The sequence below is a fragment of the Mytilus galloprovincialis genome, chromosome 7, assembly GCF_965363235.1.
Source record: "Mytilus galloprovincialis chromosome 7, xbMytGall1.hap1.1, whole genome shotgun sequence".
NCBI classification, from domain to species: Eukaryota; Metazoa; Mollusca; class Bivalvia; order Mytilida; family Mytilidae; genus Mytilus; species Mytilus galloprovincialis.
Window position 1 is genome coordinate 48,486,159 of NC_134844.1, and position 144,179 is coordinate 48,630,337.

A 144,179-nucleotide genomic window follows, 5' to 3' on the forward strand; every position below is an offset into this window, starting at 1 on the left:
TATATTGTTTTATTAAAATGCAGCCTGCAATAACATTATAATACAAATATGAAAGCCAGCCTTCAAAAGGCTTATGATGCACTGTACTTTTAAAATTCTCAAAGTTATCTGTATTTCCAGAAGCAGGAATGGACAGATATCCCACCTCAAGTTAAAGTGTCTGTAAGTAATCAATGTCAATTCATTCTCCATGCCAATATATGCAGTGAACAATAATTCTAAACATTTAAATATCATAACAAGTTAAAAGATATATAATATTGAAACCGGAGAGAGGTTGGTTTTCATAAAATACTAGGATTTTTGTTTGTACATAATGAAATAGTCAATATATGAATACTTGGTCTTAGCATTGATGCATACTTTTGGACATAAAAATGTTTTTTGTTGTTTTCATATACAAATAATAATCATAAAATATTATTATCTTTACTAGCAACTAGTGATCGGTCAACAGCAACCATCGCCTGTGCCATATGAACCTTCATTCCCCAAGCCACCTACTAAACCGCCTCTTCCATCACAACAGAAGCCTATAAGTGATGCATTTGAAATATGGGATAATATCAGAAAATTAGGAGAACCAAGAATTATAATATCATTGATTGGCGTTTACAATGAGTTAATTCCTGCGTATAAATGGAAACACAAGATGTTGTTAAAGGAAGCACTTACTCATGTTGCAAGATATGCAGGAAGTAAATGATTTCTTTAAAAAGAAAATGAGCAAACATATATCTCTATATAAAAGCTTATGCCTATTTGCATTTTTTCAGTGGCTTTATATACCTAATTTAAGGCCGTTATACATTGCAGTAATAAACGCAGAAAAAAACAAAGAGTTAAACACAGTTGATATAACAAAACAAATATACACATACATCGGAAAACTTATATATATATTATATAAAATATCAACGCTTATATTATTTTGTTAGTACATATATAACTATAGAAAATGGCTGATGTTTTGTATATAACATAGAGAGGACATTTAGTATCCCTGTCATTAAATTGAGATAGAAACGATAATGAATTCCGTGCATCACATAATCAAAAGGGCAACAGATTGATGAGACAGAATTAGTTTAGACTATCTAGATATTCTTGCGATCGCATTATGAAATTGAGAATGGACATAGGGAATGTGTCAATTACACAACAACCAGACTTAAGTTCAGAAAACAGTCAAAATACAACAATTGGTCTTCAACACAGCGTGAAAATCCCGCGCAAGGGGCGTGATTCAGCTGACCCATTAAAAAAATGCACTGGTTCAGTGATAATGGATGTCATACTAAACTCCAAACAATATAAATGAACTAAAATTAAAAATCATAGAAGACTAAAAAAGGCTAGAGGCTCCTTACTTGGAAGCGGATGAACCTCTATTTTATGTTTTTATTTAAGTGTTGTAAAGCCAGTACAACATTAAGTTAATGAAGTAAGAATTAGGACTTATGATCCACACACGTATGAATAGTGATATTGTTCTCAACTACAGATTGAACATAAACACCTGAAACTGTAGCATATATCAATTACAATTGAGAATGGAAATGGGGAATATGTCAAAGAGACATAAACCCGATCATAGAACAGACCACCAATGAGTCTTCAACGCAGCGAGAAAACCCCGCACCCGGCGGTGGTTTTCAGCTGGCTCCTTAAAAAAAAGACTACATGTAAAAAAGGCCAGAAGAACAAAAGTAAGGTGGGATTAAACATGTTTTTATGAGCTCTCAACCCTCCTCCGAGACCTCTATGTAGAATAAAGAAACGCATAGCAATATACTCACAGTAAAACTCAGTTCAAAAGAGGTCCAAGTCAGATGTCAGAAAAGGTAACTAAAGAAACTAAGTAAAATAACAACGATATATAAATGAACAAAGGACTACTAGAAGTTACTTAAATGCTAGCTAAAGAGATAAATTTAACTACTTCTCAAATGAAAAGCAAGACCAATCCCTCCCTTTAGGGGTTAATTTTATATACCATTATAAAATATATGAGAAGAACATAACCCGTATCATAGCATCGTTGTCAATATAATGGAATAGATGCAACTGTCATACAAGTGAGAGGTTTAGATAGATTAACCAGATTCAATCCATCATTTTCTACATAAGAAAATGCCTACCGTCAGTAATATGACAGTTGTTTTTCATTCGTTTAATGTGTTGTAGCTTTTGATTTTGTCATGTGATTAGTGATTTTCCTTTTTTAATTTTCCTCGGAGTTCAGAATGTTTGTGATTTTACTTTTAAAAATAAAATCTACTCAAATATATGTTCAACATCAACATCAAACTCGTTTGTCGTTGATTTGATCAATTATATATAATTTACACTCAAAATTACTCTTAATTGTTTGGTATTTATTACAGTATATCATTCTCAGTTTATTTAGAATGTTATGGAAGTGACAATCTATAAAATACAATTGTAGCCATTTAATAAAATATTTCTAAATGATCATGATGACATTGATGACAAGGAACATGAATGTACAGTTTTCCTTATTGTTATAGGATGTGGATTTCTTTACAATAAACATGATATAAGTATTGCAAAGACAATCATCAGGAATAGTTGTCATATTGAAAGTCTACCACAGTTAACGTATGGATACACTTCTAACATAAAAGTAAGTTTATCAAAAACATGTCTACCAAAATCATAAAGGATGCAAATTATCACAAAAAAGCACTGAACTATTCCCTTTCACCATCTGATATTCCAAAAAGACAAGATAGAAATGTATAATCATAATGAGATAAAAAAAAATTAATGAAAACAAAAATTGAAAACAAAAGAAATTAATTTTACTTTACTCAAGCCGAAGATTTATTAAAAATACTTGCTTGGAATAAAAGCATCAATTTGAAAGTGTAGTGCCTTGTGATTTGACTGTCATAGCTACTTCAAATAAGGTTGGATATTTGTTTAATTGTTTGGCGGAATCATTGACTGCATGTCATTTTTGGTATTACGAGAACATTATCAAGGTGAAGGTTCCAAATTGAGTTTAGTGAGACGCTGTGGTTGATTTAAATAAAAACGACAAAGGCACATGCATGTATTAATACATACAAGAAAAAATGTATCCGTAAATCCGAAAGTTTATTAAGTTTATAATAACTATTATAGTTTACCATTTTTGCCATAAGTGAAAACCGTTCCATCCTGTTTTTGTATAAACTTTTTGAGATCAATTATATAGGTATTGATAACTTTAAAAACTTGCAGAAATATATTGTCCAATCGAATACTATATAGTTATGCTTTTAACTTTGGAAAACAAATCATTATAAATATCATTGTTTTAATAGATTTATTTACTGCGTTATGTATAACACCTCCTACTTTGAGTTTACTTATCAACGTGTTAACGATAAATTTTTCGTCATATTATTTGCAGTGTTTTGAGTCATATGGTATTTTCACTACTCATTGGTGTGTAATTAAAGATACTGCGATAATATAAAATGTATGACAGTCTATGATATGTCTGTTTACATTTCAACTATTCTTTAAAATATTTATTTGATTACAGACAGACGTTAATAATTCAAGCTCAGGAAAGGTGACAGTGAGTAATTAACAATAAACTATGCAGTATTTATTATAAAACAACAATCCTGATAGTGACGAAACGTTCTTCGATTTAATAAAAAGAAATTACATTGATTGTCTGTTCACATATACTCTTTTCAGTCAGGTATATTCATTGGATTACATACTGTATATTTGCTACCTGGTAGATAGTTTGTCAGCAATCACATCTCTTATTTAGTATATAAGACCATTACAGCTGACATAATATTGTGATGCTTTGTTGATGATGATCCGGTTTGTGTTGAGAAGTCTTACGGCCATAGTAATACCTGTTGTAACCTTACTACTGTTTCATGTTTAAGCTGAATTAGTTTCTTACTACTTAAGAAACAGATCGAATAGGAAGAATAAAGCTAGATATACATATTTAAACATCTTATATTCAAGACACCTTTTGCGTTACTATCCTGTAATTCATTTCAGCAATACTTTGTTCAATGAGTGAGGTACAAGTAGATTCAAACTTTTCTTGTGGTGTTTTTTTTTATTCTTTAAGATTATGTTGTAATCAGTTACATGTATCCTATTTACTTTTATTCGTTGTAGGCAAAAGAAAACAATACTAAAGTCGATTTAATGAAGGTGAGTCTCTATAGAAACCACATAACAACAATACTCATATTGATAAGAAAATTGATTTTAAAGTGTTCCATTCTACTTTTTTATTAGTAGTTACAAGTTCGATGGAAAAACGAAAGCAAAACTATGAATCGCTTTACTATAATGCAAGGTATTTGTTTTTATACATTTTGCGTTTAAGCCGGGTTTTTTTTTCAGCTAACGTAAAAAATTATAAGATTTATTTTCTATGAATTATCTTAAGAACAGTGATAGGTTTTAAAAAAATAAGGTTAAACAAGAAAATAATTTGAATAAATTATTGGGGTTTTTTTTCCTAAACAAATGTAGTCCCTTAATAACCTAACTGTTGTATAAAAAGTAAAATCACAAAAATACTGAACTAAGAGGAAAATTCAAAACGAAAACTCCCTAATCAAATGGCAAAATCAAATGATAAGATAATATCAAATGAATAAACAAAGGGATAAAACAGGTATAGCTGTATTATCGTTTGATATGTTTGGTTTGAATATATGCATGCGAAATCGTTAAACTCGATGTATGAAAAAAAAGTTTGATACTGAACATAATCAAAATAGCCTTAGCATTGATGTACATGTACATATAAAAAAGGACATCATTTGTAGCAAATATTAGAGTAAGCAAAAGGTTGAAAGTGGTTTCAAATTGTACTGGCGTTTGCAAATAGTGTTTGGTAATGTTGAGCTAGTTAAGAAAGAAATAAAGCAAATACTGCAAAAGAGAAATTTTTTTTTTTTTTATCTCTTTTAGCTTTTAGAAATAGAGAATTACATCAACACAGAGGGGAAAGTTAAATTCGAAGATGTGACTTTGAGAGACAGAAGTTCAATTAATTCATCTGAGAGTGCCAAAGGTATATTAGTATTTTATTTTTAATAGTAAAGAAAATGTGAAAACAGAATATCAAGTTTAAGTCTTTCAAAGAATCTACTACTATCATATACTCAAAAAGATTACATTCCCTATGGCGTTGTTGGTTGTCTTCTACTTTTATAGAATAGGGACAAAACATAACAGAGTCAAACTCATAGATTGAAAATAACTGACAACGCCATGGATATAAAATAAAAAGACAAAAAGACAAAAAATAGTACAGAAGACACAACATAGAAACCTAAGGACTAAGCAACACGAAACCCACTAAAAACTACGGATACTCTCAGATGCTCTGGAAGGGCAAGCAGATCCTGCTCCACATGTGGAACTCGTAGTGTTGCTTATGTTATTACAAATCCGGGACATAATCATATTAGGTAGATCACATTCGCTGGCTGTGTGGTATTGGTTTGCTCATTTTAAAAACCGTATAGTCACCTTAGATCATTTGGTCTTTGGTGGAGATCTGTCTCATTGATAATCCTACCAAATCTTTTCTTTCTTAAATTTGAACACTAAACTAGGAAAACCAATTGTTTATGTCGTCTCTGTTAAAACAATGATCATATCTCCTATAGCGTTTAAAATTAGGAGATAACTGTTTTGAATATAAGTACCAACGTCATGAATTGGTGATTTGATGATCGTATTTATGTCTACTGGATGTGTGTACGCGGATCCAGAAAACAGGTATTTGCGACCATCAAATCATCAATTGATGGCGTCAAAGCAAGAAAAAATAATGAAACCTCGAGTGTAATGAAACTGTCATTAAACATAGAATCATACATTTAAATATGTCATACATTGTCTGCGATTGCGCTTACAACAATTAAGAATGATGCCACGAAAATTAATGTTTACATTAACCAATAAAAATGAACGTTACAAAAGAGGTGTGAACGATGTTCAATTGGAATGTAGATTCAATTGTTTGAATTATAAAATCTTATGAAAAATCTTTCAATAAAAAAAATTACAACTCTGTATCATTCAATCCGGATTCACAAAAGCGATAATTCATTGTCGTCCATGGCCATCTTGGGATAATAAAAAAGTGCTCGCAAATGTAAACCAATAATTGTGCTCTTGTAACCTAAACTAAGGATACAAATTCAGATATGACATGTATTATAAGCATCACTTATTACGCTCAATTAAATTTAATGTTTCAGAAATCAGAATTCCAGTTGTTTTGTTTGTAATAAATGGTGGACTAGATACACTGGAACATGTAATTAGAGCTATCTACACAAACATATCGGTTGTAGTTGTTAAAGGCACTGGTGGAACAGCTGATCTAATTGCCTTATGTCTTAAAGAGTAAGTTAATAAGTAGCTTTAATTGTTTTTCCTCGTTCATATACACTTCTCAATAATTAACAAGTATTCATTTGGAACAACGTTTAATATAAATGTACTGTTTAAGATATAGTTAGAATGATTAGACATGTTAGATTTTCGTGCATACGAAATCTTAAACTACATAAAATATTTGAAAGAGTCCATTATAACGAAATTGCACTAATAAAAGATATTTCTGGTTCGTAAGTAAAAAAACTACAAAAACGCGGAACAAAAATTCGGCGGGGTTAAACGTGATTTTTGAGATATCAACCCTCCCCTATATCACTAAACAATGTAGAATGTTTAATGTATGCATTAGAATTTTACCACAAGGAATTCCAATATCTACATATGAAAGGTACGTTGAGTTGTATAATTGGGAAAATATTGGTAAATGAAGGCAACAGTAGTATACTGCTGCTCGTAATTCATAAATCGATTAAAAAAAAACCAACAAATCCGTAAGCTGAGGGAAACGCATCAATTATAAGAGGAGAACAACGACACAACATTAACACGACTTTAAAATATAACACACACAGACACAAACTATAATATAACAATGGCCATTTTCCTGACTTGATACAGGACATTTTTAGAAAACAAATAGTGGGTTGAACCTGGTAGTGTGGCATGCCAAACCTTTCGCTGTTATGGCAATGTTAAATATAACATTAATATGACAACATTACATGTCAGGACTACATTACAAATAAATGGGTGAACATATAGGACAGAGAAACGAACGAATAATAGCTAACAATAGGTACAAGGTTTAACATTTAATACGCCAGACGTGCATTTTGTGCACACAAGGATCTTCAGTGACGCTCAGATGTAAAGCCAATACCAATACAAAGTTAAAGAGCACTGAGGACCAAAAGTTCATAAAAGTTGTGACCAATACAGCTTGGATTTTCTGGGATAAGAACATCCTTATAATAGGGATCATTGTTACACAGATCATATAATCGATGAATTACATGGTGTGATTCCTTTGTTTTTCTATTTCTAATCTATGTACCTAAAAGTATCAAACAGATAATCAATGCCTATTCGTGTATCATTCAATATTAAATAAGTTTTACTCTTCCAGAGAACTTTAATAATAAGTAGTTGGCAGTGCCTTGTTTGTTACTTGATAATTGTTGCAAAGATGGACATAAAATCTTTACGTATATTTGCAGCATGACAAAAGTGAAAAGAAAATTACCAGCAATGTTTGCAAAACGGTTTAGTGATGACATGTATGAAAAAGTTGAAGAAATTCTCAATCGAATTGTCAAAAGAGATTGGATGGTATTTGAAAAGTTTTCCTTTTAAAATTTTAGTATAAGTCTTGGAAAAGAAATAACAGTCAGTATTAATAAAAACATCATGTCGTTCAAAATATTCTAAAATCAGTAGCTCCAATTCTTAGAAGGATTCATACAACAATGTAGTCGAGCTTTTAATCGTAAATAAATGGATGGAAAATACTCCCCCCTTCCCCCCTCAAATAAAGCAACCATTAAACAAAACAAAATCAGAAACACAGGTTCGTGAGGTTTAGTATGATATTTAGATTAGTTAATTTGTATCCTTCAACAGTTAGTCTACAAATAAAAAAAAAAATTGTTCAGTTGTAAATTATAAATAGTGTTACGCAGCAATAATAAATAGGATTAAATGACGATATTATAGGTCACGAGTAAATAAATACCTGAAGCCAACAGAAAAACACAGCAAACACACAATAGTTTACAAAAACATTACAATTGGTATACCAGTGTAGTACTGTTGATAACTGAAACAGTCGGAGATTAAACAGCACGAAGTACACAAACAATCAAGACATGCTCCATATTTGTAAATGAATTAGATAATGTATGACCTAATTATAGTAAAGTTAATGCAAAAAGTACAATAAATGATCCATCTTTCCCAAAAGGAATTCCAATTCTGTCTTTAAAACATAGGATTTATATGTCATATGTTTTTAATTTTGTTTTTTACTTCTGAGAAAAAAAAAACTTTAATATTGTATCTCTATTGAGATAGAGAACGGTTTGTTATCAAAAGCAATACATACATCGTCAAAAGATTATAAGATATAACCAATATCTTAAGTAACTTTAAATCACAGGCAAAAGTAAAACAAGTTATTTCTAAAACTTCTGTTTAAGTATTTGATAATAAATTTTAGAATCAACGCTAAAAAACCTGACATATCTATATGATTCATATAAGTAAAAGTCTTTTTTTTATAAGTCGTTGTTTTGCCCTCAAGTGCAGTCATTTCACATCTAATATGAATTGAATCATATTTTGCGCATACTTTGATAATATTTAACTTTTGTTGCAGATTTCAATATTCAATGTAAAGAAAAATAATCATAAGGAACTATGGGAAAAGTTAACCGATGGTATAATGCGAGCATGGTCATTTGAAGAGAAAAAAGGTGCTACTCTTTAAAAGTTGCGAATTTAAACATAACAATTTCAAAACACAAAATTTAGTTTATGATCTTAATGACGTCATCACTTTACCGTCCGTCGTCTAATAGCTCTATCGTGAGAAAATGCTGATGTGAAATCCGTAATCATGTAGCTTCACGTTTTATGTTCGCCAAACACATGGACTGTACAGTTTCTTTCATATTTAATTCATTTATCAATATAAAAAGGAAGATGGGGTATGATTGTCAAAGAGACAACTATCCACAAGAGACCAAAACAGACATTAACAACTGTAGGTCACCGTACGGCCTTCAACAATGAGCAGAACCAATACCGCATAGTCAGCTATAAAAGACCCTGATAAGACAATGTAAAACAATTCAAACGAGAAAACTAACGGCCTTATTTATATAAAAAAAAATGAACGAAAAACAAATAGGTAACACATAAACAAACGACAATTACAGGCTCCTGACTTGGGACAGGCACATACATAAATAATGTGGCGGGGTTAAACATGTTAGCGGGATCCTAGCCCTCCCCCTAACCTGGGACAGTGGTATAACAGTACAACATAAGAACGAACTATAAAAATCAGTTGAAAAAAGGCTTAACTCATCAGATGGACAAAAATGCAAGTGGACGTGGCCGGGTACTAATACATCCCGACACAAAAAGACACAATAAACAGATCTGAGAGTACTCACAGTTATCTGACACTAGTTCAAAGTCACTAACAACTAATAAAAAATCATGCATCTAAGACTAAACTATCAATCCCTACACATCCAGCATCCAATGGTGTAAAGACGTCATTAACAGCCAGAGAAAAACATGACCTTGTTCAATGCAAAACCCTTTTTGATCTGGAGTGTTTAACAATGTGACATTCTGTATTTCCTGGTTGATGAGCATATGTAGTGTCTTATGCCAGAGACAATTTTAATTTGCAGGATATTATTACAACAAATGTCATCAATATGACCAGAATGGGCAGTCTTGTGCTACATGTGCTAAATTTTGAATTACCATATATTTATGGCATAGTCCTGAACAGCTGCGTTCAAATCACAAATGTTTGCCGCCGAATTCATATGACGTCTTGGAACATTAAAGCAAGAACTAAATTTGATAGGTCACAAACAGTTTATTTGTATCGAATTTTTAGACCATATAAATATTTAAAAAAAAGAACAAATGGATCAAATGGTGTCGTGTTTATCCGTTTCGAGTCAATCACTGGCTACCGTGCAAAATAAAGATAATTCAAATAAAATGTGGTTTATATATACGGTTATGTATATATTTCTTCAGATGTTCATTTATTACATTAATGTCGGCGCCATTTAGAGCTTGTTTTGTTATGTTTGACATATAAGTTGTAGTGACTGACAGCTAAAGATATTTTTATACATTATGAGCATGAATATACCTCTAAGCGGTGTCATTTCAATATTCCTATGTTGACCGCTATTCATACCAATTAAAAGGAGGTGTAAGTAAAACATCTTATGTTTCCATTTAATTTTACAGATGAATCTTATCTGAAAACAGATCTCATGATCCTAAGCCAAATGGATTTTATTTCTAAGTATGTCGCTGAAATAGACAGTTTATCGAAGAAAGAATTATTTGGTGGCTATGATATGCAAACACAGAGTAAAAGTCGAGTTGATCTTCAGCATGTTCAGGTAGAACTAACATAGCAATAAATAACTTCAAATAAGTCAATTAACGTCAAGGAATCTATACCATTAAATGAAAAGACATATTTGTGTGTGTCCGCTTCTCTTCCTTCCACTAACGAAGTAATCATCATGCCTTGATGAAAAGAAATGTTTTAAAATTATGGATAATTTTCATTTGCATTTGGGAATAGGACAATTATTTTCGCGTTTTTCTGTATACTTTGATCATATATGTACTATAAATGATTTTAAAAGTGTATCTGCTTTTCACTATCAATTCCAATTGTACTATCCACGGTGGTTACTGATATATTATGTATATAGAGTCTTAATTTGATAATATTTCAGTGACCGTCGAAGATAGTAAACTTGTAATTGATAGTAAATAGCAAATATACTTCATGTATAGTAAATTAAAATTATAGTTTACAAGAAAAAACGCGAAAACAATTGAAATTTACAACAACAAAATATAACTGACTTTGGAAAAAAGAGGATCGCTTAAAAAATATTCTGTCCCCAAGTAATTATGACTTTTGATACCTTTTCCGAAATTCTCCAGTCAAAGATATTTTACAAACATTCATCCTACAACAGTTTACATACTTTTCAACACGCTCTAAATACTCGACATTTCGTAGGTGTGTTCTACATCAATCGACAACAAATGTGATTCCATTTCCCAGCAGAAACCTTTTTTATGTTGGTTGGATAATGAGAGGGGTTTTCTCTATCAACTATAAAAACTAATTTAGCCATACAATTTTCAGTGGCGACAAGAAATTTAGCATATATAAAAGTTCTTACATTTTCTGTGTTTGTTTGTGCAAAGTATTTCAAAAATATTCCAAAAAATAATTATTTAGTAAGTTACATTCGATACTAGGCGGACGATTATCTGCTGCTTCTTTAAAACGTTTAGCTAATATAATTGAAAATAAAATTAGGGAATATGTCATAGAGACAACAACCAAATCAAAAAGCCGATAAAAGCCGAATTCGACCAATTGGTAAACTGATAAAATTGTATAGACTTTAAAGGTTTGATTTAATCTATCAGGAAAGTAAGGTCCGTCAATTTTTTACCGAGTTTGGTGAAAAATGTATTTTACATTCCTAAAAAAACCATCTTGAGTAGAATTCAGCTTTACGTTTTTCAAAAGCAGTAATTTATCTGTTAAAGTCCATATGAAAAAAAAGGGTTCGGCGTATTGACATCAAAGATAGAAAAAAAAATCTTGAAAGCGTCTTGATAATTTATCCATGGAATAGTAATATACGGTCTTAAAAACATTACATACTAGAAAGGTCGTCTGTCTGTTTATTTATCTATTGTGTCTTCTCCCTATTTATATATTTGGACTTAACACATTCACATTCCGGATCATATCTACGTAGTAGGAGACACCAACACTATCCTTAGAACACTATTGTGTATTAGAATTTCCGGTATGTAAGGAAGACTTTACCTGCTAAATATTAATAACTCTGACAGTGACAGTTACGAGATATATCATAGGCAGAAGATAACCGGCCAAGCCGTTTTTTTTTTGTTACCTTGAAAAATGGATGTGCTTCCTACTTGGTCATAGCCAATTTGTTACGAGGGATTAGTGAGTGTGATAATGTAATCACCCGGGGAAAATAGAATTGATCGAAAGAGGCCTCAATTTGTCGGGGTTAATCATCGCTCCTGTAAATGTTTGGAAACATATCAAAATTAATCTATTTTTTTCAGCATACATTTGTAAATGCTTTTGTTGGGACAAGGACAGATATAATTCAACAAATACTAAGCAGCAACGAAAATTTTGCATTATCTAAACAACAGTTCACAACATTATGTCAGGAGGTAATTATGTGTTAAGGTACATTCAAACCGCATATAGAGCACACGAGTGATTATCATTGTTAAGTCAACCAAATAAAATCTAAAAAGAAGAAAAAAGAAAGTCAAATGATGTACTGAGATAGAGGGTAATGCTTCAGTGTGTACAGTACTTAGATAAGTGAGAAGAAAACACCAGATTTGCTACTATTCCATGTTTGTTTTGACGCACAACTCCATCTTACATAGGAGTTATTCAATACTATATATATGATATTGAATCTTCTTTTGTTTCGATGTAGAGCCGAAGACGAATTTAAATACTTATTACAATAAATCATGATTTCGATTTAAGAACAACTGTATAAAACTTTGGAAACGTTTTTCAATTGGATACTTTTCCTTCATAACATAATTTTTCAACTCTTACCAAGTATCCTTGTTTTAAATGATTACTAATTAACAAACATTCGGAGATCACTTGTATGTGTGGTCTCTGTTAACATTTTGATATTGGTGTGTTTCTAGACCATTAATGCAGTTGAATAAAATAGTGCAAACAGTTTTAACATTTGCCAATTTATTGTCTTTGTTCATGATGTAACACATATTGCTATTGATCCAGTCGTTTATATTGTAGGTAGTAAAGTCACGAACCAGTACACCAGGCAAAGACATGAACGGATTTAAATTACTTGAGGTACACTGTCATAGTTTTCTGACTTCCAGTATTTTTAATGTTGGATAACTTTAATTACAAGCCCACTTTATAGTGTTTATGTAAAACATAAAGTTCATTCGACAAAGGATTATGAAAAAAAAAAATCTATCAAGCAGTTGTGTGATAAAATATTCGATGATTTAATAGAGAAACAATACACAATAAAATTATATTATCAACACAAAATTCACATATCGACTTACACATGTATTGATAATATAGCTATGGTACTGTAAATTGAACGTGTTATAGGTTCGATAGTTTGTTCAATTTAATCTGAAGCTAATGATTCAGTTTTTGTTTACCGGGTAAAAATTAAACCAGCTCCCCCCAAAAAATGAAATCGTTTTCACACAATTACACTATAAACTCCACTTTTTTTATTCCAGAACGTGCACCCAGAAGCAGTTATATATTTGGCAAATGGCAAAGGAAAAGGTTTTAAGGACACACAAGATGCCATTAGGAGCATATCAAATAAACTCCTTCAAGGTGAGGTTGAAAAGTAACTTAACACTGGGAGATTTAAAATTTATATAGATATAGGAAGATGTGGTATGAGTGCCAATGAGACAACTCTCCATCGAAGTCACAATTTATCAAAAAATAAACCAATAAATCAACGGTCTAATCGATACAAAAACGAGAAACGAGAAACTCTTGCATGTATGAACCACATAAACAAACGACAACTACTGAACATCAGATTTCTGACTCAGGACAGTAGCAAACAATTGCAGCTGTATAAAACGTGTTAATAGAAACCAAACATCTCCTTTATCTCGAAACAATAGTGTAATACCACAACATAGAAAAACACACGATAAAACATCAATTGGAATGGCTTAAATCAACTAAAAAACGTAGAAATATATGTTTGTTAAAAGTAACCCAGTAACTACGATAATTGCCAATTAAGTCCAATTTTACCAGTTGACATACTTTAAAGCCGTCTCATTTTTTAAGGATACGAATGATATGATATTTTTGGCGTTTTGTATTCGAAATGATCTATTATTTATAAATTTAAAAAAAAAAACGGCCTTATTTAAAACAATTACCGAAAAAAAATATGAATCATGGACAACATTTGAACTACATGTTGCTGACGTGTGACGTGTGTAGCAGAGTTTAAGCACCGTCCCTTTACCTTGGACAGAGGCTGGACATTTGTGTAACAAAAAATTACAATATTAGACCAAGCTATTAAAATTAGTTTTAAAGGGTGTAATTAATCAGATGCATCCCAAACAGATAAAAACACACTTGACGTGTACATGGCAGAGTATTTATACGTCCCTCAAACAAATGAGACATCAAAAAACATAGTAAACATATCTGAGAGGTATCTAAGCTAGTGACACCTAATTCAAACCAATACCAACTAATAAGAAATTACATTTATCTAAGACTAAAATATCATTTGTTATACTTAAAACATGCACTGAATATAGTATAGGACGTCAGGTATTTAAATATATGAACGACCTTGTGCAATGCCAAAATTAAGGTACATGTATCCAATGATTGTAGTGCTGTGAATATGCATATCTGTATAACAATAAATTTTGATATGGTTTTGTTTACTTACTAAAGTTAGAGTTATTAACTCCTTAGTTACAATGATTATGCCCGCTGTAATAGCATAGCCTTGAGAACCATATATGATATTAAATGTTTTACGTTCTCGTATTGAAGGAACATTAATTCCTTTACTGACTCGTGATATAACTGAATGATGTATAATCAACAAATTTTTCAGCCACTGTTTTATTTTCTCCCTATGTTTGACGATAAAGAAATCATCGGTAGCTCTATGTAATCGAAATATTAAGATATAAAGAGTCACGGCACTACTTAGTTAAAATTATATTTCTATAACGCCACCTAACGTTTATAATCGTAAAACTGGGAGTCATTGTACGGATGGCGCTCTGTTCTTGAAAAACGATATGTGTGTTGACATACATGTAGCAGCATTACGATCAGTATATGCCAGCTTCATTTTAAAAGACAAAGTGAAGCTACCATCTACATGTATTGAGCATTATTTAATGTGCGTTAATGCATTACGTCATTTTATAACTGATTGTGTTGAGTACTTCAAAGATAGTGTGGAAAGACATCTACACAAGCATTTAGGAGTTTGGAGACTTATAAGCTAGCTAACTTACACAAAAGATGAAGTTTTTTTCAGCTATGTTGTAAAGTCTGTCGTCAAGTACTTTAAGTAAAAATTATTTTTTGAGCACATCTATTTTGTTGTTATTATCTCTGAAAAAGGGTATTTCACTTGACAAATTTATCTAAATTTGTATTACTATGAATTTATAATATTAGTCAACCTGTAATCTAAATATATAAAAATAAAGCAAGATGATGCTTAAACGATTTTGCTATGTACGTTTTCAAGACAGAACAGTAAACTCAAACTTGCCTGATCATAAACATGTGTACTCGATTTTCTCTTGTCGATGAAATTGTTTCCCATTCTGTTTATATTCCTTACAGCAAAACTGTCGCCGGTGAAAGAGATGCAAGTTAATGTGTTAAAGAAATAAAACTTAAATCATTGTATGAAATTTTCAAGCGGAATTTGTGCCTGTCCATAAAAGAGATCCACAAATATTTGCACCTACCGCAATCGATTGTTTTGTGCATGTTTTTCTATTTTCTAAGAGATAACAGGTGTCTCGAAGATCTATATAAATTTAAAGTGAACACACGAATGTTAGATGCATAAAATCTTGTAGAAACAGATTTAAAAATACAAAAATACAAACTTGTTTTTACTTGTATTTACATTTATTTTGTGTACTTTCATCTGAGTATCTATCTGTAAAGTTTTGAATAGTAGACTCATATCAGTATTTTTTTTTGCTATTTTTTATATTGGATTTGTTTATATAGGACTCTGTTTTTCTAAACTTGGCTTGGTAACATGCTGCAAAAAATCAAAGAAGTCTGATGAAACGGCATATTTGAAATTACCGGAGAAAATTCCCGTTATTGAGTCATTAAGAGTTGCTATAATGGGAAACAATGTTGAACTAGCAGCTGAATTGTGGAGCAACTGTGACAATCCAATGCGTAAGACTTTATTTTTCATTGTCTACATTTATGTTTTTATGTTATTTATATCTACCAAAATAAATGTATTTTAAAATTGTTTTGCTATGTATTGATTATAGCATGATACATTCCGGTCATCTTTATAAATGGTTGCTTTTGTTTTCAAAATAAATTAAATGGTATATTTTATTCAAAAGTATGTCAAGAAATCTTATACAAAGAACCCAAAACTTGCCATATAAAATGTGAATTCATAGCAAAGGTCTAAATCTAAAATTATCAAAATCAACTCAAGGTCTACATGTTGTGAGTCAAAAAATTAAAGCTAGGTTATCATTTGGATAACATTCTTTTCGATGGACAAAGTACCTCAAATCAAACGACCTTCATTGTCAATCAATTAGTTGTGGGAGAAGACTATAAACGTTTGATTAACTTGTGTCTCATCCCTTTTGCACATTTAAGCAAATAAGATATGTGTAAACTAATCAATTAGTTTAAACAGTATCCGTTTCAATATCGTATATTTTTTTCGTTTTCATAAATTTTAAAGCTGACAGACATTTCGCTTAAAAAAAGGAATACAGTGGTGAATTGATGAAAAACGAAGAGTTAAAAAAAAACAATTGAATTAAATTGTTCATAAAAAGGTTATTTCTGGGTTTACAAGATAGTGTATCTTACACTAATTAACAAAAATTCAACTGGTAAGGCAACACGATTTAGGAAGATAATAAGTCAATCCCGTTAAACCAGTTTAACTTCAAGCGATAACAATAGCTTACTTTAGATGACTCTAAAATATATGATTATATATACTTAGCTTAAAATGAGGAAATTACTTGCAACTTCCGGTTTAAAAAAAATCATTTTCGCTACTATCTCATAAATAACTTCACACTAATTCTAAAACAATATTGTTGTAGGTACTTCTAAATAAATTCGCTGTAGGAAATTGCTACTATCGATTTAATAAAAGTTTTTACCGACTGAACTTAACAAGGTTATATGTTTACCAACCAAATGCAAAAGACCCCGTAGCCTTATTATGTATCAAGATGAATTTATAGCAAAGGTCAAACAATTCAACTTACAATTTTATATTTGATCTTGAACTCAATTCGAAAGCCACAATGCATAGTTCTTTAATCAAATGACCCGCAGTCAATTGTATATGTATCTTAGTATCTTCCTTTGAAAAGAAGTAATGATAATCTGGTCGGAAAATAATAATTGATATCAAGGCTGATCCTCATTGCTCTGCATGTACCCGATGTCTGATACTTTTCCATATTATCCCTGTTTGTTTTGCTCAACACAATAAAATAAAACAACAGAAGTTAAATAAATGGATTAATTTTCATGATAAGTTTTTATTTTTGCATAATGCTTATTTGAAATTTAAATAACTATAACTAATATTGTCACAGAGAGAAACAAATCATATAAATAATCACCATATCTAAGTGTGTGGTATTGGAAATGTGTTCAGCAAGGCAGAAATAAAAAACAATTACTCGGTTGTTTTAATGACCCCCTATGATACAAGTGAGATGTTAATTAAGCCTTACAATCAAGTTTAATACACAATTTCTACATAATGAAAAACCTCAACCATGTTAAGAATGTAATAGTTGTTTTCTTTCGTTGCATGTGTTTGCTTTCTTGATTTTTCCATTTAATAAGGGACTTTCCGTTTTGAAATTTCTTTAGGGTTTTGTATTTTTGATATTCTACTTGTTTTTTTTTAATCTTTTATCATAGTTGCACTGTTAACTATCTAAAACTCGTACAATTTATATCAATACATTTACGTGGGCCATGATGGAAATCACTAATATGTAACAAATCATTTAAGAACATAGTAAAAATGATGAGTAACATACCTTACATATCTTATAAACAACAATTATATGGTATTTTTTTTTTAAAACTCCTGTGACAAAATTATTAATTTTTTCGAAAAACTAAAGATTTTCTTATCCCAGGAAATAATTACCTTAGCCGTATTTTGCACCACTTTTTGGAATTTTGGGTCCTCAATACTATTCAACTTTGTACTTTAAACGCAAGAAATGACAAACAACCTGTAAAACATGCACACAGCAAAACATATCTCTAATATTCATCAACTAATACGTAAGCCTATAATTCACCAACTGGTGAATAACATATAAGGATTCTTAATGTGTACACAAGTGATCCTCTATTGCAATGAATGACGTCACAGACGTAAGTAAATCAAAATGGAAACAGCCACATTAAATGAGTGACGGGGAAACAAGTCCCGCAAATTCATCCAATGACGCTGATATTCCTGAGAAACTGTAATTTACGAGCCATCATAATTTTATAGTAAGAGTATAATATCTTAAATATTAAAAAAAATATATTAGACACACGACAATTTTCTTTGTGGCACCTTCGATGCAATGAATATATATAAAAAATTGAATACAAATTATCAGTGAAAGCATTATATTTTATTAATACGCTAACAGCGTTTAAAAAGAATAAACATAGTTCTGTCAATTATTTAGTGACTGCTCTTGTCTCAAACGTATACCTCACTGCTATGGCAAATAAGGCAGAACAGCTGTTTGAAGAAACACTACAAGCCGATATTTTATCTCATTCTAGGTAAGACTTATATATATATTTGTTTTGAAAAATATACTTAAATATTCTTTTTTCGAAGGGAACAGTTCAACTATCTGAAGGCCAAGTTTTATTTTTGTTTACATCTGAAGTAGATATAACAATATGGAGATATGGTCTGATTGTCAAAAGCAGTTGATGTAAGAAATAAATGGCCACCGCATGGCCTTCAGCAATTAAAAAAACAGACCTTATATTTGGATATCAAAGGTTAAATTGAAGGAAAAGCTGAAGACCCAATTCATGATAAAACAATTAACGAACTAGACAGAGTGATGCCCTGCACTACACTCTGAGGTTACTGTATTATAACAAAGTCAATGTAAGACTTTCTTCGAGATGTAATTGTGTCCGTGTTATTTTAAAATACACAAAGTGGAGCATTGGAGCACATTTAATCGCTTATATCCTAAATTGACAAAGTTCTACTATTTAAAAAAAAGCAAATATTAATAAATAATCAAAAACCCTGACCACATGAACACCTTCAATATATATGTTCAAACAGCCAGAAAAGTGAACATTTCCTAATATACAAGCTGAAGGAGGAGTTATTCGGAAACGCTCTTCATACATGTCATTTGCAAGAAAATACTCCAAAAAATTACAAAGTTCATTTATCTCCCAAAAAGATCAAATATTAATAACAATCAAAAACATGACTACAATAACTATATACCTATAATTGGACGGAAGGGGGTAAAACAATATGCCTCCCAACTTTTGGTTGCGGGGGCATAAAACAATTATGTCAAATATAAACTAATGACAACCACTGAAATACAAATTCCTGACTAAGAGCAGACACTTACATAACTTGATAGGGTTAAATAATGTTTCCTGTAATGACAAATTGGTTGTAGATCTGATAGTCAATTTTACATTGATAGTTGATATTGTAATTAGTTAATTGAGATCATGTCATTATCAAACTTCTATAGTACGACTGTAAAGGTTTGTTTATAACTGTAATCCCTTTACATATCATTATATACTCTAGATGAGATTTCACAAGCATTCTCAATTTCCACAGTATTCATCATGAGCTTTCAGTTTTGATTTCTAAAACAGCAGAGCATTCAAGTTACAAATTTTTTATTTTCTTTTATTAAAAACCAATTTAAGATGAAATCGATACACATTCTTGCATTTTAACATACATTTTACAACGCTATATGCGTGCTTTAAAGCTTTTTTTTTTGGTTTTCAGAAAATTTACCTCACGTGCAGTTACACTTTTAGACAAAATGTTTATTCACAACGAAACAATGGCAACTAAAGCTCTTGACTATGTTTCCGAAGTGTGGGATCACAAAGAAAGTCCTTTACATTTCGGACATCAATTCAACATGGAAGAATTTATATCTCATCCATCTGCGCAGAAAGATGCCAGCAAACGGATGTTTCCTTACGTCAATGAGGAAGACACTACAGTTACTTTGAACAAACCAACGGATGGAAATACTACAAAGAATGTCAAAAGTCGGGAATGTTTGCCATACATTAAGGTTTTAATATTCAAAATACAAACATGTTTTTTATAATAACAAATCAAGCATGGTAAAAAGATAACCTTACTTAAAAAGTACTAGTAAACGTTTATAATATGGATTGTACGTATTACATGAAGTTGAGAGTTCAGATTAATATATACACGTAATTACAAAAACATGAATATAATGGCTTTTGTTCTAATTTATAATTTTTACAAATTATGAATGACATCACAAACACATCATTTGTACGTTCATATATTCCTTAAAATGTTTTTTTTTTTGTATTTCTTTTACATATAGTTTTCATTTTTCTGTGCTAAGAAATTCCCAGAAACTTGGGAAAGAATTAGCATTTTGAGATTCTTAATTGTTGGGTTATATTTGATTGCTTAGACTGCACACTATCAATTGGAACAGCGTCAGAAAGTCAGCAAAATTCTTACTGTTTTTTTTTTTTTGCAATGAATTCCGTCGATTAGAACTTGAACATACACATTATCGTTTCTGACTAAAATCTTGATACTCATGTCCTAAACAAAGTATTCATATTGATATATACTGTGTGACTACTATTTGCACCACTTCTTAACCTCTCATGTTATGTAGTAAACAAACCTCTGACGGAGCTTTCCTAATGGGTGGTTTCTGATTTATACAAAGATGGTATATAAATAAAGGCAACAGTAGTATACCGTTGTTCAAAACTCATAAATCCATGGACAAATAACAAAATCGGGGTAACAAACTAAAACCGAGGGAAAATGGTTGATACAAAATAATAGATTAAATAATTTTGGAGGCACCCTAACAATTATTTGACCTATGTTAAAGAAGAATATGATTAATGGACATTATCCAATTACATTGAATGTCATTTTGGTATAAAATACATATATGTTTCAGGACCATCTTCGCCTGGGTTCAGCATGGACATTATTAAAAGCACCTGTTACAAAGCTTTCTATCCATGTAGTAAGTTACCATAAAAAAAAAACGTGCTACACATATCAGGTCTATTCGTTATCTTCTTTTGGAACGTTTCCTCTCAATTACAAAACTATCAGTGAACATATGTTATGTCTTAATTCATAGTATTCCATGAACAATGTATAAACATATAATTAACAAATAAAAAAACACGTATAGCACAACGTTAGCAAATTAACAAAGAACAACAGATTGCTGCACAGGCCAACAACAAAAAACAAAGAAAACATGATTCTGAAAACTTGACTTATAATGTTGTTTAGTAAATCCAGTTTTATATGATGATCAAGCATGAATTCGTTGGTTCCTAATCTAGAACGTTCATCGTTTTACTAAAACACACAAAACATAATATTCACATTGCAGCTACCAAAAGGTAACCGGTAACTTGAACAAGGCAATACCAAAATAAATGATAAGATAACGTATAAAGCAGGCTTAACGTGTGCCCTTTCATAAGTATCTAAACTATTGGAAGAAAAAACACAACTTCCGGGTTTTGTGAATTCTCGTTATTCAATGAAATATTAATTGAAATAGAGAGTATTTGTTTTAAGCTATTAGTCAATAGGTTTAAAAACTCGTCAGACCATTGAAAGAAGGAAACATAACATCCGAATTAGTGAATCTATCAAGCTAACACTAGCATGATGTTCTGTTCACTATTCATTTACGTATGGAAGCATTGTCAGTATGTTGAACACATCCTATTAATGTTTTGTTTAGTTAAGCATTGTTAGATTTGAACTTTCTTTGGCGATTTTATATTTGAAGTTTTTGCCTATTCTAATAAGAAGTGCAGACATTTACAATGCATGCGTCACAGTCCATAACAAAAGTAAGATCCCTTTAAATATAAATTAAAATTGAGCAAATGATCATAATTTTTAGATTTAAAACATTTTTATGAACTCATAACAATACTTTTGATTATTCAGATATTTTTTGTAACGGCTTTAGTTATGTTCAGCTATTTTCTCACCCGTGATTTACAAAGAAAGATTTCGATATTAGAAGGGATGATATTCTTTTATATGTGTGGAGATTTATTGGAGGAACTATGGAGTATGGTGAGTCAATTGCATTTCCTTAAATATTCTACTTAGATAAACGAAGATGGGGTATTAGTGCCAATGGGGTAATAGTACCAATGAGACAATTTTCCATCCAAGTCACAATTTGTAAAGGTAAACCATTATAGGCCAAAGAACGACCTCCAACACTGAGCCTTGGCTCATACTGAACAGCAAGTTATAAGGAGACCCTAAATTTGCTAGTTTAAAAACAGGAAAACTACTGGTTTAATCTTTTCGAATAACTAGAAACAAGAAACACATATGAACCATATCAACAAACGATAACCAATAAACAACAAGTTCCTTATACAATTGTCGGGCACATGTTATTGTCATACAAAAACGATCTTCTGCATCTTACATCATTGTTACGTCCTGTTTTGTACAAAGAAGTAGTTCATTTTCGTTTTATTGTTATCAAAACATGTATGTTTTTATGTCAGTCCCTCTTGCACGTAAAAGCTGTATTTACAACTTTTGCTCAGAGTTGTTTGCTTGACTAAAGTTGTGTTGAAAACTCCACGACTAAGTTACAAAGACCATGCAAGTACTCTTAGAATTCAAAATAAATTTCACGTTTAATTATTAGTAATGTCAATTGCTGTTGTGATAAAACAACCAGCTGCAGATTTTTTATTAATCAGAAATATTTGATTTTTCTACATACACAAATGCCTGTACCAAGTCCGGAATATGACAGTTGTTATTAGTTCGTTTGATGAGTTCAGCTTTTGATGTTGCCGTTTGATTATGTACTTTTCGTTGTGAATTTTCCCCAGAGTTTGTTATTTTGGTTATTTCACTTTTTGATCAGATATAAAACAAATTAAAAATATTTCGACATTACTATCTTTTTTGTTTTCAACCGTTTTATCGACAAATAAAGCACAGTTGTAGTTTAATAAATGAAAATCTATACTAAAGAACATCAACCTCGGAATAATGCTCATACAGCTCTTACAAACGAAGCAATCACCAGGCTGTATCAACTTTACAAACAATATCTTCCAAATAGCTGATCTTGAATCGGATATTTAATTTGAAATTACTCCGTTTTAGGAGATTCAATTTGTGAAACATACTTACCTTGAAAACATGAAATGTAAATCAAGAAAATCGTATGGCTGGCAGGAAGGGGAAAAAATTTGCACTAAATCGTTAATCAGATACAGCTGAGCTTTCAACATTCCTTAAGTTTGTTTTGTATTTGCTAGTTAGTCTCTTTAGTCTGGTCTAAATTATTTCAATTTGAGCAAATACTGATACATATAATCTCTTCCATTACAACGAGGTATTTTATTCCAAAAAAAAAAAATCAAAACACAAACGATGAATCTTGATGTGCTGTATGAGCATCATTCGTAGGTTCCCTTTATTGCCTATCGCCAGTTTATATAATTATTTGAACTTTAATGAATAGTTGTCTCATTGCAATCATACGAAATCTACATTTACTAAAGAAGAAAAAAATCATACCAGTTATAAATATTCCACAATTAAGTTATTTTTATCCTTTTCAAATTAATAAAATTGAGAATGGACATGGGGAGGTAATAAATTGCTGACAAGTGTAGGAGATTTACTCTGAAACGTAAGGGATTATGTCGTATTACGCATGATCAAATGCAGATAACAACTCAAAAATAGATACCATGTTTTAAGTTTAAATTGTCTTTACAGATACGACCTGAAGATTGTTCCTGGTCAATTCAAAGAGTATTGCTGCATTTATTTGACATATGGAACATTTTGGATTTTGTATGCTTCATTTTATACATCGTCGGCTTTGGATTACACTATTATCATCCTGATTTGCTTTTGCATACTAGACGAATCTACAGCGTGGCTTTGTTCGTAATGTTTCTACGTTTCTTGAACCTATTACTTCTGATCAAACGATTTGGTATTATCATCATAATGATCAAAGAAATGGTGAGTTGTTTTATATTGAAAAAAACAATCTATTGAATTTATTTTTTTGGTAGGGGGTGGGTGCCTTACCACGCGAAAAAAAAACCATTATGCAAAATTAAACATGTTCAAATTCGCTTTTATGTGCCCGTTTGCAGTTATTACATCGTATTACCTACCACCAAACAGTGTTTTTACAACTATATATCACTTAAAGATTGTATATGTTTCTTAGCTTTAAATAATTCACATCAATAAGTGTGAGTTCTTTCTGTATTTCAACTGAATTGTGGGTGCTCATGGCAGATCATTGATTGTTCAGTCAAATGTTAGTCTGAAAATGTATAAACTAGGGACGAATTAGTGCTATCCTGATGTTAGGACACATGCTTATTATTGTAGACTGTATGTTGCTATCTCGTTTAGATATACTTCATATTTCGTTTTGATGCATATCAGCTTTTGCAAAAAGTTATTTTCCCCACAAGGTTCAATGAAATACTTTTAGTATTTTAATTATGATTTTAATCTTACTTGTATTCTTATTGGTATTTACTAATATAATAATCACATTATAGGATACGTGAATATCAACCGTTTAATAAATGGTAAAACAAACGAAAAAAACAACAAATGCCAAAGTAATATGTGCTACCCCTTTACTAAAAAAACAATAAGTCATTGATGGAATGTGTCATTTGATTACATGTGAACTAACAAAAAGCGAAAGTAGGCTGATAGATTGTAGCATAACATTCAGAGATAACCAGTATATTCAAAGAAAAAAGACCATTTTTGAAGGTGCTTATTAAGGATAGAAATTTCATGCTTAATTATAATAAAACCTGCAATCTAGCTAATTTTCAAAAGAGTTATTTATAGTACATGCAGAAAATTAAACAAGTATTTTTTACAATTATGTGTTCTTTGTATTCTAGCTAGTGGATCTCGCTGAATATTTGGTGATTCTAATCATACTAATGTTTGCTGCTGGTATAGTTTACCATGCAAATGTTTACCCAAATCATACAGTTAAAGCGTTCCCAAGAGATATACAGTACTGGCAAATTTGGTCTATTCTTAAAATACCGTATTGGCAGGTCTACGGAGAATTGAATTTGGATGTTCTTGAAGGTTTGTTTAATATATCAGATATGCTATTTTAGTAGTTTAGATAGACAAAACCTTGTGATTCCTTGTCGTATTTGTATTGATTTCACCATGTAAAGTCTACATGGATGGCTGAAGATGTTGGTCAGAATCTAAACAATCATGAGTAATTTCATTGTTTGTACCCAAAAAAGAAAATAACGTCAGGTCATTGGTTGAATTTCCATTGTTTATCACATTTTAACCAATCACGACGTTTTTGTGAACACTTTTGAAAATATTACCCAGGATGCATTAGATTCTGAAACGGCGAATTTTATCTATACCTACAATGTTTTAACTCAAAACAAAACATTTGTTTTAACGAACTCATGAACTAAATTTGAAGATACAGATTTATTTCCTCTTAATGATGCAAAAATTGTTTATAACTTTTTCTATGTAGTTACATATAAACTATTTTCCAAGTAAGTGGATATCACATCCATGGCTCCAAAGTTCTGGTACTCAATTTATCGTAGTATAGTATGTTATATAAACTTAAACCCATTACTTCATTCGTCATGTCTGTCTTCAAATTTTGATATGACTATATATCACATTATTTCATTTGTTAGTGCTGAATCAATTCATACTATTATCTGTACGAACTATAGAATATGCATATTTTTTAGAATACAAAGAAGTTCCTTTTCAAAATAACTAAGCGTTTAAATGATAAACCGACCTTTTTTCTAAATAATATAAAGACGTTGATTTTGGTTTGTTGTGGTTGACGTGTTCAGTATGCATATGTCCACCTGTATATATCATAGATTTGAACATTTCTTACAAAGAGATTTCATTTTCATTTTTCTTTTATAAATTATCTATTTTGAAGAAAGGAGCAGAAACAGATCTTGCTTAAACCATTTTGGTAGACATTCCAATCGTATATTTTAATGGCGTTGTACTTAAATATCTGTAATCCGAATAACAATCGGCATATTGGGAAATAATCATAGATTTTAACATTTTATTTTCCATATCGGTCCAAGCATCATCCAACGATTTTCATTACACCTCAATGCGCAAGCCAGGGGCGTAAATGGGTCAAAATGTTATAATATATTGATAACTCATTATACAAATTCTTAAAAATGATAAAAAAAAAATCATTATTCCGTCTGCTAAGATCAAACATGTGATGTCCTACACTGAAATAACTTCATTTGTTTTCAAATCTAAATTCATGGAGTATTCGAACGTCAAGATAGATTTTCTTTTAGTATTAGTGAATATTATTTATCGAAACATTTAGCTTTAGTCGAGGGTCTTCTTCGTCATTGTTGTTATAAACGCTTTTGACGGCATAAAAATGTACAATAACCTGTTATTGACCAGGACAGGAATATGATGTTATTGGATATCTACGCAACATCCCATGTTTTGCTTAACACGTATGTGATGAAGTTGAACTGCTACGTATATGTATAAAACATACTCATTTGATTTTGGCATTTCATTTATCTAGAATATAACAAAATACGATGGTACACGCAAGTGGTTACTATAAACAAAAACAATGCAAATGTAGCTCTTCTGTATAAATAAATATAAATGCAAAGGGATCAAGCTATTATTGCTCCATCGACGAATATTTCGCTGACGAAACGTGCGTTTAGGGTACATCAGTTTAACTCTGATATATCTTTTGTTTCTGTGATGAGTTATTATATATATTTAATCTTCAATAAAACTATTTAGTGTATTTCTCCTTTTTCGTGATGATTTAAATTCCTCAAGCACAATACAAAATATGGACGATTAAAAGTACTCATTGGTCATAATATATTTAGTCGCAAACCATTTCATTGGCGCGTTTTATTAAAGATGATATAATCATAACTGATTTTGTTTCATTAATATATTATCAAACATCACGGCTTCAAATGGATTGTATAATCTAATTAATTATTTTTTTTTTTAATTTCAGGTTCCGAGGATACTGGATGCACATCCAATAGTACAGTATGGAAGAACGATCCTTCAATAAGTAGATGCCCTACATCTGACTGGCTTCCTCCAGTAATAGCCGCTATATATATGATGTTAACGAACTGGTTGCTGCTGAATATTGTTATCGCGATGTTTAGGTGAGAATTATAATGGTTTCATCGGATAGTGTGCCGATGGAAAGGTCCATATAAATTGATGGGATATAGCTGTTAACAGAAACTTAAATTTAAAACCTTTTTCTGTCCAGTTGTGTTTAAGAACCTTATTTTACTAATGAAGAAATGTTCAATGATCTATTTATAGAGAAAAAATTGACAGTTTGTCTGATAAATGATGTCGTTCTACATTTGTACTGCATTTGAAAAATAACATTTTTTTTTCAACGTTAGCATGCATATGGTAAAACACATTTTGTTTATACTTTTATATAAAATGCATATTTAAAACTAGTTCATATACAGAAACTTGTAAACTAACGATAACAGAATGTTGCAAAACTGTAAAATAGAGTCGAATTCAAGGGAATATTTTTTTAGACCTACTTTCGTATACAACCGGATGTGACGTACCATGATTTGGTGGTATTACACCTATAAACGCCATAAGTAGATGCCCTACATCTGACTGGCTTCCAACAAAAAAAATTAGATTATACAATCCATCTCAAGCAGTGATGTTTTGATAATATATTAATGAAACAAAATCAGTTATGATTATATCATCTTTAATAAAACGCTCCAATGGAATAATTTGCGACTAAGTATATTATGACCAATGAGTACTTTTAATCGTCCATATTTTGTATTGTGATTGAGGAATTTAAATCATCATGAGAAAGAAGAAATACACTAAATAGTTTTATTGTATGAAATTTGACATTTTAATCAAGTTCACGAATGAAATCATTAACTGGATGATCGTTTACTTCGACAAATACAATATGTTAGTTATGTGACAATTTTAAATGCATCTTTTATTTCACCATGTGATAAATATTCAAGTATTTATATGTCTGTTATCAACGAATAGGATGAATAATAAATTATTAATTTATAATAAAAACAAGTACTGTACACATAGAGAGTGTGTATTACCAAATATGATCACATACTATTTGCTTATTTTTTCTTAATTGTAGTGCACGATTTAATTTGATAATGACAAAATCCAGTCAGAAATGGCGTTACCATAGACATTCGGTAGTAATTGAGTACGAACATAAGATACCTTCACCACTGAACATTCCGTTTAGAGTTCTCATTATTCTCTTTTATGTTATGTGTTATCTTCCTTTCTACTTGTGCGATGAGTGTACAGAGGAAACCATTCAAGGTAATGTTCTATTCTTTTTAACAACTTTGTCTTTCAATAACTTGTTTAATTTAATCTAAATGTCTCGTAAATGTTGTCTTATTTTAAAAATTGCTAGAACTTTTTGTGAACATTTCAGATGTATCGATCGGTTATCATATATCGTCTTCCAAAGAAGAAACAGATATTACTTTGTTTTTTTCTACAAAATTTAACCAACTGCCCAATTAACAAAAAATCTGAACAAATAATGAAAAATTAATTAAGTTTAGTTTTATTGTCGGTGGGGAACAATTGACTTACTTGACTTAATCCACCTTGTTCCAAGGGGGACATATGGCGACTACATTTTCTTTCCATTTCTTCCTGTCCATGGCTATTCGTTTTGTTTCTTCCCGGGTCTTTCCAATTTTGCTCAGTTCTGTTGTAAGTCCCCTGCGCCTGGTGTGTTTTGGCCTCCCATTTTTTCGATGTCCGTGGGGTTCCATCCTAGGGCTTGCTTGGTAATGTTTGAGGTTTTTTTTCCTGAGGGTATGGCAGATCCACTTCCACTTACTAGTTCTTATTATGTAGGAGAACAATTGACAGATCCATAAATTTGTTTACAAGTGTTAATCACTACTACCATTTTTTAACAACAATAGGTGTGCTTGGGTATTAAAATTTCATTGTCTTAATTGCAATATCAATAAATTTATAAGTAGTTAATTGTCATTATTTGTTTGAAAATTTTAAATACTTGATGTAATTAGAAAGCACATATCATAATATTTATGGAAAACACAATGTATTCAATTTGTAAAAAAATGACATCTGGTTTTAAATTCTATTTTGAATAAGTGGGCTCATGCATTTATGTCGACCATCAAAGTCAAATTGGAACTTAATGTTTTCTGCTTTTGAATTTCAATGTAGTTTTATCAAATTATTGGGCAAACTTATATGAAATTGGAGTTAATATTAGAAGTGTGCAATCAAGGATCAATGCTTTTAAGGAATTTTCTTGTATCATAAGAGCTCAATCTTATAACGAAACATTGGAAACAAATTCCTTTAGTAAACTGTCAACAAAATAAAACACTTGGATATACAAAACTTTTTAAATTTATCACATTAAACAAAGTCCCATCATAGTGAATACTTGTTTCATGATTTTTTCATTCTTGCTTTACATTTTCCTATTTTCCTATTGTCTATCAAAAACTATTTTCATATATACAAGTTGTAATCAGCAAGTAATCATATGAATGTAATCTTAAAGTAATCTAAAAGTAATCACGATTACACCTGATTTTTGCAATGTAATCGATTACATTACGATTACTTGTAATCAGAAATGTCATGATTACTGATTACTTAGGATAACACTGCAAAATGTAATCTATTACAGCTGATTACGATTACTGATTACGATTACCCAATGCCTGATTTTGAATGATTGGAAACTATACTGTGAATCGTTTCCGTACAATAACTTGAGAACCGTTCAACCAATAAGTGTTGATATGTTGTTAATGATGACATAGTAATGTCAATTAGAATCTTTACTTTGATCACACTTGACGTTAGCAGTCGTAACCTGTAATTGATTGGAAAATAAAACTGTGTATTGTTGCTGTGCAATACGTTTTCAATAATTTGTGAATCGTTTAAACATTGTTGTTCAAATTTTAGAATGCTGCTTCTGATAATAAATTGAGGTGAGGTTTAACATTGACATGTAATAATATAACATAAGCACGGTTTGCTGCCCTAAATAGACGCAGAGTAGATAACAGTTTATAATTTTGTACGTCTGTAAAAGACTCATAGGTCATAGTTTATCTGTGAAATGAACTATAACTGTTTGTTTTTTTATATGTAAACCGTAAATTTACTGACTAGTCTAATGGCTTTTGAGTAAAATAGTTTGTAAATAAAACGATTGTTTTTTAGGTCATGGTATTGATGAAATGCTACAGCGGCAGCGAGAATTTGCTCGAGTCATTTTAGAAGAGGAAAAGGACAAGGGACTCATTTAGTAACATGTAGGATACGAATTTTTTTTTTAAATTCTCTGTCTTAGTTGTCCGAAGCACCTGACTTCACTCCCGGTTTTTAGTGGAGTTCGTGTTTTTTCTTATTCATTATTGATAATTGTTGATGTAAATGTCCTTTGGTTTTTTTTTTAGTCTTTGTTTACTCCTTGGTTTTGATTGATTCGTTGAATTTAGAATTATTAGCAATTTTACATTATAAAATGCTTTTTTAAGTTATGTGGAGTAATTGAATATCATTATTGAATCTACATTTGATTATTGATTCAGTATAATAAAGTTTCAAGCTACATTGACAAAAACTCATTTGAGTATACATAATTAACTTCAATACGTTATGCCAAAACCATATTATGTAAATGACAGAGTTTCATCATTACGTGATATCAGAGTTCTACATAAGACAGATGTGGCGTTCCATAGTGGTGCGCTTTTTTACCAATAATTAATGATTTAACGATATGTTATCAACTTTTCACAATTAAACTTTTTTTTATACTTATACTAAATTTAAGATGAAGTAAAAAATCCGAAAAAAAACTTTAAAAAAGTTTTAATTGGTGTTAATATTATCTAGTTTTGTAAACTTTTGTTGCATTATCGTGTCAAATTGACTATGCTGTCAATTTTGTAAATTTAGGATTTTTTCTTCTTTTTTTTTTTTGGATAAAAAGCACATTTTTCAACTTCGTTGTTAGATTAAAAAAATACTGTGGAGTCCCCGCTGTCCGCACGGCCGGTGATGTCGCACATCCGATGATCTCGTCATATCCATACAGTAACACAAATAAAATCGTTCATATAATTTTTAAAAGACGATAATCCAAGTCAATATTGGGCACTGCTTAATGAGTTATTAGATATACAAATAGGGAAAATTCCACATCCGATGTGTCAACAGATGCTTAGTTTTCTTATTTTAAAAATTTAAGTGAAAAAGAGACTAATGCGTCCTCTGATTATCTAAAAGATAAGCTAAAAGATATGGAAAGAGAAAAAATATTTACTGAACTTGATAATTTGATTTCAAAAACAGAAATAGAAGAGGCGATTAGTACACTGAAGAATGAAAAAGCCATTTAAATGTCCTGTTTTAAAAAATAAAAGACCTGACTATATAAATTACTTAAATAGGGTTAACAAAAACTTTAAAACCTCCCAAATAAATTAAAATTAATATGGTTAATGTCATCTGAGGATAATGTTATAGTTAAAAAAGTAAATTTATTATTGTGTACTTTGTTCAAACTTTGTTCAAAAAGATAAATTTAATTCTAGATACAGTTTAGTCACCAGTAGTTTGTCCATCTATATTATATTGTTAAACTATATATATTATTCCTGTAGAAATTTTTCTGCTGAAAAAGACTTGATTTTGTTTTATTGTTAAATAATCAATGTGATCAATATGTAATAACTAGTATAAAATTGAACTTAATTGTATTGCTCAAACTATTGGGCGTCATAATTGACAATAAAAAAAAACTGCATATTGTATTGTATTTGTATAATTGTTTTAGCCTTCTGAAGGGATAGAAAAGAAAAACAATGATAAGTTCAAGAGTTAATTTGTAACTACAATCGCGTGATTTACCATATTCATCAAATTTCCATTCAAAAAACACATCATTTTTGTTTTTTTTAGGTCAAAATTATATCAGAAAAAAATAAATGTTGCTGTGCATCATTGAATCGGCAGTGTTTTTTGTTCAACTTCAACTATATATATTTCGTTGTATAAAATCTTTCCCTTATTCAAAATAAGCTATTTTAGGAGGGCATGTGCGAAATCACTGAACATTAGAGGAACTCTCAAAACAGGGTTTTTCCTGGACACACATTTCACAAAATCGTGAGGGTGAAACCATACAAACAGAAGATTTTATGAAATGAAACAATGTTATGAATGTCTTCAAACAACCTTATCCAATTATTGGTTGTATCAGTTGAATGAAGTGAAGTAATAAGTCTACTGTGCGTGGATACACCGGACCGCACCGTACTTAGAATTATCTACGAATTTTGAAGGAAAAATATTATTTTAAACTGTTCATAATTTTTGATGAAATCCTTTCTTTTTACCCCACAACCATTTTCTCAACGTTTTAGTTAGTGACATAATATACTTTGATCGAATTAGTTATAACAGGATTAAAATATTTCATAGTTTTTGTTCAAGATTTCAACGAAACTGAAACATCAGATGAATATATTAGGAAAAGAGGGGCGAAAGATCACAGAGGGACATTCAAACTCATAAATCGAAAATCAACTGACAACGCCATGGCTAAAAAATAGACACACAGACCAACTATGGTACACAAACACAACATAGAAAAATACAAACTATTCAACACGATCCCTACCAAAAACTTGGGATGATATTAGGTGCTCTGGAAGGGTAGGCAATTTTTGCTCCTCATGTTGCACCCGTCGGTTTCCTAATGTTAGTAAAAACTCGGTAATGAGTCTTATTCGGTAGGTCGCATCCGTGAAAAGGGAACGGGATTGTAGTTACGACGTAAGGAACATATCTGCTATCATCTGTGAAACGGATATTCCGTAGAGGTCAATCAATTCGTAATGGCGTCCATAAAATTTACGAAGAGATGAATTCAACTTCACCATTTGAAACTCTTGGTTTAATAGTCTTAAGCAAAACATATTGTACGGTGACCTGTCTATTTGTCGAAGGCTTTATGTCTGCATCACGATGTTTATTTTTGTCGTTGCGCTGCGGTTCAGTTGACGTATGACTCACATCTGATTCTCATTCTATTACATACTTCACTATCCGTGTACACTGCTGGTTGAACAAAATGATATACAAATCTGATTTAAGACTAAACGTCTCCCTCTAGGTGTCTTTCGGTTAATTCTGTATTTGGTTTGGTGTTTCATTGGTGTAATTAAAACCTTAAATCTCCTTTCATTCACGCAACACTTAATGCTCGGTCTCCACTGGTTTGTTTTGTTTCCAGTATAGCGGATTAGTGTGTTGTTTTCTGCTTTATATTCAGTGGCAAAAATTTCACTCACATTAACGCCATTGTGTGAGAAAATTACATCGTTCAAATTTTGCACACGCGTCTAGTTTACTTTAATAAACACCTGCTTTCCTTTGTTGTTGTTGGTTTTTTTTTGGTTTTTTTTAAGTGTAGGAGATTATTTTACAGAAACGCAGACACACAAGTGCACTCCTGGTTTTTTTTCTCTGAAATATCGCAGCGCACTAGTTCCCGAATATGGAGAGTTTGATACAGGGCAACTATGACCCTATCGTAATTTCATATTATGTATTTAATCATTCTTAACAAACATTCATGAAGGGTTCTACAGTGATTCAAAAACTTGCAGCATGTGTTTACTTCCAAAATTACCAATTTGACAGATTAATGACAGGGACCCATTTTTAGGTTTAAGACCTTCTGTGTTAAACATTAAAGAATTAACACACAGACTATTAGTTTCAGGAAATCAGCGCAGACGTACATATATTCATGAACGCTCTTTGTGGTCTTACTAATTTTCTGGAGGGAAATAAAAATAACAAAAACTCTTTATAAATGTTTTTGTGACTCGAAGAAATGTTTTTCATATGCAATGGTCTTTTTTTCTATAATGTTATGTCAGGGTGTAATCCCTTGAACTGCTCCTTCAGCAGTGGTAACATTGTTTTTTTCTTCTAACACTGCAGTGGAGACCGATTCCTTATATCATCTCACTCTTTTTTCATTAGACGAGTAATTAAATTGAAGTCCTCTTCTCTGGTCAACTAAGTGGATTATTTGTCCAGTTTTGTTCCATCTGGTACCGTACATACTGATGTCAACTTCGACTTACGACTTGCTTTTTTTGTTGTTTTTTCTTTACGAAATAATTGTGTGTAAGTGTAATTCAGACATTAACTAAAATCAGACTTGAGCCGCTTTAATAGTTTGCGAAGAAATTGTGCTAGACTTTGGCTTTTGTCTATACCCTTCTGTGATACAGAATATACATCTCCTCGGATTGACGGCATTGCACACCACTTTTACTTGCCTATTCGACGTAGGACTTCGTTAAAGAAAGTCCCGCGCTAAAATTCTTAGTTTCTATCACTTCACTTTAATGCCGTCATACGTACTTTCAAAACAACACATCTTGCATGAAAAGAGTTATGTATATTTTAACTGACAATCTAATAAAGTAAAAACAGCGAATTTCATACCATTTAATTGTGTGTTGTTGTGTTGCTTTTTTTTTTTTTTGTGGACATATACCATGCATCTTTTTTTTATTCATATTTAGGGTTTTAGTGTCACGGCAACCCATTAACTTAAAGAATGACACGTAAAACAAACACAAATGTGTTTCCAAGATATGATACATAATAAAACAAGCCACTTCTTTCACAGGCTAGCATACGCTGTAAAGGGTTTTAAAACTTATATGGTTATCTATTTGCTGATTTTTATCTAAAATAAGGTATTTGTAGAAATCAGGATATTTATATACGTATTATATACGTTTGTTTTTGGCCTTTTTCATCTTTTTTTAAGTTGTGATCTCCGCAGACTAAAATTAAATTGCCCCCTCCCCCCCAAAAAAAACAACAACAAAGCATAGATTGAGTCTTCACCATATTTTCTCCTGATAATTAACTAAAATTTGCAAAACTTTGAAAAAGTTATACCTTTTTCATAACACATTCATTACATGTAAGTTTGTTAGCCTTGCAACAACTATAAACATAACCAACTGTGCAAGGGATGTATAGTCAGTCAAGGTCTTTAAAAACTTTAAAACTATGAACTAACTGCAGTGTAGTAATAATAGTCGAACATTCTCGGGAACTTGGCCCTCGTTTTGACTTGGTGAAACCAGTACAAACATTGAGGAGACGAGATAAATTCTTAAATTAACTATTCTATTTTCTAATCTCTCATATCATTTTTTTAAGATAACAGAAGATGTTTGAGAGGTATAACAAATAAATTTTATTTAAACTCATTACATCTAATTTAACGTGTGTGTGTTCCATGCCAGGATCATCATTACTGGTCGTATGATATATTATCAGTTGAATTTCTATATATCCTTCATGCAATTGAGACAATATAGGTTGCACTTTGTAAATACAGCTGTTTCTCAGACCAATTTAGAATATTCATAGAAAATTAATATTGTTTACATACTGGTTTCCAATTATGCTCTCTGTGTTCCATCTCATAGAGACATAACTTGGGAATGTTACCAGTAAATATACATGTGCATATTGTTTACATTGAAATCTGTGGTAACCCTTCATTGGAGGTAGGTGGTTAGAATATCAGTGTTAGTTTAAACTCTGAAAAGTTCAGAGCGTATAAACGTTGAAAAAATGCCGCACAGCCCTATATTTTGACCTTTGAAGAAAATAGTAGTGCATATGAACTTTCAATTCTAAGATAAGATTTTTATCAAACTTCATAGTAAAAAGTGGTACAGTTTTAGCCGTGCAAGGAGTTCCTATGGGAAATTGCATTGTCAATATTTACAGAAATGCAACCTATTGGCGAGATTTATTGTACCGTCATCTGCCTATTTGTTTAGATTATATGTCTGCATCCCGATGTGTACTTGTTATTTCTGTTATTGTTCAGTTGTTCCATTAACGAATAACTCACACCCGATTCTCCTTTTGTTACATACTTCACTATCGGTGAACACTGCTGGCTAAAAAACATAATATACAAATCTGATAGCACTTATATTATATATTGTAAGGAAACGTGTATATTGTTAATGATTAAACGGCTCCATCTAGATGTTAGTCGGTTATTTCTGTAGTTGGCTTGCTGTCTCATTTACGTAGACCTCACATATCTCTTTATCCACGCAGCACCTTATTTTCCGTGTGCACCAGTGACTGACATTTTGCTAATTATATAAAACTGTAAGCACTGCCTATTTGTCTTAAAGCATAGAGGATTAATTTGTTGTTTTCTGCATCACGTTCAGTGGAAAATATTTCACGCAAAGTAACGATGTTTTGTCAGATAGTCAAAACGTACAGATTTTGCACATGTGTCTAGTCTACTTTAATCATCACTTGCTTTCTTTTGTATTTTTAGATCACCTTTTCAAAAGGAAATGTGAGCTTTTGCCATCACTTGGCGTCCGTCGTCGTCCGTCCGTCCGTCGTCGTCAGCCGTCCGTCGTAAACTATTTCAAAGGTCTTCTCCTATGAAACTACTTAACCAATTCAAACAAAACTTCATCTGATTGATTCCTAGGGTATCTAGAATAAAGTTTGTGTTTTAATTCCCATTTCATAAAAAAACATGGCCGCCATGGCTAAAAATAGAACATAGAGGTAAAATGCAGTTTTTAGCCTATAACTCAAAATCCAAAGCATTTAGAGCAAATCTGACATGGAGGTAAAATTGTTTATCAGGTCGAGATCTGTCTGCCCTGAAATTTTCAGATGAATCGGACAACCCGTTGTTAGGTTGCTGCCCCTGAATTGGTAATTTTAAGGAAATTTTGCTGTTTTTGGTTATTATCATGAATATTATTATAGATAGAGATAAACTGTAAACAGAAAAAATGTTCAGCAAAGTAAGATTTACAAATAAGTCAACTTGACTGAAATGGTCAGTTGACCCCTTTAGGAGTTATGGCCCTTTATAGTCAATTTTTAACCATTTTCCGTAAATCTTAGTTATCTTTTACAAAAATCTTCTCCTCTGAAACTACTGGGCCAAATTGAACCAGACTTGGCAACAATCATCATTGGGGTAACTAGTTTAAAAATTGTGTCCGGTGACCCGGCCAACCGGCCAACCAACCGAGATGGCCACCATGGCTAAAAATAGAACATAGGGGTAAAATCAGTTTTTGGCTTATAACTCAAAAACCAAAGCATTTAGAGCAAATTTGACGAGGTTAAATGGTTTATCAGGTGAAGATCTATATGCCCTGAAATTTTCAGATGAATCAGACAACCGATTGTTAGGTTGCTGCCTCTGAATTGGTTATTTTAAGGAAATTTTGCTGTTTTTGGTTATTATCATGAATATTATTATAGATAGAGATAAACTGTAAACAGCAAAAATGTTCAGCAAAGTAAGATTTACAAATAAGTCAACATGACCGAAATGGTCAGTTGATCCCTTTAGGAGTTATGGCCCTTTATAGTCAATTTTTAACCATTTTCCGTAAATCTTAGTTATCTTTTACAAAAATCTTCTCCTCTGAAACTACTGGGCCAAATTTAACCAAACATGGCCAAAATCATTATTAGGGTATTTAGTTTCAAAATTGTGTCTGGTAACCCGGCTAACCAACCAAGATGGCCGCCATGGCTAAAATAGAACATAGGGGTAAAATGCAGTTTTTAGCTTATAACTCAAAAACCAAAGAATTTAGAGCAAATCTGACATGGATAAAATTGTTTATCAGGTCAAGATCTATCTGCCCTGAAATTTTCAGAGGAATCGGACAACCCGTTGTTAGGTTGCCGTCCCTGAATTGGTAATTTCAAGGAAATTTTGCTGTTTTTGGTTATTATCTTGAATATTATTATAGATGTAGATAAACTGTAAACAGCAATAATGTAATGCTTGGGGTATACAATTTTTTTTTTTTACTTTCATCATAAATTATATTATGAACACGAGACAAACGAGACATTTCAGTGTGTCCTCTCTTGATTTTGCTTTTGAAGAAGATATGACAGAATCGAAGATCCATTTATATAAATTGAAAACCCGAAATAATCAAGAGCCTCTTGTTTTTTTTAGTGAAGATAGATTTGTTTACAGAAACGCAGACGCGCACGTGTTTTAAATGTGTTTTAAATGTGTTTTCATGATATCGGAGCTCCAAATATGGGTAGTATAAAAACAGATATATCAGATCAATAGGGCAAATATTTATAGGTTAGACAATACTTGGTCATGTTTTATGAAGATTTAAGCCCAAGGCGAAGCCGAGGGCTTAAATCTTCATAAAACATGACCAAGTATTGTCTGACCAATTTAGAACATATTCACACTTTCGAGTGACCTTACAAAATTAGCCTTTCCCATTGTAATATCCAAACCTTGAAAAGAGTTCACATTTTATAATGAACCAAATGTAAAAGATAGGTAATCAATTCAATGGATGGAATGAAATAGCACTGACATAGTTTGTGAGGACCGAATGGATAAATTGTGTTTCTTCTGCTTCAGGTAAAATTTAATACTAATAAAGTTTGAGATTTTTTTTATTTTAAAAAAGCCACACAATGTAAATCCCCTTTTTCAAATTTTTTTTTTTATAATTATAAATCTCCGTATAAGCATTTAAATTCAGACCATTCAACGTTAAATGTTTACTCTTTTATTGATAACTTAATATGTATTGAGTTTCTCCTTAAAAAAATCCTTTGCTTTATATATCAGCAGTCTGAAATTGTTTTCTTGAAAGAAAAAAAATCCCTCAAATGCACGGTTTATAACAAATTAATATTATTTTACCTACATCCTTACTCCCATTGTTTTTGTTTATTCTATATTATGTTTACCATTAGAAAATTTATGAAAATTTGCAAAATTCAAAATAATTTGTTTTAATGTTTGCTCTTTCATCTTTAATCAGTAGGCTGTTTTCCAAGGAAAATGCCTCAGGTGGATGTACACTTCATTAGTGCAGTTATTAAGAGTTCACTTTCAAAATTAACTGACAATGAAAAGTCATTCATGTATAGCATTTCATAGTGCATGGAAAACCATGTACTATGAAAATTAGAAGGCAAAAAACTGACTTTTCATTGGACGAGAAGGGGTGAGTATGTTCTAAGTTCCTATTATAATTTTATACATGTATTCATTTATACCAAATGTTCATCAAGGGTTCTACAGTGATCCCAAGACTTTCAGGTTTCATTTTCTACCAAAATTACCCATTTGGTTTAAAATTTACATTTTGACAAAGTTAGAGCTATTCGTAGGAACTATTTTGTTTAAAGTATGTACTACTTTCTTAAAAGTAGCTTCAACTGTAAAACATACCTATAAACTCCAGTTGAATTGAGTTTAATTTCATATGGGATTTTAAAAACTAGTCTGTTAGATATATATAAAAAAATCAACATTAGTTTCTTCTATAATACACCTGTAAATATTGTGTTTTCTGTTTTCAAATTGATATTGACAAAACGTTTTATCTTTAGCGGTGAGTTCTTTTAAAAGTTCTCAGAAAATAGGTACACATACTTTAGGGAAAACAGGATATAAAAACATTTGCATAAAAAAATGTATACATCATTTAATGTTTTAAAACATATCAAATATAGACTTATTTTGCTTGCAAATATTATACATAAAGGCAACAGTAGTACACCGCTGTTCAAAACTCGTAAATCGATGGACAAAAAACAAAATTGGGGTAACAAACTAAAACTGAGGGAAACGCATTAAATATAAGAGGAGAACAACGACACAACATTAAAATGTAACATATACAGAAACGGACTAAGCATTAGACAACATTTTATGTATGCATGTAACAATACATCAAAATACAACTAATTTTGCAATATCTCAGATATATATTTGACTGAAGCTCTTCTTAATATTTACATATAAGTATAATACAGTAATAAATAACGACCATGCGTTTCTTTAACACTAAATGTTTTTTTTTTTTTAATTCTTAAAGCATATCATAAGAACTATTTTTCTCACATTTTATCTTAATTCTCTAACGTCACAGTAACCAAATTGCAATTATTAGCATAAATAGCAGCGAAAACCTTACAGGTTTTCTAAGGGACTAAACAATTTGTATTTTTGGATAATTTGACGTTATGCACGTCTTTCAAATAGGTAAATATATTTATATATTCACACAACGTTCACAGTTTATATCAGCAGATGAAGTGTTAACTGGAGAAAAAAAAATGAACGAAAACTTCATCATGCAACTTCCACAAAAAGTCTTTTTTTTTTTAAAACGAGCAATTACGTTATTTTGCAGGCATCCATTTCTTGAAAATTAATAGAAAGCAGGGACAATTGTCAAATTTTTCTTAATTTTTGGAAGAAATAAAACAAAACATTAGTTATTCGATTTTTACAGACGTGAATATAGGCATGGGTGCAATTTGGGTACTCGTTATAACCGAATCATAGGTCGTTTGAAGTCGGTTCAAACCTATTTTTTTATGTTTCAATATGGATTCAAAATTAAATTTGTTGGACTATATAGTGAATAAGGATACATCTACCAGATAAACGTAAGATGAAAACTTTGTTTTGATAAAAAAGAAACGTAAGTGGACAAACTGTCAAAATAGGTGCACTTTGGGTACCATCACATAATTGTTTGTTTGGCATATCTTTTTTCGTATTTTTTTGTCATTAATCAGGATATTTTTTTGTTCGTTTAAATTAATTTACAGTTGCTCGAGTCGAGTCTTTCTTAGCTGACTATATGGTTTGGTTTTGCTCATTGTTAAAGGCCGCACTGTGAATAATAATTTCTCCAAATTCATATTGTTTTGACTCTCTTTTATCTTTTATCTAATACAACGTATCATTCTTTTATAAAAATACATCAAATAAGTTAGATTGAAATAGTTCGTCGCCGAGTTTGACAGTGGAAATGGTGACTGGAAAATGTGGTCATGTATGGACAAGCGTAAAGTCATGCAAAATCGCCACTTAAAAGAACGACTCCTCAAAGAGGTGTTGCAAACGTTCTTGGGCGTACATTGAGCGTAGTGCAATTCTCGCTACAATGATCTACACTGGGTTTAAATGTGACGTCCACATTCCGACCTGACGTACCTACGTATTTATTGGTTTACATGCCGGTCGGAAGGAGTAAGAGTGACAACTTGTACATACAAAAGACTCACCTTGGATGACAACAAAATATATATATATACATGTATTTATTTACAAATCAGCAAAAAAATAAGATGATGAAATAAGTATTTCAGATGTTGAGTTTAATATTTCATTTGTTTAAACATGTTAGGTTTATTTGTGGATGGTTAAAATGAACATTTCACTTGTTGTCGTTATAGCCACAAGTGGAGAAATTCGCGTACACACACAAACGTTCATGCTAAATAGTTCTTTTCATTACCTTTTAACCCAAATCATACATTGGTGACATTGTTAAAAATGTGGTCATACAAATTGAACTTCTTCATGATCTTGCAAACATCTTTTAAAACAATTAACCTCACATTCCCAAAATCAAATAACTTAATAAAAAAGTCTGTAATGTATATGATCTTATAAATAAAAAAAAAAAAGGCAAAGCACAGATAATTGCATACAATTATACTGTAAAGTATTATAAAATTCTCTATATAGAAACACTAATTTTGATACTACTGCTATATTATCTGGCTAACGTTATATACACGCAGTTTTCTTGTATTTCTAAGTTAAACACTAATTTAAGTCTTGTTTTCTTAAGCCGGTGAATCTTTTATTTCATGATGTTCTACCTGTACATGACTATATTCTGCACTATCATCAACGACAATTTGTCTTGGTCTGTCTGTTCCACCTGTGACGTCATAGTCATTTTCCAATTCTTCATTTCCACCAGACTGCATGGTATCATAATTGCTCTCAGTTGGAATCTGATTTTGACTTACTCGATGATGTTCCATGTGATCATAGGTATCGTCGGCTGGGTTGTTTCTAGTCTGTTCGCCAGCATGGTCAGGTGTTTTCTCTTTTTTAGGCTTGTTGACATGAGCGTATGTTACTTCATTGCTCGGAACAACCAATGGTAGGTGTCCAGATCTCAATGAGGTCCGTCTAATAAATATAACTTAGAAGATGAGTTGCAAGTGGAAAGACCAAGGACTTATAATGAAAATTTTTTAATAAATTCACACTATTAACTGACATTATCGGTACCCATCGATATCCCAATAGCACGATTTCGAATGCCGGCGAGGAAAGAACAAAAGTTTCCTTCTCCCAATTTGCATATTTAACATTGTCGTGCTGATAGTTAGAGTAGTTATGTAGTACTTAATTTATGTACACATGTGTGTTTGTGTGTGTTTTCGTGTTTGTCAGTGCACGTGATGTGTACATGTTGGTGTTGTGGTGATGCCTTCTGGTGGTAAAATAGAGAAAGAATAACGATAAACCAACATTAAGACAAAAGGAGACACAAGTGTTTTGTGCATAACGTTATCTGTTCACACTCACTGATAACAAAACACGTTCATTATTCTTTTTCTTTTTGTATTTGTCATTCTAGTATGCCGTTCTTCTTTCGCTTTGGAAACAACTAAGTACAATTAAACATGGGCTACACGTGATTGACATAACAATTGAAAATGCAACTTCCATAGTATTTTAAACAAAGCCGGAAATCAAAACGGACATTGTTTTTTGATGTTGCTCACTAGAAAATTAAATAAAATCATTCTAAAAGTAAGTTAATATGTTTATCATGAAACCGTCGATCATCTATAACATTTTGGCTTCATCAAATCAAAATGGATGACTTTTGAACGCGTATTATAGGTCCGCTTCTAACTACAAAAGTTCGTAATTTTACTACAACATGTAAAATCGAAATAATTCTATCATGCCATTGTAAATTTAAACGTGGGTAGGCTTTATAGTTTTCCACATTTTTCACCTCGCTTTCGCTCGGTATATTGCCAAATATATCCTTCCCAGGTTTAAATAAGCATTGACCATGACATGCATGAAAGAATTGCATTATAAAAGGATTGTTTTTTAAATTTGCAGTTTAATTGATCATTTTATGAATACAAAAAAAAAAACCACAAGAAAAGAAAAGATTCAGACTGGGCAACTGAGAACATAATACATTAAAAAGTAATTTTAATATGAAGACCTATTATTGTCAACCAGTATAATGACAGTATATTTTTCTACTTTTAGCGCAAGCGCATAAAAACACAAAACTGGCTGTTCCGCGTTACGTCAAAAGTAAGTATACTAGCAGGTAATCTCAATTTTCGACACAAAAAAAAAAACCAAAAAACAACAGTTTACGTAGTTTCCTCATCATGACTTGTGCCATCGTTTTTCCAACTTTTTTTGTAATTTCAGGTAATTTTGAGATCCTCTTTTGAGGGACTAATGAACCAATTAAAAAGAAGCTGACAAGATAGGGTGTTAGTGTGTGTTGAATATAGGCTTTAATTTTTTTCCGGTCTATCAATGGTCGCAAAAGTTTAAAAAAAAATTCGTCAGAGATACCAAACTTATGATTTGGTACAACTTAAGTACTGTACATACAAAAATAGAACATAGGGTAAACTTCGTCATCTTACTTTAATTGGACAATATGACAACAGTCTTATTCATAAGCAAAGTCAACTAACAGAAAACATACCTTTTGCATAAAATGATTATCACAATAATCACTGCTAAAGTTAGAACAGCTGTTAGTATCAGTGCTATCAGTAATAAATCTGAAAAGTATCTAAATGTATGTACCCATTTGGATGATTTAATCATTTATTTGATAACGTAAACATATACTTGATTGGTAAATTATTCCATACCTTGGTTGCAGAATAATGAAGATTTTTATAAAATTTGTATTTGATCTAGGAACAAATAGGTCATTACTAGAGACAGATCGTAAGTTGTGGTGTTGCACATCAGTAATATAGCAGTGCTAAGTAATCAGGTTTTAGTCCATTTACAATTCTTTACATTATAATTGATTGTGCTACTCTTTTTTGAAGTTTTGTGATTCTATCTGAATCTTTTTGTAATAAATTTCCCCAAACTGAACTACAATAGTCTGTATATGGTAAAATATATGCATTTCAAAATAGTTGTGTTGTGTGTATAGGCAAATATACTTTAATTTTATACCAAAAAATATATTTAAGTTGAGATAATTTTACATTTACGATCAACATGATTTTACCAGCTTAAATTTGCATCAATGTCAATTCCAAGTAATTTGAAAGAATGGACATTCTGAATACATGTTTCGTTGACGGTAATACATACTTCTGGTAGTTGTGTAAGTTTTTGTTTTGAACCCAATTTCATACACTTTGTTTTTTTGTGCATTAATTTTCATACTGTTATTGTTACACCATGATTGTATAGCATTCAAATCATTTTGCAATATGCTGTTTATTTTTTCAATGTTTTTATTATCAAAATGCAATGTTGAATCATCAGCATAAAATTCCATGTCGGATTGTTTAACATGAAATGGTAAATCATTTATATAAATTAAAAATAGCAGAGGACCTCAAATAGAACCTTGAAGCACTCTATATTTTACAAACGATCTACCAGACTTAATGTCAGCGTATTGAACATCTTGTTGTCTTTCAGACAAATATGATTTTATCCAATCTATCATATGTTCTTCGATATAATAAAGTTTTCTAAAAGTACCGCATAGTTAATAAGGTCAAAAGCCTTACTGAAATCTAAAAACACAGTACCAACTATTTCTCCATTATCTAAATATTTCAACCATTCATCAATTAGTTTAGTCGGTGCCGTTTGACATGAATGACCTTGCCTGAAACCTGACTGAGAGATATGTAAAACTTTTTTATTAGTTAAGAATTTATATAACTGTGTACATACATGTCTCTCAATTGTTTTTTAGATATGGCATTTAAAATAGAAATGGAACGATTATGTGAGAGAATATATGTTGGTCCTCCTTTATAAAGTACAGCAGTTACTCTTGCAAGTTATTTTTTGGCGGAAAACGAATCGACGCTATACTTTTGTTGAAATGTATTAATGGACTATCGAACATAATATCTATTTAACAATACACTTACTATTAGTTTTGTTTTCTTTTTTCTCAAACCCAGGAGAATTGTTCAGCGTTATTGAATATGTTGTTTCGAAGGAAGATGTCATCGTTATAATTGATGGTGTTTCGTAGGAAGATGTCACCGTTATTGTAGATGATGTTTCGTAGGAAGATGTTACAGCTTTTGTAGCTGGTATTTCATAGGAAGATGTCATATCTGTATCATCACATAATGCTTGAAATCTCTCAATGCATGGCCTGACAATCCAAGATACTTCATGATTCTTTTTAGCTACTTTCACAGCTATACAATATGTTTGATTTACATCTGCAATTTAAGTACAAACTACATTAAAGACGTCCTGACTTTCGACAGTAGTTATACTTGTTTACTTATCGTTCTTATAAATCATGTAAACATGCATAACGGATGTATGCGCAAAGACCAGGGGCTCTTTTCACAAAAACATCTAACATTAAAATGTACTAAGTTATACTGAAATGTTTATATTTTCTCTTAAGATCTTAATTGATTTTGATCACAGGTGCAAAGATTTTGAATAAAGGGGCCGCTGGTAAGCCAATGGTTTGAGTAGTACCTGTAAAAGGTTTACTTATATGCATTTATCATGTATCAATCGACATAAGGGGAATCAGCCAACTGCCCATAACTAAATCGGTATCTGATAACGTTCGAACATGGATTACATCGGATTATGTCTCGGTTTACAAGAAAAATATCAACTGAACAAATTCTAAAATGCTTCATTCTTTCATTATTTCTATGCGTGTATAGACTATTGTTTAAAATTGCTACAATAGCTAAATCTCCTTCAGAAACACTACATAAAATACATAAGATGTTATACATTGGTCTATCCGAAGTGCTTTTCTAGATTTACCTTGATCATGAAGGAACGCCCCCCTCCCTCCTTTTCCACCCAATAATTTGAAGCTGAGGATTTATAACAGAACAAATCTATTGTTTTGTTTTTTTATTTTGAGACACGACGAACACAACAAATAATGCAAAAACTACTAACTCCTTCGTAGCACACAGAGTCATATAGTAAACAAAGATATCATAACCACATCACAGCTTAAAACTTATTGTGAACATTTGCAAAGCCAAATACCTTCATATTTTGATGATATAGAACCACCTATTATTTCGTATTCTCATTAAAAAAAACAGCAGACATTTGATGTTTAATTATACGTCAGTTACATCACACGTCGATATAGAAAACAATGTTCTTTCCACTTGAGACTGTGAAACATCTAGTTTTAGATATGTTCCCTATGGTTATGTCATTTCAGAAGACCTCAACATCATCGAAGACCGTCTGGTCAAAACTTTTCTTATGAAAGGACAAAAATATTAGCCTCCATCTACAATAGATGGAAACAGTGTCGTCATGTCATTAAAGACGCCCTCTCTGCCAACTGTAAAAATTAATCACTATGTGACCCCTGTAAACTTATCGAACCTTTAAGTAAACTTATTAGTAAGGGTTATCTTAACAATGTTGTAACTAGTTCTTTGAATATAGTTTATATTGGCAGTAATATCGATTTCGTCATCAGCAAATTAAACATTACTTAATTTGTATAAAGATACAAACACGTTAATGTTTATCTATAAAGAGGTAAACCATCATATTGCCTGTCGATACATTTACTGTTGGCATTGCACAATTCATGTCTTCTTTGACTATCCATGACGTTAAAATGAGAAATCCCTGGGATGTGTTTTAGTGCATTTTAGTCTCTGATGCATGATATGTTTATTATGTATAGTTTTTGGCTGTCAGTAACTGCGAGTACTTAACAATGTTGTAACTAGTTCTTTGAATATAGTTTATATTGGCAGTAATATCGATTTCGTCATCAGCAAATTAAACATTACTTAATTTGTATAAAGATACAACCACGTTAATGTTTATCTATAAAGAGGTTAACCATCCTATTGCCTGTCGATACATTTATTGTTGGCATTGCACAATTCATGTCTTCTTTGACTATCCATGACGTTAAAATGAGAAATCCCTGGGATGTGTTTTAGTGCATTTTAGTCTCTGATGCATGATATGTTTATTATGTATAGTTTTTGGCTGTCAGTAACTGCGAGTACTCTCAAATCGTACTTTCTTGTTAATTTGACCTGTTGATACTATTTGTTATGCTTTTTGTTTTATTCAATGTTTACTTTTTCAGTGTTATATCTAGTCTTTATACCAGATTTGATACGTGTTTGGTATAACAACAAATTTTTACTTGTTCGTACTATGAACATCAAAGTTATTTATTTTGTTAAAGATTTCCTTTCTCGATTAAAACTGTATACCTAACAACAAAACAATTTTCCTTTACCTGTGTATATTATTTCAAATGGTGGATTTTGTTCAAGGTTATTGTTGTTTTTCTGAAATGGTTTGCACCTGCCCTAAGTTAGGAATCTGATGTTCAGTAGTTGTCGTTTGTTGATGTGGTTCATAAGTGTTTCTCGTTTTTTTATATATGTTAGACCATTGGCTTTCTAGTGTGAATGATTTTACACAAGCCATTTTTGGGGCCTTTTATAGCTTGTTGTTCGGTGTGAGCCAAGGCTCCGTGTTGAAGACCACACTTTGACCTATAATGGTTTACTTTTATAAATTGAGAGTTGTCTCATTGGCACTCATCGTCTTATATTTAATTGCAGGTCACTACTACATTTTTGTTTCCTAAACTACACAAAAAAAAACCAAGTAAAATATAGCTTCATTTCAGTCTCTCGTAAGTATTCTACAACTAATCTGTCAGTGCTCTTAGCTTGTTCATTAACTAATGTCAAATAACTTTACATTAACTTTCGTAATGAAATATATATGCGAATAGAGGAATTAACTACTTTTGGAGTGTACGAAATTCTTTGGATGTTTTAGATAAATAACGTGCTCTTGGTGGTCCTTTTGATTCTGTTGACAGTTTTATTTGTTCAACTCTTTTTATACCCTTTTTTTAAACTTCCATATTTAATCAAATGTGCGTTTGGTAAATTTGAATGCAAATATATTAGCTGCAACTCATTTAAAACCTTTTTTTCTCTAATGAGCTATAATTTATACTAAAGGAGGTGTGATAAGATGATTGAAGCTGTAAATTTTCTCGTTGAAAAGATGTATGTACGTTTCGGTAATGAAGTTTATTGACAGGTTGTAGGCATTCATGTGGACACTAATTACGCCCCTTTAAGAGCATACTTGACTTTGTTCTTGTACTTTTATGAATCACAGTTTATGACCAAACTCTTCTTCTCAAATTTAGAAAATGTTAAACCTCTCACTTTGATGACAGTTTTATCAAATTCCTTTATATTTACAATGATGCGTGAACAAAACAGGCATACTAAATAAAAAAGCCAAAATATGGATACATCAGTCATCATCATGTAACAATTTTAAAAGGAACAATTTAACAGAACACAAAACATCTATCTACAAAAACATTCATTGATTCGCGTGTCTGACGTCAGAAAATTTTATACGTCACATATATTTGTCGTTCAATGTATATACAGACAATTTTAAAATTTCACATGGACAATATTGGCATACAGGGTTAAAAAATCAAAAGTATGTAAGAATTGATTTCAGAAATAGACCGAGATTTAAAATAGTCAATCGATGTTGGATGTGAATTGATTGATATTTTTGTCTCAGATGGAAGGTATATTTTATAAGTTGTTATTTGCTTTAACTAGCTGTCAGAAACAACGATTTCTCTCAGATATATTCGTATTATCTTCTTGAAGAAGGGATGTATAACTACCCATTCAGGTTTTTGTTAGATGTATTTTTTTTATCCATCTGATAGGTTAAGCTTATCTTAACCACCGAATTACAGGTACATGTACTGACTTTGAACAGGCACATACAGAATGTGGCGGGTTTCGAAAAGTTTTGTTTTGGCAATCAACTCATGTTTTTATCTTGAGCAGAATTGTTATAGCACAACTCAAGAAAATACTGTAAAAATCATTTACAATTGCTTGACTTATCAGATCGGCAGGATGAACAACACAAAACAAACATAAAGACAATGGACACAAAGTACTGAAATATAAGAGTCCCGGCGTCGAAAACAGCATGAATAAAGCATAAACATGCGCTATGCCAAAATACAGGTATATGATATCGACAGGATAAAATAACATAAAAAATCATAAATATATAGGAACATAATATAAGATATTCAAAATACAAATAAGTTTACGTGGATCGTTTCTTTCTTTATGAGCTTTATAAACACATACACCGTAATCATCAGGAATTGATATCCCATATTGAATAAGAACTATACAGACTACCAACATGAGCTGAGCGAACGATTCGAAAACAATGCAAAACACATTAAGTGACCAAATTCATCGACGTCATAAAAAAAAAACGAAAAAGAGTCTTGTTATTATTTAGTTTTTTTCCACGTGAGAATCTGAAATAACAACTTGGGAGAGGCAATTTCTGATTATATGATAATCTTTCACTTCCAAGATATCATACTAATACTTAAATACGCCAAAAATGCATAAAGTCTACTCAGGACACATTAATGAGGATGCAAAAAAAAATCTAACCTAGACAGAAAACCTGTATATTTCCGTTGAAATTTCTGACTTTTTCTATAATAAAGATCGAAACAAACTCTTCCCTTTTTCCATTCTCAATTATAGTTTACAGTCGAGTCTTTGAATTTTACTTGGAAACATAAGGAGTATGCATCATAAGCTCTGAAAATCTCATAATTTGAATAAGCTAAACACGTTGATCGATAGATAAAATTGAGAAATGCGTGCCTATCTAAAATCAAGATCATGTAATTCAATGTTTGTCGGTTGTTTATTCACATCATTTTTGGTTTGTAATTATTCAACAAATAAGGCCGTGGATTCACTCATTTGATTTGGGTTTTTTTTTGCCATTTGGTATCATTAAATGTGGTATGTGTTTTGTTCATTGATTAGGGCATTAAGTTGACATGTAGTTATTGCATGTAACATCTACAAAGACATATACGTCATTTTGGTCTCGGGTGTTTGTTATCTCATTGACAATCATAACACATCTTCCAAACTTTATGGGAACAGAAAAAACAGAAATAAAGTGAACTTTATAAATAACATATTTACAGCTTCCGAAAGTGTCATACTCATATCTGAAGGAGCAGCAAAATGATAAAATCTATAAAATAATACTATAAATTTTCATAAACAGACGTCATACCTTCACCCTTTTGGATTATTGGTCTCCGTATATTCGCTAGCCAGAAATATCCAATATCCGTTCTTTCCAACTTTTTGTAAGCGTTATATGAAATGAGATTATAATTATCATCCTTCATACATTTTTCAGTAGAACTTATCCAACTCCTGTTGAAGGCTTGAATGTAAAATGTTGCTGAATCTTGAAAAATTACAAAAAAAATAGGATTGATCAAAATACACGAAACATATGTATGTAAATTATGTACACACTGTGTATTCTGGATGTTAGTAGAGGAAAATCTCAAAAGTGAAAATAATTTCACAGAATCAAAACGACCCAAAAGGTCTCTATCAAGGATTAAACGTACTTATTTTGCTACAGAGATTTTCAAGCTACAATAAGTAAAAATAAAGTACATACCGAACTCCAAGGAACATTCAAAATCCCTTATCAAGTGGCAAAATCCAGAGCTCAAACAAATCAAACGAATAGAAAACAACTATCAAATTCCTGACTTGGTACAGGCATTTCCTAATGTAGAAAATGTTGTATTATAACTGGTTTTATAGCTAGCTTAACCTCTCACTTGTATGATAGTTTCAGAAATGCAATTATATTGACAACAATGTGTAAACAAAACGAACAGACGTAATACGTAACAATATCAAAAATAGGTTAACAGCAGTTACCATTGAATCTTAATCTTAAACAATATAAAAACAGACAAATATGTCGTAAGTTACATTTCTAAAATCAGACTGTAAGATAACGTTTTTTTTTTATATTGTGTCTGTTTCTAAGTCATATATTCAGTCTGTTGGTTGCACTACAAAAATTGAAATAATGACAGAAACTCAAATTCTCATTGTAAACAAGAAAAATCAGAGTAATTAAAATAAATATCAAATACATTCTTTCATGGAAAACACACCCACAAACTGAAAAGGCTGTTGATTTTTCCATTGAATTTATAATTTCTGTGAATGTTACGAAATATGATTGTATCTAAATATCCTTACCTTTTGTACAGAACGAATAGAAAGTGTAACTGCATTGGTAAGCCTGAAAGTATTTGCTTCGTCCGTCAATACTAGACACTCCCAAACAATTTCCTATCCCAAACTGTTCATTGATATAACCTGGATATGAATAGAAGATTGAGTGAAATGAAGTCATTTAAATACATTTTCCCCTCCATTTTTAATAAAATTAGAAACTTTTCCTTACAACAACAAAAACATGACATTGACACTAAATACTTTACAAAATATACATCTGTAATGCGACACTCGAATTGTCATTCAAAAATCTCTGCACTTCTGTACTGTAGTGAAAACTAACAGCTGATTTGAATGAGATTGTTTAAATTAATTAACATTTTTGTAATTTTCCAATGTCTTTTATCTGTATAAATTTTATTTCAATCATGCACTTGAAACCCAGCTCATCAACAGAAACCGTTTTAAGTAATTACAATGACCTTTCCCATCAAGAGACCATTTGCCTATGAAATACAACCAAAATTACAGACTGCTGACTCTTCTTTGATCATATGCTCCCGAAATTCCTTTCATTCAAACATCCCTGTGTGATGATTTAAATAGTGGAACGAGGTATGATTTATTTTGGTAACAACCAATTTCCACGCTTACCCTGTAAACGACTTTGTGGGATAAGAATATCTTACAATTTAAATTTAACATTGTAGTAATGTTTTTAAATATCGTCTTCGGTTATAATACTAGCAATGATTTATGCTTATTTTCTAGTATAATACATGAATGCTATATCCAGTTTAACCTTATTGTCATGCAACTTCTGAAAGTATAGTTCGTCTTTGCACGAGGTCATGTATATCCAAGGCTGCTTATCACAAATCACTCCTACTAATACAATAATTGACTATTTTGAGGGAATTTACTCATTGCCATCATTTTAAATTGGAATTAAAACCGATAAATAGGACCAAAAGAGAGTTGGTTTTTTTCAGTGTAACAACCATTGTACATTGCGTAGATGTGCTTTTAGTTTATTCCGATGATTACCTATAGATTTTTTTTTATTTAAAGGAGGACAACACACCCTATGTGGTTTTTTTTTTAAAGTTTCACAAAAATATTGTATTTTGATAAATATTAAATGTCTTCATTGCTGCAAGGAAAAGTGTGTGAACATTTTTATGGTTAAAGTTTGCATACGATTTAAACATGGTCAGGTCTAAATGAAAGTTATGGACATTTAGGATACTAGCATCTCTTGTTTTTTTATTTTTTTGTCAGATATTTAGAATCATCTGGTTTTATCCATGTATTGCAATTAAAATATTTGCCAACTAAGCCCTACGTTTCTTTGTATAATTTAATTACATATAGGTTCAAAAGCCATACAAGGAAGTCTAATAAAATCCTTGTTATTTTTTCATTGTTTTGAAAGAAAAACAATGCCAACTATTATAACTGTATGAAAAATTTAGAGAGAATCATTTCCCGCCAAATTTTTAATGGCTTATATTTCAAAATCAATCACCCAGACCAATATTTTTTTTTACTTTTTCAGTTCCGTTATTTATGTACTATCAATTCATGTGGAGCAGGATCTGCTTACCCTTCCGGAGCACCTGATATCACCCCTAGTTTTTGGTGGGGTTCGTGTTGTTTATTCTTTAGTTTTCTATGTTGTGTCATGTGTTCTATTGTTTGTCTTTTTTCATTTTTAGCCTTGGCGTTGTCGGTTGATTTTCGATTGATGAGTTTGACTGTCCCTTTGGTATCTTTAGTCCCTCTTTTATAGCAGTCTTTTAACTAGAATGTGTCCACAGTACACGGATACCCCACTCGCAGTATTATTTTCTATGTTCAGGGGACCCTGGAATTGCGGTCAAAAATCTAATGTGGCATTTGAATTAGAAAGATCACATCATAGGAAACATATGTACTAATTTGGAGTTTTGGTTGGACTTCAACTTCATCAAAAACTACCTTAACCAAACAACTTTAACCTGAAGCGGGACACACGGACGGATGGACGGACCGACGAACGAACGGATGGACGAACGTACGCACAGTTATTGCTGTCAAGGATATATAAAATTACTATTTAAGCAAATAGATATACTGTATAACAGTTTAAATGAAGAATCACATTCAACGTTCCTTGATGTTTACAATATTTTACAAAAATCTGTGAAATGGCCCACATGCGTTTACCATTTCACGATAAGTCACAATGCACATGTCAACCATGTTAAGGTGAACCGATCATACATGTATATAACTCCCCGTTTAGAACGCCATATGTGGGTTGATGGCTATTTAACACGCGTGGCTGTTAAAGTGGAGTAAATGCGATCAAGATAAATCAAATTATGTTTAATTCATGCGAGCGATTCTAACCCTTTCAAGCCGATAATTGTTCAAAGATATTTCTATTTCTGGTTTTGATTACTGTATGAAACAGAAGTCTATCTGAGCCTGTCAACGTGTGTTTGGCACAGACATTTCGGCTCATATATTTTTCATAAAATAAAAAGTTGAGTATATGCTCAGAAATATTTTTATCGTCACTTTTTCATAATGTTATCCTTTAATCAAGACACTTATAAATTAAAGATTGTAACAAAAACTACTGACGAATACAAAAATATAGGGTATTCATAGACGAGTGTGCAATCTTACGTCATAAGCACACTCATGTTCAACTACAGTCTTGAATAACAGAAAAATGACTCATATAAAAAAGCTGTATATATTTGTTTGTACCATTTACCTGATTTGTAGATAATGAAACCATCAGAACTAGTCTTGACATTTGCACAGTATAAGAATGTGTCTTTCTTGCACGGTTCTGTTGTTCTCTGTGGGCATTTTGATACAGCTTTCATAATGTCTGTTTCATTCGCACTCAAACAGACACAGTTGGCTTGCTGGTGTTTATAAATAAAATACGTGGAAAATAAGTAAGCTACATTTTCTTATATTTTCTCTAAGCTAAGTGAATAAATCCTTTAATGCAAATTTGTATAGCTTTTACTTGTGTATATACCGCATGGAATGCAAATACTTATAATTTTCATCAATATTTTATTTAATTTTTGGTTGACTGCTATATTCTAATATGTTTTTATGGTATTCATTGAGATAACATGTATATTTCCCCTTTCAATTTCGCCAAGTATTGAAAATTTATGAAATGTATGAATTGACTAAACGGTGTAAGACGTGATCGGTGATCTGAAAGATAAAAAAAATTAAAAACATTAGGATTGGTAATTTTAAAAAAGGACCAGTACTCAGTGATGATCTGCCTAATTTCTACTTTCTGAACATTAGTTTTGAAAAAATAAAATCTGTATACCTAATTAGGAATAGCTGCATAGCATCGTTATAAGGAAAACCAGAGTTTCAAAATACTGTCTTAAACGGACAATTAAAAAAGATCCTCAGTCAAAAAAAGGTTGTAAACGTCAATAAATAAAAGAAAGAAAAAATAAACAAATAAATAAATAAATAAAATGCATAAAACAAAAAGAAATTTGGTGTTCATGTTTATCATATATAAACTAAACCATATAAAGAACCAAAAGTTATGCTTGGATTAAAAGTGAGAGAGGATAGCTCATAGTTTTATTTACAAACAAACAGGATCTATACATATGACAAACTCTCATTCAATAACCGAGAAACAAAAATCTAACACAAGCTTTTGTTGAACTCGATCGGTAGTCAGGCACTACATGAATGTATAGTGTTGCTTTTGTCAAGTTAAAATTCTGTAAAACCTTGCCTTCTGTGACAGCTATGAAGTAGAGAGTAGTATGGAAGTGTTAATACAACGAATGATTTTTTTCCTCATGTCCATTTTGTCACTTTTTTCCGACCGAGGTCGAAGTATTTTATCTTGGAACGAATATGAGCCAAATAATACACATGGAGAATAAAAACATGTTAATGTGAAATATGAATTTAGGAATAAACTCCAGAAGCAGGAAAACAATACATCTAAGTCCATGCTGAAAATCGTTAAAGTATTTTATCAGAAGTAGTTGTCGTTTGTTTATGTATAATTTATACGTGTTTCTCGTTTCTCGTTCTTTATATAGATTAGACCGTTGGTTTTCCTGTTTGAATGGTTTTACACAAGTAATTTTGGGGCCCTTGATAGCTTTTTGTTCGGTTGAGACAAGGCTCCGTGTTGAAGGCCATACATTGACCTGTAATGGTTTACTTTTATAAATTGTTATTTGGATGGAAAGTTGTCTCATTTACACTCGCACCACATCTTTCTATATCTATTAAATAAAAATCATGTGCTAAAAATGTTCACCCAAATAAAAACACAAAATTTACCAAAAATGCATTCTTCAAGTCATAGATAAAATTCTAAACTAAGTCATAAATGTCTGGTTTTAGGGAAACATGCACTCTAAAAATAAATACTTTGTAAATCTTCTTTATTTATTTTGAGTAATTATATTACTTACAGATTTACTTACTATTTCTTGCAATTACTTGATTTTACTTAGTTTTACTAAACATTCTGAAGAAATTACTTGAAATTACTTAATTTATTTGTTTACTTCATTTAAGTAAACCAAATAGTTTTCAGTAAAAACTGATTGCTTGCATTTAGTAAAACTATTCCAAAAATTACTTTTTTTTAGTAATTCATTTTTACGTAAATGCAGTAAATGATTTGCTAAAATTCCATCTCATTACAAGGTAGGATTAGATGAATTACTTTATATTATTACTATATAATTTTACTCTATATATATATATTATATATTTATTTATTTTTCAGACTCATACTGTTATATTTCTAATTGCATGGAAACTTTAAACTCAATTTACAAACATTCAAAACAAGTGTCTATGGAACATATATAACTCTCTCGTCATAATGCATGTTTGGTTTTGTATAAAAGGGGCCTTGCTGGTAACGTAATTTCAGTTGAATATTTTTTTTAACTGATTTTATCATCACAGCTTTGACAGCCATTTATAAATATATTTTGTCTACAGTGTTTGATGTTGTGAATAAAAACAGTACACTGGCATTCAAAAAAACTTAGTATTCACAATAATATGTGTATGCAGAGAGGAGCAATGGGAATACAAGTTAATTTGTCAATTGAGGGTTTAGTGATATAAATATCAGATTGATATGGAAATACAATTGTCAATATATGATAAGTATATTTTGAAATATAAATGAGAATGCTGGCAGTTTGCACAATTATTTTAATAAATATTAAAAGCTGTATATATGAATAAAAAATATTGTGCTTGATCACTTTTTAGATAAAATTGTCAATATATAGAAGGGCATCATAAAATTATGTTTCTTAATAGTTAGGATATATAGATAAATTTGAAAAAGGTCTAGATCAAAAGTTAAATTTGAAACTTTTATATGAACACTGCAAGTTATACAGATAAAAGATTTCATTTATATTAACATAAATATCAAGTAATAACTTCCTGTTTTAAGTAAAAAGAAATAACTGGAATTTAGTAAATTTTTTAAAGAATTGCACATATCAATTGTTCTTCCTTAACAAAATTGTAGGCTCAGGCACTTCATAATGTCGTTTAGTTGCATTGAGTTTAATAAATTTGGATAATTAATGATTCCTAAGTTTACAGTTTCAACATATGTTGGTTGCACAGTCTGAAAATTTCATAAGTTTGGATAACTAGCAATTGTTTTGGGATAATCCTTTAAAATACTTTAAAAAATTGCTTTGGATTACTTGGTTATACTTTTAATTTTACCTCAAATTACTAAATATGATTACTTTATAAATTACTAGCCATTACTTAAATCATTTTTAAATCAAAATATCTTACAGCTATCATTTGTCATTTTTCATATAATTTAATAATATAAAATTGGTGCTAAAACTGATACATTGACTATCGATAAATGTACAAAATTGTTTCATATTTCAAGTAATTAAGAAGACTTAGTAGGTTTTGGTTTGAGACTAAAAATATTTTCAGCCAATCAGAATTAGGTTCTCATTTGACTTTGGTAAGCTATTTTTGAAAAATTACTAAAAGTGTAAATTACTTGCATTTACTTGAAATTACTTAACATTACTAATAATTACTATCAATGATCAATAAGTTTGACAAATTCAATTACTTGAATACAGTAAATGAATTACTTATTTTTGGTAGTTCCAAGTAATATTGTTTTAGAGTGTTGATAAATAATACCCTATATTTTTCGGGTAATTAATAAGGATAGCGTTTGACATCTTTAGCAGAACAGATTTATCAGTTTTACATAATTTAATTCATTGTATGCTGGTTCATATTCTGGACGCCAATATTTGCTCCTTTCTTATATAATTCACAAACAATAAAACAAATATGAAACTGTGTACAATTTGGAGTTACGTATGGCGTTCATTATCACTGAACTAGTATATATATTGGTTTAGAGGTATGAAGGACGCCTCTGGGTGCGGGAATTTCTCGCTGCATTGAAGACCTGTTGGTGACCTCCTGTTGTTGTCTGTTCTATGGTCGGTTTGTTGTCTCTTTGACACATTCCCCTTTTCCATTCACAATTTTATTTTAAAAAGAAACATGAATTGATAAAGATATCCTCAATTAACATCATCGAATCGTTAATTGTTTTTTCATATTTTTTATTCAGGGACAAATAATAGAAAAACAAAGAACATTGGGTATTTATCCATGACACAAAATCAGTACGTGCACAACAACAAGCAAAGGAATAGCTCTTGAATTGCTGTTCCTCATCGTAAAGTCACAACGAGGCCTTCAACTAGGAGCAGAAAACTCTAACATCACTGCAATTTTTAGACAGCCCTTATAGCATGGGCTTGAGCGGATTTCCTTGAAAAACAATTCTGATAGACTTTATAACATGTATAAGATGTATTACCACCAAATTGGGTTCAGTCAAAAAAAAACATACTTGAAAGTAGGAAATATCTAAAACAAAATAGCTCCTACTTATAGGTTCCCATCAGAACTCTACGATGGGAAGTTGTTGTTGACATAGAAGTTATTAAACCAATATTTCCACAGTCAGATTCTTATTTCCTCGTATTTGTATATGCAATTACTAAATGAGACTTTTCTGCGGTTTTACAGTAACACTACGGTTCATTCTTCGACATATCTTATCTTTGTATATCACTTTTAACTTAATGTTATAGTTCCGTTTAAGGTCTAATGAAAGTTTCATTTAAGATAAAATGAAGTCCTGAATATTTTATTTCCTGAATATCCATAAAATTGAGAATGGAAATTTGGAATGTGTCAAACAGACAACAACCCGAACAAAGTGCAGAACACAGCCGAAGGCCACCAAATGGTCTTCAACACAGCGAGAAAATCCCACACCCGGAAACGTGCTTCAACTGGCTCCTAAACAAAAATGTGTACTAGTTCAGTGAAAATGAACGTCACAATAAACTCAGTTGCATATAAATGAACTAAAATTAGAAAAACACACAAGACTAACAAAAGCCAGAAACTCCTGATTTAGACAGGCGCAAACATGTTTATTTTATGTGCGTGCAGTGGTCTGGTTTCAGGAATTGATAAATTACTTTCTTTCCTTTCCATTATAACAACTTGTGAACATTTTTATTGGAAAGGTACTATTTTAGTTATTTTTTTTTTTGTAATTCTGTGTTTAATCTTTTTAAAACTTCTTTGCGTTTTCATACTATCTCAAACATTTATGATTTTTTTTCTTGTGAATTACTGTACATTACTTTTTGGTATTTTTTAACTGTTTGTCGTACAGTATAGTAAATGTCAGATAAAAGTTTTCAACTGCAAATATATGTCATAGAAAAAAAAGTCCGAAATGAACATAATTAATTAGATCATTCAGATATAATATCGCTGTTTAGCATGTTTATATATATTTACTTAACTGAATAAATCTACCTGTAATCCGATATAGGTATAGTCTTTACAAAATTGCAAACATTCCTGCAACTGATTTCCATATTTTACAACTTTATTCTTCTCTCTGTACTCTTGTTTAACACGGAAGCATTCTAAAGTAAAAACGAGTAAAAATATACAATATACAAAACAAATAGTATTTCCATGTTCAGGTATAAACTCTGCATTTCCCCATGACCTTATAATGCATCAATTTGAAAATGGAATACGTTCATTGCGTTTCAAACTTATATGTTTATGCATGTTATTGTCCCGATCAGGTTTCATTTGTATGTTTTTTTCTTGTTTTTTTGACATTTTAAATTGAGTCATCACGATTTGATCTGTGTATTATTTCTTAAAGTACTCTGGCAAAGAAAAAACGGATTTCAAAACTTTTGCATTTTTCATAATTTTGGTCCTTTCCTTTCGTTAAGAAAAATTACTACTCAATAATCGTTTACTTAAGCAAAGATGAAGACGTGCTGAACAATCCCTCCCCAATTGATTCAGCTATAATATTATCAAAATACACACCACAGATTTGTCTAAAACGTTTCTTGGTGATACTTACTTTTATATTCAACCCAAGGTGTGTATTCTACAGACGCATCTACCCATCCATATTGTCTGTTATCATTTTCAGAAACCTTTATTTTATCGAATAACCCAATCAGTTTACAGCTATTTCTGGCTTCTTTCCATGTATAATTACCACTTTTGAAGTATCCAGTTTGTATCTCAGCTGAAACAAAATCGTAGAAATCAATATATGATTTTATTTCTTCAATACATTGCTTGTTTATCAAATAAACAACTTTATTTTTTAACAAATAAATAGTAAGCAACAGAAGCAAGAATGTTCAGATAATATGTTTTCGTATTAAGTTTAACTACTATTACTTGAAACGAAATTAAATATCTATGCTTTAGATTACACAATTTGATGTATGAACAATCATTTGACTGAAATTCTCATATTTGATTTGATACTAAAAGTGTATCCAATATTCAAAAAGAAACATTAAAATAACTAACTAGACTAAGACGCTATCTACTAAATCATCGCGAGGACATATGAGACCGATGATGGTATAACAACCTGGTGTAAATATCAAAATAGATATAAAGAGACAGAGACAGACAATCACCTGTCACAATCTGTAAACCGTAAATGTGTACTGATTATTTGCCTAGGTATGATTAGTTAATTTAAACTTCACCAATTGGACTTATTTTTAACCTTCTTGAAACAATTAAAATCACCAGTTATAGATTTAACAAATGTTATCATCGTTTTATCTGTTTATGAATGATTTTTGTTCGACAAATTATTACACAAAATTTTGAATCCATTTTTCACTTTTCTGTCCAATAATTGAACAATTGAATAATTGGTTCGTACATACGTATCCAAGATTCAAATTTAAGATTGTAGGAAAACGGATTTGAATGCTGTTCGATTATTGATGTATAGCCTATTATACATTTGCGATGTTTTATGCTTATTTTGACAAAACGGAACAAAACAGATACCGATTTTTCAATACGGCTAAAAGTTTCGATATTCTTCAATTGTGTAGTGATACTTTACTGTTTCACATCAAACTTTTACATTCGGTCTATAGTTTTATAAATACTGCAAACCGATTGTTCACGGATAAGATAAATAACCCTTACAAATAATCGGACGCTAAGATATCAAGCCTTCACTCTGATAACTACCAACTGAATTTTAATACAAATTACAAAAAGGTATCGCCTAAATCCTTTTTGAAGTCATCTCAATTTAAAGTACATTTGTACCATTGACAATTTCTAATCTTTAAGTTTCTATAAAGTTATTTACTGTTGCTAATCAAACACCATGAACGAACATACGGACCCTGTTGGTTGAAAATTATTGTGAAGTTAAAGTTTTGAGTTAAAGTAATAAATAATCAGGATACAATTCTATCACCAGCTTCACATTGTTTATCCATTTTATGCCACATCAAACTTTGTTATATTTACAATCGGTGCAGTTTGTTGGTACATACTAGATTAAAAATAATGCGTTCTTGCTAAAATGTCTTCATTAGTCCAGTACGCAGAAATCAAGCAAGCTGCTATTACCACAAAAAAAGTCCGTTGCTTCAAGTAAATCACAAAAAAACTAAACTCCGAAGAAAATACAAAACGGAAAGTCACTAATCAAACGACAAAATCAAAAGATAAAACACATCAATCGATTGGATAACAACTGTTATATTCCTGACTTGGTATAGGCATAGGCATTTTCATTTTAGGAAATGATGGATTGAACCTGGTTTTATAGGTAGCTAAACCTCTCACTTGTATGACAGTAGCATCAAATTCCATTATATTGACAATGATGCTTGAAAAAAACAGACAGACATAGTAGGTCAAGTAGGGATACAGCAGTCAACTTTGTGTTATAATCTTAATCACTAAATAAAAAAAAAGAAAAGCCAAGTGAATTACGATAAAACTATGTTTTACAAATAACAACCGCCTGTATAATTTTTATCTATATGGTGTTAGTTATGTCAGTTCAGTGGTGTCAAAGAAATTAAAAAAATCGTTTAAAAGAACCAATACATATCTTTTAAAATATTACCACCGCGGATTGATACAGGTTTTCTTGCCTTGTGTAGGCCTTTTTGAAGTTTTTATTAACATTTGATGAAGACAAATATACTTCACATTTATATTTTCCATGAACGTAGTTTTAAATAGTATCACAACTTGTTTTATATCCTGTACATGGTCTGACACATGGTCACTTTTTGTATCACGGAAAGTCCATTGCTGAATACATTTAGTCATGAAACTCAGAAAAAAAGAAGAAAAGTTCGTTATAATTATGCGCTGTGATACATACATGTACCGGGCATAGTTTAGTTGTAGGGATACATTTTAATGAACATTACGTGCATAAACCAAAACAACAGTTTTTAAGTTAAAGTGAGAAAAAAATCAGGATACAATTCTATCACCAGCTTCACATTGTTTATCCATTTTATGCCACATCAAACTTTGTTATGTTTACAATCGGTGCAGTTTATTGGTACATAATAGATTACAAATAATTAGTTCGTTGCTAAAATGTCTTCATTAGTCCGGTACGCAGAAATCAAGCAAGCTGCTAATAGCACAAAAAAAGTCCGTTGCTTAAAGTAAAATCACAAAAATACTAAACTCAGAGGAAAATACAAAACGGAAAGTCCCTAATCAAACGACAAATCAAAAGATAAAACACATCAATCGATAGGATAACAACTGTCACATTCCTAACTTGGTATAAGCATAGGCATTTTCATTTTAGAAAATGATGGATTAAACCTGGTTTTATAGGTAGCTAAACCTCTCACTTGTATGACAGTCGCATCAAATTCCATTATATAGACAACGATGCGTGAAAAAAACAGACAGATATAGTAGGTAAAATAGGGATACAGCAGTCAACTTTGTGTTATAGTCTGAATCACAAAATATAAAAGAAAAAAAAAACAAGTGAATTACGATAAAACTATGTTTTACAAATAATAACCGCCTGTATAGTTTTGATCTATATGGTGTTAGTTATGTCGGTTCAGTTGTGTCAAAGAAATTCAAAAAATTGTTTAAAAGAACCAATACATATCTTTTAAAATATTACCACCGCGGAGTGATACATGTTCGCTTGCCTTCGTGTGGGCCTTTTTGAAGTTTTTATTAACATTTGATGAAGACAAATATACTTCACATTTATATTTTCCATGAACGTAGTTTTAAATAGTCTCACAGCTTTTTTTATATCCTGTATATGGTCTGACACATGGTCACTTTTTGTATCACGGAAAGTCCATTGCTGAATACATTTAGTCATGAAACTCAGAAAAAAAGAAGAAACGTTCGTTATAATTCTGCACTGTGATACATACATGTACCGGGCATAGTTTAGTTGTAGGGATACATTTTAATGAACATTACGTGTATAAATCAAAACAACAGTGTAAACAACATTGAAATGTATTTAATAATATGCTAAGTTAAAAAGCTTTGTAGACGAAACGCGCGTCTGGCGCAAATATAAAATTCCGATCCTTGTATCTATGATGCATGATGAGTTTATTTAAACTTCACCAATTGGACTTATTTTTAACCTTCTTGAAACACTTAAAATCACCTGTGTGGAAATAGCTACACACATCATAATACTTCCTCCACGGAACATTTCCTCTTCTTGGACACACGAGGGAGCAAAACACCTGTTAAAACGATTAAGCCCTCTCCGAGCCGCGGAATTCATTTTGAACACGCAGAGAATGTTTACCATAAAAGTAATAGGTTTAATACCTCCTGAGAATAGGATTGTTTGATACATGTTTCCACTGTCTTTATTTGATTTAGACTGGCTTGTGCTATACTAAAACTAAATCACCCGAGTTAATATCAAGCGATATCAAATTCTCACTCGTAATAAACCTTACGTACAACGAACAGGATGCGTCACTACTCAGATGTTATTGTCAAAAATGTATATTTCTTTCGACCAGGAACAATCATTTTCCTTAATCGATGAAAGAAGGTCAAAATGGAGAGAAACTAAAATAGAGACAACAGTAGTATACCGCTGTTCGAAAGTCATACATCGATTGAGACAAAACAAATCCGGGTTACAAACTAAAACCGAGGGAAACACATTAACTATAAGAGAAAAACAACGAAACAACAAAAAATCTGAAGTGCAACAAAATACAAACGATAATGCAACACACACACAGAAACGAACTATAAGATAACAATTGTCATTTAATGACTGAGTAAAGGTCATTTTAAGAAAATAAAATGTTGTGTTGAACCTAGTTTTGTGGCTAGCTAAACCTCGCGCTTTTATCGCAATGTTAAATATAACATTAAAACGACAACATTACATGACAGGAATTCAGTACGAATAATGCAAAAACAGTCAGGGCAGAAAAATACACCAATAAATAATGCGATAGAACATTTCGACATGCTTACCACAGAATAAAAAAAAAACACACATAAAATCTAAGACAGCACACAAAAAAAAGCACAACAGAACCACGAACTGTCCATCACACGACTGGATCAACACTACAAAAGTGACGTTACAGGTAAATATGTCCGTCATGTATTTTCTCGACATTTTTTTCGCTTCTTAATGATACACACACACCTTCGTTGTTTTTGGCATGATTCAAGATACATATTTTATTTCTAATTGAAGAGTTAAAGAAAGTAAAGACATTCGAGAAGTAAATTCATGATTATTAGTAAAATCAATCAGTTGATTACTTCTCTCTAAAAAACAAAAAAATAAAAATATATTCTTATATGTCGGTTTTCATTGAAAGAAGAGATGAAACGAAGAATTTTCCTCACACCGCAAAAACAATTTTCATCGCCCACCGTCCATTGAAAAACTATTGATTAATTGTGTATGAGGAAGTGAATTTTTTGAATTGATTGTAGTGTGATAGTTATGATTATGTGTGTATTTGAAATGTCAAATGCGTAGATGTTAACGTTAAAGAATATATATATACAGCTATCATTTTTTAAGCTTTAATTATTTTTATTTTTATTTCATATTTTATATATATATATGGATAAGTAATGTTAGAATATATTTTATGTTGATTTGTAGTGAAATAAAAATAATTAAAGCTTAAAAAATGATAGTTGTATATATTATTTCTCATGCTTGTTAATTATCAATACCATACTGTTCAAGACTAACGAATACATAATAAGATTGACGTTTGCTACACATTGATTGATTGATTATTTTCTAAATAGCAAATGCTTTAACAATATAAAAATAATTCATTTGTCACACGTTTACACCATACAAGTAAAATTTAACACATTTCTAATATCTACTGTTGTTTGACGACAAAATATATAGAAATCTTACAATTGAATGTAGTTTTTACTAAAAATATACTTCTTTGAGTCAAACTTTACTGGTGCTTAAATGTTGTTCATTTTAGATTATGAGTTCCTACTATAGGAATTGGACATTCTTTGGTTTGTAAAAATATGATCATTTTAACGTGTTATTAGTTTGAATTGGAATTAAACTTGTTTACTACAACAGCGACTTTTTATCATTGATTTTTATATGTGGTTCTTACATAGTTATGTTATGACATAGCATCAGTTTCACGCTTCTGCAATCTAGTGGCTGTTGTTTGCTTTTTGCCTTTGCTGTTTTATCATACATCATACCTTTGGTTTTTACTTTTGATTTCTTTTACATTTTGCTATGGCATGCATTTTTAACGCTTAATCTCTTGATATGCAGTATGTAATTTTCTTAGTACTACAGACGTTAAGGTGTCCTATATGCTGGCTTAAATTCGTCACTTGGTCTGAGGAATATAGTTGACAACTGACTGTTTTCAATATTTAGCAGTATCTTCAAAGTATGTCAAGCTTAAATTTTTTATGGTAAGTTTATAAAAGTTGTGAATATACTTAACAGAGACGTAAAGATAGGATGAAATGATATATTAACACAGCTTTAAAACAAAAGATATATATGTTAACTTACCTCTCGAATTGATAAACACTACATTTAACAAAACGGTGTTTATATAAAACATGTAAAAAAAATCATAGGAAATTTGTTTTCCCATATCTAATATGTCCCTACATTTATGTGTTTATCTTTTTATTTTCGTTGAAAAACGGAAATAGATTTAAATTGAAATAACCATTTCCGCTTTTTTTTTTACATGTAACCCTTTAGAACTACTTACATCACAATGATGATGTAGATTAATACATGTAACTGTATATACATGTATATAATTGATTTGGTATGCAGAGTTGAATATATAAAAGGTTGAGTTTTATTTTCATGCGATTTTTTTATTGAATTATATATACGTAAGAAAGTTAGGTGAAAGAATGAATAAAATTTTGTTTTGAATAAAACCGTGTTTTTTTAGGACATAATACGTTTCACAAGAGGTTAATATTTGTGCATGCATGCTTGTAAATTAATATACAAGTACAGACTAATTTTGTTCCGTGAAATCATATACCGAGTAACATGTCGTAAGTTTATAAGACAATTGTGTTACATTTTTTTTTTTTTTTTTTTAATTTTTTTTAAGTAGCTAGTCTGACATTTTTTCTTTCATTGTAAATTATAATATATCCAACTAAAACATTATCAATGCAGAATGATCAATAAATCTGAATAGATAAAAAAAAATATAAAGAATAAATAAAAAAAAAAAAATTACAGAAATTTGGAATTTTGTAAAAAGCAAAAATTAAAAAAAAAAATAATAAGTATATTTTACTTACAGCATTCATAATGTAGCTTGCAGGAGTTATTTATTCAAATATTTGCGCACAGGCAATAACTTTGAGGAACATACATGTAGTTATAAACATAGACTAAAACATCAAGCATATATATAAACCAACATATAACAGTATCAAATCATAACATAGGTGGTGATGTGGATAAGGAAAAAAAATGTACATAAAAATAATTCCGGTACATGATGTACCAATTTTTCGATAATCAACCTAGTCTTCTAAAATTGGAAGCCAGGGGTCCCAGCAGATATTGGCCATATGAAAAGGTTTTCTTTTAAAAAATAAATTCTTTTCTAGTGCCAGAGATTCTTTGAGGTAGTTTTTAAGTCCTGTAAAATTTACCTTTTTTTCACATAGTTTTGTTCTGTAAATATAGAATTTTGTCATGAGTATTATTATGTTTTTTATCATATTATTTCCGTTGTTACCTAAATTTCCAAATAAAATAATATCTATATTAAATGGAATCAATATTTGTGTTTGGTTATAAATCCAATCACCAAGTTCAATCCATAAATCTGAAATGTTATGGCATGTCCAAAATATGTACTCGATATCTTCAATAGCTTCATTACAGAAAGTACATTTATCTGATTGTTTTATCTTAATTTTTAATAAAAATTCATTTGTGCCTATGATTCTGTGCACTATTCGGTACTGGAACCAATGAAGTTTAGAGCTTTTTGTGGTGTAGAAAAACATATTATGCATTTTTTTCCAATCAAAATTTTTATTTAATCTTGTTAAAAATTTAAAATTGTGTTACATTTGATTTTATTTTTACTTGGATTGGTAGTTTCTAAGAATGAAAAGTATTATGCAGTTTTGTTTTAATTTTTATCTTCTTTTTTTTTGTGGGGGTGGTACAAAACAAACTTATGTGTATGACTTGGACTATACTTGTTGAATACTCGTAACATTATTATAGTTATCAAAGGTACCAGGATTATAATTTAGTACGCCAGACGCGCGTTTTCTCTACATAAGACTCATCAGTGACGTTCATATAAAAATATTTATAAAGCCAAACAAGTTCAAAGTTGAAGAGCATTGAGGATTCAAAATTCCAAAAAATTGTGCCAAATACGGTTAAGGTATTTAATGCCTGGGATCAGAAAATCCTTAGTTTTTCAAAAAATTCAAAGTTTTGTAAAGAGGAAATTTATAAAAATGACCACATTATTGATATTAATGTCAATAACGTCTTTTCATAAGGGGGAATCTAACACTATACCCCCATTATCTCATTGATAAGTAGGCCTAGCTGAATATCATATATATATTTTTATAGATTTGAACTGTTGGTAAAAAATATGTGGTCACCCAAATATGGCATGGGTCACGTGCCAATTTCGGTCGATTTTTTTTTCAGTTCCAGAAATACTGATAAAGGGGTATACATGTTCATTTTTTTCTTTAAATTAAGCCTAAATTGACAAAAGTATTGTTGTTAGTGACGAATCAGCTAATTTTGAGTTGATTCATACCCTTTACTTGTCATTTTGTGTTTTAAATTAAATTGTGGTCTGAAATCAAAAGGGGAGGTTAAGATGAAGTAACCAAAAATGACTATGATTGGTGAAATATTTTAAGATAGAAATGTAAATAAAAATAAAAGGTGTTTAATTATTTTTTTTGGAAAACTATTCATTTGTAGTACTATATCAGTTTGTTATTCTCGCAAAAATTTATAATAATGTAACCGTCAGATTTGTTTTCAATTTAAGATTAAAATATACCCCCTCCTTCAATAAATAAGAGCAATGTTTGTTCTCAGACCGATAGTACATAACATTTTTTACTTTTGATCTATGCCTTATATATTTGGCATGTTGATCTATAGTCATGAGGTTAAATGTCTTGTATCATGATGACCTTCATTTGACCTTCAAATTTGACATCAAGTTCAATTTAATGTATTTGTTTGCAAGAAAAACAACCAGGCAATAACTCCTTCATCTTTTGACGTATAACTTACATTTTCGGCATGTGGATGTATCATCATGAAGTAGTGTATCCCTACAATTTTGACCTTCATGTATCCTTGCATTTTTACCCCCAGGACGATAACTGTATTTTTGGCAAGAAACACTTGAGCATGCCATAACTTTTGTCTTTAGACCTAGGCTTGAGATTTTTGGCTTGTTTAATTCAATTCAAATTAGTTCAAGTTTTATTAAGGGTCAATATATAATAGTTAATAAATACATTTTACACAAGTATTAATCGACCGTACAATTATATTGAAACACATCATGACATTCAACAAATTCCTTGCACACGGAATACATAAAGGACAATAAGTTACATACAAAAATTCAATAAAGGTATAGTTTCTAGTAAATCGAAGTCTACGTTCTTAACTGATCCACAGATTAGTTTTTCAATTTCACTTACGAAAATAATAAAATAGAAAAGGGAATAGCCGTTTTTCGTTTTTGATATAAGAGCTGTTGAAATTAACAGCACGGGACGCCCAAAATACATAGGATACATAGGGAAATTCTTAAAAGTCGGCAGATAATTTAACATGAACTAGATTTTTAATTTTTAATCGTTTTGGTCTACAGATTTAAAAAGAAAAGATAAACGATTCAAAAAGGTTCGACCAATCTATCGGTGCAACGATAAACTGGCTCCTAAAAATCCGAACTAGGTGACAAAATAGAACTGAACGTGCAAGATCCTAATGTAAAATCAAGTTCGTGAAAAATATAGTTTGATAGTTTTTCGGGTATGGTTATGAACATAAGATACAACTGTTTTTAGTTTAAAGCAAATAAGTCTTAAAATGCTATCAAAATATGAGAGTCTAAACTCATTTCACCTCTCATTCAAATACCAAACTGCAGTCATAAGTGTCACATATTTTTTTTGGACCCCTTATACTCTAACCAGTCATAATCTTGAATTGAGACTTGATAAGAAAACTGTTCTCGTTTGAATTGTTTTACATTGTCTTATCGGGGCCTTTTATAGCTGACTTTGCGGTATGGGCTTTGCTTATTGTTGAAGGCCGTACGGTTACATATAGTTGTTAATGTCTGTGTCATTTTAGTCTTTTGTGGACAGTCGTCTCATTGTAAATCATACCACATCTTCTTTTTTATATTTTCTGCAGGGTTTGTTACTCGTGCTGTGTGGATTCAGTAGAATGTGTCCCCGTGCTAGAGTGTATGCCCTTATATCTTTACAGTTAGGGTTTTTTTGCTTGTGAGAGAGATGTCTATTTATTCTATTATCATGATTAATGATTTATTACTTATACTGTATTTCTGTATCCTGCCCCCTTCTATGGTTTTACTAAGAGTTTTCTATTTTCTTGTATTAGCCTTTTAATAGGTCCGGGACACAGTTATCTTCTTTCGTTGTCTACGAATATAGTCCCAAATGCGGACAGTGTCTTACATTTGATTCATACACCTTTCAATTTTATTTTCTTATATTTTATGCATAATATAGTCATATGGAATGGAAATTACATGTCTAAACAGTTTATAGTGAATTTACGTTAGGATAAATTAGTGATCTGGCAGGTGCTAATTTTTGTTAAAAGATTTTTGTTGTTCACTGTTATAGATGAATTCACCATGTCATAACTGTTTTCTCGGACCTATATTTGTTTCATGTCTGTCTTTTTATATTACGTCATTTTTTGTCGGGCTGTTGAATATAGTTTTTTATAAGAATTCTTCGACTGTTTTATATCTTGTTTATATATTCCGTTATTGTAACTCTTAATTCAATGTTTTGACTTTCGGCCTCATTTTATCTTCTCAAACCCCTTTAAATAATCATGATTTTACGAAATGGTAAGAAAACACTAAACACCAATCCTTCAAGGATATTCACGTTCTCTAAAAACCTTATTCCAAATATTAATCTAACCGCCGTCAATCGAAATTCCTCATCTAAAAGCAGTTTTTATAATTGTGTTAGAGGTGGCAGTACTGCTGCAGCCAGATTATTCAATAAAAATGCACGTGGAATTCACAAATATATCCGTGTAATGGCAGAAAATGGCAAACCTGTTCTAGATTATTTTGATAATACTATAAGGTCAACAGTGAATGGGAGAGCTTTTTCGCTTTCCTTTTCCTGTGACATAACATGAAAAACCCAAAGCCTCATTTATCTGGCTACACGAACAAAGCCTAAGTGTGGTATACAATATGTAGGACAAACAGGACGGAAGTTTTGTAAACGAACACAGGAACATCTACACCGCTTCCGAAAACCTAAGAAATTCAAAAGTATAATTTATCAACATTTTGGTAAACACAACCACAATATTAAATCTATTAGATTTCAACCGCTCGAAACGGTTCAGAAACTACAAGGGCAGTCGCATAAACAATTAGAAGATTCCCGTAAAAAAAATGAACTGTCTTGGATTAAACGACTTCAAACAGCTTATCCCCGTGGTCTAAATGACAATATACTGGGACAAGGGAAAATATCTACTACTTCTTCTATTGATATCATGAATATTATTGATAAAAAACAACGAAATATTAGGTCTCATGGGAAACGTATCAATCGAAATCAACGAGTTAAACATTGTATAAATTATACACTTGGGTAATCTCATGTCTATATTTTAAAACAATGGTAGGCATCAATCATAATGTAAACTGGGTCAAATACCCATTAGTAAATTACACGATAATTTCAAAGAGTGTGACACTATCTCATTGTTCAGCCCACTGTATGAATATTCTCGTATAATTACAGCTTTTTGCAACCGTAGGCGCATATCGACAAACCTGAAGATCATAAACGTCATTTTTTGAAAATTAAATATATTAGTAGAGGTATTGATTTTATCAACTTGTCAAGTATATTTAATGACTCTACCGTTCAAAACTCTATACCTCCCTATTTTGATAATATAGAACCACCTATAATTTCATACACATACAAAAAAACCAGCAGAAGTTTAATTTTTAATTATACGTCGGTTACATCAGACGTGAATATAGATATTAATACGCCATTTACTTGAAACTGTGAATCGTTGAAGTTTAGATATGTTCCCTAAGGCCATGTTATTACAGGGGACCTCATTATCGTCCAGGACAGAGAGGATAAACACTTAATGAAAAAAGGACAAAAATATCGTCCTCCATCTAAAATAGATCGGAAAGAGTGTCGTCAAGTCATCAAAGATGCTCTTTCCTCGTTTTGTAAAAAGTGGTGTAAACGGGAAAAATCTGATAAAAAATATCTTGATCTTTATGTCAATGTGGTAGATAAGAGAATATCACATTTTGAAAATAATTTAGAAGCAAAGAATAGAGTACATAATACACCTATTTCCAGAATGAGAAATAAACTTCAAGAACTTTCAAAGCGGTTTATGTTTGTACCGGCCGACAAAGCAGCCAACAACGTGGTGGTGGTATGCCGTAAATACTACACGGACGTTCTTAAGAATGAAATTTTAAATTCATCTACATTAATGTCCATCAGCTCCACAGAGAGTCATATAGTAAACAAACATATCACAACCACATCAAAACTTAAGGCTTCTTCTGAACATTTGAAGGTTCCTACTATGTATTGGCTTCTTTAACTACACAAACAAACATTGAAATATCTCGTCCTCTAGTACGTGATCTACAACTAATCTTTCGGTGCTCTTAACTAGTTCATTAACTACTGTTAAAGAGCTTATCATAAACTATTGTAATAAAATATATGAACATAGTGGTATAAACCATTTTTTGAGTGTAAAATAATCTTTGGATGTTTAGATAAATTACGTGCTTTTGATGGTCCTTTTGATTCTGTTGACAGTTTTGATTTTTCTACTCTTTACACTACACTTTCACACTATCTTATTAAACAAAAGTTTTCCTATTTAATTAAATGGTCGTTTGGTAAAGCTGAATGCAAATATATTTGCTGCAACTAATTTAAAGCCTTCTTCTCTAATGAGAAAGGTAAATATGCTAGATATACTTACTGGAGGTGTGATGAGATGATTGAAGCTGTTTATTTTCTCCTTGATAATATTGATGTACGTTTCGGCAACAAAGTTTATCGACAGGTTGTAGGTATCCCCATGGGCACTTATTGTTCCCCTTTAATAGCAGACTTGTTGCTGTACTTGTACGAATCACAGTTTATGACTAAACTCAGTAAAAACCCGTCGAAATTGCATTTAATTGATAAATTCAACAACACTTACCGTTATCTTGATGATATTTTTTCGTTAAATAATCAAGAATTTTCTCAATTTACTGCTGAAATTTACCCCAAGGAACTTGCTTTAAATAAATCAAATTTATTCGGTATTAACTGTCCTTTCCTGGATTTAGATATTTCGGTTTTAAACGGGAAACTCCACATTCAAATTTACGACAAAAGAGACGAGTTTTCGTTCCCTTTTGTTAATTGTCCCTTTTTAGATGGTGGTGTTCCTTTGGCACCATCGTACGGTGGTTATATTTCACAGTTCGTTTGCTATGCCCGTGTCTGTTATGACGTTTTTGATTTTAACGAACGCAATCTATGTATTACTGGTAAATTATTAAACCAGGGATATCGTTACCATAAAAAACCTTTACTAAATTTTTCCATAGATATAAAGATTTGGTTTTGAAGTTTGGTTGTACCTGTAGAAAACTTATTTCAAACGGGAAAGCACATTCTCATTTTTACGGAAATGTTCTTAACCGTGCCGGGAAATTTAGAAATGATCCATGTAAATCTGTCGCTCCTTTAAATAAACTTATTCTAAAAGGTTACATATTCAACACTGTAATAAGATCATTGAATATTGTTTTTTATTGGTATACATATTGATTTTGTTATCAGTAAATTAAAAGTTAACTAAATATTACTAGTATGTTAGATACATATACATATTCATGGATCTACAATCTGTCTATAACTGTAACTTGGCATTGCACAAGGTCATGTTTTTCTCTGCCTGTTTATGACGTCTTTACACTATATCCATTGGATGTTGGATGTGAACGGATTGATAGTTTAGTCTTAGATGCATGATTTTTTAACTACTTATTAGTGGCTTTGAACTAGCTGTCAGATAACTGCGAGTACTCTCAGATCTGTTTATTGTGTCTTTTTGTGTCGGGATGTATAAGTACCCGGCCACGTCCACTTGTATGTTTGTCCATCTGATGAGTTAAGCCTTTTTCAACTAATATTTATAGTTCGTTCTTATATTGTACTGTTATACCACTGTCCCAGGTTAGGGGAGGGTTGGGATCCCGCTAACATGTTTAACACCGCCACATTATTTATGTATGTGCCTGTCCCAAGTCAGGAGCCTGTAATTCAGTGGTTGTCGTATGTTTATGTGTTACATATTTGTTTTTCGTTAATTTTTTAATATAAATTAGGCCGTTGGTTTTCTCGTTTGACTTGTTTTACATTGTCTTATCGGGGCCTTTTATAGCTGACTTTGTGGTATGGGCTTTGCTCATTGTTGAAGGCCGTACGGTTACCTATAGTTGTTAATGTCTGTGTCATTTTGGTCTCTTATGGACAGTTGTCTCATTGGCAATCATACCACATCTTCTTTTCTATATTTGTTTATGACGTCTATTCACTAAATCCATAGGAATATTAATTTGATGTGCACTGATTGATTGTGTAGTCTCAGATGCATGATTGTTTTACTAGCTATCAGTAACTGTGAGTACTCTCAGATTTGTACTAAACGTATTTTTATTTGTATTCATTTGATAAACTAAACCGTTTTTCAACTGATCTTATAAGCTTGTTCTTATGTTGTACTGTTACACCACTGTCCTATGATAGGACCCCGCTTACATGTTAAATCCCTCCACGTTCTGTATGTATATGCCTGTCCAAAGTCAGGAACTTCAAATTGAAAATAGAAATAGGGAATGTGTCAAAGAGACATCAATCCGACCAAAGAGCAGACAACAGCTGAAGGCCACCAATGGCCGTATTGTCGTCTATTGCTCTGTTATTTATTTGTTTCGTTATATTTTTGTGCATTAAGTACATGTATGTCGTTAGTTTTCTCGTTTGAATTGTTTTACACACATTTAAAATGTGTGTGCCTTTTATAGCTGATTATGCAGTATAGGCTTTGCTGATTGTTGAAGGCCGTATGGTGACCTATAGCTGTTATTTTTTACACCTGTCAGGGTAAAGGTCAAACACAGAGAGATGAATGATATAGTGTAATGTTTCATGGACTGCATCTGATGGGTTTCTTTTCTCTTGTTCTTAAAATTGAGAATGGAAATGGGGAATGTGTCAAAGAGACAACAACCCGACCATAGAAAAAAAACAACAGCAGAAGGTCACTAACAGGTTTTCAATGAAGCAAGACATTCCCGCACCTGGAGGCGTCCTTCAGCTGGCCCCTAAACAAATATATACTAGTTCAGTGATAATGAACGCCATACTAATTTCCGAATTGTACACAAGAAAATAAAATTAAAAAAATACAAGACTAACAAAGGCCAGAGGTTCCTGACTTGGGACAGGCGCAAAAATGCGGCGGGGTTAAACATGTTTATGAAATCTCAACCCTCCCCCTATACCTCTAGCCAATGTAGAAAAGTAAATGCATAACAATACGCACATTTAAAATTCAATTCAAGAGAAGTTCAAGTCTGATGTCAGAAGATGTAACCAAAGAAAATAAACAAAATGACAATAATACATAAATAACAACAGACTACTAGCAGTTAACTGACATGCCAGCTCCAGACTTCAATTAAACTGATTGAAAGATTATGATTTCATCATATGAGTATCAGGCACAATCCTTCCCGTTAGGTATTTAGTATCATACCATCATAATATATATGAGAAGAACATAACCCGTGTCTTGCCAACAACTGTTTTTTTAATAAATGTGTTTAGTTCCGATGCAAAGACCCTATAAGTGAATCAATATTAACGCCAAAATAAGCAATCTTTAGTGACCTGACAACAGTATCGTAACTATATCCCTTCTTGATAAGTCTATTTAAAGGTTTTGTTAGTTTCTGAGGTGAATACTGACATTTTTGTGCTTTATAGAGAATATTTTCATAAAAAATTGGATGTGAAATACCTGAACGTATAAGAAGTCTGCATGTTGAGCTATATTTACGAATGATGTCCTTATACCGATGATAAAATTTAGTAAATGTTTTGACTAGTTTGTGATATCGAAAACCTGGTGTAATAATTTTTCAGTAATACATAAATTTCTCTCGTTAAAATCTAAAACATTGTTACATACACGAGCGAATTGTACAATTTGAGATATATAAACACCGTAAGATGGTGACAATGGAACGTCACCATCTAAAAATGGATAATTAACGATAGGAAATGAAAAATCATCTCTTTTATCATAAATTTTAATATTAAGCTTTCCGTTAGTGATATAGATATCAAGATCGAGGGAAGGGCAGTGGTCATTGTTAGTATTAGCTTTATTTAAAGTAAGTTCAACAGGATAAATTTCTTTAGAATACATACTGAAGTCGTCATTATTGAGAGCCAAAATGTCATCCAAATATCTAAAAGTATTATAAAATTTGTTATGAGATGTTGTTTCGATGGGTCTTTGCTGATTTTTGTCATAAATTGTAACTCATAGCAATACAAACACAGGTCTGCATTAAGTGGTGCACAGTTAGTCCACATTGGAATTCCAATAACCTGACGATATACGGAATCTCCAAAGCGACCAAAAATGTTATCTAGTAAAAATTCAAGGGCATATATAGTATCAAAGCATGTCCAATTGACATAGTTTTTTTTGTTTATTGCTACTAAAAAATGACCTAAAAGAGTTTGAACATATATATTCACATTCTGACTTTTTAAATGCCCATTTAATTAGGTGGGTGAATTTTTTCTTAATGAGAATGTGAGGCAATGTAGTATATAGGGTAGAAAAATCAAAACTTTGAACAGATTCAAAATCACCAATATAAGCATGCAATTTATCAAGTACTTCCAACGAGTTCTTGACACTCCAAAAGTAATTAATTCCACTATTTTCGAAGGCCTTATTTGAACAATTTATTATCAGGTTTTTGATTGTACCAAGTGTACTGGTAAGAAGAATAGACAATTTAGTAGTGGAACAATGTCTTTGTTCCTCAACTTGTAAATGATACAATTTTGGTTGAGTATCGCCTTAATAACTTCGACTTTTGATATGAAAATAAAACAGTTCTAAAATGTTCAATTGCATAAAAAACATGAAAGCTTTTTTTTAAACACAAATACACATGGCATGTATTAATTATTCGTGACCTACAATTTTACCCTATGAAGTGTATTTCATTCAGACCTGTCCTGCCGTTTTCAAATTCTAATCCCCAACTTCAGCCGTCCCAGAGAAATAGGCCGCGACAGAATAAACAATGATACCTATGGACAGTCATTTTTTTCCAAAGACAAGACAATCAGAGATTAGAATCAACTTCCAACCAAAACAACCTCAGCTGACACGATAGAGGAGAAGAATTATGCATATTGCATTTTAAAACGCTGCAATGAAACATACCATGAGTTAGAGTTATCTTTCTTATTTGTTGTCAAGGGGAGTTGCATTTTATTGAGTATAAAAAGATTTGGAGAGTTGGTGGAATGGATTGCAAACAAAGCTGTATCTTCTTTTTCTATTTATTGGTGTGAATTATTGTAATGAGTACATGTCAGTCTGGCAGGTTTATTCTGCCTTTAACCTCATTTTCGTGGTTCAGTGGCCAAAGTTAATCTTGTGTGTTGTCGTCTGTATATCAATACATAAGTAATATGTCAGCTAAATTCAGTGTATGGAATGATTGCCAGATGTACATGTATGTCTGGAAGGTATTTTCTAACCATGACCTATTTTTTATGGTTACATGGTCAGTTTTAAATTTTTGTGTTTTTTTCTGTTTTTTAATCTCCTAAAAGCAATAGGTCAATAACAATTTTGTATGGAATTATTGTAAGGTACACATAACTGTCTGGCAGGAATAATCTAAATCTGACCCCATGTTTATGGTTCATTGGTCAATATAATATCTTTGCTCTTTTTTATACAAATACTAGCTATCAGCTATATGTGAACTCTATTTGGTGTACGGAATGATTGTATGATGTACACATATGTCTTGTAGGTATCATCTGATCTTGAACACATTGTTATGGTTCAATGGTCAATGTTATGTTTTTGTGTTTTGGTCTGTTTATCTAATACAAAAACGTCAGCTTATGTGGTAATTGGATTCGTGTAAGGTGTACATTTCTGTTTTGCAGGTATTATCAACCTTGACCTCATTTTTATAGTTCATTGTTCAATGTTAAGATTTTGGGGTTCGGTCTCTGTTTTTAATTAGCATACACATTAGGTCAACTACATGTATATAAGGTTTACATGTCTGTCTAAGACGATTTATCTGATCTTGACCTCATTGTCATATATAATTACACATGTTAACTTTCTGTAATTCTTTTATCGAAATATTTGGTAAAGCTGGCGAAACATGTCATGTTTTGCATTCTTGTGTCGTTTAATTGCTGTCATATTTGAGTGGAACAGCTGTAGTTCCGTTTGATTCACTTTTAAATTGCAATTGGTGTATAACAAATCGCAATGAAAGGTTAGTTGAGTAAAGATGAATTTGTATTTTTTTCCTAAAGAAGATGCACATAGGATGATTAATCGAAAAGAGATGTACTTAAATTGATAGTGCAACGTAAATAACAAAAACATTTTTTTTTTCAATCTCTGACCTTTCCCTTTATTAAAAATTTATTGACAACCAGTGGAAAAACTAACAAATTTTCAATCAACCATGGATTATTTTGATTATAATAGAACAAAAACAGCAATTGTTTGTTTCGAAGCACTTTAGGTGAAGAATAATGTTGTCTGTTTCATTATTGGACACACAATTGATACATTTGTATCTAGGAACAAAACGAAGTTTATGTTTTCATGTTTTGACAACTTTCAGTTTCAACTTCGGGCATGTTCTCGTAGAATGCTTATATCCTTACGTCATCGTTCAGTGAGTCATTCACACCGTCTTACCTCGGGTAATTCATTCATAGACGTGGGATTAAGTAAAAAATCATTGGGGGCTTGAATTTATACTGATTTTACCACGGGCTGGCCCTTTATGCTAAATATTTTACCACGAACGACAGCGAAAATGTATTCTGTAAAAGCCTTTTGGTTTTGGTATAAATGCACACTATGTTTCCAGTTCATTTATAAATATATAATTTGCTCGCCGAGTTGGTTAGCTTGTATTCCATTGAATATATAAAAACATTTCTCATATAATGTATGACTTCACCAATTCTTGGTGTCTGTATAAAGTTAACCTAATTATGGTGATTGGCGAAAGCTGTCGTGCTCTGGAAGCAGTGTCAGGCATAGACTGGACATGGCATGTGTTTCATAACTGTCAATAAAATATGCATTTCGAATAATTTCTAAAGGCAAGGGACAACTTCATGTATATCATGTATACACTAAGGAGTAGTGTTTACAGGGATATAATCCAATCTTCATATGTGGTGTCCTTGATATCAGAAGGTCTTCAGAAAGTTGACCCCAACGTTAGAATCAACAGTTTTATAAATCGTTTTATTTAATGACAGTTTGCTGAAATAATGGCTCTTTCTGGTTTATTAGTAATATGTGGTTTTTTTTATAAATAAATGGTTACAGTTTTTATTATTATATTATACACATACATATATATTTATAGGTTTGTGTTCAAGCTACAACAACCAATAGGCTATATACCTTCTTCAATGAATAAGCTTAATATAATGAGTATAATTATTGACAGGATACGATTAACTTATATTACGGTTTCTAGAAATGAATTATTTATGCTTTCAACAACACCCTTGTCATATGATAACACTGTTCTATTTCTAAATAGTATAAGTATACATTTGAAACATAATACATGTATGACATACAATTAAAATTGGTAAACATCATTATATAACATAAAAGATTGGCCTAGAATTGAATAAAATATGCATGCCAATATGGATAAATATATTTTAATAATCTACAGAAAGTAGAATAATTACAAATCAACAATTCTATAATATAGGTTTCATGACGAGTGAACAATGAATTTCGCTTGATATCAACTCTAGTTATTTTATTTCGATGTATTAATAACCAAACTTTCGGCAAGTTTATAATTACTATTAAAATTAAATAACAAGAATTGATCTAAAGCAATAACCAATGATCACGGGTAATTAAACCTGTGTATTTCATGTTCCTATTGTGCACTCTAAGTAAGTTGCATTTTAACAAATTTAGCTTAAGATTGATATAGTCATATGTCATGTTTCTGCTTCAATCTTCAACATCAGACATTTTAAAACTAGTTGTGTTCTTCCGAATGTAATAGATTTTTTTTTACAAAAAGTAGATGTATATACGAAAAGTGTGAGCGCTGTGTGTATGATATAAATAATCAGATATGTTGCTATAGAAGAAATATACATCGTCTCAACCTATGAAAATTACCAATGACTTAACAAATGACTAATGGAAATTTTGTGATATCGTCACGTGATGGCATATGTGGCAATCAAATGAATGCAGTAATGTTTCGTATTGAATTTTTGTATTACCGAAAATTCGTCATATGTCACAAAATAATAGAATGTAAATTTAAGTTTAATTATAGTGTGTTTGCTAGACTATCAGTAAATCTATATTTAAATACATGATATAGGCAAACAAAAGCTTAAATATGGAATAACTTCAACCTGTTTCAAGCAATCAACATGATAAATTAATACCAAGTCATTAGCAGATGATACAATCATTTCTTATAACATGTTATAATCTAGGCTAAAATACGGCGTTGTTACTTTGAATTGGTTATAGACCCACGACAAAAACGAATTTTAACGCAGGCATCTTAAGCATTCTATTACATTTTATTAAAAGGATTGTTTCGCTTAATAACTGTATTCATAAAGGTTGCAATCAACTTCATTGCCCTATATTAGATACAAATAATGTTAAAAATGATGGTTGATTTTTACGCCATTCCGTCAAAAAAGTTGGACCTCTGTTTTAATGGTAAATGTTACAAAATCCTAAAATGTCATAGGCGAGGATATGTTTTGCAGTGTCCCAGAGAAATAGACCGCGACAGAATAAACAATGATACCTATGGACAGTCATTTTTTCCAAAGACAAGACAATCAGAGATTAGAATCAACTTCCAACCAAAACAACCTCAGCTGACACGATAGAAAAGAAGAATTATGCATATTGCATTTTAAAACGCTGCAATGAAACATACCATGAGTTAGAGTTATCTTTCTTATTTGTTGTCAAGGGGAGTTGCATTTTATTGAGTATAAAAAGATTTGGAGAGTTGGTGGAATGGATTGCAAACAAAGCTGTATCTTCATTTTCCATTTATTGGTGTGAATTATTGTAATGAGTACATGTCAGTCTGGCAGGTTTATTCTGCCTCTAACCTCATTTTCGTGGTTCAGTGGCCAAAGTTAAGCTTGTGTGTTGTCGTCTGTATATCAATACATAAGTAATATGCCAGCTAAATTCAGTGTATGGAATGATTGCCAGATGTACATGTATGTCTGGAAGGTATTTTCTGACCATGACCTATTTTTTATGGTTACATGGTCAGTTTTAAATTTTTGTTTTTTTTTCTGTTTTTTAATCTCCTAAAAGCAATAGGTCAATAACAATTTTTTATGGAATTATTGTAAGGTACACATAACTGTCTGGCAAGAATAATCTAAACCTGACCCCATTTTTATGGTTCATTGGTCAATATAATATCTTTGCTCTTTTTATACTAATACTAGCTATCAGCTATATGTGAACTCTATTTGTTGTACGGAATGATTGTATGATGTACACATATGTCTTGTAGGTATCATCCGATCTTGAACTCATTGTTATGGTTCAATGGTCAATGTTATGTTTTTGTGTTTTGGTCTGTTTATCTAATACAAAAACGTCAGCTTATGTGGTAATTGTATTCGTGTAAGGTGTATATTTCTGTTTTTGCAGGTATTATCAACCTTGACCTCATTTTATAATTCATTGTTCAATGTTAAGTTTTTGGGGTTCGGTCTCTGTTTTTTAATTAGCATACACATTAGGTCAACTACATGTATATAAGGTTTACGTGTCTGTCTAAGACGATTTATCTGACCTTGACCTCATTGTCATATATAATTACACATGTTAACTTTCTGTAATTCTTTTATCGAAATATTTGGTAAAGCTGGCGAAACATGTCATGTTTTGCATTCTTGTGTCGTTTAATTGCTGTCATATTTGAGTGGAACAGCTGTAGTTCCGTTTGATTCACTTTTAAATTGCAATTGGTGTATAACAAATCGCAATGAAAGGTTAGTTGAGTAAAGATGAATTTGTATTTTTTTCCTAAAGAAGATGCACATAGGATGATTAATCGAAAAGAGATGTACTTAAATTGATAGTGCAACGTAAATAACAAAAACATTTTTTTTTTCAATCTCTGACCTTTCCCTTTATTAAAAATTTATTGACAACCAGTGGAAAAACTAACAAATTTTCAATCAACCATGGATTATTTTGATTATAATAGAACAAAAACAGCAATTGTTTGTTTCGAAGCACTTTAGGTGAAGAATAATGTTTTCTGTTTCATTATTGGACACACAATTGATACATTTGTATCTAGGAACAAAACGAAGTTTATGTTTTCATGTTTTGACAACTTTCAGTTTCAACTTCGGGCATGTTCTCGTAGAATGCTTATATCCTTACGTCATCGTTCAGTGAGTCATTCACACCGTCTTACCTCGGGTAATTCATTCATAGACGTGGGATTAAGTAAAACATCATTGGGGGCTTGAATTTATACTGATTTTACCACGGGCTGGCCCTTTATGCTAAATATTTTACCACGAACGACAGCGAAAATGTATTCTGTAAAAGCCTTTTGGTTTTGGTATAAATGCACACTATGTTTCCAGTTCATTTATAAATATATAATTTGCTCGCCGAGTTGGTTAGCTTGTATTCCATTGAATATATAAAAACATTTCTCATATAATGTATGACTTCACCAATTCTTGGTGTCTGTATAAAGTTAACCTAATTATGGTGATTGGCGAAAGCTGTCGTGCTCTGGAAGCAGTGTCAGGCATAGACTGGACATGGCATGTGTTTCATAACTGTCAATAAAATATGCATTTCGAATAATTTCTAAAGGCAAGGGACAACTTCATGTATATCATGTATACACTAAGGAGTAGTGTTTACAGGGATATAATCCAATCTTCATATGTGGTGTCCTTGATATCAGAAGGTCTTCAGAAAGTTGACCCCAACGTTAGAATCAACAGTTTTATAAATCGTTTTATTTAATGACAGTTTGCTGAAATAATGGCTCTTTCTGGTTTATTAGTAATATGTGGTTTTTTTTATAAATAAATGGTTACAGTTTTTATTATTATATTATACACATACATATATATTTATAGGTTTGTGTTCAAGCTACAACAACCAATAGGCTATATACCTTCTTCAATGAATAAGCTTAATATAATGAGTATAATTATTGACAGGATACGATTAACTTATATTACGGTTTCTAGAAATGAATTATTTATGCTTTCAACAACACCCTTGTCATATGATAACACTGTTCTATTTCTAAATAGTATAAGTATACATTTGAAACATAATACATGTATGACATACAATTAAAATTGGTAAACATCATTATATAACATAAAAGATTGGCCTAGAATTGAATAAAATATGCATGCCAATATGGATAAATATATTTTAATAATCTACAGAAAGTAGAATAATTATAAATCAACAATTCTATAATATAGGTTTCATGACGAGTGAACAATGAATTTCGCTTGATATCAACTCTAGTTATTTTATTTCGATGTATTAATAACCAAGCTTTCGGCAAGTTTATAATTACTATTAAAATTAAATAACAAGAATTGATCTAAAGCAATAACCAATGATCACGGGTAATTAAACCTGTGTATTTCATGTTCCTATTGTGCACTCTAAGTAAGTTGCATTTTAACAAATTTAGCTTAAGATTGATATAGTCATATGTCATGTTTCTGCTTCAATCTTCAACATCAGACATTTTAAAACTAGTTGTGTTCTTCTGAATGTAATAGATTTTTTTTTTCAAAAAGTAGATGTATATACGAAAAGTGTGAGCGCTGTGTGTATGATATAAATAATCAGATATGTTGCTATAGAAGAAATATACATCGTCTCAACCTATGAAAATTACCAATGACTTAACAAATGACTAATGGAAATTTTGTGATATCGTCACGTGATGGCATATGTGGCAATCAAATGAATGCAGTAATGTTTCGTATTGAATTTTTGTATTACCGAAAATTCGTCATATGTCACAAAATAATAGAATGTAAATTTAAGTTTAATTATAGTGTGTTTGCTAGACTATCAGTAAATCTATATTTAAATACATGATATAGGCAAACAAAAGCTTAAATATGGAATAACTTCAACCTGTTTCAAGCAATCAACATGATAAATTAATACCAAGTCATTAGCAGATGATACAATCATTTCTTATAACATGTTATAATCTAGGCTAAAATACGGCGTTGTTACTTTGAATTGGTTATAGACCCACGACAAAAACGAATTTTAACGCAGGCATCTTAAGCATTCTATTACATTTTATTAAAAGGATTGTTTCGCTTAATAACTGTATTCATAAAGGTTGCAATCAACTTCATTGCCCTATATTAGATACAAATAATGTTAAAAATGATGGTTGATTTTTACGCCATTCCGTCAAAAAAGTTGGACTTCTGTTTTAATGGTAAATGTTACAAAATCCTAAAATGTCATAGGCGAGGATATGTTTTGCTAATATGGTCAACATAATCAAATTCTTATGCAATTGAAGTGCATAAGTATATATATTTTTAGATATTGTAAAGACAAATCTCTGAAAGAAACCTGCATAGTTTCGGCTTTTGTATTAATACTTACACATACAAATTATCCCAAACAGAAATATTGTTGTGTGATCTAAATAAATCTGATCCCCCTCCTCAAAAATAAATTCGATCTAAGTCTTGATTTTTGTTCTCCAAGTGTTATTATTTTCATATGTACATGAAAGTATCCATTTAATATTATTAACAATATTTAGGTGATGTTCTTCTCAAAATGTAAGAAAGAGTGATACAACGAAAATCATGCTAATAATGATAAACTCAACATCTCAAAAGATGAACAACTAAGATATTAAAACAATACTATAGGCTTATTATAAGTGTTACTAAACGATTTCCCGGTCCTTTTCTTTTTCTATGATTGCTCGGGCGAATTCTCGCTGCTGCTGTAGCATTTTGTGAGTATCAGTATCTAAAACAAAAGTATTTGCTTTACTTCATGATTTACTCCAACAAAAGTGAGATTATCAATAAAATATTTAATGGAATATATAGGAACGTGTAACTCTACATTAACAATTACGTCATAAAGTGGGAGTTTTCTCCTTTATTATTAACTTATCTTTGTTAAATTTAACACCTTGTTTGCTATGCCTGTTTTTTCTAGGGACGTTTTTGATTTCAATAATCGCAATAGATATAATACTGGTAAATTATGAAGTCAGGGATTTAGTTACACAAATTACTTGAAACCTTTACTAAATTCCTCTTTATATACAAAGATAAGCTCTTTGAGTTTGGCTGTTCCTGTAGAAAACCTATTTTAAAAGGGATATCCCATCCTTATTTTGACAGAGATGCTGTTTACCGAGACTTGAAGTTAAGATACGATCTGGGTAAACTAATTGATCCTTTAAAAATAAACTTATTCCAAAAGGATACCATTTCCTCACAGTAATAAATCCATGAGATATTGATATTATTGGTAGTTACTATTTACTATTTTGTTTTCTGTAAGTTAAACTATAACTTATAATACTGTTTTATACATATACAAATGCAAAATCACGGTACTTTAATCTGTCAATACTTGTATTTTGGAATTTTGAAAACTGTGAATGACTTCTTAAAACTAAATCTATTGAATGTTAAAAACTGAAGTCTTTAATACATGATTCTTTTTATTTAATGGCTTTGCACTGGATGTCAGTAACTGCTACTACTGTCAGGTCAATTCTTCATGTTGCTGGAGGGATGTATCAATACCCTGCCGCGTCCGGTTTGTTACTTGTTTTTCTGCTTGGAATTATTATAGTATGTTCATATCGTGTATTATCCGCCACTGTCATCGGTTCACAAGTAATTGGCAACAGTGATAATATTTAATACCCAAATCGACAGTACTGTGTTATCATTAACGACAAATCTTAACTTGAAAATATAAAAGTATAGCCAAAAATTAAATAATGATTATTTTTTTTCATTCATTACTAAAAGTGAAATATTATATTCTTAATTTACTTTTAGCACCCATTTGGTCCAATTTTGTCAAAATAAACCTCACAACATTGATTTTGAAATACACACTCACAATTTAATCTTATTTAAACCGTATCCATGTGACCTTCAATTTGACGCAACAATTAGATGTGTTCATTTAAAAAAAAAAAAGAATTTTAATTATGATAAAGAAACAATGATAAATAAAGGCAGTACAAGTATACCGCTGTCCAAAGAGTATATATCGATTCGGTTTACAAACTAGAACCGAAGAAAACGCGACGATTGACATATACTTTTAAACCTAAATATAACAAATTAAACAAACCTTGAAAAACCTATTTGTACGAGGTCGCTACATATTTTTACATATACTTATGCTAATCAAAGGTTTGTAAACGTCGGAGGTAACCTCGAATCTTTTAAGATGATGTCTACACATAAATGCACACGAATTTTGATACACATTATCGAGTACATGATGATGTATGGTTGATTTTTCAAATTTATACTATTTATTTATTTTATACTATCTAAAATTTACGTTTTAGTATGTTGTAAATCAAATACGAGAATTTAAGTAAAATCGGTGAACATGAATTCGACAGCTTATGCCCGTTCAAAAATAGAAAGAAAACATTTCTTGCGTTCATAAGCGATTCATTAATACAACTGAGTGTTATTCAAAGCTCGCCATTTACCTTTACAAACTTAAAATTAATTACAACGTTACCGTAGGTGGGCTGGTTGAAAGTTCTTATGCACAGGCATTGAAATAGAAAGGATATATACTTAATAATTCTTCTCTTTATATAAAAGACAATAACTTATTAGCGAAACATCTGAATTTTTTAGCATGTAATAATTATAAGACCACATATACCTATATATCTCATCTAGGTCATAATTTTGTTAGTTATTTAGAATACAAATATAATTAAGAATAGAATACTACCTCTATTGGTTTCCTCTGTACACTCATTGCACAAGTAAAAAGGAAGATAACACATAACATAAAAGAGAATAATGAGAACTCTAAACGGAATGTTCAGTGGTGAAGGTATCTTATGCTCGTACTCAATTACTACCGAATGTCTATGGTAACGCCATTTCTGACTGGATTTTTGCTTTATCGATTCAAACCTTGAACTAAACATGTAAAATAAATTAAATCATTATAAGAACAACAGTGTGTTTGATTATATTTATGAATAATTGCACTATCTGATAACAGATATATATATAATTAAATATTCATCAATGTCACAAATGATTAAAAAAAAACTACACGAGTTTCAAATTGGTAGCATAAAAAATCTTGACAATGCAGTGTTATCCGTTAATCTACAATGTAGGTATTGTCATGAAACTTTTATTGAAGTGGAGTTGAAAGACTTGATATCGTCATTATTATGGTTTTAAGGAACATTTAAGTAATGTTACCAACTATGAAATAACAGTACAAAAATGTAAAAGGTACTTGTTTTTCAAGGAAGTGGAGTCGTTTATATTAAAATGGATTTACATTTTCCTTATCGTTTATTTCACATTTTAAACAATGTTAAAGTATTGTACAAATAATTGCTAGTTTTTTTATAACCAAGGTTGATGGCTTGTATATACATGTACCAAAATATCTGCATATACATGAATCATAATTTCATTTCAAAACCTGACTGAAATAACAAAATACCATGCAACATGGATGTGTACTTTGTAGTTTTACAACATTCTATTAGTGTTATTTCTCTATATGTTTATATGAACTGGGTAAATAATGAATTTGATATTAAAACCAGTTTATTACATAACTTAAAATTATACGTTCATTTCAAATGTAGTGTAAGTGGGTCATCAACTTAGACAAATTGCAAATTGTACTCTACCACACCATTTGAAAAGCGTTGGACACAGTAACGTTTATACAAGAGTTGAACGTTTTTCTCTCCGTTGACAGTTACCTTCAATGAAACTATATTGACTCATTTTCTTTCGGCAAACTAAAGTAAAAGAAGTACAGCTTCATGGAAAGTAGAAAAATGCGATTGAAGGTTAAGTATTCTTACCTAAACATAGCAATAACAATATTTAGCAGCAACCAGTTCGTTAACATCATATAGGTGGCGGCAATAACTGGGGGAAGCCAGTCAGATGTCGGGCATCTGTTTACAGACGGATCGTTCTGCCACAATGTACTATTAGTTGTGCAACCAGTATCATCTGCAGCTACAATTCCACAAGACTTAGTTTAATTATACAAAGTCGCTGAAGCGTTAAGGTATTTTTTAATCGAAAGTAAAACCTGTAATTATGAATAGTCATTCTTGGGATGATTTAAATTTGACAGCTAAAGAGAGGTAACCTTTAAAATTGATTTCCTATAATAATCCTGATCCTTACATCGTCTGTGACAGGGTCCTGTCAAATTGTTTTAGTATTGTCAATATGTACAGTTATGGTTCTTGTGTCAATGAAATAAAAACATGGCGCATTCCGGTACTGTAAATTTGAAGAAAACAATAACAATATATAAATAAGCGTAGAAAAATAAGTCGGTAATCCGGTTATCAATGGGAACGAACAGGAGTGGAAAAAGGAAAATTTATAGATTAATATCATCTTAAAAACTATCAGTTGCAACATGTGCAAACGGGTGGACATTTTCCTTTCCTCTTCGATGCTAAACACTTGTGTTTGGAATGCTTATTTCGTTAAATAGAGGGGCATAATTTGTTCAACTTGGAATGTAGACAGTCTGTTTAAAAACATGTCATCCGAACGTAACACATATGTTGTCAATCAAGAAATCAAGCATCTTGATAATGTCAGTTTCAGAGATTTGTTTGTTTAAATCAGAGTGATCCTTTGCAAAGTAGGATTTATCCCTCCCTAAGACAAGATACTTGTATCTACGTTGGCTATTCTTTTTTATGAAGCAAAGCACTACAAACTCTTTCAATTTGTCTTTTAGTCTGGAATATGGAATACTTGTGTAAAGAGTAGAAAAGTCAAATGTTTTAATACTATTACAAGATGAAAGAGAGTTAAATTGTATGTACTCTAAAAGATCTTTGGATTTTTAAGTATCCACATCTGATTTACGCCACCTCTAGAATAGGCAGTTTCACAATAACTTTGAAGCCCGTCTATGATTGCTGATAAAATAGATGCTAATAATTTAGAAAGAGGTTTCGTGGAGCACTTTGAAGACCCAGCAATATACCGTTGTTTGTAAGAACACTTATGCAGTTTAGGTATCCAATACAGTGATGGAAGATCAAGTTCTTCATCTTTGGTTGAAATTCCAAAGGAACATAGAGCAGACCTATGAATATCCAGGATTTCCTCTTTGGTAAGTGTCGTGAGGGTATGTGTTGAGTTTCCAAGTGAATTGTCGATACCTATTCTTGAATCAAGCAGTTAATGTAATGAGTTTTACATACAAAAACGATGTTGTTTTGGGCTTTATCTCCGGGGACAACAACATATTTGTCATGGAGGTATGATAATTGTTTTTTAACATTTGGGTCATAAAGATTGACGTAGCATGGGCATTGGTAGATCCATTCAGTTTCTTAATTTTAATTTGTATCAACGACCACACTGCCTTAAACAATTCTGAAAGAGTGTCTACGTCTTCCTTCTCGCGCTTAGCCCATTGCCTGGCATAATCATCGACTGAATCCATCAAAATTTTAAAGTTGTATTTACAATTGATGGATTTAGGCTCACGATATTTCGGACCTTTTGATAACACATTTCGTAGGGATAACCTACTAGCCAAAAGTGTTTGTGAGCCAGAAAGTGAACGTTGCAGGCAGGTAACCTCTGAAAAGAAGTCGCCGTTGTTTTATTGAAAAGATAAGACTGTATTATACATTTTTGTACAATGTTAAATATTTAGCGTTTCTCACAACAATTTTGTAAGAAGAATGCCTAACAAATTAACAGAGACATTATAAGATAATCAAAGAACAAAGGCACTAATTAAAAATATGCATTCACATTATAATACTTTTAGGCTGTATTTATAAACTGTTAGAGAGCTCCGTAATAATACAGTTGTTTCAGTGGTAGGCAAATAAAACAACTGATCTTGCTTTACTAAATAATGAAATTCTTTCTTTATTAAGCATTTGTATAATATGTGATTAATATACTAACATATTACAACCTATTTAAGCCCTCGGCAAGTTCTGTTACAGGAGTATATGGCTATTTTAAGGGTCGATTTGGAAAAGGATATGTTATAACCTATGGTGTTAACCCGAAAGAACAATTTGTATTCGAAATTTAGAAATGAATAGTTTTAAATATTATTGATTTCTTGTCACCGCTTTCAAGTTATAGGATTTGATTTGTCTTCCAGATCGATTAAAACAACTTCTGTTAAAGCTTTCTTCTTAAAATTTTCAAAAAAAAAAAACAACAACATACAGATCGGAACCTATTTTGTTGACAATATAATGAAATTTGATTGTACTTTTAGGATACACACGTATATCAGTACACACAACCTCCTTTTTTACGAATAGGGTACATATATTTACATCCAATTTATACCAAATTGCAGCTAAAATGTCTTTAAATACTTTTTGCAATAATTCATAAAACATATGTTGATATTAAGGCCTACATACATTATTTCTAAATGTTCAATGATTGCTCCGAGTTCATACTACGATTTTTACGGCAGCAATTCGGGGAAACCGTGAAGATAAAATAAACATGATGTATTTATATTGTCAATTTAGGATGTTTTCCAGATTAACAAAACTGTAAGTAGAAATAATTATTCATGTTGATAATATTTAATTAGTACATGCATTCACTGCAAGCAAACCAGTTTATATTATTTTACCTTCTAGAAAATCCAAATACAATTCTCCATAGACCTGCCAATACGGTATTTTAAGGATTGACCAAATTTGCCAGTTTTGTATATCTCTTGGAAACGCTGTAACCGTATGATTTGGGTAGATATTTGCATTGTAAACTATACCAGCGGCAAACATTAGTATGATTAGAATCACTAAATATTCAAAGAGATCCACAAGCTACAATACAAAGATAAACAACACGATTGACACACTCTTTAAATGAAACATAATTTCTCCTTCAATATGTTTGGTTCAATTACAGGATCTACAAATGAAGCATGAACTTATCACAGTTTTCGAATGACTCCTTCAAAAACAGGTCGTGACTTTGAATATAATGGTTGTCTCTAAATGTTATGTGACCATCACTTAATCGATTATTAAGACAAAGCTAGCTGTTTATTATTAAATACCATAAATAGTGAAACGACGCATCACATCATTGACTTATATTTTAAGATTTATTTTTGGTAAATTGATAGAGCATATTTATTTGGCATTAGTTGTATTCTATCTTGATAGTGTCCCTTATTAAACTGTTAAAATGTCACTGCCAATAACTAGTTATATATTCGTAAAATGTCATTGTCGCAACATAAATCTACAACAATATAAACTTGTCCTTACACAAGACACCCCTCAATCGTGCCTTGGTTTTAAATGTTTGAGCAAAAGAAACTGGAACTGCCATGAACACCCGCTATTTAGTCTTGATATAGAAATGAATTATTGTAATCTGTTAAGAGTGACTTTTTTGTGATAAATATGATTTCTGTAACATGTGTTTGTTGGTCGCGTATAGTTTGTTGTTTAGTTTGTGAGTTTGTAACCCAGATTTGTTTTCTCTCGATCGATGTATGTTTTTCATACAGCGATATACTACTTGTAACAATATACGATGTGATAACTGTGAACATAACAATGAAGGCAGATATTCTGATAAACGTTTGAAGTTTGTACCAGCTGTATACAATTTAATTGTTTTAACGTTTTTCTGCTGTTCGATTAAACATTGTGTTTCAAAATTCAATAAAAGAGGCTATCCGGTCATACATAAATGTATGTCTATGTATAAGGCAATTGAGGGAATTGTTTCGGTATCTATTTATAATTCAGAATAACGTTTTCGTTTTCACCACTAGACGCTCCTCAAATTCGTATATGATTAACGAGTTGTTTTGATTCGAGCGCCACTGATGAGTCATGTTAGGGATACTCAATTGAAGGCCTGAAATCGTTGGTAAATTTTAACAAGACGATAAAAAAGTATAATGTTTATACTGATTCCACGACATTAAGTAACAGCATGAGTTACATGTAACTCTTATATTATAAATCAACTCACCATTTCTTTCATCATAATAATTATGATACCGAATCGTTTGGTCAGAAGTAACAAATTTAACAAGCGTAAAAACATTAGAAACAAAGCCACGCTGTAGATTCGTCTAGTATGCATCAGCAAATCAGGATTATAGTAGTGTAAGGTAAAGCCAACGATGTATAAAATGAAACATCCCAAATCTAAAATGTTCCATAGATCAAACAAATGCAGCAATATTCTTTGAAAAGACCAAGAACAATCTTCAGGTCGAATCTGTAACAATTTAAAAAGATAGAAAAATGTCAACACAACAACACGGTATCAACAATATATAAGCATAATTTCGTCATGATTAATGGGACAGAATTTCTTACCACTCAGAGCATATGAGGTACCCTTGTTAACCAGTTATTTCAATCATTTGTGCTAATGCGGCGTAAAGCAACCAAAAATCAATCAATCAATCCAATTTTATTTAAAAATCTAAGAATAACTTAAAAGAAGAATATTGACAACAGATTCGTATTTTCTTCCTTTGGTATACAAATTATTAAGTAAACGTAGCAACTTCTTACGTTTTCGTGTCTATATATCGACGAACTGTTGCCTCGTTGGTAAAAAAAAATTCCCTGCAGGCTGTTAATCGGATTAACGAGTAAATATCTTGAAATCTATTTATTACAGTAATTGCGAGGTGCATGTAACTCATTCATGATGTCTAAAATACAAATTCAGTCCAGCAAAGCATTATAAGTTGTAAATACAAAGTCAGACATACACACACGAATGTTTTGGTTACAAGAAAGTCGAACATGAATGATCTATTCCTTAAGTGTACAATGTAATTGTAGATTTATAAACAGTGCATGATGCAGATGGGGTTTTCTTTCTATGACAATTACATGTACCCGACAATACGCACTCCGTATAGATATGCATGTCGAATAGTTGATGGAATAGTATATACTTACCATACTCCATAATTCCTCCAATAAATCTCCAACAATGTAAAAGAACAACATCCCTTCTAATATCGAAATCTTCACTTGTAAGTCACGAGTGAGAACATAGCTCAACATGACTAAAGCCGTAACAAAAAATACCTGAATAAACATAAGTGTTATTATAAGTTTAAATATCTTAACCATAGTAAAAGTATGACAACTTTACTCAATTTCAAAAAATATTCTTAAAGTATTGTGTTACGTTTTTTATGCACTGTTACGAATGCATTATAAACATCTAAAAATAACTTATTGATTTTGACAAATACTGTATAGTTTATTTGAATTGTATTTAAAATTGAGAATGGAAATGAGGAATGTGTCAAAGAGACAACAACCCGACAATAGAACAGACAACAGCAGAAGGTCACCCACAGGTCTTTAATGCAGCGAGAAGTTCCCGCACCAGGAGGCGTCCTTCAGCTGACACCTAAACAAATATATATACTAGTTAAGTGATAATGAACGCCATACTTAACTCCAAATTGTACACAAGAAACTAAAATTAAAAATAATACTAAGCTAACAAAGGCCAGAGGCTCCTGACTTGGGACAGGCGCAAAAATACGGCGGGGTTAAACATGTTTATGAGATCTCAACCCTCCCCCTATGCCTCTAGCCAATGTAGAAAAGTAAACGCATAACAATATGGTGACTTCAAGAAACCTGGTAGTGAAACGTTGCTGAGATTTTGTTTCTTGTAGCTGTACTATACAGGTTATTTATTGTGTGATTTAGGATAAAAAATGTATGGTCACAACGGACAAGCTGGTAATTGTGATTGGTTTGCATATGATAACATCTACACCAAAAACATAAGACAGTACTTGCAATCGTAGCCGTTAATGCCTGACAGGAACTTAAATTGGTGACGAATGTTCGACTTATCGATGATTGATAGGTGATTGATGATCAATACAATCCAACAAATACAGCAGAAACATAAAAAAAAAGCTATGCGATAGTAACCGTGAGTTTGAAAACACTCAGCGATCTATTAGTCAATAAATTATATATAACAAAACAAAAATCAAAATTATAAAAATCATACAATATCAGATATTTGTTATCAACTAATTTGCAATCACATAGCAGAAACAATCATACTACTCTTCTTTTTTTTAAATAATGCATTTTATGCATTGGGTTATTTTTAGATATGAAATTATTTTTTTGTTTTGTTTAAAGAGAAATCATAAACATCAATTAAATTTTGTAAAATATGATTATTATAAGACAAAAGATAAATAAAATGTTATTTCCATTGTTTAAAAAATACAAAAATAACGTCTTCTGTTAAAATGTAATGTACTGTTTTCACAGACTTAGTGGAGTTCAATCCGTCCGAAAGGTTAATCATTCGATTCGTTCGATCCATCTGATTGGTGAGAGATCGCGGACTGCTGAATGATTGTTTAAATAGTAACACCTAATGTTGAAAGTACTGTAAATAAGTCAAGTTTGTTTGTTATTGTTGGTTTTTATTGTATGTTGTTTTGCAGCAGTATGTTTTGTTTTTTTATTTGTTGATATGAACTGTTGACGGCATGAACGTTATACTGCACGGTATTTTTATTTTGTTATTCTTGTTTATACACTATTCATTGATTAATGATTTAAAACATAACATATATCAACTGATATTTTTTTAATTGAGTAGAAATGTGTCAAAAGATGATAATGATAAGATACATTGTATTTCGTTGTCAATGTGTACTTACAACGTGGAGAAAAAGCTTGATAACGGGTGCTGTAAATAATGTGAATGCAGAATCCAGGCGAAGATGGTCCTAAAATATACGTATTATACACTACAATTAAATTGAATTAAGTTAATAATGTGCAAGTCTTATGTTTTGATTTCAAATAACTAAGAAAGAAAAAAATCCTGACTTATTTCATCTGTCATTTATCATCAACCATAACATAGTTGTGTAAATCAGAATTAACCAATTATCATAGCCTTCCCTTTATAATTACTTGTTAAGCATGTTTAGATAACTTATACATAATGTTTAATTCTCTTGCAAAATAACAAAGATAGAGCATATCATTTAAAAGCATTACAAAAAGGTAACATTTTTGTTCACTTCAATAGTATATCTTTGTATAAAAAAAACATAACTTAGGTTAAATTTTAATATTTATAATAAGAAATAAAGTATTAAAATTAAAACTGAAACATAAATAAAAGAACGACTGCTTATATATACAAATAAGAAGATGTGGTATGTGGTTGCCAATGAAACAACTCTCAACAAGAGACCTGGTGACACATACATTAACAATTACATGTATCCATGTAGGTCTTTGTACATCCTTCACCAATCAAAAAAAAAACGTTACCACATAGTCATCTATAAAAGGCCCGGAAATGACAAATTTAAACAATCTAAAAGAGAAAATGAACAGCTTGATTTGCGTATATCATAATGAACAAAAAACAAATATGATATACAACAACAAATGACAACATAGCGCACTGAACTGCAGACTCCCCTTAATTGAGACTTTGGTGAACATCAGCACAAACAATATAAATAAGTTGAATAGGGTTCAACTCAGCAGATAGATATTAAGAAAAAAAAACTTCTAACAAAAACACATAGTAGACATGGTAGGGTACTTCAATATCCTTTCAGCAATTAGACAAAAGTACACATCTGAGAGTACATGCAATTAATGCAAGCTAGTTCACAGCCATTAGAAAATTTAAAAATCACCCATCGAAGACTAAAATAAAACATTTATAAACAAAAATCATTGAAAATTTTAAGGTCTATTCATAAAAATATTTAATGTATGAGCAAACTAATTACCACAAAATACTGGGAAATTAAAGATGAACTCTACAACTTAAACATCCGATACTAGAACGTAGACATTTCAACTTTTCAGTGTGTAGACGTTCTTTCATACATCCTACATTTGGTCTGAATTGACAATATACTAGTGTTTTCTTGTGATGTCATCTTTTTGATTTATTTAATTGTGATTGTGACTAGTGCTTTTATATTTGTGTGCTTTTTTTTGCATTTTTTTGCAATCATCTATACTCTTGAACAATTGTAATCGAATGAATATAACTATATTCTTAACTTAGTAATATTTCGTTAACATTTATTTATCTGTCAAATTAAAGTGCGTTTTGTTTTTAATTTCCTTATTCATTTTAAACATATATGAAATACAGAAAAATTCAAAATATTAATGTATTTCAAACAAAAGTAAACTAATTATTACCTGGAAATCACTTGGAAATAAATCAGTTTACCTGCACAGAATATAATGCCTTGATATAAGAAGATGACAAATGAGTGCTTATATGACAACTCTCCATTCAAGTCACAATTTATAAAAGTAAACCATTATAGATCAAAGTACGGCCTTCAAATCGGAGCCTTGGCTCATACCAAACAGCAAGTTATAATGGGAACCGAAAATTACTTATGTAAAACCATTTTAACGGGAACCCAACAGTCTAATATATATAAAACAAAACGAGAAACGAAAACGAAACCATTAACAAACGAAAACAACTAAACATCAGATTCCTGACTAAGGACAGTTGCAAACAATTCCAGCGTGTTTATACATTTTAACATTACCAAACCTTCACTCTTATCTGAAACAATAGTGTTACATCATAACATAAAAAGACACAATATAAAGATGGTTTAACTTAATCAAAAGACGTAGTAATATAAATGGAATACACAACACGAATAAATTTGAAATATGATGCAATGTTAATACAAATTTATTGATAATGAGGGATTAATAAATAGTAAAAGTACTGTTTGTTTTGACTACACTAGATTTTAAGAAGACACTGTTCTTGAGTGTATCCATGCTTTGTCTTTATTTCATCAGAAGATGAAAAGGTGACGGAATGCAAGGAATTAACAAAAATTAATGTGTTTTTACAGTCCTTCTCAACTAAGAATGAATATATATATATTAAATATATTGTTATTGTGTTTACGTATTTTATTTCATATTAATGCGTCTGTCTTAGCTCTTAACTCTGTGTAATTAGTGCAGGTACAACCGTATTGCAATCTTTTATAAATACTGTATAAATCATGGTGTTATTCACATCCCCATGCATGATGACATCAGCTTCTAACATATTTGGTATAGGCTAGTGATGACAATTTCTTTTCAAAATATAAATCAAATGACATATACATGATATAGCTATAATTGAAAATATTTAAACCTTTATGTACGGCAAAAATTCACGACTTTTAGGTTTCTTTGGAAAGTTTTCTTCCTTTAGAAAGTTCATTGTTTCTGTGGTGTACTTCTCATTGACGTAAGGATACATTCTTTTGCTGGCGTCTTTCTGTGCAGATGCATGTGATATGAAATCTTCCATGCTAAATTGATGTCCAAAATGTAAAGGACTTTCTTTATGATCCCACACTTCAGAAACACAATCGAGAGCTTTAGTTGCCATTGTTTCGTTTTCACGAAACATGCTGTCTAGAAGTTTAACTGCACGCGATGAAAACTTTCTAAAAACGACAAATGGAACTTTTAAGTATTCCAACAATGTTAAATAATCTAACATGTTTAATATAAGAATTTAAATCGATATCAACAAAAATTCTTTGTATGCAAAATAAGATAAAATTAAAAACCAATTGTTCAGAGAACAATTGAAAGTCTTTCCACACCAAAGAAATTCTCATAAGAAGATAGTTTTTCATACTGATGCGATAAATGATGGTTTGATTATCTTTTTGAGTGATATAAGGGAGATAATATGCTACTTCCGGTAAAATGAATGTCACATCCGGTCTCATATGATAGCTTCTTTCACACTGATTCCAAAAATATATAGTTTCTATATACTTTTGTATGTAGAATGGGAGATAATTGGCCACTTCCGGTTTGTTGGAAGTCATTTTTAGTCTTCAGTAATCTGTTTTATGTATCTATATGACAAAATATATGGATTCTGGGTACTTTTAGGTGAAAAAATTGCAAAAAAAGCTACTTCCGGTTTTCTAAAGGTCACTTCCGGTAACCATTTTTCAAGAACATTTGTCACTTAACCTTTTGTATGAGGTCAAATGTCTTTATAATGAACCTTATTGAAGTTATAATCAAATAACCTCACATCAAGACATTTCAGGGGCAACAACTCCTATAAGATGCCATTTAATTGTATTAGACTAAATGTAGCATATCTTCATTACAATAAAGCTGACATTTTGCACTTGTTCTTTAATATGTATCTTTCAAAGTGTCAGAAAAAATGCAAAAACAAGAAAAGTCACAATTGAGAACTTGACCTTGACCTTTGACCTTGACCTCATTTTCTAAGTTAGGACCTAGGGGACTCAAATAAAATCATTCCAGGGTTATACGGTTAACTGTTTATGAGTTAAATAAATATACCGACAAATTTATTTTGTAAAGGTAGATAACTCCTATAAAATTTCATTGAATCGCTTCGATCCAAATACGCCAAAAATTACTGAGGATGTAACGAACAATTTGTAAAAAGAATTTTGTCGCTATCTTTTTTTATTACAAAGGAGATGCACACAGAGTGCAAACAGTGAAAAGGGAGATAATTCTTACAAAGAAAATAGTTTCCCTTAGCAGGGTGAAATTTAAAAGCGCATAAACTATACGATACCATATGAGAAATATCAAAGCGACATATTGGGAAACAAACATTTTGCACAAGAACAAAATTTGGCGGAAGAAAAAAATAATAATAATAATAATAATTTAAAACCAATTGTTCAGAGAACAATTGAAGGTCTTTCCATCAAAACAATGTATTTTGATTAGAAAAGTTGTGAAACTAAGTTTAAAATGTCATTTCAATCGTCAAATGATAGCTCCTAGTAAACTGATTCCAAAAATATATTGTTTCCATACATTTTTTTAAATAAGGGAGATAATTTGTTACTTCCGGTTTGAAAAATGTTACTTCCGATTATATTTGAATATTTACTTGACACTGATTCCAAAAATATCTGGTTCTTTATACTTTATATTAATAAAGTACAAAAAAATAGCTACTTCCGGTTTACAAAAGGTCACTTCCGGTTGGTTTTTTTCAAGGTTAAATGGTTTGATACCTTTTTCTAAAAGTTGTACATCTTTATCATGTATACATATAGAATAAAAGCAAAGGTCAAAATCTAGAACGTCAAATTAAGCTATGACCTTGAGATCAATTTCAAGGTCATAAACCAAGGACCTCAAATCAAAAGACCATAGGTCTTAATTATATTTAGTAAATGAGTTATATCACCAAACGCGTATTTTTACATACAAGAGGGGAGAAAACTCCCTTTTACATTCAACGTACGCTTGCAATTAAAATTTACATCTTACGACATGTCGCAACTAACAATTTAGTAAAAATAATTTGTTGATATCTTATACAGTCTTTGGATATAAGTGAAAATAAGCCAAATTCAAATATCAGAATATGACCTTGACCTTTGACCTTGACCTAATTTTCATTTTTTGGGACCAAGGACCTCAAATCAAAAGATCCTAGGTCTCTATCACTTATGATTTATAAGATAGAAATTCATATCACTTATATCAGATGCATAAGGGGAAATAACTCTCATATGGAGCGGTCATATCGCTTCTGTCAAAATAGGACAAATCATGCGAAGGATATAACGAGCAATTTTGTAAAATAAATTTGTCATAATCTTTTACGGTTGCGAAGGAGATGCGCTAACAAGGAAAACAGTGTTTGGGGAGATAACTCCTACAAAGAAAAGTATTCGTTTACGCAGGGTAAATTTCAAAAGCGCATAAACTGTTCGATATCATATACAAAATATCTAAGCGACATATTGCGAAACAAATGTTTATCGCAAGAACAAAATTAGGCGGAAGAAAAAAAAAAAAAAAAATAATCAGAAGAAAAACAATAGGTCTTTCCACAGAAAAGTGGAAAGACCTAATTAAGTAACTTGATTGCTGTTATAGAAATTTATTTAATAATTGAATCATGGTCATAATGAATGTTGTGACACTTTAGTCTAATCTAGAGCATATAATAATATGTTTCTGGATCACAGTTATAATAAAAACGTTATAATCGTGCTATACATGATTGATAATGAGCTAAACTCAAAACATTAATCACATAACAAATCAAATTGCAAAATTCATATTTGGCATTACTGGAAATATCTATTTCCTCGTCATGTGCCTGTCCTAAGTCGGGAGCCTGTAATTTAGTGGTTGTCGTTTAGTTCGTTTTAAAATTTATTAAATTGTTTTTCGTTTATGATTTTAGTATCAATTTAATGTTTTTTATTAATATTATTGCCGTGGCTTGTTAAAGCGGGGTATATGTGATGGATTTTTCATTGCTGAAAGTCGGATAATGGCCTATAATTGGTTATATCAACTTCTTATGATTTCTAGTTGACAATCGTAATATTCTCAATAATTGTTAAATTAAATGTAGTTTAAAATGAAATTATAACTCTAAATAGTTAAACGTCTGCCCTGTACGAAGAAATATTTCGGTATTTTAACTAAATCAAAATTTTAATCTTACCTAGAATGAGATAAAATATCAGCCTGAAGTGTTTCCTCAAACAGCTGTTCTGCTTTATGTGCGATAGCAGTGAGGTATACGTTTGAAACCAGAGCAGTCACTAAAAAATTGCAAAACTAAATATCTTATTATAAAACGATTTTACTTTATCCCGTTGTAACGGAAGTTACTGTTTACACATGTTATACTGTCCATTCGACATTATGGAAATTTTGGATATCTATAATTTCTGAGGACAACTTTTGTTTTATTATGACGAACGAATAGGTAAAAGAGTTTAGAATTTTTTACTTTTGTTAGTAACAGATTATCGAAACACTAACGTAAGACATAACGGTGTATATAATAACAACAAAGGAAGACTCCTACTGTAAAATATGTTTATGAGAGATATCATCGGTATGACTTTCGAGCCTTGTTTGATTGATCTGTTGTCCCTGTTATTCCCTTATCATTAAACGTGGTCCTTTGTTATTTTGTTTACTTCCATTTATGATTTCATTGTGACGAGGGATCACTTTTGTACAAATCAAGAAGTCTAAAAGGTTATTAGGTAAAATACCACCCTTTATTTTTCCCTATTAGTCTTTGTTAACTTTGCATTTTTCAAAAAATTGTGCGGAATATATATCTTTGTTTCAACTTTGCATATAACTTGGCAAGAGTAAAGTTTGATCCTGTCGAGTACTATACAAAAAAAACCAACATAAAATTTCATTGCATATAAGAAAATATGCATCATAGGAAATTAACAAATCAAATTCTTTTTTTTTACCTGTGTACCACACGTTACAGCTTAAGTAACCATATTACATCAAGTTTACAAAATAGTAAAATCACAAAAATACTGAACTTAGAGGAAAATCTAATGGTAAAGTCTATAACCACATGGCAAAATCAAATAACAAAACACATAAAAAACGAATGGACAAGAACTGTCATATTCCTGACTTGGTACGGGCATTTTCAAATGTAGAAAATGGTGGATTAAACCTGGTTTTATAGCGCTAACCCTCCTACTTTGATGACAGTCTCGTCAAATTCCGTTATATTTACAATGATGCGTGAACTAAACAGACATAATAAATAAAATAGTCAAAATATGGGTGCAGCAGTCATCATCGTGTAACAATTTTAAAAGGAACAATTGAACAGAACACAAAAACATCTATCTACAAACACATACAGTGATTCGCGTGTCTGACGTCAGAAAATTTTTAAACGTCACATAAATTTGTCGTTCAATGTAGATACGAACAATTTTAAAATTTCACAAAGGCAATGTTAGCATACAAGGTTAAAAAATCAAAAGTTTGTAAGAATCAATTTCAGAAATAGACCAAGATTTGAAATAGTCCAAAAGTTATATAGAATCTATCATTTTCTATAAGAATCCACAAATAGTTAATTCAACTACGCGATTGAATAATTTTTACGTGTGTGGTTCAACGTATTTGTAATTCATAATAGAAATATATTATGATGACAAAATATAGAACAGTATCATGCTGACGGGATCTTTTTAAAGTACAGAATCACGTTATACATGTTATAAGAACCAAAGAAATACAAAAAGTCGCATATACAAAACACACCAGCAAAAAAATAAAGACAATACAAACACATCGACGGAATGTATACGTACAAAATATGCTATAGAAACCCCCATAATAAAAATAATGTTGCTTTCAAATACCCAATATATAAATATATGACCCAAAAATGTTTTACTGTCGTGAAATGAGGGATCATTAACCTACAACTGTCAAATTCAAGGGATTTTTGTTTTCGACCAATACACCCGGATGATATGTTCAATGATGTCATGGTTTTATACCGTATTAACAACTCGTTGAATATGATATCCATTGATGGGTGCAAGTAGTTAGGGTTATTCGGCCTTCTTTGTATTCAAATAAAGTTTAACTGAATTAGTTAATGTATTATCAAAAATAACTGTTTATAAAATATGTAAGTTATATACTAATAACGGGTTAAAATATGTATTGCTAGATTGTATAAATTTGAGATGCTTGACAGTGCAATATGATATATGATATAAGAGTAAAATATCAAAAACACTGAACCCGAAACAAAATACAAAACGGAAAAGTCTTATCAATTGGCAAAATAAAAAGCCCGAACACTTTAACAAATTGAAAAAACAACTGTCAAATTCCTGACCTGATACACACATTACCTTTTGTAAAAAAAAAAATATTAATTACAACTGGATTAAAAGCTAGCCGAACCTCTCACTTCTATGACAGTAGCATAGAATGTCGTTATATTGTACAAATAAACAGATATACATGTAACAGGCAAATATGTTGAAACTTGGATATATGAGTAAATGATGACTAGCCATTATTTTCCGACCAGAGTATCATTGTTTTTGGTTACATGCAAACACTCAGTCAGAATGTTCAGACACATTGAGGTGCAAAAGACTTAAGATATGCACTACAGAAAATATACAATCACACTAAAGGCGAATCATTATGATCATCATTTATTTATTTCATACCAGAAACACATAATATCTTTGTTAAACTTAGATTCTAAAGGCTACAAAAATAAAGAAAGGTAAATGATATTCAAATGTTTACATAAGGACGGAGAACATATAAGTTAGCTGAATGTTTTTTGATAGATCCATTTTATTTGGTCTAGAGTCAGCAATGTAACAGTCAGTATGTTTATGTATGCTATCAATACATGTGTTCTGTATAAGAATTAAAGTAATTCAATTATTAAAATATTTTCATTGGTATGTTGCAATACCGTAATTAGGTCTTTTTACTATTATCATTACTAGGTCTTTTAATTTTCCGTTAACCCTTTTCGGTTTGTTCTGACTATTATAATTCTATATTCTTCTGATACTTTTATGTCTTGCAAGAAGATTTTGTTTTACAAGACGTTGATAAAATTTGTTGATGTGGAAAGCTCCTATCTAATATTTAAAATTATCTGTAATTGGTTATAACTTACAACCAAACATAAGATTTACTTAATATGGTCATTTTATTGAAAATTCAAGAATTATAGGTCAAATATTAATTTGACGGTCTATATTTTAAATATTTGCGATTAATGTATGTGTATACGTTTAAAAACTATAGGTTCTTTTGTATCTTTTGGTAGACATGTCAAATGGAAAAGATCTTTCATAAACAAGAAGTTGCCATTTCCTACACTGATTTCATTTATCAATACCTAGACCCATATTTTAATAATTAGTGTGAAGTCATCTGTCAGATTTTATCGATTGTGCATTTTTTAAACTGAACATAGCCATTAATATACCTTAGTTCAAACAAAATTATATACAATCTTATTTCTTTTTATGAACTGGTAATAACATTGATTTAACGGAAAACGACTAGTTTTCTCTCTTAACTGATTAAAAAGTAGCCATTTCCTACACTGATTTCATTTATCAATACCTAGACCCATATTTTAATAATTAGTGTGAAGTCATCTGTCAGATTTTATCGATTGTGCATTTTTTTAAACTGAACATAGCCATTAATAAACCTTAGTTCAAACAAAATTATATACAATCTTATTTCTTTTTATGAACTGGAAAGTTGTCTCATTGGCAATCATACCACATCTTCTTTTCTATATATTATGCTATAGTAAATATATTCTGGAGTCATTTTGAATATATGTTCTTTTGTGTAGATATATATGTATTTCAAAGGTTACCAAACATGTAAGTACACAAGGAAAAATAGTGTCTTACGCATTGGATTGTCACAGTGACTCCACAATTCACCTGCTAGTTCAACATTGTTACTCATAATTGCAACTCTCAAAAACTCAATAACAGAAATTTGCTTCGGTAACCGGTAAAATGCCTCCTCACCAGTCTTCTTGAAATTTTTACAACATGTAACCAACCCCAGTTTTGAAAAACAAAGACCTAGAAATAAAAAGAAAAAGAAAAAGAAATAGTTAAATAAATTTACCGTTCAAACTTTTTAATACAATATTTCGAAAACATTTATCCACTGATTATTTCTTATTTGCATAAAAAGAATCAAGTTGAAGTCTTATTTTAGATTACACGTAACTTACATCACATATCAGTACATGTACAGTAAAAAACAATTTCTTTTAACGTGAGACTCTGAAACATCGAATTTCAGATACGATTCATTTGGGTTGATGATTGCAGGGAACCTTAACATGTTATAAATTTTCAGAAAAAAGGTTTCCAAATATCATTTATCGTCGAAATTAATTGGTAAATTGAATGACCAGGTAATGAAAGCTGTTCTTTAATCATATTGTTATAATTGTTCTACATGGAAGAATCTTTCACAAAGTAAGTTGATTCTAATTAAAATCAAGTCTGAATACGGTCGCAATTTGCATATCACATCTCGAATAAAGTTACAAATGGCTGTCGCAGTTTCTTCTTTCACATAAAATCCACGAATAATAGTTTATACCACAAAGAGGTTATGAACAGCGTAGTTTATTATGTGTTCATTTCAAGATCTTTTGGGGAAAATTTAGGGGTTAACGTTGGGGGAAAACAGTTCGAATCGACCGTCCTTCATCCGTTTGTCTTAGAAATTAACGTGCCGTAATCATTGCACATCTGCCCGGTAAATCTAATTTTATTTCGTAGCAGATACGAGAGAGCTTTTCCTTCCGGGGAACCGCATCAATTCTACACGAAAAGGGTGGTGGAATACTTCAGTTTTCGATTAAAAATGGGTACCGAGAAGCGGCTGAAATGTTACCCATTCCCATTCATTTAATTGATTTAATTAAATTTAATCGATAACAGTTAATTTTGTTATGTGCAAACAATAATGTTCTGCGGTGCGGAGCATGTTGCGAATTTTTTTTTTTTTTTTGTGTAAATAAGTGAGAAAAAAACCAATCAAGATCTTCCATGTTTGATATATTTTAACTCAGTTTTAACCATTTGAAAACACACAAGCATAGGATTCTTCACAACTGACAGCCTGTACATGCAGGGGCAACTTTGAAAAAAAAAGATACAGGTGTTGCACTGAAATATGAAGGAAAAAACATCCCCCATTCATATGCATTGCTTAAGACCATAAATCTGACCGTTTCATATATGAATGCATAACAATTGTGGCCTTGTTTTATATAGTTCAAGCGTTAACACATGAATGCATTTTGACTATTACTTTGACCTATAATTGTTAACTTTTTATACATTGTATCTTGTATGGAGAGTTGTGTCATTGGCAGTCGTACCACATCTTATTATTTATATTATCTAAAATTCCGGCAAAGCTTATTGATTTGTTTTGAAGTGTGGTATGAAGTCCATGTTCCCTAACCAAGGACACATTTTTGTTTAAAGGTCAGTTTAAGTCGCCTCTCGATGCAGAATTTCTAGCTATGTTGCAGAATAATTGTTGGCCTTCGTTTGTTTTGTACTTTTTTGTCGGGTTATTATCTCTTTGACACATTACTCATTTCCATTCTCAATTTAAACCCCGTTATGGTAGTTTCAAACCATAATTTTTCAAAATACGACATACAATTTAAATAGTATCAAAATATAGGCACACGTTCAAAATTGCGCCATATATATGATAGAAAAATAAAATGTGTCAACTGTTGAAATTAAGGTTGGGTGTGTTCATTGGCGATTCTAGTAGTAACTGTGATGTGACAACGAAAATATAGACCTATTTTAAGTTTTATTTTACACTCACCTTGGAGAAGTTTGTTTGATATGCTCTCTATCGCCTGTTGTGCGTCTTTAAAACCTTTTCCCTTGCCATTTTTCAAATATGAAACTGCCTCTGGGTGCACAATCTGCAATTAAAAAACGGAAGTTTTCTTATTCCAATATGTGTATAATTGAAAGCTTGAGATTACTATTAATATAGGGCAGAAAAATCAAAACTTTTGACATATTCACAATCAATAATATCATGAATATAACAAGAAGTAATTGTAACAGGATGCTGTTACGAAGTCTCCAAAATAACGCTCCAATAACTCGCCATTCCTATGGTCCCATCCAAGTATTCAAACAGGAGTGGTTGGTGGTGAAAACAAGGGTCTTTACCTACATTTCATTTGATTTGTTTAATTATCCCCTACAAGACATACATGGTTAAGGGGTGGAGATCTGGAATGTTTACAAGATAATAGCATATTCTCAAATTGAACGGGATGGGGTGACCCCAATGGACTCTCCCTATATTTCATTTGATGTGTTTTATTCTTCCATACAAGAATATATATTATTTAGGGGTGGGGATCGTAAACAATTTTTCAAACAAAAGGGGGTAGGGTGACCCCCTAGGGACTTCACTTTTATTTCATTTTATTTATTTTATTGTCTCCTACAAAAATATATGTGGTTTAGGGGTGGGGATCTGGACCGTTTACAAGTTAATATCACATTCTCAAATTGAAAGGGGTGGGGTGACCCCCAGGGACTTCCTTTTTATTTCATTTTATTTGTATTATTGTCCCCTACAAGAATATATATGGTGTAGGGGTGTGGATCTGGACCGTTTACAAGATAAAAGCACATTCTCAAATTGCATGGGGTGGGGATGACCCCTAGGGACTTCCCTTTTATTTCATTTGATTTGTTTTATTATCCCATTAATGAATATATGTGGTTTAGAGGTGTGGATCTGGGCTCTTTACAAGATAATAGCATATTCTCAAATTGAAGGGGTGGGGATGACCCCCCAGGGACTCACCCTGCATTTCATGTGATTTGTTTTATTGTCCTTTGATCATTTCTGAAGACTGCGTATGTCTTTTCAAGTTATATTCATTTGAAAATTATAGAAAATAAAATCCCATAGGATTCTATAGTAAACCCCTTCCTTCTTTCTACCCCCTAAAATACCCCTTAATAGACCCCAATACACAAACAAAAGATTGATGGCTCACCTAGACATATTAGTCTAACATTCCATGAAACCCTAAGTAAATATGACAAGTGGTTTTGGAGAAACGCTGCGGACAAGTTAATTTGTCAAGTGGCGGAAGAGGAAGAAGAAGAGGAAAAAAAGAAGAATAATAAAAATGATAAGAACTGAGGAAAAACAATTAGTCTCCAAACTTTGTTTGGGAGACTTAATAAGCATGAAAGTCATTAAGTACTTTCCACGAATTTTTGAAAATCCAAATGTAGTTAATTCTACTATTTTGAAAAGTCATTAGTTTTGAACAATTTCTTACCAGGCTTTTGAATCCACCCACTGTTCTAGTAAGTAGAAAAGACAGTTGAGTAGTGTGAAATTGGCATGAAGGCTAAGTTAATCAATAATAAGAAGGTGTTTTATGCAGTTTCGGAAGCCAAAACATTGTTGGAACTTTCGTTTTGATAGATTCTACTTGTAAGGGAGTAAATATCAATTTATGTTTGTTAGATATCTTTTTTTGCAAATGGAGTAAGTTGAAATAACGGTGAATTCCTGATTTCCTTTTTGTGTCAAATCGAAACATTTCGTTCACGGATTCATTACACAAAACTAAATTAACTTAAACAAATTAAAATGATGAGTTTCATATTGTTTAAACTTTAATTTGAGATCAATGAAATTGAGAATGGAAATGGGGAATGTGCCAAAGAAACAACAACCCGACCATAGAAGAAAACAACAGCAGAAGGTCACCAACAGGTCTTTAATGTAGCGAGAAATTCCCGCAACCGGAGTCGTCCTTCAACCGGCCCCTAAACAAATATATACCAGTTCAGTGATAATGAACGCCATACTAATTTCCAAATTATACACAAGAAACTAAAATTAAAATAATACAAGACTAACAAAGGCCAGACTAACAAAACATACATAGAAGTACATGTAGTAAATTGTACGTGGTCGTTATCTATATATATTTATAGTTATGTTCATATCGGTTGTTATGACCGTAAGAAGTTTTAAAGAGTCATGTCGAAGAATAATGACATATCATCTAGATTAAAATCACACGAATTATAATAACTATTATCCAGTTCATATGTTGTTATTCTATATTTTTTTTCTAATTTTGATATACATTTTAGTATCTAAGTAAGCAAACATGAAAATTTTAGTCATATCGGTAAACTTTTGTTTTGCAGCTATTGCCCCTTTTCCATTTTTGTACAATGTTTGTAAAAGTTTTTGCTATGCACTGTTTCTCCGATTAAAAAAAATATTTTCGAAGACTTATGATAAATTAATAAAATAAAGTTAATAAGCCTTAAAAGACCTCTTTTCAGAAAAAATTTTACTGATCAAACAACATTATTACTGGTCTATTGGACAAGACATACATGTATCGGTATGTGCTGTGCTAGCACAGTACATTATAACATGTGCAGAACACAACATGATACAATAAAGAATAATCTAAATCAGGCTATACTTAAACGTTGGAATTGGTAAAAAAGTCTAAAATATATACTATAATTTCAAATAAATGTACTTTAATACTTAAAACAGCAAATTTGACATTTATCAAAAAGATATGAAGTTTAACAGTCAATAAAGGTAATTTACAGATTCATAAAGAAGTTGATATCAATGTGTACATTTAAACTTACAAAAAAGTGAACGTTTGTGATCCCTCCATTTTTTTACAATTAAATATCTTCAAAGAAAATAGCAAAAAATACAAGATGGACATTTAAATTAAATAGATCGAAAATTAGGTGACAACGCTATGGTTAAGAAGGACAAGGAAAAACAGACAAATAATAGTACACAAGAAACAACATAGAAAGACTGAGCAACACGAATCCCACCAAAAATCTCAGTGATCTCAAATGCTACGGAAGTGTAAGCAGATCCTGCTCCGCATGTGTCATCCGTCGTGTTGCAAATGTTATTTAAATCCTGTAAATAGTCACAAAAATGACAATAATTATTTGTTTTTCTGTATTGTTGCTGTAAAAAGGTCTTTTCCCACTCATATTTTTAACTTTGAATAGTTATAAAGCCCATGAATCCCATGTTGCTTTTTTTCTATTTTTAACAGCAAATACTACATATACTATATATATGTACAAGGAATCTATCTTTCTTTCATAGATCTTCATCATCCCTTATTTATTTTGAAACAAAGTGGCAAAATCAATTTGACTGTTTCAATTATTCAATCATGTGTTGGACATGAAAGAAAAGAGTTACAATGTAAGCTATTGGCATTGTGATTAATTTTTCATTTTAAAAAAAGAACGTTGTGCATGCATTAGATACAGAACAAAGTTAACTAACACACTGGCCGGTAACACACATGTAGTCATGTCAATGTCATGTTTACATGACTACAAGTCAGAATAACTATACGACTGGTAGTTACCATCAGGTTTTTTACCTCACGTGTTCGGCGTTTTTAATTGAATAGTTATATGCATTTTTGACGATTGCATAATCACAAAACTATGTGCATACTTTTGTATGTACCACGCAGTTTGTGAGATATTTAGTCTTAAATAGAATACAGATTTCGTGTTGACACTTATACTTATCAATTATCACATCTGTGTGCGAGTAATCATTATTGATTATCATTTTTATATATATATGTCGTGTACAAGTTGCGATTTTGTACAGGTTATAACATGTACAAAAATATTGTACATGTTATAACTTGTATAATGCAAAAATACAAGTTATAACCTGTACAAAAGTACCTCATACATGTTATAACCTGTACAAAATATTGCTTAAAAACGGTTTTAACTTGTACAAAATTTAAAATTAATCTAAATGAAGTAAAATATACATTTAAATTCACCAATGCATAATGAACAACAATAAATAGGCCAGAACGTGTCTTTTTCTGTAGAGGACAATGTTCACAAAGTTGCAGAAATATATGTTTCATGACTTATGTTGGCAACATGTGTTTTCATGTAATTGTATGTTTTATGCAGTCCATCATGGCTTAAATAAGTGTGAAACTATTTACTAAAAGCTTGCATTCCTCAATGACAATTACATAAGATACTAGTAACTACATGTAAATTCCTCCAAAAAATTTAAGAACGATTCCTAACAACTTTGGGAAATACTCCTCCCTCTCGTTTTTATAAAGTAAAGACTAAAACAATGTCTATATGCTTACTCTGTAAAAGCAAGAGAGAGCTGAAATAGTTTTCATTGGACCACGCTTCATTATCAATATCTTTGGATCTACTCTTCAACATTTTTGGCCTTCTGCATGACTTGTATAAATTTATAACTCAATTTTTGTATTTTTGCATTATACAAGTTATAACATGTACAATATTTTTGTACATGTTATAACCTGTACAAAATCGCAACTTGTACACGACATATATATATATATATCACTTAAGTAGGAGTAAATCAAAAAATCCAGACAGGAGGGGACTTCTTGAAAAGTAAAAAAAAACCTTCATCTATATTTTCAATTATGATAGTTTAATAGACTATAAATACATTACTGTTTTCTTCAGTAGCATATTTATTTTTCGATAACAAAGCAATAGCTAAAAGTGTAATCTCCTTCATCCAATTTCGTAAAAGAGTTTCTCCTTTTTCGTCGCATACTCCCTCGTGAAGAAATATACACACACACAAATGAGCACCAAAGTATGAATAACAGATTGAAGACATTTGCAAATTCATCGACTTTTTCAAATGAATTATGAATTATTAGACAAACTTAAGTATAACATGGGTGTTCTAGTAACACTTGTAATTGTATTGTTTTTTCTATCGCTATGCTTCGGTCAAAGTCGTACAATATATTATACACTATATAAAATGATTAATATTCAAGTTATCCAACATTCAGAACACTGGAAGTCATAAACCTATAATATTATACCTCAAGTAACCTAAATCCGTTCTTGTCATTGCCTGGTTTGCTGGTTCGTGACTTTACTACCTACAATATAAACGTCTGGATCAACAATAATATTGTTAACATGATAAACAAACAGACAAAATATGCTTCCAAATGTTGAAAATCTTGCACTCTTGTACTGAATTTTTGGACTAGAAACTTAAATAGAAGATTGTAAGAGTGTTGTATCAGAACGACATCATATTTAATTTGATGGCTTAAAAAAAGAAGAGGAGACAAATAATATAACACTATTCACAACATAAAAAATTAAAGATTAAGCAACACGAACCCCAACAAAAACTGTAATGATCTTAAGTGCTCTGAAAGGGTAAACAGATCCTGCTCCACATTTGGCACCCGTCGTTTTGCTTATGTTATTACAAACCCGGTAAATAGTCAAATTCAGTAGGTCACATTCGTCAAAAGGGAAGGAGATTGAAGTTACGACATAAAAAACATATCCAATATCATCTGTGAAACGCTTATTCAATAACGGTCAACCAACTCGTAATGGCGTCCATAAAATTTTCAAAGCGAAAATTCAACTTCACCATTCGGAACTCTTTGTTTAACAGCTTCCGTGTGAGCAGCAACCCTCTGTCAAGGACATAATGTTAGGAAATGCAGGCCCAGAATGTCGTATCAATTGGGCGATACTGGAATGTACATTTCACAATTGGAAAGCTGAAATCGTAACTTTTTTCGCGATGTTTTATTACCAATCGATCCTCAAAGTCAATTTCAATATATAAATCCAGATATGATGCAGACTTAATTGTTTTTGTTGTATTCTTCGTCTCTAAATCGATGAGATAGATGTGCATTTAAACAATAGAAGATGCTATGGTATGATTTCAATAATATACTTGGTTAAATGAATTGTGTTATGCATGATATGTATCAGTTCAAAAAGAGTTTCAAAAGTTTTCCTAAAATAATCAAAATGTATTGTATTGTATGTCGACATGTATATGTTCTTCGGTTCTTCACAGAAACAAACACATACTAAGGTATTTAACAATTCATAGGTTAGTGGAAATTGACGATCATAGCAAGCATGGGTCAGATCATTACCCGAACCCCCACTAGTCTCAATACTCTACGAAGTGCAGCATTTCATGCTACATCAATACACTTTTTTTTTGTTTAATATTTTCCCATTAGTCATTCGAACGCACTCAAATTCAAGTTCATAGAACTCTCTAAGACAAACTGCAGTCAGAATGTAAAATTATCTATAGGTCATAACATATGTCATTCTTTTCACGTGGGAATTTTCTTAGATTAAAAGGTTCAAAATATTAACTGATCAGACATTTAGCACTTTCTATGACACACGTTTATACCCAGTTCTACTGTTCTTTGAATGTATCCATTAAAACAAACACAAAAATAACATTGTTTAGAATTCTGGCTTAATAGTGTCTCTTTTGGGAGAATATTGACTTCTTTGATATCATTTATATACCATAATTATTGACTCATAAACAATATAACATAAAACATATTGTGTTTCTTGTGATATCATAAGTCAAAACATGGAAATTAGTATAGTAACAATTTACTTAAAATGAATTTAAACCACATAACAAAGATAATAACTCGTTTATTCGATAGGCATTTTCGAATGTACATCAAAACATAGTTACCTCCTGACATAATGTTGTGAATTGTTCTTTAGATAATGCAAACGGTTCTTTGCTGCTAAGTATTTGTTGAATTATATCTGTCCTTTTACTAAGAAAAGCATTTACAAAGGTATGCTGAAAAACCAAGCAAACTAATATACCTCATATATCTGTTTTTCATGACCTTTGGCATCAATAAAAATAAGTATGTTAGAAAATTTTAAACCATAAAATTGTTAAATCTAGACATTCTATAATATAAATAAATATTCTATACAATATATCAGTTTTCATTGACTCCGTAGATGTCAGTAATGTCAAACGTTCTTTTATAAAATGCACCTCTAACAAAATATAAAGATCCTCTTTCCAATCCTGGTTATTGTGAATCAATTAACAAACAATATTTCTAAACTATTTTGATAAAAATAACAAAATAACAATTGGTCAACGTTTAAATCGATAAATACAAAATACAAAACTGTGTTTGTAAACTATCAATTTTGAATCGTACCGGAAATCAACGAACATCGTACATGTATGTATGAATTTCAAACGGAGCGACACTGGACAAGTACCATCATAATCAGTATTAATATGACAACAGAGAAAGGATACGATCGGTAAATATAGAAATCATGGTATAGGAATATAAAAGATCGTATTTAAACATAGTTTGTCTTGTGAGAGATAACTTACACATTCATGATATCGGTCTATTATTTAATGAGCGTTTTCGTAATATATTAAATATTTCGATTGCAGTTGCTGTTTCGGATATTTTTTCTCCAGAAACCTGTATATTGTTTATACAATCAGTATTTTGTGAACACATGCTAAATGTTTCACTTGGATATGTATATGCAAAACGATGGCACAAAAGTTATGTAACTGGTGAGACATATATTGGAAATGAAACTAATATGACTAATAGAATTATCGGATGCTACATGTAATTGATTGAATTGTACATTTCTACCTCATCTTTACCTGGAGATCAACTGGACTTTTGAATCGTGTTTGTATATCATAACCACCAAATAATTCTTTCTTCGATAAATTGTCTATTTCAGCGACATACTTAGAAATAAAATCTATTTGGCCGAGGTTCATGAGATCTGTGGTCAGATAAGATTCGTCTATAAAATAAAATATAGGAAATGATAAATGATTTTTAACTTCAAACTCTTTTAATCTATATACATTTATCAGAAAAAAGAATGTATATAAGAAAAATACCTCTGTAATTTAGTATTTAACGACCAATTACTTCAACTTATATTTTGATTACCTTAAGCTTTTTAATACATACATATTTTCATCATTAGTGCATATGAATAACATTAACTTTAAGTTGATTTCACTGTAAGCAACATTGGCAAAATTGGCAACATTTGCAAGCACAAAAAATGTTTTCCTTTTAAAAGATATAAAAATGTACTGAACTGCAATTTGAATAATAAAGTTGTATCCTTTTCCTTTTTGTCCATTGCCTAAATGCTTTATAGATTTTTAGTTGTATAGGACTATCTATATAAAGAATATGCTTCTTTAGAAGTAAGTCCACGTATTTTTTCATTTGATGACATGTGTGTTTCATTCCCAAGCGGACGACATACGTCTGTATCATTACATACAACAGTTGTTCATGAAGTATAACTTTCTGAGTGACTTTCTCCTGATTGTTCTGAACAGAGACTATTTGGACCAGTTCTGACCGCAAAAAAATCGCTCAAATAGTCCATGTTTATCCGATTCGTCTAACATTGTCTAACATTAAATGTTAACAATTTGCTGACGGAGGATACAGTGGGACCGTGATGACATTATTTGAAAGTTAAAGTAAGAGCCTCAAGTATCTACAGTATTTTGAAATTGAATATGGTTTTATTTAATTGCACAACATTAGAGAAGGGGTACCTTTCTTCCCTTCAAATGACCATGCCCGCAAAATCCCATCTGTTAACTTCTCCCATAGTTCCTTTTTGTTATTTTTCTTTACATTGAATATTGAAACCTGCAACAAAAATAACTAAAAAATCAATATAATAGCACAAACATGATTTAAATTTATAAACTTGAAAAATCAACTCGGTGAATGGCAAACATGTGTTTAAAATAAACAAGCCCTTGTATTGTATAAATCATGCAAGTGCAGATATATCGCGTTTTCTGACGAATGCTTTTTTAAACGTTTTTGTTTTAGCATTTTTACTTTTTTTTTTGTGAATCATAGTCTTTGAATATATCGAGAACCTAATTATCTTTTGATAATGTGTTTATTGTTGTTCAAAAATAAAACAAAAAAAAACAATGTCTTCTACACAACATGTATCACAAAAATAATCATACTGCGTTTAGATGTATTTGATACAGTAATCTGTCAGCCATTAAATAGTAATATACTATCATGATCTGTGTACTTTTTTTTCTCCCTTAGAAATAATGTATATAAATCAAAACAAGAATTGATGAATCAAATCCTATATTTTCGAATAAAGTACTGATATTCATGACTATTGATGAATTGTTCTTCTTTTGTGTCTATTTACTGCAATATCAATCGGTCAACGTATCATTTAATTTCATAATATGTAAGGAGAGTATCCAGATATTTGTCAAGATATTGCCGTTGAATCACTAAATATTTGTCAACAGTACTATGCTCGTTTACTAATGGCAATATGTTTGTAAACTGTTGTTTTTTTATTTTTTTTCTTGTACACTGGACTATTTTGTTCTTGTTTTATAATAATATTGACGCGTGAATCCATCTACTGTAATCAGATAAATCTCATATGTCACTGTAATATTCAGACGTGTTTCGTTTTTTTTATTTTATTGGCATTCCTGATGAAAATGAATTCTTTCTGACAAAAGCCTGGGCGCATGAAATTTATAACGGGTTTGGGTTTTTTGCCATTGCTTTTAATTTTTTAATTGTGGACTTGTTATTTAAGGATACAGTTTAACTCGGTCAAATGCAATAATAAAAATGAGTTTTTCAATAACTATGGGTGGTTTTAATTTTTAAAGTTTTATTTTAGTGTGGGGATTATTACCGTACATATATTTAGTATTGGAGCGCGACTAACAGATTTCTTTACGACTCTGAAGTTTTAAATTTACTCAGATGTGCAGCCAGTGATTTTAATAAGATTGTGTAGACGACATGATACTTTTTATTATCACAGACATCAGTTCATATTCCTCCACCACTTAAAGTTTTACATATATAATTTTTATAATACCATCCAATTTCTTTTGACAATTTAATTGAGAATTTCTTCAATTTTTTCATACATGTCATCACTAAACCGTTTTGCAAACATAACTGGTAGTTTCCTCCTCACTTTTGTCATACTGAAAATATGCATGAAATTTTTTTGTCAATTTTTGCAACAGTAATCAAGTTAAATTTACGCACTTATAACATTCTAATTATTCAAATCATCTAGACATGTAAAACTTGATTAATGCTGTATAATGTAATATTATACGTATATGAGAACTCTAATTTGTTATGCATTCAGGTATCGCAGATCAAATTCATTCGCTCATAGTGTGTTAATTTACATTTTTTTATCAGTTAAGTCTTCCAATTGATATTTTATCTTGTGTTTTTCTATGTTGTGATGTTATACTATTGTTTCAGAAAAAAGGAGAAGGTTTGGTACCATTAAAACGTTTAATCCCGCTGCAAATGTTTGCACCTGTCCTCAGTCAGGAATCTGATGTACAGTAGTTGTCGTTTGTTTATGTAATTATACGTAATTCTTATCCATCGTTTTTTTTTTTAAATAGATTAGACCGTTGGTTTTCCCGTTTAAACGGTTTTACACAAGTAATTTTGGGACCCTTTATAGCTTGTTGTTTGGTGTAGGCCAAGGCTCCAGGTTAAAGACCGTACATTGACCTATAATGGTTTTCTTTTAATTGTTATTTGGATGTAGAGTTTACTCATTGACACTCATAATACATCTTCCTAGATCTATATACAATTAAAAAAAACATTACGAAAGGAATATATCAGTTTTGGTTAATACAATCTTTGATCCGTATTACAATGATTCTTTAACCATTGCACAATTTACAAATATTCACTAGAAAATACATTTCCTTTTGATTCTTACACAATCGTACCGTTTACATGAAAATATCTAATTTCCTTTAGTTATATTTTTCATGCAAACATTAGACAAAAGTGTGCACGTTTTATTTTTTCTGTCTAAAACCAACGTTGTTTTGAAAATACCTGATAATTAATCAAAATTTACATGAAAGGCATTATATTGTAAATTGTTTTGAATGTAATGAACTTGAACGCAACTGTCGAACAAGAGTGGTTTAGCTACTTTTCAACAAGGTTTATAAACAAACAGTTAAAAAAAATTACCAGATTTTATTTTCCTAACATTTTAGGTGAAGATATACCAAGATTTTAGTAATAAAATATGAAAATATGTTAAAATAAAATTTGGGCTGGACGACTTTGTTTCGTCAATATATCAACCTCATTTACGTGTTGTTTTTCTTTTCGAAATATAAACAATCTTTTGGTTGTTTCGAACTATGAACAATATTTTGGTTGTTATCTACAACTTCAATTAATATAATAATACCGAACCTTGGAGCATAATTATCCCGTTAATATTAACTCATAAGAATGAAAAAGTTTCCAGTATAAACAAAATTCTACCAGTGAATTCTTCTTAAAACATTCAAAAGAGAAATAACTTCGATTTATCGTTCAAATAAAGCCCCCAAAACTATCTGACATCGACCTTTTGAAAAAAATAGGGTTATTTTTATGTTTTGTTAACATTTATTTTTAAGAAAATAATTGTTTTTCTATAGAACACTGAATCTGATGTCAAAGTACAAGTTTCCCGTAAGTTTCGCAAATATTGCAAATTGTACGTTTGAAACACATATTTGAACTTATGATAAAGCAATAACATATACCTTCTGTATTATTCACAGTACGAAAGGTCAAATTTATGCAACAGTATTTGTCAGATCTCATTTGAATGTCTCACTAAACTGAGAATCTAAGCTTCGAATTAGCTTTTAGGTACATCGCCCGTGAAAAGTAATATTGTTCAAAATCTCCTTCTATTCAGCTTAAAAAAAAGGAAATTTTTCTCTCAAAGAAGGAAAAATGCGTACATACAGACGTGCAAAGAAACATATATAAACAAAGAAATACATTTTGCCGCCTCCCTCCCCCATTTTGAAAGTAAGGTGGGACAATTGATCCCTTTACCAGCTCCCACACCCCCTACCACCAGCCAAAGAAACCACAAATAAGTAAATAACAAAAATATAAATTACAAATTAAGTCATTGAAAATTATTTTTTAAGGAGTATTTAGACAAACGTGTATTTATACATAGATATAAGAGGATGTGCTATGATTGCCTATTAGATAACTGTCCATCCAAGTCACAATTTGTAAAAGCAAACATCAAGCTATAAAGGGCCCACAATGGAGAATAAATATAATATATATTTACATACTAAAGTGCAAATATGGTCAGTTTTTATTGATACGGTCAAATAAGTTTGATAAAGCAGTCAGCCTTTGGTATCAAAACTACTGAAATGTTGTAATGTATCAATATTTTGAACAAAAGGAGGACGTGCTGGCACTTTTAATTTATGCGGACAACATTTTGTAGTCAATGTGTTTCAATATTGCTGTCATTTATTTTATAAAACACATCGTGACATAGATATTACTGAATTATCATGATTAGTATGCAGATATTTGGATTTACATAATAAAATGCAAATATGGTCAGTTTAGGTTGATGCGGTCAAATAATTTTGTTATTATTGTTTACCTAAAGACAACTTAAAACGTCATAATCATCGGCTATAGCAAAATACGTTGCATTATTTTTATTTTAGAATATTTTGTCAATTTAGCCGTAAAAATAAAATTAATTTACTTTACACGATCGAACACATTTTAATTGAATAAGTTAAAAGAAAAACTTGGCACCAGTAGATCGCAACTAATTTAACTATTTTTGGTAGCTTAAGGTAGATCATAAGTAAATATTTTTTGAGACAGAATTTTCTTAAAATTTGCCAAAATGAAGATTTTACTATGCTTTTTTCAAAAATATAATAAAAAGTATGAGTCACCGTACTATTTTTCAAGCTACAATTTATGAGTCGTTGAAAATTGCCTAATTTTGGTTAGTTTGTTCATGAAAAACACACAAGAGTGCATAAAAAATATTCTATGAGATGAATTTTGAAATAAATTGTGAGAAGATAGGTTTCATAATATGTTTTAAGAAAATAAAAGAAAACATGGTGTCACCGAACTTGTTTTCTTGCCAGCAGTAAAAATAAAAAAAAAATCCTTATTTGCCTAGTATAATTTTTGTACTAGAAGAGTTATCTCCCCTTAAATGGCTCATTAGAAAAAAATGATTTTAAAACCAAAAAGATATATATTTGTTAAAATAGTTTGAATAATACAATAAATCAACAAGTTTTCTTAATATTAATAAACAGTCTAACCATTAAATTGCAAATCTGTTTCCAAATTTGCTGATTTGGGAAAATAACTAGACCGATTTTGTACTGTGATTGTACAATCCCAGATGGCGGTATGCCATGAATCTAACTTTATTGTGCAGATCACAAAAGTTCAAAATTTTCCTTCGGGTTTCGGCATTATTGTTATTTCTATTTTTACATATTTGATTTCAAAATGACATATCCATAGTACATATATAAATTTTTTGTTGTGCCAGCGTCAAATATGGAAAGAAATAATATTCAGAATTTTAAGATGTCAAATCAGATAATGTTTTGAAATTGCAATTTGGTAAAATACTATGTTACGAAGAAGTGCAGATGTCATTATTTAATATATAAACTTAAAGAGCGTAAATAAAAACAGATTTATACTTATCAACTGTCAGAAACGATATCGGTATGTGTTTTTTTTTTCTTATTTGTTTTATTTCTATTATAAAATTATATCGTTTACATAAATACCGTTTAAGCTATTCTTTTACTTTAGATTATTTTGAAAAGAAAAAAGAAAATGTGTTATGTAGAGTTCGTATGTAAGCACATCTGGAAATCATAAATATCTCGTAAATATTTACATTCAAGCAATTATGCGAAATTTAATACTTATTTAATATTGAGAGGTGTATGAAAGAAAGAAAAAGAACACTCATGAACTTACTCTTTAAGGCATAATGCAATAAGATCAGCTGTTCCACCAGTTCCTTTAACAACGACAACCGATATATTTGTGTAGATAGCTCTAATAACATGTTCCAGTGTATCCAATCCGCCATTTAATACAAACAAAACAACTGGAACTCTAATTTCTGAAGAATCAAATTAGACTTTAAACGAAAAAAATAAGGCTCACCATGTATGTAGTTGTATTGTAAATCTAGGTTACAGGAGCGCCTTTCAGAAGTTTTAACATTTTACTTACAACTTAGCTATTACCAAATAGAGTATACAGTACCATGTGCGAATCCTGAATGGATGATAATCGCAAGTTTATTCATTAATATTTTGAAATTCATCAAATAACTCCACATTTTAAGTTTCAGTTATATATGCTCTTTTTGTTTGAGTTTTGCCTCCCAACTATTTAGATTTCAACTGTCTTATGACTGTCTCTATAAAACTTCTATAATGATAATATTGACAACCGATTACAATCGTTTCTAAGTAAAGTTTTAAAGTTTGTGAAAAATAAAAAATATATCTATAGAGCAAAGGGTGAAAACGTTTGAAATAACCAATTATTTAGCTACTCCGGTTAAACTATCACATATTTTGGCCAGAATAATAGTCACCGTTCAACAACTAATTAATTTGCGAGTGTTGTGTGTTTTTGTCTTAAATATTATTTGTTGCTATTTTTGTCCTTTTTCGATGGGGTAATACAAATACGTGAATTCAAGTTTAAGAAAGCAGGCAGCATGGAAAGCGAAAGATACCAACTGAAGATGAAATGCAAACGCATACGGCAAAGATATCCAACAACGCCATGGCATATTAATAATATCAACTATAGATTCTTTGAAATCATTAAACTTGTCTTCAAATGTCCCTTAATATTAAACATGTTAAACAAAATATAACTTTACCTTTGTCACTCATATACGTTTTCTCTCCAATTGGAGTAATGACATTTCTTTTTCTCAGAGTTACATCTTCAAATGCTACTCTGCCCTCTTTATTGATATAAGTCTCTATTTCTAAAAGCTGAAATAGATTTCAAAACGTTTGTATTGCAATTGTGTCTCTTTTTCTTAATTATATTTTTTGTAGGTCTATCTTATAAAACAAATAATCTTCCCATATAAGTATAATATGAAACCTTTTTTAACATATAAGTTTTGTTCAATCATTGGATATAAATGATGTTTTTTTTTTTCAGACATCAATGCACAAGGCATTTTGAATACGTTGCAAGCATATATTCAAACCACACATTTAAAAAAAATACACAGCTATTTTTACTATTTATTTTTTATACTGAAATTATTTATTTATGTATTTTTCTACCATGAGAGTTCTTGCATTTATTTGTACTGCATTCCTTATATTAAAACTTGTAATAGTGTTGTCAATGTTTGTATATAAATATGCAAGAGTATGTGGCATTTGTTGTACCCAAAATCCTTTCCTTATAATTTTTTTGTGATCGAGTCTCCATATCATTTTGATTATATCCATTGACCTCAACCAAAAAAACAGATTACTGTTAACGTATACTTTCACTAGATTATAACTAAAATCATGATTATATGTGTTTGTCAGTAATTATTACGATTAAATATTAACATGAAAATCTCTAGCGATGCAATAAGTTTTTTCTAATGTATTAGCAATCGAATCTGTCATTTTATAGTCATAAACACTATAATTGTATTGATTTTCTCATCTATATGAGTATTTTCTAAAGTGGCTCACCTTCATCATAACTACTTTGTAATCAGTTTCATTTGCCTACAACGAATATGAGAGCATAATGCCAGTTACAGCATTGATAAAACATATATCCTTTAATAAACATCATTAATACACATTCAAATCTACGCGAACATATATTGATCTTACCTACTATACAGTTCTAGGAATATGATTCGTTAAAAGCTTCCGCGTGGATAACGTGTATATTCCATATTAGGTTAGTAGGGATGAGGGGTTTATTTCAATACACGGTTAGTAGTAGCTTCGCTCTCAACCAATATGGAATACACTGACCCCGTATATATCGTATTAGGTCACTAACACACTATGTAACTAGTAATGTTCGAATAAAAACTGTTTTTAATTAATAACACGACAGAACCAATAAATGAAGATTAACAAACATATTAATAGAAATAGGAATGAAGTCCGAACTAAAATCATTCCATTAAAATTTTAGCTTCTTATTCGGTATGTTATATCAAAAAATTAAAACAGAAACGTGAAACAAGTTCTTTCTTGACCATGCACACTTGTTGTGGATCAGTGAATTGTTCACAAGAGCGCAAATGATCCGTATGTTAACCATGATAACATACATTTTGCATTAATTATATTAGAAGTGTATGCAAGTCCTGTAGATTTATATTTAATGTGCCCGCTCATTCCTTTATCAGGGGCTGTTTTAAACTTTAAGTGATTGCATGAATTTCTTATTTTGTTTTCACTCCGCGTTGAAGGCCTCATTGTGACTCTGAGATGAAGAACAGCAAGAAAAGCGGTGTTCCTTTGCTTTTAGTGTGTTTTGTTGTTGAGCATGTACTGATTTGTGTCCTGAATAGCTACCTCTTTTTGGAAGCTCAGAAAGGATTGTTGTCTTTGATTTTTTTTAACTTCTGGAAATCAGCATACTCTTCCTTATGTGCAATTAATTATACAGTCAGGATCAGACATATTGTTAACATGAAATGACTGCCACTGTTTTTGTCGAGAAAGGGTAGCTTTTAATGCATGCATTTGCAGAATTTAACAGAAAACAAAAAAGGGGTCTTACATAAATGCATATCTTAAAATTACTTGTTATAATGATACAGATGTATTTCAAAGCACGAAAAGACACGTCAATATTTTCTATAAAAAAACATTTTTAGCTGACTATGTGGAATGGGAATTAGCGGATTATACGGTATGGGATTTGCATATTGTTGATGGCCGTACGGTGATCTTTAGATATTCATTTCTATATTATTTGGTCTCTTGTGAAAAGTATCTCATTGGCAATCATACCACATCTTCTTTATTATATTTGTTGTAATTTCTATTGAACATTACTCACTGTCACTTTTCCTTGGCCTGAACTAGAAATGTCAGTCTGAAATAAAATGTTTATAAGTTTAATTGAAACAGAATCTTATGGGCTATCTCACCACATCTACTTATCTTTTAGTGTTGTGCCAGATTCACGACATAAATGTACAAGGTCACATGAAACACTGATCGACCCGACCAGTGGTTGTTGCTACTTTTGTTTATCCACCATTTTAACGCACTCTAAAACCCGCATCTAACTAGACCACATCATGCACATGTTGAGACGTTTTAAAATAATACTGATTTCTACTAACAACTCTATACAACATGATTTTAGTTAATGATTAAAGGTTGTGTGTTTTTGAATGTCGACTTTGTGCATAAAACCATAATAGCTGCTGTAATCATAAACATATGTCTCCTTCGGTGTAACTTTGCATACTGATTTGCCGACAAAATATTGCTCTTATATTTTGAAGATGTGAAAATGCAAATTCAACTACATTTCATAAATGTGTGTTGATTTAATGATAAATTTAGTAGTGTATTGCTAAGGTTAATATATACTATTTATGTGTTTTAGGATAAATGTTTGTATTATCTTACTGCTATGGTCGAAGTGTATCCATACGTATGCTGTGGAAGACATTGAAAACTGCAAGTATTCCGAATAATATTTTTAGCAATGGCAATCTCATGCTCCATGTAAAGAAATCCACATCCTACAACAATAAAAAATACATTTATATTCGTGTTCATGAGTAATTATTATTGCTTAACATATACCAATCAGATATCTTATATAATCGTCATTGTCACTAATATAACGCTTTAAAAAACTTATACTGATTTATTGTAATGAATTGAAAAAAAAATTGATTGTACAGTTTAAATCTATGTTTAGTAATTGACCAAATAAAACTTCAGTCTCTATTCAATTTACATATTTATACATATTGTTACATACACAATAGTTGATATGTTTATGGTAGTTGTGTAAAAAAAAATATAAACATGCAAGAACTGGTAGTATTTTCAACCTCGGTGTTTAATGCATTGAAAAAAAATGAGAGTCCTTAAACTTTTCAGTTTCAAAGCATTATATGTTTTTGCTGATGGTATCTTAAGGAAGTTTTGTCTCTTGCATATTTTTACATATAAAACATTTTCTCCAGACCAGATTTCCTTTGTTTTGTGTACAATTAAAACAAAATCCTATTTAGCGAATCATTTTCTTTTTATCAGTTTTGTTATATCAAATGTTTAAAAATCCCTGCTGCATATCTACTTTAATGTTATACCTCTTTGTAAAAAAGTCTTGAAGAGAATAAAAGTTGCAAATACGCCAAAGGTTAACAATAGGCATTTTTTCAATATATAAAGCATTTACTTCCTGCATATCTTGCAACATGAGTAAGTGCTTTTTTTAACAACAGCTGGTGTTTCCATTTATACGTTGGAATAAACTCATTGTATGCCCCAATCAATGAGATAACAATTCTTGGTTCCCCTGTTTTCCTAATATTTTCCCATGTTTGAAATGCATCTGTCGTGGACTTCTGTGGTGAAGGTTCATTTGGTTGCTGTGGTGATGAAGTAATAGATGGAACTGGTGGTGGTTCCTGTAGAATAGTTTTTACTAGTTAGTGAAAATGTTCAAATTAAAATAATTAATTGTTGTTAATGAAAACATAAAATACAATATAAGTTGTTCCTTATATAACAATATCATAGTTGTTATCTATTCGTTTGATTTGTTTGTAATTTTAATTTTGCCATTTGATAAGGGACTTTCCGTTTTTGAATCATCCTTCTTGAGTTCAGTATTTTTGTGATTTTACTTTTTCTATGCTACCTTCAAGGTTTACACCGCCTACCAGCAGTTTAATTGAGCAACTTCACGTTAACAAATCATAATACTAGAATTTCATATGGACGATACATGATTCTACCTAGAAACGTACGTCTCCATGTTGTCAATTGATCATAAGAATATACGGTATTGTAGCATTCTTGTATGTACCAGCAAGCAAAACGTGATAATATCAATGTAATGTTATCGTTTCTAAAATAATTTCTATAACATCTTTGAATCCAGAGCAACATTTATACTTGTTACAAGAATTCATAAATGCTAAGACTAAGCCAGTTCTGTGTTGGATATTAAGAAATGTATTAACTTCCTAGCTTTAGAGTAGAAATATAAGATTTTAGTCTGGATGTCATTTTCATATTAGTTACCTCTTTAGTCTAACTAAAATTCAAATGGAATAAATTTGATATAAAACATAGCTTTAAACATGTGAAACATTTGAGAAAAAAGGTTCCAACTAAATAAAAAACAGAAATTTTAAATCCTTACAATCATGAGCGAGTTTAACTTTCATTTAAGGTTCGAATAATTGTGACTGCATATATATATTAGCATGAGGAGTGCATTCAAATTAAAACTTACAGTCTCTTCAACTTGCGGAGGAATATTTATCCCCTCTTGCTTCTGTAAGTAATTGCATGGCTAATATTAAACATTTTTCTTGCACAGGTTTAATAATTATGAACAGACTTTAATAACGCAAACCCATTATACATGCAAATATTTACATTTACAACATGTAGGTCATCCTGCAAAAGTTATTTTTCCAAATTTTCTCGTACTCGACAATATTCGAATTCATGCTGCCTAGATGTCCACATCCGTAAACCATGTATAGAACGCTAGAAATTCGTCAAAGTAGACTTATTTGTAATGTAGCTTTTAACTGCCAAAATTCCATAAGAACAATGGATCTTCCTCCACGATTCTAATTTCTAATTTAGGCGAGCTCTGCACTATATTGGATACGGGTAACTGTGTGTCTGTCCGTAGGCAAAGGTCCCCGAAATGGTCTTATCGTTCGATAGCCGGTAGCGGTAAGCCATATCTCGAACAGTTCTTGTTTAAAGGCTCCTGTATGGTCACCACTCTCTTTTTAGGATTGTTTTGTTTGTAATCGGTTTCCTTCTGATCAACCTTCATTATGCTTGATTTTCCCTAGCAGATATTAAAGGGGTCTTCTTAATCTTGGAAGGTCTTTTAACATCGTTTATTGCCTAATTTTGTATTCTCAAAACGACTTATAGTGAAATTGCGATGACCAACAATACGTGCAATTGTCACAGTGACATACCTGATTCTCTCATTCTGATTATCTACCATCTTGCTGCAGTTATGGGTTGTGGATAACCAATTACAAGGTGTCAATCACATAACTTTATAAACTTGGTTATTTAAAGTGTTGAAAACATTGAGGATAAAAACATCTATTTTCTTGTTTACGAGTACAGTAGCTGCATGTGCAGATAAGAACTTATCGAGTGGATACTTATTGATTAAACTCAGGTGATATTTGAAAAATGTCTAACTAGTTCTATTTCAGCAAATCATATCAAAAAAATAAAGAGTGTTTTTATTAATTTGAATTTCAATTTGGTGTTGCAATACTTTTTTTCTGATAATACAATACACGTCGTGCTTATCATTGAAGACTATAAGGTTGCTGAAATAGACGACATTATTTTATGGCTTTGTTGGAAAGGTGTCTCTTATGATACGTCGTCTTTTTATCATATATGTATGTAAGTACCTGAACAGTTAATTTAGGTTGTCTGACGGTTTCCTGAAAAATAAAAACATTGTACTTTACATATGATGTATCATTACAAATAAAATCTAAAACATATTATAAAAATAACAGAAACATATAAAAATAAACGACTTGAAATGTGTCTCTTATGATAAAGTTTTTGACAAGCGTGCGAATTACCACCCAATGTATACATGTATCTAACGAAATCATTTGCCTCTGGTAAGAACTGTATATCATATATGTTCCTTTGTCGTAATTTTATTATAAATGACATGTTTCGTGTTGCTCATATATTTGTGTTTATTCTAATTCTGTGTTTAGTTTTGGCTCTTAATGATTTTCAATTTCGCCAAAAATATATTCATGTCTTTATTACTTTAGAAACTTCTGCAATACGACACCGAAAATATACTTTAACGCTCATAGTTTAAGTTAAACATGTTCATAAACAGACTACATACTGGTATACAGATTATTCATACCTTTGGTAAATCAAGACGAACTTGGATCGATTTTGATCGCATCTTGGAACCTGAGATTGATGGCTTCAAAATAAACAATATGTGCAATTGTTTTAGTACTATCATTATTACTGGATGTATTCAAGTAAAACATGGTATGATCAAGTTATGTACTAATGAATAATTCACAACGGGATTTATTCAAGACTTACATGGTATGAGAGAACACGTTTTGATAGTGAGAAATTATTGTACATGAACATTCCCTGCAGGAATCATGTTTCACAATAAATAAATATGGGTTTTCCTAAAGTTTCGTTGATTGCATTTAAGGAACAAAACCATTAATTCAAAGCCCTGTTCTTTTTATGTTAAATTCTATAGTTCCAAATATTTATATCTATTTTGTGATAAAAAATACTTTAGGTTAAACTTCACCTGATCGTGAACATAATTTAATATAACAGCGCAGCCAGGATATGACAATATCTTTTGTAAGTTATGTTTGTAAATCTGCGTGAACTTTAAAATTTCTGAATTCATTTAATAAAATGTAATATGGTTTTGGTAATTTTAGAATAAAATTATTCAATTTACTTAATACTGATGATGGATACATGTATCTGTTATCCAAAATATTTATTATAGGATTAAACACATTTTTTCTAGAGGTTATTTTTAAGGACTTTTATGTTGAGTTTGTGAGTAAGAGCCCCGGTTTACACATCAATAACCTCTAGAACAAATGTGTTTAATCCTTATAATTCTTCAGCCAAACATTTGTTTTGTTGATGGCTACTATATATATTTACCATCAAAAGCGCAATGGCAAGTCGTAACTAAGGAGTACGCCGCCATCTTGACTTTCTAAAAGCCATAAATGTCCGATAAATACAACGGAATCTTAAATGAAATAGCACCTACCTCAAAAACTTCATTTTAATTTAATTTTATCCGAATTTGAAGCGTACACGTAACGAAATAATCTTTCCCTTGAAAACTTCCATTTGTATGACGTCGTGTTTTGCCATGACGTAAATTCGCCAAATCCTTCATGAAATTTCGCGGAATTTTATTAAATTAATTTTTTTGTATATTTTCGAAGCTTTAGTGCAATAAATTTATTTCTTTTTTCTTTGTTATACATGCACTAGAATAGTCATAACTGTTATGCAATTGTTTTTAAATCTCAATTTGCTGAAAATCCCGGGATCACTGCAAGCTTGTGTATCGCGCATGAATAGATTACAAAAGTAGTTTCGGAAACATGGTTTATCGAAGTGTAAACTTAGAGAAAAATTCTAATTGACCAATCCAATTCAAGTATTTATAGATATGCAAATCATATAAGAATTATTGATGATTGTATCAGCAATGTTAACTGTTTCCTTTGTTTACATTAGTATTGTTGTGTACACTTTTTTAGGCGTTCGTATAAAAACAATATTGTGTAGAATTATTTTTTGAAACGTTTCAGATCCTTCGTGAGAAATTCGTTGACTTATATCTAGACGTTCTATATTGAAATAAATATAATAGATGTAACTCAGATGCAGTTGTTCTGTTTCTGATACAAATATGTAAAAATATATCTATGTTGATTGAATTATAATACTTATCAATATAAACTGTACTTACAAATACCTCTGCATTATACACTTTTCGGGGATCAAATTCTAAATGATTAGGAAAATATCTAGAAAACGATAAAGACTTGGAATTCTGTAACAAAAACACATTGTCAAGTATAAATGATTTTAAACTTGAAATTTTTTCAACAAATTGAAATCTCTACTCATTCAAATAGAAACACACATTCCATTTGCATTAGTTCATAGTACGCAAATATTTAGCAAAAAAAAAACCAGTAAGGCGACGTCATTTAATTTCTTGTTCGAAGGACCTGCCTACAGATATTATTTTCAAAACTTTTATTTTGCATATTCCATCTTCCCGCATCTGAGACGATAGTTGTGTATATTATCCGTGCCGCATTTTTGTAAACATTACAAAAATGAAATGCGATCACCAGAGCGTTTAAACAAAGATGAAATCGTGACCTTTTAAACTGTTTCGAACATTAACAGAGATTTCTTATCAAAACGATTCTTCAAAATCAAGCTCAATTTTGTCATTAGAATTAATGACGCATAATGAGAAGTTATGCCTTTAACATGTTTAACCGCTCTATCGGATGTCAACAAAAGTTTTGTCAAGCACTTCCAATAGTTGTCGGTTTTTTTTTTTTTTTTTTTGGTGTGGTTCGTCTGTGTTTCTTTTTTATAATAGATGAGACAGTTGGTTTTCCGGTTTGAATTGTTAAAAATTAGTCATGTTGGGCCCTTTTAAGCTTGATGTACGATTTCAACCAAGTCTCCTTGTTGAAGGACGTACGTTGACCTATTTTTTATGTTTTGAAAAATGTGAAGGGTATACAAAACAAGCAGCTTATTAAGGTATCATCAAAAATGAAGAATACTACGAAACTTCACTGTGCATTGCTACCACGTATTTCATGATACATCGCTAAACCGTATGTTTGTTTTACAGTCGTCATATTTGCAATCATATGGTATCTTAACATTTCAGGACGCTACACTATCAAACTCAAGATCGGTGATTTCGACGATAGTTCAAATTCATATATGTATTATATAGTTGTTTGTATCTATCTTTTATAACTAAACACTCAATCAATTATACAAACTGATACATAAAAGATCAAAAGTTATAATTAATTTGTATATAAGCATCAATCTCAAAAAATGATGTTTCGCTTAGAAAATAACAACTTACCCCAAATGTAGACATCTTCATAAAGTTGTCATATTTTCAAATCAAATCTATACAAGTTAAAAGAATTCTTTATAATTTGTTAAATACCTAGTAACTCTGCAGGTATAGCATGGTATCGTTGTTATTAAAACTACATTTTCAAAAACGGACTAGGGGCTATAAGGGCCATTTTTTGGCCCCACCCCAAAATTTAATTTAATTTATCATGTTGTAACTCTATACAAAAAGACCTTCATAAAATGGTTGCATTTCGGCTAGATCTCATAAATATATTCTGTTACCTAGCAACCAATAAATATACAGCTTAAATCCATCTTAATTTATAATTAAACCTGTTTTAATATGCAGTGAATTATACATGTAAACACTAATTAAACGTAACAAAAAGAAATTGAGATTTTTTGGCAAAATCATTGTATTTTCTCCCTATCAACAAATCGTTATCCTTAGCAGAGGCAATTTGTTTTCTATTGTAAAAGTGTTTACTTTTAATATTTTGCAACAAAAAATTAAATCAAGATTTTACATTGTGAAAAGGAACAAACTCCAAAGAAAATGGTTGAGAATTAATGTTAAAATATCAACTAACAAAACTACATACAGACAAAAGTAATTATTTGAGAGAACGTGGTACTAATTTGCTTCTAGAGACCATCTGTTTGTAAAATATTGAACAATTGTCCATACGGTGAACTTGCTGGCCATTAAAACATTTTCATGAATTTATTTGCCTTACATATTTTTTTAAACATTTTAGATTTACAGATTTTGTTTCTACTGCTATGTAGAGTCCTTTCAAGTTTTTAATGCCCCGCCGCAGGGTCTCCGTAATTAGCGACGAAAAGTATAATTTATAGCGACAAGAAGAAAATCTATTAATAACCTTAAATGAAGAAAAATAGAAACATGCATTCTATGTTGTTTTCGTCTGGCGTATATACAAAATTTCAATCCTGGTATTTATGATGAGTTTATTTCCTTTTAACTAGGTATAATTAGGTATGTTTTGAGACATTTGTTCACATCTTCTTTACTCAAAAACTTTGCACACAATAATGATTTAAAACTAAATGCATCACTTTCAACATGTTAATGACGCTAGGATAGTTACAATGACTTGTCTGTACTACAGTTTCAAAACTATGTTAATGATAGTAATCAATGCAATTGACATAATATTGAAACGCTTCAACCAGTTCACGTTTAACAAAATTAGGTGCCCAAAAATTTCTTAGCACACCTCCCTTTCGTGTTGTTAGTTTGTTCTTGATTTAGACTAGATAAGGTGTTCCTAAAAATCAATAACAATAACAATGAGAATGGAAATAGGGAATGTCAAAGAGACAACAACCCGACCATAGAGCAGATAACAGCCGAAAGCAACAAATGGGTCTTTAACGCAGCGAGAAAATATCGCACCCAAATGTGGTACTCAGCTGCCCTATTAATAAAATTGGGTACTAGTTCATTGAAAATAGACGTGAAACTAAACTCCAAAACATATAAATGAACTACAATTTAAAAAAAAAAAACATAAAAGACTAACAAAGTCCAGAGGGTCCTGACATGGGACAATAGTTAAACATGTATATTTATTACATATTGTTTGGTAAGCTATACATTACTTTCAGTTTTGGGGAACGGTCATGTATATCTCAATCTTTATTAGACAAGAATGCTAATGTTCAAAATTCCGCGTCCCCTCCCCTCTTTCAAATAAATATAAATCTGTCTTCCCTTTATATTTAAGTGTAAATAACGCAATAACAACAAATACATCGTACGGTATTATAAGTTAATAAATGTCTCGCCATGACAAACTTTGGTTTGGTTTCAGGTATTAATTCTACAATGAAATGTTATTATTAAAGCGAAGCCTTATACATGTACTCGGTTTGGTCGTCTTGTATTTGTATCATATTTAATTGATATATAATCTCTTATAAACCTTACTAAAGTAGTTCTTGTTGTTATATTGTGATTTACAATACTGTATATTGAATATCAAACAAACGGCGAGACTTCAATAATCATTTATATTTCTTGTTATGTCTTGTTTTTGCAGCAATTCAAACAAAAAATGAAATAAATTGCAATTGCCGAAAATTAGACTCAACTTCAAATGAACAACCAATCAGTTTTGATAAACATGATGAAGGGATAAAATAAAAGACAAAAAGTGTCACATGATCAATACTTGGGTTTTGTCGAATATTGAACCACTGTAATTATCATCGAACTACATGTAAAAAAATATTTCCAAAATAAAACGACAGATTTTTTTTACATATTGTGTACCTATAAAAAAAAAGAGAAACATTTGTTTTAAACATTTGAAAATTTTGTTTATCATTCTATTGGTTCTGTTTTACTTTGATTTGATTATCTTTCTTATTTCATTTTCATACCATGCTGAAATTTTAAATGTCTTGCATCTATTATTCATATTTATGTTAAATCATTTGGGTTTTGTTTTGGTTTTTTTGTTTGTAAGGGTGGATAAGAGGGAGGAAATGAAAATCACACCACACTTCTAAAATAAGAGAGGGCGTAGGCAAGCATATGTCTTTGTTTGATTTGTTTTGTTTGATCATATGTTAACTTGTTTTCTGTTGAGTAGTATATAAAACTGAAGGAACGTATAAAACGGGATAATGACAAATATCGTATTTCACATTTGGAAAATGAGGGACATAACAATAATCTCCCAATCTCACTCGCCAAATTCGGGCAATTTATTCGCCATTAAATTATATAATGACTTGACAAATGGATTTTGAAGGACGTACGGTAACCTACAGTTGTTAATTGATGATTCATTTTGGTCTCGTGTAGAGATTGTCTCATTCGCAATCATATCACATTTTTTATATTAACATATACATGTTATATCTAGACTATCATTTACACTGTGGCATAGATCACATTTATTCGTTCAGTGTTTATTCACTTCAGTTAATATTTCTTTTGATTAACTAGAGTCAATTCAATTGATATTTTGCAGTGAGTCTTTATATGATGTGATGTTACACTATTGTTTAAGAAAGGTGTGTACTTATTAAAACAATTAAATCCGTTGCATTTATTTGTACCTCTCCTAACACAGGAATCTGATGATCAGTAGTTGTTGTTACTCATTTTTTATATAAATAAGACCATTGGTTTTCCCGTTTGAATGGTTGTACACTATTTATCTATGGCGACCATTATAGCTTGCTTTTCGGTATGAGCCAAGGCTCCGTGTTGAGGACTGTGTTGACCTATAACATTGTATAATGTTTTTTCTTATACCTTTGAAGGTTGTTATTTTAAGAAATCGTTTCCCGTCCAAACATTTCAATATATTCCTACTTTCCTGATATGTATCAACGAAAAAGTTTGAAATCAGTAAACTCACACACAGCTAACAAAATTGAAAAGCGCTATCTATCTTTTAAATTGGGAAATCGTTATTTATGCACAATGTAAAACTTTTTAGGTTTTTCTGTTTCCGCCGCGGACATGACCTGACTACTCTTAAAATGTATATTTACAGCAACTGTTGTTTACCGGCCAGTTTCTTGGTACCTTTTTTCTATATCTACTACATAATGAAATGGTATTTTGGGGTTTAGAAACAGGGAACGTCAACTCCTTTCCACATAATTATTTGGTTTTATCTGTTTTAGTTGATGAATTTCCATTATTCTAGTTTGTAACCTAGATTTGTTTTCTTTCAATCGATTTAGAACTTTTGGACAACGTTTATGGTATACTATTGTTGCCTTTATTTAACAATAATGTTCTGGTTCGTCTTTCGTACAGTAAAAAATAACGTTTGGTTGGAACTGAACTATTTAAAATAAGTTAAATTATAATTTCTATCATAAACTGAAAAGTAAGTATAGTCCATCCAATTATTTGATTATGTATTCTTTCAAAAAAATCTGTAAAGATTCGATTTGGTTATGAATTAAAAAAAAAAAGGAATTTAACCAGGCTGGAATATTAATTTTCAACATCTTGCTGTCCCTTTTCTCCCCAAAAGAATATCAATAGGGCGACTCTAACATACAAAATGCATATAAAAGTGATAACATTAAACACAGCGTACCGTAGTATTAGTTATATAATGTCTTGACATGGTATTTTATATTGCCAAAATCTGCAATAAAATCATAATAAAGCAAAATGCAAAGTCATGATAGTCGACTTGTATTTGTATTTGTATTAAATGAGATTGCTTTATAATCTCTCCGAACTCTATAAAGAGTGACCCTTATTGATAACTTTTGATTTATTAAACGGTATATTTTATTTTCAACAAGTAATACGACTTTGATATATGAGTCATATCTTGCCTTACCTGTGCAACAATTGAAAAAAAAAACGACAGAGAAAATATCGGATCAAACATGACAAATATGATTATGCAGCAAATAATATTAAAGTAATTGATGAGCGTTAAGTAGAAGTACCAAGCAAACTTTCGTTTCGGGTTTAGAAGCGTTATTGTGTCATATTTTAAAGAAATCATTTGGATACAAATGACATTATTAGTCCATCAAGTAGCAAAGATATTTTGAGCGAGTAGACTAATCACAAAAAGTAATTGTCAAAATTATTGTTAATAAGTTGTAACCAACCTTTTTTATAATGCCTGATCCAAGTCAGTAATATGCGTTTTACCTTTGAAATCGGAATCTTTCAAAATTCCATTTTTAACCGAATGCAAAATTTGAGAAAAAAAGATAGAAATACAAACCTGATATACATGTAATGCAGTCAATTAAATGGTATTTTGAAGTTTAGATACAAAATAACGTCAATAAAGTCCACATACTTATATTGTTTTGTAGTTATTACAGAAGTTATTCTAACCAGGCCAGAATATTAATTTTCTCCTCTCCCAAAAACAATTAATTGGGCGCCACGAACATACAAAGTGCATATACAATTGATAACATTAAATACAGCGTACTGTAGTATAAGTTATAAAATGCATCGACATAGTATTTTATATTGCCAAGATCTGCAATAAGATTATAGTAAAGCAAAAGGCATACTCATGCAATTCGGCTTGTATTTGCATTTGTGTTATAATATATTGTTTTATGATCTTTCATTTCTCTTTACAGAGTGGCTCTTGTTGAAAAAAAAACATTTATTGTGCTGTATATTTTATGTAAAACAAGTGGTTAAATTTGGATGAAAAATGTGTCTTGGCTTGTTTTAAATGTGCAATAATTGAAACCAAAAAAAAAAATGCGAATCAAACATGACTCCAGAGTTTCATGAATGAATAAGATTAAGCAGCAAATAATAATCGACGTATTGATGGGCGTTAATTACACGAACCAAACATTCTATTTTCGGGGTTTCGTATTGTTATTATGTATATTATAAAAGTTTCATTTATATATAAATAAATATTTAATTCAACCAAGTTACAAAGATAACCGGAGCAAGAATATTATTAACAAGACTAGTAAAAAATCAAATCGCAATAATACTGAACTCCGAGGAAAATTCAAACCGGAAAGTCCCTAGTAATCAAATGATAAAATCAAAAGCTCAAACGCATCAAACGAATTGATAACCACTGTCATATTCCTGACTTGTATTTGTTAATGAGTTGAAACTGAACTTTTCTTCAGATTATGCCTGCACCAAGTCAGAAATATAACAATAACTGATTTCCATCCGTTCCGTTTGTTGATATCGTCTAATTTTCTAAACAAATGCGTACACTAGTGAAAATAATATATAGATAAAACAAATCCTTTTTATAAAAAAATAATGTCAGTTTTCATTTTTGTTCGTATTTCAACAAAATTGTGTACAGTGTACAATGATCTATAGTTGTTAATTGCTGTGTCATTTTGGTCTCTTGTGGAGATTATATCATTGACAATCATACCATATCTTCTTGTGTATATTAACATATACATGTTATATCAAGACTATCAATCACATAGTGTCATAGATCAAATTTATTCGTTCAGTGTTTATTCACTTGAGTAAATATGTCTTCTGATTGAGAAGAGCCATTTCAATTGATGTTTTGCAGTGTTTCTTTATATGATTTGATGTTACACTTTTGTTTAGGAAAGGCTGAAGGTGTGTAGCTAATAAAACGATTAAATCCGTTGTATTTGTTTGCATCTCTCCTAAGTCAGGAACCTGATGTTCAGCAGTTGTCGTTTCTCATCTTTTATATAAATAAGACCATTGGTTTTCCTGTTTGAATAATTGTACACTAGTCATCTAAGCTTGCTATTTGGTGTCAGCCAAGGTTCCGTGATGAAGACTGTACTTCGACGTCTAGTATTTTTTCTGATACATTTGAAGGCATTTTTTTTTCTAAATTGTCTTCCGTTATAATATTTCAATATACGCATCTGATATTTATAAAAACAAAAAGTAAGAAATCAGTAAACTCACACACAGCTTATCAAATTGAAAAGCGCTATCATTCTTTTGAATTGTGAAATCGTCATTTATGCACAATGTATAACTTTCTAGATTGTCCGGTTTCTGCCTCGGACATGACCTGACTACTCTTTAAATAAATTTACGGCAATTGTTATTTACCGGCCACTTTCTTGTTACCTTTTTTCTATATCTGATAGTTAATAACATGGTATTTTGAGGTTTAGAAAAAAAGGGAACGTCAATACATTTCACATAATCATTTGGTTTTATCGGTTTTTAGTAGACGAATATCCGTAATTCTAGTTTTTAACCTGGATTTGTTTTCTCTTAATCTATTTAGGACTTTTTTTAACAACGTTAACGGTATACTATTGTTGTCTTTATTTACCAATAATGTTTTGGTTCGTCTTTCGTATAAATTAACGTAAGGTTTGGACTGAGCCATTTAAAATACGTTAAATTATAATTTGCCCTAATCATACAATGAAATGTTAGTATAGTCCATCCAATTATTTGAAAAGTTTTACTACAAAAATGCTGTTAAAATTCAATTTTGTTTTGAATTAAAAAAAAAAGGAATTTAACCAGGCTGTAATATTAATTTTCAACATCTTGCTGTCCCTTTCTCCCCAAAAGAATATCAGTTGGGTGCCTCTAACATACAAAATGCATGTAAAAGTGATAACACAGCGTACCGTAGTATCAGTTATAAAATGTCTTGACATGGTATTTTATATTGTCAAAATCTGCAATAAAATTATGATAAAGCACAATGCAAACTCATGAAAGTCGACTTGTATTTGTATTTGTACTATATTAGATTGCTTTATGATCTCTCCGAACTCTATAAAGAGTGGCTCTTATTGATAATTTTTGATTTATTAAACTGTATATTGTATTTTCAACAAGTATTACGACTTTGATAAAATATGTGTCATATCTTGCCTTAACTTTGCAACAATTGAAAAAAAAAAGAGAGAGAAAAAATCGAATCAATCATGACAAATATGATTATGCAGCAAATAATATTAAGGCAAATGATGAGCGTTAAGTAGACGTACCAAGCAAAATTTTGTTGTGGGTTTAGAAGCGTTATTGTGTCATATTTTAAAAACATCATTGACATACAAATGACATTATTAGTCCATCAAATAGCAAAGATGTTTTGAGCGAGTAGACTATTCACAAAAAGTAATTGTCAAAGTTGTTGTTAATAAGTTGTAACCAACCTTTTTATAATGCCTGAACCAAGTCAGTAATATAACAGTTCATGATTTTCTTCTGTGCCGTTTGTTGATTTACTCTGTAGTTTATCGTTTGATCGTATCCGTTTAAATGCGTTTTACCTTTGAAATCGGAATCTTTAAAATTCCATTCTTTAACCGAATGCAACATTTGAGAAAAAAAGAAAAAATACAAACATGATATAAATGTAATGCAGTTAGTTAAGTGGTATTTTGAAGTTTAGATACCAGATAACGTCAGACTCAATAAAGTCCACATACTTATATTGTTTTGTAGTTATTACAGAAGTTATTCTAACCATGACAGAATATTAATTTTCAGCATCTTGAACTCCCTTCTCCTCCCCCCCCCCAAAAAAAATTATAAAATTGGGCGCCACGAACATACAAAGTGCATATAAAATTGATAACATTAAACAGGTCGGGACCACTACCTTATATGGAAATGCATAAATTAGCATACTTATGTTCTCGCACATGTAATTGTTTATTTACATGTGACGCAATTTATTTTTACCTAGGTTTTTGACCAATCCACTAAATGAGTCACAATGCATGATGGACTACTACGTGTTTACAATCAACCAAGAACACGTGTTATTTACTGAAATACAACACATTTTTTCGTGCAATGCGGGATTCACAATTTCGCTTTGTTTTTCATTTTGTGTATCCTCATTTATAGTTCGTGATATAAAGTATTACTTCCATGCTCAGATTAACGAAGAGTTGTTTCTATGCGAAGAAAAAAGGATTTGAATTACCAGATATATAGCCATTTACATGTTTCATGATGGCACAGAGATTTCATGTATTTGTCCACCAGAAGCAACGAAACAACAGCGAAAAAACACAATTACCCATGAGACAAACTTGCTGGTGAAAAGTAAGCCGTCGATAAAATGCAGCCGGTGCTGATATTCAAGAGTACAGCAATGTTCGTATAGATAATTAAAGGCAAATGTGGGATCCTTGAATTTTGTGTTCGTAAAAAAGGCGAAGAAATATTTACATACATGGCAGTGTTAACAAAATCTATAAGTATTTTTGTTGGTCACATTTCAATATATGGGACTTCTAAACTGTTCCCTTTTTTTAAGGTAGTGAAGTCAGAAACTGTAGTTTCAGTTTGTTCAATTTTTTAACGGGCTCGGACATTTGCCAAACTGAATAAAATCATTACCGCTGATTTCTTAAACCTGCAAAGTAAAACTTTGGTTGGCTTGCTTGCTTTGTTTGTATAGTTGTTTATACAAGCTTTGAAAATAAGATTGACATCTTTAAACAATATATATATATAGGCATAGTTTAACTTGTATATTTTATATTTTGTACAATATACAAACAAAGCAAGCAAGCTAACCAAAGTTTTGCTCCACATGCATTAGGAAATAAGCTGTAATGATTTTATCCATATGTATGTGCGACAAGGTGGAAAATATGTTTTGTGAAAATTGCAGCGTTGGATCTATAATAAAAAAGAAGATGTGGTATGATTGCCAATGAGACAGCTGTCCACAAGAGACCAAAATGACACAGAAATTAACATTTATAGATCAGCTTACGGCCTTCAACAATGAGCAAAGCCCATACCGCATAGTCAGCTATAAAAGTCCCCGATATGACAATGTAAAACAATTCAAACGAGAAAACTAACGGCCTTAATTATATAAAAAAAAAATGAACGAAAAACAAATATGTATTACATAAACAAACGACAACCACTGAAATACAGGCTCCTATACAATATTTCTTTTTTTATGGGATAGATTTCTTGCCCTTTTATATATTTAATTGGGCCTTTTTTTTTCTTTTTTTTTGTTGTTTGGATTGTTTTACACATAATTTTCAGCATTGGAACTATGACTGCTTACTTTACTAAATTATGTCTTTGATGGAAAGATGTCTCATTTGGCACTCATACCTCATCTTCTTATTTCTATATATACAAAGCACGTTTTAGAAGAAAAAAAATAATAGGTAATATGGCACCCACTATGATCCAGAGACTTTTAATATTGAAGATATTTTACATATGTCAACAGGACAGCAGCCGAACGATAAAAAAAACTCTGAGGTATATTTTGTGATAAAATTAGCAACAAACGGATATTATCGATGGATGAAACTATAAAAAATGTATTGAGCTATATACCGTACCCGCTCTGTGGCGGATCCAGGGGGCGGGGGTTCCGGGGGATAGACTCCCTTTTTTTGGATGATCAGTGCATTTGGATGGGGACATGTAGTTGGAACCCCCTCCCCTTTTATCCAGGGTTAGGACCCCCCTTTTAAAATGGCTGGACCCACCCCTGCCGCTTTCATAACACTTCTTTTTAGAATACTGAATATTATGATGTTCTTACTATTAGTTCAGGTCCTAATAAAAAATAAATACACATGCAGTACAGAAAGAAGTGTTTCAATGAAAGTTTCGTGTTTTTCTAGGCAGAAATGATTTTGAAATGACATTATACAGGTTTAAAAGAGCTCAAATGATTTTTTTACTGGACAGTGGTCACTTTATTGGATATTTCACTGTGTCATGTCGTGAAATTAATGCAGGTTCAATTCATAACAATGCACAAAACCGGTTCAACTACTTTTGCAAGGCGAAAAAGAAAGTCGAATCGTGAAGCCAATAAACAATATTTTTTTAATCTGAGCATGCAAATTGAAGATTACGTTATACATTTTACATTAAATATATTTGCAGAATAAAAACTTTGGTAATGAGAGTCCCAGATAATATATTAATTGACTGTTTTCCCCACTAATTCCACGTGTTTTAAGTAGTAGTTTACTCGTAGTAGCCCACAATGCTTTGTAGTTCATTGAGTCGATTGGTCAGTTTTTCAAGGCCATATTGGCCTTGTGTTTTGGAAATTACTATGCAAATATATTCTGACGTCAGAAAATCTAGAGTTCTCGACCTGTTAAATACAGCGTACTATAGTATTAGTTATAAAATGCATCGACATAGTATTTCATATTGCCAAAATCTACAATAAGATTATAGTAAAGCAAAATGCATACTCATGAAATTCGACTTGTATTTGCATTAGTATTATAGTAGATTGCTTTATGGTCTCTTATTTCTCTTTACAGAGTGGCTCTTGTTGAAGAAGTAATATTGTGCCGTATATTTTAAACAAGTGGTTAAATTTTGATGAAAAAAATGTGTCTTGGCTTGTTTTAACTGTGCAATAATTGAAACGAAAAAAAGAAATGCGAATCAAACATGATTCCAGAGTTTCATGAATGAATAAGATTAAGCAGCAAATAATTATCGACGTATTGATGGGCGTTAATTACACGAACCAAACATTCTATTTTCGGGGTTTCGTATTGTTTTTATGTATATTATAAAGATTTCATTTATATATAAATAAATATTTAATTCAACCAAGTTACAAAGATAACCGGAGCAGGAAGATTATTAACAAGACTAGTAAAAAATCAAATCGCAATAATACTGAACTCCGAGGAAAATTCAAAACGTAAAGTCCCTAGTAATCAAATGATAAAATCAAAAGCTCAAACGCATCAAACGAATTGATAACCACTGTCATATTCCTGACTTGTATTTGTTTATTAGTTGAAACTGAACTTTTCTTCAGATTATGCCTGCACCAAAGCAGAAATATAACAATAACTGATTTCCATCCGTTCCGTTTGTTGATATCGTCTAATTTTCTAAACAAATGCTTTAACTAGTGAAAATAATATATAGATAAAACAAATTCTTTTTATAAAAAAGCAATTCAGTTTTTGTTTTGTTCGTATTTCAACAAAATTCTGTTAATCATCTTTATTGTTAACAAATTATCGACGAAAACAAACAATGTGATAACCATTTCAAATCTCAGAAAGATAAAACTGTAGTTAACGGCAGTGGTATTTTAGAATTTAAAACAAAAATACAGATCGTCAATAAATTTCTAATATCTTTTTGGCTATACAGTTTCACACAATATTTAACTGGTTCGTCTTTCATACAAAATATTTACGAATGATTTGAAAATGAACCATCTTAAATATGAAATGATATTTTCGACACATCGATAACGAAAAGTAAATATAATGCATTCAACTTCTTGATTTTTCATCCTGTGGAAAGTGGAAAAAAAACTACATCATATGATGTCTCTAGGTTGTAATAATTAATCGTGCTATTTTTGTTACGTAGTTCTTCCATAAAAGAAGTTTTGTCTACGCGAAGATTCAATCACATTGTTTTGCCTACAGGATATTTGTGGCAGGAACAATGGATTATCCTTGAAGGAATGAAACATAAAGTAATATCAACACTATATGTTTTGCCTGCTATAGTAAATTATATTGAATATATATTAAACAATGACCTGAAATGACCCATTTTGAATAAATAAAATGATCTTTTTTTTCACATCGTAAAATGGAAAAGAAGTATAATGCACCCCAGCATTCGATTATCTTATCCTACATTATATGCTAAAAATATCAATTTTTGGTATGCAACAGTGCTTTTTTAACAATGCAAGAGTAATTATTTTCGACACCTTGCATCTCCAATTCCTCCACAGATTATCAATTGAGAACCTCTAACATATAAAATGTAACTAAAAGTGATAAAAAAAACTACAGTGTACCATATTATCAGTTTTAAAATGCGACGACATATGCTCTACATAATTATTTGGTTGTAAAACTTCTCAACAATAATTAACAGGTTCATCCATAATAAAACATACAAATATGGCCTCAATGACATGTTAAAACGAGGAAAGCTTATGACCCTTTGAGGTATGTATGACTGATTGGAAATGACTATTTTTATGTTACATAATTTAGGATCTAAAAATGAGCAAAATGGTGAAGCGGCCGACATATTTTCCAAAAAAGCGATAAGACGTCTCTAGCTATTTATGAACTTGTCGTGCAACGTATGTGCTAACAATAAATACTTTTGCTACGTGGTTATTCTCGAAAAGTAAAGTTTTCTCACATGCATGTTTACAAAGAGTTACTTTGCCTACGCATATTTTCCCAAACAGTTATTTGACCTAAGCGATTTTTGCTTCAGAAAAAAGGGACTAATCTCCTTGAAGTAATGAAAAACATACAGTAATATTTATAAAGAAAACAGTTAGCTATTATAATTCATAATAAAGTACGTGAACAATTATTTGAATTGAACCACATGAATTAAATTAAATGATCTTTTTCACATCGTAAAATGAAAAATGAAAAGCAAATAAATGGTATTGAGGTATTTAATTATTTTTCCTACAAATTATGCTGTACAGGTTCAATTTTAGGCATCCATTGGTATTTTTATTTATACAAAATTCTCACAAAACATATTTAGTGCGAATTATAGAGGCGACTCGTTGACTAAAAAATATGCTCGTTGTGTATTGACAATTCGTTGCAATAGTACTTCATAAATTACAACACATGCTGCATCCATGTCAGATATTTAAATTCTTACCTTCAAAGTCTGAACTCTGTTTAAGGAGTGACCAACTGTTTTAATCAATGCTATAGTTATGACGTTTATGTTATCTTTAAAAAGAATTCACGGTTTTATGAAAATAGAAATCTATAAGAAATAGTGTGTTTCCTTAATCGAAAA

General features: G+C 30.9%; 2 protein-coding genes across 2 annotated transcripts; one reads left to right on the forward strand and one right to left on the reverse strand.

The window, feature by feature from the left end:
• Positions 1 to 442: 442 nt before the first annotated feature.
• LOC143083157 (transient receptor potential cation channel subfamily M member-like 2) lies at positions 443 to 32,136 on the forward strand. The gene is made up of 22 exons (XM_076259388.1): positions 443 to 698; positions 2,532 to 2,647; positions 3,557 to 3,592; positions 4,165 to 4,200; positions 4,972 to 5,074; positions 6,273 to 6,420; positions 7,632 to 7,743; positions 8,789 to 8,885; positions 10,417 to 10,574; positions 12,310 to 12,423; positions 13,040 to 13,099; positions 13,510 to 13,612; positions 16,031 to 16,210; positions 18,733 to 18,832; positions 20,061 to 20,358; positions 21,250 to 21,318; positions 22,272 to 22,403; positions 24,090 to 24,341; positions 25,259 to 25,454; positions 27,406 to 27,565; positions 28,567 to 28,760; positions 30,675 to 32,136. The coding sequence occupies exons 1-22, from the start codon at positions 653 to 655 to the stop codon at positions 30,758 to 30,760; spliced, it is 2,796 nt and encodes a 931-aa protein (XP_076115503.1). The 5' UTR covers positions 443 to 652; the 3' UTR covers positions 30,761 to 32,136.
• A 7,900-nt stretch (positions 32,137 to 40,036) lies between these two features.
• LOC143083155 (uncharacterized) lies at positions 40,037 to 66,411 on the reverse strand. Its single transcript, XM_076259387.1, has 9 exons — positions 66,292 to 66,411; positions 60,298 to 60,468; positions 59,724 to 59,836; positions 54,553 to 54,709; positions 51,807 to 51,926; positions 50,806 to 50,985; positions 45,567 to 45,869; positions 44,135 to 44,213; positions 40,037 to 42,567 (listed from the first exon to the last, which is right to left on the reverse strand). Exons 1-9 carry the CDS (start codon positions 66,374 to 66,376, stop codon positions 42,213 to 42,215), a joined length of 1,563 nt encoding a protein of 520 aa, XP_076115502.1. The 5' UTR covers positions 66,377 to 66,411; the 3' UTR covers positions 40,037 to 42,212.
• Between the last annotated feature and the right edge of the window lie 77,768 nt (positions 66,412 to 144,179).

Coding starts and splice junctions, on each gene's coding strand:
- LOC143083157 (XM_076259388.1), top strand. CDS start 653: ATGTTGTTAAAGGAAGCACTTACTCATGTTGCAAGATATGCAGGAA. Junction 8,886..10,416: donor GTCATTTGAAGAGAAAAAAG/GTGCTACTCTTT, acceptor TTAATTTTACAG/ATGAATCTTATCTGAAAACA. Junction 25,455..27,405: donor GAATTTGGATGTTCTTGAAG/GTTTGTTTAATA, acceptor TTTTAATTTCAG/GTTCCGAGGATACTGGATGC.
- LOC143083155 (XM_076259387.1), bottom strand. CDS start 66,376: ATGGGAAAACAAATTTCCTATGATTTTTTTTACATGTTTTATATAAAC. Junction 60,469..66,291: donor AGTGTTTATCAATTCGAGAG/GTAAGTTAACAT, acceptor ATTTTGTTTCAG/CTGAGATACAAACTGGATAC. Junction 51,927..54,552: donor TTTCATTATCTACAAATCAG/GTAAATGGTACA, acceptor ATTCATATCCAG/GTTATATCAATGAACAGTTT.